The 142,441-nt window shown below is 51.6% G+C and overlaps 2 protein-coding genes and 1 pseudogene across 9 annotated transcripts; all 3 read right to left on the bottom strand.

Moving 5' to 3' along the window:
• Positions 1-39,012: 39,012 nt before the first annotated feature.
• Positions 39,013-40,582, bottom strand: TTLL2 (tubulin tyrosine ligase like 2). The gene is given in 2 exon segments (XM_057740251.1): positions 39,013-40,270; positions 40,272-40,582. Coding segments are annotated over 2 exon segments (1,569 nt in total).
• Positions 40,583-56,695: 16,113 nt separating this feature from the next.
• On the bottom strand, positions 56,696-98,735 carry UNC93A (unc-93 homolog A). 8 transcript variants are annotated; one of them, XM_057740260.1, is made up of 11 exons: positions 98,658-98,735; positions 88,533-88,768; positions 87,835-87,936; positions 87,298-87,425; positions 82,466-82,647; positions 81,352-81,581; positions 79,625-79,750; positions 75,620-75,834; positions 72,577-72,712; positions 71,372-71,503; positions 62,664-63,386 (listed from the first exon to the last, which is right to left on the bottom strand). In XM_057740260.1, exons 4-11 carry the CDS (start codon positions 87,406-87,408, stop codon positions 63,133-63,135), a joined length of 1,386 nt encoding a protein of 461 aa, XP_057596243.1. In that variant the 5' UTR covers positions 87,409-87,425; positions 87,835-87,936; positions 88,533-88,768; positions 98,658-98,735; the 3' UTR covers positions 62,664-63,132. The 8 variants fall into 8 exon arrangements, with proteins under 8 accessions (XP_057596250.1, XP_057596243.1, XP_057596242.1 ...); XM_057740264.1 differs by lacking the exon at positions 87,835-87,936 and adding an exon at positions 71,003-71,102 and having other exon boundaries at positions 63,241-63,386; XM_057740267.1 differs by lacking the exons at positions 62,664-63,386; positions 87,835-87,936 and adding an exon at positions 56,696-56,997.
• A 9,720-nt stretch (positions 98,736-108,455) lies between these two features.
• LOC130855589 (heat shock protein HSP 90-alpha-like) lies at positions 108,456-117,875 on the bottom strand (annotated as a pseudogene).
• Positions 117,876-142,441: the final 24,566 nt, after the last annotated feature.

Below are 142,441 nucleotides of genomic sequence, written 5' to 3'. Positions count from 1 at the left end.
TGTGGAAACATGTCTACTCTTACAAAAGTAAAATTTCAGCAAAAGTTGCATAATTGTACTTAAACTCCAACACAGTGTGCAAATGTACTTCCTCGTGAAAAAAAAAGGCTCTTTTATTTTTTTTTCTTCATTTTTTTTTCAGTATGGGCTTAAATGAACTGAGTTTCACACTCAAAATGCTGAAAATCCCCTACAGAGACCTTCCTGAGTGGATGGACAAGAGGAAGATGCAGACAGAAGCTAAGGGGACGGCACTGCGTCAGTGACTAGGATCGGTTTCCAAAGGTGTTCCTTTTAGTTTCATTGCTCCTGGAGAAATCAACTTATATCAGAATATGGTATTCTTTATATTTTTTGTGAAACTGATACTCTGTAACGATGGTAGTTATTCACGTGTTTGTTTATTCAAGGAATCTGAGGGGCACGGCCACACCCAGTCCTGCTCTGGCCCTGGGGTGGGGCTGCGTCTGGCCGGCTCAACAGACCCATCCAGGTGACACACCTGGGTCGCCAGGTGGTGGTGAGTGAATGGTGATGACAGCGGTGCTATTTTAGAAGGCTGGTCCCCAAGGGCCCTCTTGAGAAGCGACAGTCAGAGCGGGTCCTTGAAGGGAAGTGAGGCCAGGCGGCAGGGGCTGTGTGAGGGGCAGGGAGACACCCAGGACGCCCCTAGAGCTTGAAGAAGTTTTTGTGACTTTCTTCTGGAAGAATACGTAAAAGGGTCCAAGAGCATTTTCTAAGTTAGATACTACCACGTACTCTCAGGTTATAAAAATGAAAACAATCTCACCTTGACGCCGAATTGGAGAGTTGAAAGTTCAGTGGAAGGGAATACGTAGTAAAGAAACACGGCGGAGCAGGCAGAATATAACAAATTTGCTTTTGAGTACTTGTGCTTCTGTTTAACAATTCCCCTTCCGTCCCATCACGGGAATCACAGGTGCCTCCGGTGGCGCCGGGGCCCGTGAGCAGAGACGGTCCACAGGGGCCAGGCTCCTGGCGGGTGGAGGCGGCGCAGGGTGCAGCCGGCAGAGGGCCACCCGCTGCCCCCGCCAGGACGCCTGCCAGGGGCAGGATTCCGCAGGGACCCGCACGCTGCTGTCGAAGTGTCCGTGCTGTCAACGAGGCCGAGGGCGCGGGCAGGGGTGCCTGTCGAGGACGGGCGGGGAGCAGCGGGATCTTAGTCCTTGTATCCGCAGCAGCGGGGATGGACCCGGGGATGCTCATACTGAGTGAGGTAAGTCAGGCAGAGAAAGACGAACATCACACGATGTCACTTATGTGTGGAATCTAGAACACGACACAAACGAGCTTATCTACGAAACAGAAACAGACCCGCAGACGCAGAGAACAGACTTGTGCTTGCCAGGGGAGCGGGTGGGTGGGGGAGGGATGGATTGGGAGCTGGGGTCAGCAGATGCAAACTATTACAGACAGGAGATGCAGACAGCGAGGTCCTCCCGTGCCGCACAGGGAACTACGCTCAGTATCCTGTGACAAACCACGCTGGAAAAGAGTATGAAAGAGAATATACATGTGTAAGACTGAATCACTTTGTTGTACACAACACTGCAGATCAGTTGATTTACTTCACTACCTCAATAAAATACATTTTAAAAAGTCCTCATTGAATGATGAATTACTAGCTTTGTGTAGTATGTGCCCCTGTGTAGACACGGGTGTGCGCGTCATGGATTTCTACACTGAGCTGAAAGGAGGACAGCCGACATTCGGGAGGAAGATGACTGTCACCGTCCACGGGAACGTCTCAGATTTGCTTTAAGGACAACTTTGATGATGGCTGTGATTCTCCTCAACGGCCTTGTTAGGACACCGGGGCCCCCAGCTCGCTCTCCTTCCCAAACACGGACAACGGGTGGCGATGCCGCGGTCCTGGGGCTCCGTCCCGCTCCTCACCCTCCCGAGAGAGGTCTGGGGGTTTAGCGCGGCCTCCTCGTTCCCACCACCCGCTGCTCCTCGGCGGCCCCCTCGTTCTGCTCCCACAGCCCCCGCCCCCGACATTCACACCGTCGCTCCAATAACGCAGACCTCGAGGGGCTGAAAGAAATGGTTTCTCATTTTCGTAAACACGAGTTTCAGCTTTTACAGAGCAATCTTAAATTTTATCTCATTGCCGATCTGATATAATCTCAATGCATAACAGGTGGGAAACACAGAAGAGCAGTAAGGAGGGAATCAGGGGCTTCGTCACCACCAGTTCTGTGCGTGCACACACATCCCTAAATGAACGGTGTCGCACGGTGACCACCTGCTGTGGCCCGTCTTCCCACCCGAGGAGAAGACACAGACTCTGCAGGCGGGGTCCCTTGCGGGGGGCCTGGCTGCCCCTCCACCCGCCCCCCCCGCGCAGCCCCGGTTAGCTCTGTCTGTGTTTTCTCCTCTTCCCTCTGCTCCTCTTTTCCCCAGACATTACAATGGGCCCACATCATTTCTATGGCTCTGAGAGCTGTTGGAATGTGATTTAGCGGACTTTAAATTCTTGTTTTCGTGAGATCCGTCACACCGTTTTAATCCCTCGTGTTCTCTCTCTCTCCCCTCTCTCTGTCTCTCTGCCTCTGTGCGTCTCTCTCACCAAGAGGGGGTGATGCCGGCGTGAATGTAATTAGCCACGTTGCGTCGCAGGGCCGCCCACCCCCCCGAGCCTACGCTGCCACCCTTAGTCTTGGACGGCTCCTCCCAAAGATAAAGTTTCCCTCTCACGTGTAAACTCACAATTTAAAGACAATTTAAAAATTTAAAATTTACAGTTATTTCCTGATTGTTAAAGTGATCTATTCTGTTATAGAATATATAGGAAGCTCTAAAGTAAAAAAAAAAAAAATTGTTTATAATTCCAATACTTAGAGATAGCTACTTGCTAAAAATATGGTAAATTTCCTTCCAGTACTTTCTGTAAACAAGCAAGATTAGGTGCTGCTCTATACAGTGTACAGCATGGGTTTTTTTCTCCATTTAATCTGTAATCTCAAACGGCTTCTCACGTCAGTGTGCTCTGAAATGTTCAGAACATCAGTACCACAGACACATCGCAGGACTCCTGTCGCTCTTTCTTTACGTCACTAGCTATCACTGTATCAAAGATTCTCAGACGCGGAACGTGTGTCCAAGGTATAGGAGGGCTTTGCATGTGTTTGACTTTAATTTTTGTTGTTTTTAGTAAACAGGTGTAAAGTTGACCGAGAAGATCTTTCTGTGTTCCTTTGGTGTTCTTTCTAGATCTACTGGGCTAGGAATTAGGGGAAGAAAAATCCTTTGGGGGGGACTTGGTGAGGAGGCACTGAGAGTGGATTCTCTAATGTCGGGACCCTGCGTCCCCGGCCCCCGGCCCCACCCCCGACCCAGACTCACACCCCAGGGACGGTGTTGTGTCCCGGCAGCGGTGCAGCCCTGCTGCTCTGCCAGTGACCTGCGATGTGCCCCTCCAGCCTGGTTTCGCTGGGCTCGCCCCAGGTCTCTTCAGCTCTGGGAACGTGTATGCGGGCCACCAAGGTGTGAGTTTCAGGTTCAGGCCCACCTTTTCCTGTTTCTCAGGCTGGTGGTTATGAAGAGCTGGCTGCTCCCCCAGCTGTGACACTGGACGGGCACCCCCTCGTGGGTGAGTGGGTGGCAGCTTCCCACAGGGCTTGGAGGGGAGGAATCACAGTTTATGGACCGAGTGTTCTTCATTGTTCGACACTGAACACACTGAAACCGTGTTCATATTTAAGTTCTTGCCGTTTGGGGGACTGAGGGCAAACGAGACCCTCTGACCTGGTGCTCATAAAGCAGACAGGGGAGATGCAGGAGTGGTGGGATCCGCCCAACGTGCCGAGGTCCCGCCGCAGAGAGAGAAGAGGAGCTGGTGTTCACAGAGCACCCCTTTCAGGACCAACCGGGTCCTCAACCCTGGACGTTCAGTAGGGTCAGGGAGCCGGGAGAGCATTTAAAGTTGTATCCCAAGGCAAAGCATCTTGCCCCCGGCTCACTGGACATTCTGCCGTCTATGTGCGGAACATCACCCTCTGGTCCCTGAAACTGTGATTATCCAGGGGATTACCTTGTCAGTCATGGTTACTAATGCATTTTCACACTCTTTTCTCAACGGGCTTCATGAGTCACAAATGGTCTTTCCACCACACCTCAGAATCACCGCTCTTTACAGCTAAGTGAGAGCTTAGAAATGTCTTTTCCCCCCTGCACTTTCCTAGAACACCCGAGCCGCACCGACACAGCTGAGAACACGCTTCCCAGACGGTTGCCGCCCCAGAACCAGAGTCCCTGGTGCTCGTGTCCCGCTGTTTCGCGGGCCGGCCCTCTCTCCCCTCCCGTCCCGGGTCTGCAGTCCTGGGGGGAGCACCCCTCCTCCACCTCCAGTGGTTTCATCTACTTTATTCCCTCAGCTGTGACCTCACGCAGCCGACGCTCCTCTCTGTCCGCAGTGACCCTCTCGTCCCCCAGCCGGACCCCCGTTCTCAAGGCCTCTCGCGCTCGGGCATCTGGTCGCCTGCACCGCAGGCCAGGGCAGCGGAGGTGAGGCCGCCCTTTAATGAAAGTGCTGTGAGTCGGGGAAGAGCCCCACGAAGGCTTTCAGCCCGAGGTCTGGCCACGCCCAGGGCCACCGCCTGTAACCCCCATCTCTGAGACACGGAAGCTGCCCTCGAACCCTCTCCGGAGCGTTACCCTGGAACGCGAGGTGCGTTTTGGCCCTGAGAGGGCAGTGTGGGGTCCACGTCCAGGCAGTGACGTTTACCCCCTGCCGACAGGGTGCTAAGTCCTCTCGTGGCTCGGGGAGCCCGTCTCCTCCGTGCTCGTGGGGACGGTCGGGAAAGCTGGGACCACAGCACAGAGCTGAGCCAGGCGGGCGCTCTCCCACGTGGAGGCCAAGGGCAGGGGTCTGGTTCTACTGCAGAGAAAGCAGCCTCTGCCCTGAGCAGAGCCGCCTGCAGCTTCAGCGGCCGCTCCCAGCCCCTCGCACGGCCCGCCCCCCCGTCAGCGTCAGAGCCCTGCGTGCCGGCACGATTGTGTCCCTCATTTATTCTCAGTGATTAGCTGCAAAGTTTGCTTGGAAACAGTAAGAAACGAGGAGGTTCCTGTGTGCTCAGGGCTGGGCTACGGGGAAGGACACGGACGTGCCGGCCGTCTCACTCCATCCCGTGGTGTCACGGCTCACCCCTCAGAACGCTAGGTGATTCTGCAAAGTCCCTCACATCCAGGCTCAGTTCTCCCATGGAGAGGGTCAAGGGCAAGTTATGCATTTATCTGTATTTCATTTAGAGTCTGTGACTTTTTTTTCAACCATAAACCCTCGTGTTTTTTTATTAATACCAATCGTTTGGTAGAAGAAACTAAAGAGATACGTGTGAAATCTCAGGAATTTGAAGGAGAATATGATGTGATCCCTGAAGAAGGCTTTCTACTCTCTCAGGTGAAAAACCAGGAGATAAGACAAGAAGAATGCAAGATACACGAGTTTGTCCCTGGAAAATGGGCACATATACCTTCACTACCAGGAAACTGTGTTCTTTTCCATGAATATATCCCCGAGTCCAGCAAGCCTCCCATCCGCTCCCCCACTTCTGCCCGAACCCCCCAGCCCTAACCGTGCAACACCCACTTGGACTCGCCCAAGACAGTGGCTTGTGTGTCTGGGTACAAGATAAACTTATATTCACACCTTTTGCTTACTCGCTTATTGAAGAACATGCACATCTAGGATTCATGCTGTTAACATTTGTAGAGAATGAAATATACTCATTATTTGGAGCATCAGCAATTCTTATTTCAAAACTGCATATCCTTATTAAGCTTTGATTGGTAAATACAGAAAAGCTATCAACTATTCTGCCTTTGAACCAAGGGAGATATTTCAGGACTGGCATAGCCTAGAAGGCATCATTAAGTTGCGTTTAGAGGAGAAAAGGCCTTCCACGCGCTGGCAATTTGAGTAACTTGGGACCACCTACAGGATTCCTCCGTTCCAGACATCGGTGCTCACTGTCTGCTGCCTGCAAGCAAGTCATCCAACTGGCCAACGTCACAGCAGGTTCCGGCTGACCGAGACCCAATCAGACAGCTTGGAGGGGATCACCGGGGCGTTTGTGCACCTGAAGGCTGCAGAGGACGTCAGGGCATCACAGACCGTCCAGCGTAGTGGGCTTGCTGCCTCCCCGGCATGTACGGGGCTGTGGTGGCGTCCAGAGCGGTGGAGGGAGGCTTATCAGGCTCCCAGGAGCTCCCCTGCAGGTCCAGCTCCACGCGGCTGGAGCTGCCCTGCAGGGCTCCACACGCTGGTGGCAGGGATACAGCACAGACAAGGAGACTAGCAACAGCTCCAGCCAGAGCCTGGCACTCAGCTGCGCCGGGCAAACAAAGGCTCATCCAAGGAGAACGTGAACTTGGAACCGTGGAAACAGAGCCGGGGCAGGGCACCGGACATCTTGGGAGCAGACCCTCCGACCCTGACGCAGCTGGAGGCCGCCCTGCAGCACGGCGCCTGCCTGGGGCCAGGCTCACTTCCTGCACTGGGCAGATGGCAAGCCCGTGCGATGGGCCCCTCCGGCCGACCCCTCAGTGTTTGAGGACTGCACAGACGGGGCTGTCAACGGGAAGTGGGGCGGCGTCAACCCCAGACTTGATGCTCCCTTCATTGTCACAAAACCACGTGGCCGATTTAGGAGGAGAGGCGTCTTGTGAAATGATGACAGGTTGAATCATTTCTCCTGTTTAAACTTGCATCTCTCATTTCCTCCTCATAGATATCTCTTCTGGCAAATAATGTGTTTTGACATGAGTGGACAGCTTTACATCCTCAAGAACACAGGCTGTGAGAAATGAGTCCTTCCTGTGCACCGCACACTGAAAGCTTGCTACTGAACACAGTTGGTGGCATGGGGGCGGGGGGTGGTCAGTTGGGATGGGGAATTCCTCCACCTTCAGTTCCCTATGTGGGTAATTTATTCTGCTGACTTGGAACTTCCTATATCCAAATCCCACATTTGTAAATATTTAATTATCAATTAACTTGATGAAATCATGCCGCTTGCTGGTGTTGGAAGTGTGGAGAGGGCGGGCCCCTTTAAGACGGGGAGTCCGTTTAGAATCCATCACTGTTTTCTCATTTTCTGAGGTGGGGAGGAGGGGTCAGGAGCGGCCCTGGGGGGCCCGGCCGGGAGGAAAAGGACCCTGCCCGGCGACCACCACGGACTAGGTGAGGTGGCAGCTCTGGTTGGGGCGGCTGAGGGAGGGGGTCTTCCCGAGACGGAGTTTGGAGCTGAGGACACCGGGATGTTCATGCTGTGAGAGAAACAGGAGAGAAGGACCTTTTTCAGGGTTGCGAGAATGAGACACTCAAGCCAACTCCCGAATGAAGCGCTCGCAGAAGCCAGCAGAGGATGCGATGACGGGGTACGGGGTGTTCGTCAGTCTCTGCTGCTCATGCATCAGGGGACAAAGCAGCTTTGAACACGGATCTGCCTGTCGCCCCAGTTACATCATTCACGCTTATGTTTAAACAGGTCGAAGCTTATGAACACATTTCTGTTGACACACAGGTGCCGTCCCGTCACGGTCGGAGCTGTCCTTGTAAACGCGCCCCTCCCCCAAGTCCTCGGCCCCGGGACGGTCACCGACCTCCTGCTGAGTCAGACGTAGTCCTCGTCTTGATAAAGGCCCCTCCAGCAGCAAGGACGGGCCGTCAGCTGAGGAGCAGTCTCAGAGGACGCCCACATGTTGCAGGAACTCTGCTTTTCAGGTCTGGGTCTGTTTTCCGCCGCTGGGAGCTCCGGCGGTGGCGGACGTGCTGTCCCCTGCCCTGTGCTTTCCTCCGTGTCGTCACACACGCACGGGCTGGGAGCTGACAGAAGTCTCCTGGGCTGAACGCTCACAGCCCGAAGGCAGGGAAATCACCCTCTGTCGGGGCTGTCTGGGGACGGCGTCTGGAGGGCGGGGGCGGCAGGGTGGCGTCCCCCGCTGGCCCACGCTTCGTCCGCTGGTGTATTAGAGAGGCAGTCCCTTCCACACAGCAGATGGTGGGTCGGCTGTGGGTCTGAGAGCTGGGCGTCCCTCAGCTCGTGCCGCGCACAGAGCCGGGGGGGCATGAGTGTCCCACGGGCACCCTCCTGATCACATCCAAGGTCTCGCCGACAGCCAGAGTCCATTACTGGCCACCTGATTTTCTATGAATGAAAGCGCTTTCTTTCCACTGCCAATGGGAGGCCACGTGTGGCCCAGTCAGTGTTGTGTGGTTTGCAGACACGGAGACGGTCTTTTCCGTGGGTCCGTTTTGTAAGCACTGAGCAGGGTGAGACGGGCTGTCATGAAGGGGTGTGCAGCCTGCAGTGGGGGGGCGGCCTGCACCCCGTCTCCGCCTGACGGGCCTTCCTCTCCCTCCTCAGAATGCTGAGGGCTCACCCGGGGGCCGAGGAGCCCGCAGAGACAGAGACGGGCCACCCAGAGGATGGCAGGGTGGGGCGTGACCCTGAGACCACGGCCGGGCGCTCCAGGGAGGACGGCAGGGCCACGGAATTGCTGGTGAGCCGGGGCGGGGGGGGGGGGGGGGCGCAGGACCGGCGGGGGGGGGGGGAGGGGTGCCGGCCCGGGGGGCTGGGCTCATGCTGTAGACCGATTGCCACCGGCCGTTACCCGGCTGTGTCCTGGGGAACTGGTGCTGGGACTTCCCCTGGCTTCACATCTTGCAGGACCATGTTAGTAAAGCTTTGCTTCCTTTCAAAGGGGTTCTTCCTCCCCTGCAACGTTATGCCCTGACAGATGAGAGGCAGCCGGGGGAGGTAGGCTTAGTGGTTCAGCTGAACTTCCCTCACCCAAGAGGACTGCAAAACCGTGGGTAAAAAACTTCGGAAAGATTCCGTGACTTACGTGGTCTCATCAAATCCCAGAACCCTGTTGGCTTCCACACCTGACCCCTCGGGAGCGTGTCCACTTCTCTCTACTCTGTTTCCGTGAAACCCCCGGGCGTCCCCCCGCCCCATGGGCGATCCGTCCAGCAGCTGTGACCACACAATGCAGGGCTGTACCTTCTACCACAATTGTTTATCCTTGAAACACAAGGTCTAAAGAAGGAGCCCGTGGAAAGCTCATATGTCGGGTTTAAAATGCTGTGGCTTCTGCTAATTTCTGAACAGCTGACAAAATTTCCATTTCAGGCCCACACAGGGTTTTGCTGGTGTTTCTGGGAATTCTGAGGTCGTAGCCACAGGAACACTGAGAACAGCCGTGCTTCCCGAGTGCCAGGCCCTGCCCTGCTTCATGGTCTTGGACCCTCACAGCCAGCCTGTGCGGGGTGATGGGATCCACGTTGCCTGTGAAGGGATGGGTGCCCGAGCTTGGCTAAAGGCCCTGGAGCTGGCGCCGGGTGGGAGCGGGGCCAGCTCGCGTGGTGAGCTCGGAGTCCAGAATCCACAGAAAGTCAAGAGGTGGAGGGGGACGCGCCCTGTGAGTGATCAGGGCAGAGGAAACACTGCTCTATTCCCGAGGTCCTCACCTACAGGCTCCAGGTCTGAGCATCGCGGGACGGCCTGCAGCCCTTTCCGGCTCGTGGCCCCAGGACGGCTTATAGAGGACGGGGGCAGTGGGGAGGGACATTGTGACCACAGGGAGGAGGGCTCCCGGCAACCACAGCTGGAGGAGGGCGGATGGTGCTGGCAGCTAAGCAGGTACACAGCCTCCATCACTGCCTGGTGCTGGGCCTGGAGGGAGCCTCCGCCCCCCAGCCTGGCCACCCTCTGTCCTCATGCCCCCCGCCCCGGTGCACTTCCAGACCCTCTGTGACCTCTGGACCTGGGATTTCTCTACCCTCAGGTTTCTGGCTTCCTCCCACCCGTCCCCCAATGTCGGCTTCTGTCTGTGTTCCCAAGTTTGCTAGAACCAAGAGAATTCAGACGTTTGACAAATGTTCAGCCCGTGCCTGTCGTGTGTTTTAGGTTCTCAGGGTACACCCATGGAGGCATGACAGTCTTTGTTCTTGGGGACTCTGTGATGTCATGTTGATGGAAGATGGAAAGGAAGCGAAGGAACATAGCAAAGTCGTTAATAAGCTACATCAGAAAGTGATCGATGCTTTGAAAAAAATGGAGACGATACGCCAGCTCTGGAGTTGACCTCTCTGTGTTCAAATTCAGGGCCCCCACCCTGCCAGCCCTGTGCCCTCAGTTTGGACGGGCCCAGAGCCTGCGTCTGTGGTTCTAGGTTGGAGGAGCACTTACCCCGAGGGCTTGCTGTGGAATCAGGCAAGGGGATGTCTGTAGAGCAGGCGCCCAGGGCTGATCACACAGCACAGGCTGGGTAACTAGCATTTTGATAATGGAAGAGTGACGTGGACGTTGTCGTGAATTCCCACGCTGGCCTTGCATCTGTCCCGCATAGATCGCCCTTGACGTCCTCTGGCGTTGCCACTTCCCGGGAAGCTGAGACTCCCCGAGAGCGGGGCAGTGCGCCAGCGTCTCGTCCGCGTGACCTGGGTGTGGGGCTTCCGGCGGGGGACACTCAGCTCCGTGTCTCTGATGGGAGCTCTGCCCAGGTCGTGGTGTGACTTCATGTCACCAGCTGTCATCCGATTGTTCTGGGAACGCGGCACTGGGCTGCCGCCGGCTTCCTCGCCTCTCCCTTTGTGCCTCTGCCCGAAGTGTCCGCCGTGCCGGTTCCGTGGGGAAGGCGACCCAGGATTCGATGGGCAGGGAATCGTGCCCCGTCCTCTGGTTCCTGCCAGCCTCAGCCGTCTGCCCAGAAGCTCTGCGGCACCAGCCTCCGCACACTGGGTGCTATTAGCGTAGCCCCCGGGGGCAGGGAGAGTACGAATTCAATTTACAGTGAAAACGCAATGACTTTTCCACTGTTTCTAGAATTGAGAGAATAATAATCACTAATTCCTTGTGACCGAGTTATTTTTCTTTTGACTGTTAGTTTGCAATGCGATGCTAATTTCTTCTCAGTGATAATCTCTATAAAAGGAAAATACTTTCCTCGAGTTCTAGAGTTTCCTGTTTTCTTTATTCTAAGGTTCTCTACTAAACTGTTTCCAACGTAGGCAAATTAATATCTCCTTTTCTGAAAAAACTTTGCTTCTCATATACAAAGGCCATTTCCTTTGTTATGCCCAACAGCTAATATTTCTTATTCTAAAGTCTGCTTTGTATAGTAACATGGAAATCTGGGTGACAGGAAGCTGGGCACAGCTGAATGAAGAAGTGTGAAATAACAACTAACATCTCCTCCACGTTTCCTGCTCTCTGCACTGCCTTCTCTGTGTTCAACATAGGTTTCAGCGCTCAAAATAGTGGTCTGAGGTCATTTTGTATCATCATTTTAGAGAAGAGGAAGCTGAGGACCAGAGAGGTTAATTGTCTTACCTGAGGTCACACAGCAAGGAAGTGGGGACGCCGAAGTGACAGTCTAGGTCTGAATCACTTCAAAACTCATGCTCTTAACTTAAATCTCATGCTGTACTGACCCCAAAGGATAAAATGAGGAACTTAAAAGTGAAAGCATTTTCAGCCTCTTTTTGCCCTGGGTAATATCTTAGCAAGAAGGATAATTCACCAGCCATCCTTAGCTGGTTATGTTACGTGGCGTGATTCCTGATGGACAAGACTTAGTAGAAAGGCATGCAGGTCTCCTGGCTGCAGTGAGCCCGTCATCCGCGGGCTGAGTGATTTGCGGGTGGACCCCTGACAGTGGTCTGTGTTCTCTCCTGGGCACAGCGGCTGCAGCAGGAGATCTCAGGGCTCCGGGAGGCATTCAAGAGGCAAGAGGCCCACTGGGCGGCTGCTCACCGCGAGCTCCGGAACCAGATGGACACACTGATGAGACAGAACCTGGAGCTGCGGGCTGGGCTGAGGGCCTCCGAGCTGCGGTGCCTGGAGGCCAAGAAGATGTTGGCGGGCTCGGTGCTGGTGAGAAGACGCTCAGACACTTGGGTACCAAGGCCTCTGTTCACTTTAACATAGCATCATTGATACAGCTGTGTGCTAGTCACTGGGCGGTGGTGGGCCCTCCCGTCCAGGAGGCAGGAGGGCTTGCTCTCTCTCATCAACTCCACTTCTCGTAAACAACCAGTAATAGTAGCAGGTAGATCAGGGTGCTCACTGGGGTCCAGCACGTCTGTCTGCAAAGACATCTACTACCGCTGAGGAACACTGCAGCAGTCCTTCCTGGGTTTCTGCAGGCGGGCTCGTGCTTTCTGTCCCTGCTGACTGCCTGCGATGACCTCTGAGTAGGTCTGTTCCTAACCCCGCCGATGGTCACGTGGCTGGGGAACCCAGAGCCTGGACTTGGACCCAGCTCTCTGACCCCAGAACCAGCCCACAGGACCTCAGGGCTGCTCTGTCCCTACACTGGGACGGCTTAATGGAGATGAAATCAAGACCACCCTGCTTCCTCCCCAAGTTAGAAGTCAGTATTCTCACATGGAAGTGGTAGGTTCCTTTAAATTCCAGCCCTATTGTATGTAAGGTCAGGCTTCCACGTGTGGGTAGTGGGGCTGAGCGTGTGCTGGATTGATGACAGGGGTGGCCAGGGCGTTGGTGCTGTGTCTGCATTCTGTTTCCCGCATGTGCATCTAAACAATTTGACCATTAACGTTACATGTACAGATGTTGGTGTAAAACCATGTAAATGCCCTCAAAATGTAAATGGGGTTTTCTTCTAGTGGATTAAGGAAAGAACTAACATTTCTTATCTGTACTTATCGTGTGAACTTTTAAGCCTCTAGTTCAAGGAATTAGGATATTTCTGATATGACAAGATGAACCTCTCTCCCTTATTTTGAGCTCTTGTACTTGGTGGATTTCCAAACATCCACTGGGTCTGTGCCCAGTGCCCGTCACAGAGTCATGGGGTTATTTATAAGGACAGAGCCTGCTCTCAAAAGCACACCCTGACTTGAAGGAAACAGGACATATGTGTGAATTGTTAGATATGCACTGGTGTACAGACACAGCTGTGTGCAGACACAGCTTCAGGGACAGAAGATCAAAAAGTCAGCGACTCTCAGGAGCACGTGACAGAGTGCGGTGACGGGACCAGACCTCCCCAGCCCCCAACGCCCTGCCCTCCTCCGGGCTGAGAGACCAGGGACTTAGACTACCACCTCCCACCTGAAGGGCAGGCTGTTTCCAGAGTCTGCTTTACAGCCAGCAAGCTAAAGATTTGCAATGCAAATCCTTGATAAACTGTGAGCAGGCACTAGAAACAGGGTCACATTTTCTTCCTTCTTGAATCCTTTCTCAGTCGAAGACACATAATGCAAGGAAATACATTTGGGTGTTGTTTACTTTGTTGCCTTGGGGAGCCTGGGATATTTTGAGACAGAACCGCAATGCAGAACAACACAAAGCCCACGGGGGTGCCGTGTCTGGGACGCAGTGTGTCCCGGAGAACCCTCGACACGCTGAGCGAGAAAGCAGCCCAGGTCCCCCACCTCGCGTCCCTGTTTCTCCCTAGGACACTGTAATTATTGCTGAATGGGTTAAAATTCGCATTTATCTCCCAGTTACTGCACCGTGGAAGGTGTGAACACTCCCCCTGAGTTTGGTTTGTGATAAACTGCCCTAGGTGTCAGAATCAACTTTTGGAAAAATGTCCCCTCTGCCAGCTGATGAAGGAATAACGCCAAGACACGCTGGCCGAAGCCACAGTGCTGCGCGCCTAGGCCTGTCACCTGGAAAGGTAACTTCCGCCCAGGTGACCGAGGGTCTGTAGTCTGTGAAAGGAAGCAGAGGCCCGGCACCTAAGCTCACGTGTCCCAGCAGCGTCTCACGGGGACCCTGCCTCCTGGTAAAGGCGGGGGCTGCCCGCCCATCCTGCAGGCTCCCTGGAGCCCGGGCAGCAGAGAGCCTGCGGGGGACCGGCCACAGGCGGGAGGGCGCACCCCTGGGCTTGTGCTTTATCTCTACGAGCGCAGCCTGAGGCCGGGGCTTGAGTCTCCGCAGCCTGGGTGTCCTTCGGCTCGCCCGCCGCGAGGCCCCGACGCCCTCGCGTCTCCCCCTGACTGCTGCTCCCACCCTGGGCTCTCTCCACGCGCAGCTCACGCTGTTGGGCTGGGGGCCTCCGTGTGGGATGGGATGTGCGCTCTGCCGCGTCTTCCTTGCTCAAGTCCGCCCCTTCTCCGCATGTTTTGCCAGTAGCAGGTTTGCTCCCCGGCCCCGGCGTGGAGGCGTCCTCACGGCGGAAAGCCAGCTTTGGATAACGGGGTTGACTGGGGCGGAAAAGCCCCCAGACTCCTGAGGACGACTCAGGGTCCTGGCCCTGCCCCCATGCCTCTGCTGAGCGGAAAATATTTTATTCCTTGAAGGAGGGTCTGGAATCGCCTAACCAAAGCGTTTACTGAAAGTAGAAAACGTGTCTTTCTCGGACCGTTGGGGTGGACAGTGTCTGCAGCCCCAGTTTGAACCATGTGGGGTCTCTGCTTGGTTTGGGATGAAGCCTTCTCTGACGTTCCCGTCTTGAACTGAATTAATCAGCCTCATGCAACGTAATTCCTTAATAAACGTACGTGTGGCTAGATGAGGAACTGGCGTGTCCGCACCACAAAGCCAGCAATTTTTGAATAACACAAGGGGTGGAAGACATTTCTATCGCACATTTTTAAATTCAGTTTCGGGCATCTTATTTTGCTGTGAAGGCAAATCTCTCCTACGGGGTCAATCATAACTTTCCCCAGTTCCATGGGAACGTGGGCTGTGAGGTGGGAAATGGGATACACCAGGAGTTCGGCTTTGCGTGTGTGTAGACAGGGCTGTAATAGTCTCGCCTCTGTGACGGCAGCGCGGGTATTTGTTGGTGTTTTTGGATAACAATTGTTATCAATGCAAAAGTACCCCCACATTTATTTTCAGCCATTAAGTGTAGAGGCAGAAAGAACTGACTCAGGGAAAACAGTGCCATGTGAAGACAGGGCTAAGACGCTTTCCAGAAGTCTTCAAGACAAAAATGCAGAGCCTACTGGGAGGAAAATTTCTGCTGAAGAAAAACCAACCTCATCTGAGGATGAAAAGGTAACATTTGAAAATAGCACTAATTTACACTGGTTATATTTAAAATCTAGATTTAGATACATTCCACTTAAGTCTAGAAAAAATACTCAATTTATTATTCTAAATAGTTTAAATTTATTTAGAATAATTATATTTTCATAGATAAAAAATGAATTTCTTCAGATTTGACTTTAATGCTAAAAAAGTAAATGAGTGGAGTTGGTCATCATTTGGTCTGTTGTGTTCTGTATATTCCTGCGTTTAGAAAATGGCCCCTTGTATAATTGAATCTTTACTGTACAGCAGAAATTGACACAACATTATAAATCAACTATACCTCCATAAAACAAATTTTTAAAAATGGCCCCTAAAAATAGAAGTACATATGATCCTGCAACCCTACTCTTAGGGTTACATCTGGATAAAACCATGATTCGAAAAGACACATGCACCCCAATGGTCACTGCAGCACTATTTACAGTAGCCAGGACATGGAAGCAACCTAAATGTCCATCAACAGAGGAGTGGATAAAGAAGATGTGGCACATATACACAACGGAATATTACTCAGCCATAAAAAGAATGCAATAACGCCATTTGCAGAAACATGGATGTAACTAGAGACTATCACACTTAGTGAAATCAGATGGAGAAATAAATATCGTATGGTATCACTTATATGTGGAATCTAACATATGATATAAATGAACTTACACTCAAAATAGAAATAGACCCACAGACATAGAGAACAAACTTCTGGTTACCAAAGGGGAAATGGGGTAGGGATGGATGAATTAGGACTAACAGGTACACACTACTATATATAAAATAGATATATAAAATATATATATAAAATATAAAATATAAAATAGATAACCGACAAGGACCTACCGTATAGCACGGGGAACTCTGTTCTATAACCTAAATGGGAAAAGAACTTGAAAAGAGTAGACAGCATGTGTATGTATAAACGAGTGACTTTGCTGTACACCTGAAAATAACACAACGCTGTAAATCAACTACTCTTTTCTTTTTTCTAAACAGTATTTTATTGTATTTGTTTGGTATTTGGCTGTGCCGGGACTTAGTTGCGGCACGTGTGTGGAATCTAGTTCCCTGACCAGGGATCGAACCTGGGCCTTCTGCATTGGGAGCTCGGAGTCTTAACCACTGTGCACCCAGGGAAGTCCCAACTATTCTTTGATAATAAAAAAATTTAAAAAAAAATATAAGAGGAAAAAAAAAAAAAAGAGGCCTGTCCTGCAGAGCTGGGTGCAGGGCTGTTGGTCAAGTCCTGGGACGCAATGAAAACACTGACAGAGGAAGTGGTTTCCTGTGACACGCAGTCTGTGACCCTGAGGCCGGGCGGCCATGTGAGCCTGCAGCCGCGTGACCGTCGTTGCCCCTTGGCTCGACAGCAATCTTCCCCGAGTCCGCAGAGACGCAGCGGCAGAGAGTCCCCAGGGCCAGCTGCTCGTGCTGTCACGTCCGAGGACAACCCCGGCCCTGACGAACCCGGTGAGCACCCTCCAGGGGGCTTTTCCTCCCTGTTTGCTGTTTGCTTTGAGATGTGGCCTGTTATTATCCTGACGTGTTTGCCGGGATCCTACTGTGGCGGGTGTGTGTGGTTCACGGAAGGTCCTCATTTCTGACCCTGTTTTCTGACTCCCCACCGGGTCCTCTTCTGTGGGTCTGGCTGGCACCCCTCCCCCTCCCCGCACACCCGGAGCTGGTCCCGGGGACTGGCTGTCCCGCCACCCTGATGGGACCACCCCCACCTCATTTCTGAGCTCGGGGCTGTCAGCACAGCTGTGTGGGGCCCCGGCCTCCAGGGTCCCACCAGCGGGCCCGTCGGGGAAGAAGCCCTTCCTCAAGTCTCCGTCAGCCCCTCCGGGGCACCTCTGGACCTGCCCCCCTTAAACGCCAGGGCCTCTGTCGTGCAGGTGCCCCGCAGGCTGGGGCCTCTGTGCCGAGCACCTCCCGTAAGCCCTTGGGCACCGCAAACTCAACGGGACAAAACAGGATCGCCCGTCTTTCTGAGACCTGCGCTCCTCCCCGGCGGGTCCCCAGCACAGTCCTCCCGCGGAGGCCCCTGCATCACCAGAGCCGTTCCAGATCCTCCCTCGTCCACCCGCCCGGGACTCCTGCCCCTCCGAGCCCCCGCTGGCCTTTCTCCAGGTCCGCCTGGTGGTCTTCCTTCTCCAGGCTGGCTCTTTGCCTCCTCAGTGGTCATCGGCAGGCGGCCTCCTCACCCCTCAGAGAACCCTGCTCGCCAGGCCCGACCTTGCCTCTGCCACCTGGCTCTCCCGCTGCCCCACCCAGGCCTCCCCAGCCTCGGTTTACCCGCTGGGGCCTTGTGTTTCCTGCTGCTGACGTGCAGCGTGGAACAGCCCCCCTCGGCCCCAGCCTCCAAGTCCTGTCCCCACTGATGAGCGATACCTGCTTGGTGATGCTTCCCCGGCGCCCGGGAACGAGGTGGCGCTCCACCCGCAAGCCGCCTCTGCCCCGCACGCCCGTCATCACGGGGTCGCGTTTTCTCTTCTCACGCCCATCTCCCCGCAGGGTCGCACGCGGCTTCAAGGCAGAGAACAGGCCTTTAGGTCTCCATCTTCCAAACCATCTCAATGTCTGAAAAAAGAGCGATGTCCAGTAGATATTTATTGAATACAGTTTTTAAATAGCGCGTTTCCTATGTGATCAGATGTCCCGTGTTGTCAACTGACCCTATGTTTGTATAACTGACCCTCTACTTGCATAGTGATCTCATGAAGGAAAGACAACGTGTTCACAGTCAGTTGAAATTGGACTGAATTAGGATCATGATATTCAAGACGCGTGTGCCCCGTCCCTTAACCTCGCGTCCTTGCTCTGCACTCACAGGCTCATCGTCCTCCGAGAGCGGAGCAGGCGGGCTCCCCGCCCAGGTTCAGACGCGTGAGGCCACGTGTTCCTTCTCGAACAGCACGGAGGAGCCACAGGTGGGTGGGGTGCGGGGCCCAGGACCCAGCAGTGGGAGGGCCGCCCCCTCCGTCTTCTCGGGGAGAACAGAAGACTGTGATTCCAAACGCCCTCTTAGCTCCTGAGGGGGCGCAGCTTTTCCAATAAGTAGAAACATTTTTTTCTAGCTTTCGGTTGGTTGCATGTAGCACGTAATCAAAGTAAGACGGATCATTTTACATCACTTGAGTTCCCAAATTAAAGTTTTATATTACTTTCATTTATAATTTTTAATCAAATTAGTAAAATCATAGGCAAATATAGCAAAATTACCTCTGAGAGCTAGCTAGCAATCCGCTTACCGCATGCTGTATTTGATAATGAATGCCAATAATATGAAATAGTTTCCTCCATGGGAGGAAATTTGGGCTTAAACGTATTTATGGCGTCAAAGTAGGCCCCTGTGAGGAAATAAGGAAACTCTGGTCCCACTTACCTTCTGTTCTCCCGAGAGCAGCCCACACTCGGTTTTGCCCTTGCCACCGTCATAAGTGAGGTGCTAAGCGGTGGCATTTTTCTCTGGGTTTTACTTTGTTTTGGACTCTTACGGGTTTACCTCCACACTTCAGCAAGAGACCCCAGCAGCTCTGGGTGGAGGGCGATTTCTCCTTCAGAAGTTTTTTCAGTACCTGCTGTGCCGGCCCTCCGTCATCCCGGCCCAGATCAAACACACAGGCGACCCACGCTTTCGTGAAAACACAGCACATGGCCTAGGTGTAAACGTAAGTTGTCTTTTGTTGCCTGGAGTCCCTCCCAGGCTCCACATTTCAACCCTTGAGAAGAGCCTGAGTTCCTGAAGGTCACGTGCACGTGGTGAGGGGGTCTCGGGGAGGGGGCGGGGACGGAACAGCCCAGCGGCAGCCCCCGGCGTCCCGGGAGCGCGCTCGGGAGCGCGCACAGAGCTTGGCGCAGCGGCCGCCCAGCTCCTTTTTCTGCTGCAGGCGTTTTGAGCCCGTTTCACTGGCCTGGGGGACGCTCGGAGTCGTCCTCATTTTTGTCTGTTAACTCTGGCCTAAATAAAGGTTGACCTACACTCTTATAAACAGATAAAACGTTTGCATAAATGAACAGGGAATGCTACTTGCTGGAAGAGCTTGAATTCATTTAAATGTGTGTTTTTTCTTTAATGTAGTTGTGATATAGGCTTTTCAAGGGGGAAACGAAACCTATACAGTGTAAAATGCCTTATTTACCATCTCACCAGGGAGCTCTAGGAGAAATAAGCGACAGCCCTCCAGTGTGTATGGAATACGTGCATGGGAGAAGCAACCACTCAGTCCTAGGGCACCCCAAAGGCTGTGGGCATAGACATAGGTAACTATTTTGTCTTCCAAGCATGGTCCGCCTGTTTGGCCTCCCAAATGCCCCCCGACCTTGCTGTTCTCGTCCCCCACCTGACTACCCCCTTAGGTGTCATCTGTATCTGCCTCTTGTGTATTACACTGGATATGCTGAAATCCTTTGTTTGCTTGTTTGTTTATTTCCTTCTTCTAAGAACATAAACTAGAAAAATTACGACCGATTTTAGAATTTTCTTATGTGGAGCACTGAAAACATTACTTGTGCTTTTTCATTTCCGAGGAGTGATTGGTTCTTCAAACCTCGCTGGAGTTTTTATTTTTATTTTATAAGATTGAACGGAAGACAGCCTAACTTCCCTTGTCTAGCTGGTTTGGGACCAGGGTGATGGAGCGGTCTTGGTTCAGACCTCACAGGGGAAGGCTGCTGTGCTGGCCGCCAGGGGTGTCCACTGCCGTTGCATCTGACGGGCTGCTGCAGGTATTTTCAGAAGCCAAGCGTTAGCTTTCATTTCCTGTATATTTTCTCAGTTGAATTAACACCTATATTTCTGAGCTATAGTAGGAGTAACAGGGTCATGTAATTAATAATAACAGAATTTACCATTTGGAATTTTCACAGATATTAACTCCTGAAATCTTATTATTTCTGTCAGTTTTTTCCCTTCTGTTCATTTTTACCACGAACAGTATTTTCAAGTGGAAGACATAGATATTCTTTTCTAAATTCCTAGTTGTGGAACTGAGGTTATATGCTATTTGCTGATTGTTAATTGAAATGAATGAATATTCCAGACAGAGGAGTGTCTGCAACAGCAGGATGGGATGGAAAAGAAACAAAAATGTGTGAAGGGAAAATTTTACAGAGTAATTACAGCAATTATATGGCCCAGGGTTTCCAAATTTACCAAACTCAGTGACCACGAATTATCTAGGCTGATACTTAATCATTTGATGATCTAGGCAAATTTGCATAACACGACCTCAAGAAAAACAGATATTTGTAGGGCACATCACAGTGTTCCTTCTTCATAACCAAATTCAGGGTGGGGATTTGGAGCTCATCACTGCTGTGAGATTGATTCATGGAAACCTTACGCTCGGTGTGGACGACGCGGTGCCGGCCACAGGCTTGTGACACTTCTGAACAGAAGGAAAAATCACGAAGCCACCGTAATCGGGCTTTAAGTAACTCTCCATTTCGAAACTCTTGTGTTTCCATCAAGGTGGGGCAGGCACTCGGCGACAGCTGTAAAGGCAACACCTTCTCAAAAGGCACCAAGAAGGACACCCGTGCTGAGAAGAAGACCGCTGTCCTGCGGTGTTTTAACAGAGGCGTGAAGGAGATCTTACCAGACCAGAGACTGGTGTGTACAACCTACACATTCGCCTTTAAAAAAAACCACCCGCAACCCAGTTATTAGGAACATTTCTGCACCTCTGCACCCTTTTCCCTCTGGGGCTCAAGAATGAGGACAGGAACTGGGCAGAAGCCAGGCTTTCACCAGGTGGGTTGTTCTGCCTACGAGGTGCACTCGGGTGAGATTCTCAGTCAGCGGGAACCTCGGGTTTCATGTGAAAGCGAGAATGACCTCCAGCGCCCCTCCTGGCCCTGAATCCTCCCTCGGTCTTGTAGTGATTGGTCCGCCTCGCTAAGCCTCTCGAAGCCTCTGTGAAACGAGCTTTAACTGGACGAGTGGTTATGGAAATCGAGGCACACAGGGCATAACCAGCACCTCTACGCAGCAGTACACACGTGGCAGACGTGCATTAATTAGAGACAGCGCTGATATGACCACAAACCCAGGCAGAGAGTCAGGAACTCAGACCTAGTATGGGTTGGAGGTCAGATGGAAGGAGGTGGTTTCTCCTTTCTTCAGCTGAATGAACGGCTTCTGCAGTCCAGTGGGAGAAGGAGCCAGTGTCCCTGTAGCTGCCTGCTGGGTGCTGGGTGCTGGGTGCTGAGGGAAGCAGGAAGCCTGGACCTTGGAGCCTCAGGGATCTGGGGCTAAGTCGCTCTCTGTGACCACGTGTATGAACGTGGGCAGATTAATGAATCTCCTCAGCCTTCAGATTTTGCATCTAAAATTTTATCTTATAGCTCCGCAGTCATAAATACCTAACCTAATAAAATACGTATACCTAATCAAATAGGGATAGAGACACCTATTTTATAGATCAGACGTTCTCAACTGGGCCCTGGGAACATTTGCAATGCCTGGGGACACTCTCGGTTGTCACAGCTGGAGTGGTGGGGGTGTCATTGGCATCTAGCAGGTGGAGGCTGGGGACGTGGTCAATGTCCTACAGTATACACGGTCTCCCCCCACCCCGCACCGTGCGCCTCACACACAGCGGAGCGCTATCCTGCCCAAGCTGTCGGCTGTGCTGAGGCTGGGAAAACGCCCTACGGGCTGTTGTAAGGACTAAACTGACCCCAGGCAGGTACTGCTTGGTGCGTACTGAGCACTCGGTGACTGACGGCTGGGGACTCTGTGGTTGTAGCTGGTGGAGACAGATGACGTGTGTGTGGAGGGGCTGCAGTCACAGGGCACAGAGGCTCACGGGATGCTGGGGGACACGAAACGCTTGTGGCCCTGACGGGACAAGCTGCGCGTCCGGGTTGTGTTAAGGCATCCTGTCTGGGGGAAAGCAGAGTAGCAGAATTTGGAGGTTCTACAGGAACATCTCCAGAAAGGCAATTATCCAGATAATTCAGGGTTTAACTTGGTTCTAACTAAGAAAAACTTGGGGAATTTGCAAATAATCCTTGTAAATGAAGCCTGGAGACGAGAGTAGGTTTGTAGTAGACTTAAAACCGTTTTTTAGGACTAAAAACATCACCACACTGTATTCTATATTTTCCTTAAAAAGCCTTCTTTAGAATAATCACCTAGCTTTGGGTTAAAGATGTAGCGGCCCAGGGCCCTGGGAGCTCGGAGGCGCTGAAGACCTCATCTCTGTATTTTCTTTGTGTTTATTGGTTTTAATTAGAGGGATCCGCTTGTGGTTCTGTAATTTTACTCCAGCGAAAGGCTCTGACCTTTCCTGGGGGAAGATGTTAGAATCCTGGGTGGTTTCTCTGCCATGGGCTCTCTCATCGCCCTGAGCTCACCCGCACGTCCCCTGAGTCGGGAAGAGCCCATCTGCACGGTGGACTTCTATTATGTCACAGCTAAGTGATACTGATCTTCTAACCTACATCGACCCTTTAAACGTTGAACCCTGGGTTTCCCTCGCCTTGAGGTAACACATAGCTGCTTCTTAGCCAGACTCAGGAGGGTGTAGAGGTGCAGAGGCTAAGAACTGATGCAGACAATGGTGATGATGGGACGCTGCTGAGGACAGGACCCCCAGGCAGTCCTGGGAAGGACCTGCTCCCCGTCCCGCTGGGCTGTGTGGACACAGGGAAGTCACCGGGGGTGGGGGTGGGGGGCGGTGGGCAGAGAGGGTTTCCCTCCAGGGCCCTGCGGAGCGGGCACTGCTCTCCTCCTGGGTCCCTCTGGCCTCCGGGGAAACCTGGCCCCTGAAAGGACCCCTTGGTTGACCTTGACAATGACTATAATGCCGGACGAATACAGCTTATTCTCTGCTTTCACCTCACTTTGGGACAGGTGATCCGCCCAAGGAGAGTCACTTCAAAACAAGAGAGCGCTTCAGTCCCTGACATCTCAGTAGCACAGTTTTCCAAATAACTTGACTTTGTTTAAACAATTCTCTCCGTGTGTCATTCTCTCAGCCTCTTTTCCTGATGGGCAGGGACACTCAAGATGACCGGCACCAAGTGACCGGGCCAGACCCTCAAAGCTCGGAGTAGAGTGCAGTTTCTTCCTCCCAGGTTCTCACTCTGAAAGCAAACACATCCATTAAACAGATTTTGTTTCTGTATCCTTACTTTCTTTAATCCCCCTCCCTGCTTCGTGGTTCAGGCTCTCCAAGCTTAGCCCAGGGGCCCTCTCCTCCCCTCCCTCCCACGCAAGCATCCTTCTCCGCAACTGTGCTTTCCCACCTGTTCCTTCTCCACTTGATCGGAAACCAAAGGAGTCATGAAGGTTAAAGCTTCACAATCGGCGTAGGTCCAAGAGGAGAGCCCCTCGCACGCCCGGACCGCAGCGGGGCTCGTGTGTTTTGTGGAGCGGAGCTGCGTGGTTCTCGGTGGTGGCGCTCACAGCCCACGCTCACTGTGCCCATCACAAAACAGGGGGTCTGCATCGGCTACCGGCGCCCCCCAAGGCTGCTGAGCCCGGGCAGGTTTCAGGTTTTGGAGCCTGTCCAGGTAAAGGACCGAGGGCTGCATCTCAGGCCAGGGATCTCCCAGACTAACCAGGAGTCCCAGTGCCTTCATCTAGGGGGCTTTGATGCCCAGCTCCTCTTCCGAAGCCCCACCTCCCTTCCCAGGGACAGGTCAGGCCTCGCCCCTGCAGGAAGCCCTCCACTAGCTTCGTGGATGAAACCCAGGTTCAGGGTGATTCCGGACCGCGTCCCAACACAGCTGTTTCTGCTGCTCGCAGGCTCACCCCGCCGGGGCTCCGACGGCCCGCACAGCCTGTGCCAGCGCTTTGGAAGTCGTGCACATTCCCAACAAGCAGACAGGTGAGTGACGTCACCGCGCACCCGCGCGGAGAGGTGCCGGCTGTGCGCAGGCGGTGTGCAGGGCGCTGTCTGGGGAAACATCAGGTCTCCCAGATGCTGGGGAAATTTTAGGCAAATTGTCCATGGCAGACATTGTTCAGATAACTCGGGGCTTCAATGACGTCACAAAAACCCAAGTGTGCATCTTTCCCGATTCTTCTCAGACGGCCGTGAGGGTCTGCCAGTGCAGCCTGGCCCCTGTTGAAATGCCACCAGACCTTGGTCCGCAGGTCTGCCGTCAGCCTTTCTGCCGGGGCCGGTCAGATACCAGGAGCAAAGTCCTCAGCCACAGGGCCTGACGCTTAGCGCGCCGGCATCATTCTCTTAAAAGCCGTCAAATTCTTTCCCCAAGTTCTATGTGGACGCTGGAATGCAAAGCTCCAGTTAAAACCTGAAGTTTCTGGCCTCGTGAATTTGCTTCACCTACCATGGCTTAATTTTGACATTCGTTTTGGTGAATGCCTGTGTTTTTCACATTAAAGATCTGAATACCCTCTGAGGACCCGGCTCCACGTGGTGCAGAGCCACGGCCGAGCCTCCCGTGCGGCACGCCCTCCCCGTCAGCATCACCAGCGCCGCGCAGCGGAACTCCGGATGGAGTGGAGGGTGTGTTACCCCAAGCAGGCCGCGTCCCCTGCGTCTTGTTCCTGTGGTTGTTGACGCTTTGTGTGGAATGGGCATCTCCATCTTCCCAAGTTGCCGCCCTCACTGTTGAAACCAACAAAGCCCTGACCCCGCGCTGAGCTTGCAGGCTTCCGAAAGGTCGTCCCTGGCATGGCTTACTGCCACAAGCAGGCCACCTCCTCACCATGGGGCCGAGCTCTCCAGGGGCGCCGTGGAAAGAGGGTCAGGCTTGTGTCACCTTCTCGGCGCTGGCCTTGGCCAGGTCTGGACTCCGGCAAGCCTTCCAGGCTGTGGGCAGTGCCCCCATGGTTCCAACGAAGGCTGGGATTTAGATCAGGAAACGGGCCCTCTTCACAGACATCTCCCTGAGCCGTGGCTGCTGGACGCCGTGGCGGACCCGCACACGGGTGGCTCTCCCGCCGCTGCGATGAGCACCAGGGATGCTTGCCGTGCAGAAGGACTTAAGTTTTGTCTTTTGGGCTTTTTTGAACATGTTGTGATCAGCAAATGGAGTCTTTTAGGTTGACTACCCAGCAGTTTTAGTTTCTATACAAGACTCTTTACAAACTAGACTGAAAGAGGGTTCTAGAATTAGATGTTGTGGCCTGAATTTCATTCCTCGGTTCCCTCTGCTACTTTAAGAAATGTAACCACAATTGCAACACGAAATAAAAAAAACTTCAGGCCAGAATTTACAGACGAAGCTGACCCTGCTCTTATCACTTGGGACATGGGTAGGGTGTCGGGTTCCTCCCACAGGGGACCCTGTTGAGTAGGAGACGCTTACGGAGAAAGGCTGAGCCCGCCTGCGACTCCTCACGGGGGGGCCCTGGGGCCGACCTTTTGGATGGAGTCCCATCATCCGTAGCGTGTGCGGCAGAGAACCTACCCTGCACGACTGCTCGGGGAGAACGGGGCCGAGACACCCGGGAGCCCCGCCTGCCCCCTGGCTTGGCTGTGACAGTTGGGGGCGGTGCTCCGACCCCGGAAACTGCATTCCCCAGGCTGGCCTCAGAACACACGCCGACACCAACGACAGCGACAGAAGCATCCGCGGCCCACATAGGTCTGGGAAACGCTGGACGCGTGGGGATGAACCGTCTTCCCCTCCGCACTTCCTGAGCCTTGTCTTGGAGGAGCTGGTCTGCGCGGGGCTCCCTGGGGGGACGAGACGCCCTGGTGGTGGTCGTTCACGAGACCCATCACCGCACACGCGTCTCGTGCCTGCGCATCGACGTGGTCCTCGGCCCACCTTCCCGGAAGAGACACAGGTCCTCCGTCACCAGGAGGTCTCGCTGCTGATTTTAACTTGGGTCTTAAAACCTCACCGGTGGGGATACCCGGACACTAACTGAGTCCACGCGTGTGATGGGGTTTCTGCACGCATCTCACACCCGTGTGAGGACCAGCTCTGGGTGTGCATGTGCCGTGAACCCCTAGGGCCGCACACTGAAGGATGGGGGACTGTGCTCGCTGCCGGCGGTGGCTGAGGACCTAAGCTCTTCTGGTCACTCTCCTGTCCTTGTCCAAGTTTGTCCTGAGCCAGAGGCCCTCACGCTGTCCCCGCCCTCCCCCAGCTTCCCCGGAGCCCCAGCCTCCTCAGCGGCCGAAGGTGTGCATCTTAAAGACAAGTTTTTATTAATTACCACGCAAGGAGAGCCGCCAGCATCTAAGTGCTACCTGAAAATTCCCTGCGGCCTGTGTTCCTGCACTTTGGAGTGGCCTCTGTCTCCACGGCTGTGCTCCCACGTTCCCTGTCTGCGTTCTGCGTGATCTGCCCTGCCCCTCTGGGGTGTATATTTTGCGTGTTGTTTCCTGGCTGGCTTGTAGTAACAGCAATGGTTAAATCTGGCTTCTCTGCACAGTAAAAGTGTCACTTCCTGATCTGGGGCCAGTTTGAAGACAGACCCTACGCTGGCCTGGACACGTCCTATGTACCATCCTTAAACATCCTCCCTGCCCCTGCACACGGTTTCACTATTGTCCTGGGAGAGGGAGGAATTACAAAGTGCCCTCTGTGGTCACAGGACCGTAGGTCCAGTTTGTGAATAGCCACCAATGTCCGCGTTGAAGCACCAGCTGCCCTGTTTAAGGCACAAGTGACGATTTCTCGTTTAATTCGAGAGGCTCGTTGTTTTGCCTTCACACCTTCAAACCAGAGAAGAGTTTCCTATTTGTCAGGTGCTTCAAACGTTGTTGTTCTGAACAAGTACTTGGAGGTGGATCAGAACTGCCATCGGCTTTTCAAAACAGAGAAGCTGAAATTATACCAAACCAAGGCTTCCTTCCTCCCCGCTAAGAGGGGGAGTCCGCCTCTGAGTTGTAACCCACAGAACAAAAGCCACCCTCAACACCGGCCGTCGTGTTAACCAAACACCACGCACACGATCCCAATTCCTTCCCTCGTCTGCCTGTCTCACATTTAGGCGGCCACTCTTTCTCTCTCTGGGAAATGTGATTAATCAACCCGGAAGGGTGTGTCAAGGGCAGCTGGTTAAGAATGTTGCACGGGGGTCAGAGGAACCCCTGGGGCCGAGTGACCCTCGTGCGTCACGGAGGCTGGAAAGATAGAGGGTCACGATGCGAGCAAGCGCTTTGGAAATGGCATAATGTTTATGTCGTGTGCCTGGGATCCCGGAAATGAATCTCAGTGTGAGACTTTCCCCCTCTGTTTTAATTTTGCTGATTTAATTTTTTTCATCTGGGTAACAGGTGCGTTCAGGAAACATGGTCTGTATGATTCCTATTTCTTTTAACTTTCATTTTTTTAAATGTCCTGATTCTGCATGAGCTTTGAGAGGAATGTCGGGCATTGCATTCTGTATCTCTTAGAGCAAACTCTCCAACTGTTATTCAGTTGCTTTATTTTTTGTTTGCTCTATATTAAAATATATATATTTATTGTAATGTAAATCGCCTATGTGCCCTTCACCCATATTCACCAGCTTTTAACCTGTTGCCCTGCCTGCTTTATCACTTCCTCTCTCTGAACATGTGTATGTGTGTGCGTGTACACATGTAAATACATACATGTGCTGTTTATATCGAGGGTAAGCTGTATCAATGCCCCTTTAACCACAAAGACTTCTGTTCGTATCACCAGTCATACTGGATTAATGGCCACCGTACTCTAGTATGACCTCATCTTAACTAATTACGTCTGCCACTACCCTACTTTCAAATAAGGCCACATTCTGAGGTGCTGGGGGTTAGGACTTCAACACAGGAGCTCTGGGGGACACAGTCAACCCATAACCCGCCCCTAGGGTTTCTCTTTACTTATTCTGCTTGGAATAAGCTGCGCTTCTCACATCTATGAATCCACGGTTTTTCATCTGTGTCTGGAAAATTCACAGCCACTATCTTTGATCATATTGCCACTCCTCTGCCTTCTCATTTTCCCCTTCTGGGACGCCAGTCCGATGACTTTCTGCATCTACTTCTCTCTCCCCTCCAACAGTCCACCTGCAGAGCCCACAGCCCCGCCCTGCCCCGCCCTGCCCCGTCCCCACCCTCCCCTGCCTCTCCAAGCTCACCTACTTGTATTTGTTTCTCATTTTGTTTATTTCTGGAAGTGGTCCCTGGACCATTCATGCTTTCTTTGAACCCACACCTTCCACTGTGCCTTATATCTGAGGTCTAGTTTAGGGAGTGAGAGAGTCCCTTGAAGGTTCTAGCGAACGAAAACCATCTCTAACAATATAGTAGTAAGAACAGCTGCGACTTACCTGGTGTTCATTATGTGCCGGGTAGTCTCTAAGTGCTTTCCATCTGCACATCTAACCTTCAAAGGACCCAGCCAAACAGATGCCGTCCCTGTCCCCACCTAAGAGACGAGGGAACCAACAACAGCTAGCACAGGGGACGTCCGAGCTCACGTGGGGACAGTCTGGCCCAGAGCCCGAGGTGAGAATGGTGCTGTCACCCAGGATCCCAACGTCACACGCAATCCAGGGCTCTCTTCTAGAGCGTGTTCTTGGCGCGTCCAAATCCCCGCTTCACCTGCAGGCGTGGTTCCTTTCTCCTTCCCAATATTTTTTCTTGACCAGTTTTACAGAGGTCTTTATTATTTATTTCAAATGACTAATTTTGGGCTTTGATGACGCTTTCTACTATAGCTTTGTTTTTTCTCTTTCATAAATTAAAGGCTTCATACTTATTATTTCCTATGTTTGATTTTCCTTTTTAAATTTGTAAGATAAAGATAAGCGCTCATTAACTTTCAGCCCTTCTTTCTTCATATAAACATTTAAGGCTGTAAATTCATCTCAGCACCTCTTTGGTTAAACCACTCAAATTTTTTAACACATGTTTATCGCAATTCAGTTCTAAGTATTTGTTTTCACCGTAATGCCTTTTTTCTCACGACTTATTTCTGAAAGTGCTTTGAAATTTCCAAACGTGATGTTTTTTAGGTTTCTTATTGCTGTTCATTTTAATTCAGTTGCATTGTGTGACAGACCAGAATCTATGTTCTCTTTGAATTCTGTGAAGTCTTGCTTGGTGGCCCAGAATCTAGGCATTCCCCCCACGCCGATGTTCCAATGTGCTTGAGAACACTGTGTAACTGCACAAATGTATACGTGACTTTAGATTAAGGTTTTTAAACATTGCATTTTCAAATATTCTATATTCTTACTAAATTTTAAAATCAGCCTGACATTAAATAATGAGAGAGCTATGGTAAAAATCTCCCATTTTGATTATGGGTTTATCAAAATTTCTCTGTAATTTTTTTTCTTTCTGGTGAATTTTTCTCTTTTTCCAGACATTATGCAGTGACGCTTTTATTTTTGTCCCCTGAATGCTTTCTGCTTTAAGTCTATTAAATGTGATCGTTACAAAGCTTTCTTTCAGTTAGTATTTGCCTAAAGTTTAGCCCTTTTAGAGTGGATGACCATAAAATGTGTTTTAGCAGCTAAATAATGCAACAAATATCCTAGTTATGAAGATCTGTTGATTTAATGTGTATCCTGCAGAAAAATTCTACCCCGATGGCTCAAAGAAAATCGTGTTTCCAGATGGGACGGTGAAACGTCTTCACGATGGACACGAAGAGACCGTGTTTCCTGATGGGACCGTTGTGAGGGTGGAGAGGTCGGTATGAGGACAGACGGTGTAAATCTGAAGTCTCTGGGGTTTTTGGGTTGTGCAGTCAGTCATTTCTTGGGATGAATTTAATTTTTGTAAAAGCCTCAGTATTTGTATACATGTAACAATAGAAAATGTCATTGACCCTGGAGGCTTTGTCTTATGAACTCGACCTGATTGATTTCGTAGAGAACATGGACCTGAACACTGATTTTTAAGTGTTTCTTTCACGGACATTGGTCACGATTGAACTGCAGCTGTAGAAAAGATTCCCGTGTTTGGTGCGTGGCCACCTGAGACCATGCTGCGCGGAGCCTGAGTCTATAGCAGGACACCCGTGAACGACTATCTAAGATACACCGAGGAAGGGCTCTCCAGATGCGGGGCGTGCAGAAACCCTGGGGCATCCTCCTCCCCCAGACGCCCGAGTCTGGGAAGCGGTTTTAGCCTCTCCCGCTCCTCTCCCCACCCTCCCACCCCCGCCGGCAGCCCGGGGGCCCCTGAGGGTAGCGGGCTGCGTGCCCTGCCTCTTCCCGCTCCTGTCGCCGCGGCCCCCTCACAGCGGCCGAAGGACTCCACGTCACGTTCCTGTCACTGCCCGAGTGAGGTCCTGCAACCTCTCCTTCCTCCTCTGAGAAGGAGCGTGGAGCGCGGCACCTGAGACTCCGCAGGATCAGCCCCGATCGACCGGCCCTCTCTCCCGGCCCTCTCCCCGGGGCCCTGGCTCAGCCCTGCTGAGTTCCTGTCTGCGCCCTGACCCCACACGCGCCTTCGCCGCTGCGGTCTCTGCACGATCTACACCCTCATCTGCCAGGCTCGGGCATGGGGAGTCAGGCCTGGGGGCTCACAACCCTCAGCCCCACGAGCGTGGGCGCGGGAAGCGCTGGCCACTCACAAGGGTGTTTTCTCCTCCAGGAACGGCGACAAGACCATCGTGCTCAGCAACGGGCAGAGGGAGGTCCACACGGCCCGGTTCAAGAGGAGGGAGCACCCCGACGGCACCGTCAAGACCGTGTATTGCAACGGCCGCCAGGAAACCAAGTATGCCTCTGGGAGAGTGAAGGTCAAGGACGAGGCTGGAAACATCATCCTGGACAGGAAGTAGCTCCTCCCACAAAACATAATATTACGTGTGACCTTCCAACTACATTGTTTTGCTGAAAAAGAAACAAACAGCTAATGTTCACTGCCCCAAATGATAGAGAACCACACAAAACTTTAGGACTACCCGAGTCATCCAGAAAATATACAGAAGGAGACACCCGAGTCCCTGGGTTTCCTGCTTGGGAAGGTGGTTATGTCAACACGAACCAGAGAACAGAAGGCTCACAAGGAATGACCCCAGGGCCCCCGGCAGGACCGCTTCCTCTCTGCCCATCACAAGAACCAGCTCTGCCTCGTGGTGGGCAGCCTCCCCCGGGCGCCGGGCTCCCCTTCCTCTGCCTGCTGCTTGCCCCGGCCCTCTCGTCCTCAACGACACGAGCTCGGCCCGACCATCCCCTCCGTCACCCTCAAGGCACCAGTGCCCATGACCTTGCCGGGCCAGGTGGGGAGACAGTTCACGTCACTAAAGGAGAACCCCCGGGGAGCCTGACCCAGGGTTTGAGTGACCTGGCTCCCACAGCCTGTCACTGCGCAGCAGTAAGCCACCTTCTGAAACTCTGCATTTTTAAAATCTCAAAGTCAAAGCGATGACCAGCTACTTACTTCTTGGGTTGTTTTGCGGGCAGCCTAGAGCATAGGAAGCAAATTGTCATGTAGCTGATTTTTATACTAAAATAGAGAGTCCCAAAACAGAAGGAAGGAGTAATTTCCTGAAAAGTCTTACAAGATGTTTATATGTACTCCTGTTGTTTGTGATGGTAATAAAATATAATCTGTGGGCACCAGGAATCACTTCCTTCCTGAAACGTGTCGTGCACGCACCGCATAGCCTCCGTAGAGAGATGATGCTTTTTGAAGTAACTCAAGAATAACGTGTTGTCCTGACTTTGAAGCAAAAATCAAAGCCTTCAATTGCAATCCCCCTGGATGGAGGCCTTTTCTGTCCAGGGGACAGCTAGCAGGAGGTGAGGTCATTTGTCAGATGTAACAGAGAAGCCCATTGCTGAAAAGCCGCTTCTGATGTGGCTGAAAAAATAAACTTGCTTATTGCTTTGCCTGTTTTAAATTGGCTTATCCTGAAAATTTTCATTAAAGCAAACAAAACAGAACACCGCTCTACTGAGCAAAAGGGCTTCTAATTATTTGTGGAGACCAGGGGAAGAACGTATGTACCGTTCTGTGGGCAAACCGTGTTCACACACCAGACAATCCGCCTGACCGGCAGTTGCATGAACTCTCATCCGTGGCACACGCCCCGAGAGCCACGCGTGTGAGATTGCTGACCAGAATAAGAGGTCCACTGGGAAGGCCTGTGTGTGGTGGGCCTCCCAGCCCATCGGGAATCAGAACAAGCTCATAGAGATATTTCTTTCTGCTTCCCCAAAAGCTAGAATGAGCTTTACATCTAGTTCTTACTTCTCCTCTGAGCTCTTACTTGCATGTGGAATCTGATGACTCTGAGCAGGGGGGCGTGTCCACGCATCTGCAGCACGTAGAGCTGGGGGGAGGAGCATCAACGGCCTCCCAGGACAGGACCACGGGCGTTCAGGGAAGGCGGCCGAGCCGCCGCGTGCGCCAGAGGGAGGGGCTGACGGAGGAGCCAGGCGGGAGCACCCAGGCCCCTGTCCAGCGCGGTCCTGGGAAGGCCACTCAACGACTCTCCACCTCATCCTGCCTGAGCATGTGACCTGCACCGCCCGGGATGTTGCGAGGCTGGAGAGGGAGGGGCTGCTGGACAGAGCCCCTGGCCCCCGCCCCCTCCCCCTCCACGCAGAGTCCTCCGCGGTGCCACGTCTCCCTAAAGGAAAAGGTGCGTGTTCAGAGTGTGGCCCTGGGCTTCATAAGGCCCTGCCCAGCCTGCCCTTCCCTGGTCCCCCTGCCGCCTCGCCACAGCCCACTCTGCGCCCCGCCGCCTCCCCCCGCCCAGGACAGACCCTTCCCTCAGGACCTGCCCCATCTTCATCCAGGTCACCACTGCTGTCCCTCAGAGGCCAGTGCGGCCACCAGTTCTCTGGAAGGACGCCTCGGCCCACCCACGCTGGCATGGGGCCGGCTCCCCCCATGTCCTCCGTGATCCCATGACCTGCTGACCTGTGTCCCCTGCCCCCGGGCCCAGAGCAAATTGGGGTGGACATCAGGCCTTCCTCATCGTCTCCTCTTTGACCCCCCAGCTCTGTCAGGGGTGCCCGGAGGTGTTGGAAGTTCGTTCTGGCGCAGACAAGTGGGCCGAGGGCATGGCCAGGGTCAGCACAGACTCTGGTCGTGGCTGGTTCTTTACCCTCGGAGCAGCTTTGAACGAGGAGGGCTGAAGTCACAGGAGCTGATACTTTAATGCCCAATGTATTAAACTCAACTTTTTATTATTTTTTAATTTTTTTAAGCACTTTTATTGAGATACAGTTAACAGACAATAAACTGCATATATTTAGAGTGTACAATTTGGTATCCCAATCTCCCAATTCTTTCCCCACCAACCCTCCCCGCTCTCCCCACTTGGTGTCCATATGTTTGTTCTCTACATCTGTGTCTCTATTTCTGCCTTGCAAACCGGTTGATTTGTACCATTTTTCTGTAGTCCACATATATGTGTTAATATACGATATTTGTCTTTCTCTTTCTGACTCACTTCACTCTGTATGACAGTCTCTAGGTCCATCCACGTCTCTACAAATGTCCCAGTTTCCTTGCTTTTTACAGCTGAGTAATATTCCATTGTATGTATGTACCACATCTTTTTTATCCATTCATCTGTGGATGGACATTTAGGTTGCTTCCATGTCCTGGCTATTGTAAATAGTGCTGCAATGAACACTGGAGTGCATGTGTCTTTTTGAATGATGGTGTTCTCTGGGTATAGGCCCAGCAGTGAGATTGCTGGGTCATATGGGAACTCTATTTTCAGTTTTTCAAGGAACCTCCATACTGTTCTCCACAGTGGCTGTATCAATGTACATTCCCACCAACAGTGCAAGAGCGTTCCCTTTTCTCCACACCCTCTCCAGCATTTACTGTTTGTAGATTTTCTGATGATGCCCATTCTGACCGGTGTGAGGTGATACCTTGTTGTAGTTTTGATTTGCATTTCTCCAATAATTAGTGATGTTGAGCAGCTTTTCGTGTGCCTCTTGGCCATCCGTATGTCTTCTTTGGAGAAATGCCTATTTAGGTCTTCTGCCCATATTTTTGATTGGGTTGTTAAACTCAACTTTGAGCTGCTTGTTCTTGAGCATTTAATGACTGATTCTAATTAGGTTACATTTTCGTAAATACTGAAACATACAACCTTAGGTTTTGTATGATGACTGTTTTGAACAAACCACCTGACACAAAAGACAAAGCCACGTGATTAATTACCCTCCTTAAACGTACTTACTCTTTGAATCTATTCTATCACCTTATTTATGTTTTCATTAGTCTATAATTAATGTTTGTACCTTCCTAGAGCTGTCACTATGTTTATGCTGATGTTTTTTGGTAGTCGTTTGTATTTTTTGCCCTTTCATTCGAGACTAGCCGTGGGCAAGGGAACAGTGTTATTCACTTGGTTATCCCTCCCCCAACCTCGTGCTTTAAAACAAGTCACTGATCATCGTACCAAACTTTTTACAGTTGAACTTGACTTGTTCCAGTGACATGTTTGCAATTTTACGTTAATGCCATTCTCAAAAGGTTTGTTTTTATATTTTATTTTATTTTATTTTATTCTTCAGATCTTTACTAGAGTATAATTGCTTTGCACTGTCGTGTTAGTTTCTGCTGTACAACAAAGTGAATCAGCCGTATGTATACATATATCCCCATATCCCCTCCCTCTTGAGCCCCCCTCCCACCCTCCCTATCCCACCCCTCTAGGTCATCACAGAACAAGCTGATCCCCCTGTGTGATGCAGCAGCCTCCCACTAGCTATCTATTTCACACTTGGTGGTGTGTATATGTTGGTGCTACTCCCTCACTCCGTCCCAGCTTCCCCTTCCCCTCCTGCGTCAAGTCCGTTCTCTACGTCTGCATCTTTATTCTTGCCCTGCCACTGGGTTGTTTGCCACATGGTATCAGGGCCACATCAATGATTTTATTGCCTTGGTGGAATCTTTTCTCCATTAAAATTTTTTTTTTAAATTAAGCTTCATTACTGTATTTGTGTAAAGTTGAATATATTAATATTATATATTAAAACATTTTCTTCTAAGGGTTCTTTTTCTCCCCTTCTGATTAAAAAAAATTAAAAAGTTTTCGTGGGCTATAAACGTGTTGTGGGCCTCCTGCGCTTTAGGGGGAAGCCAGCCCTGCCCGGACCCTCTCACGGCTGTGGCTCCCTGGTGTGGCCTCCCGTGATGTGCGTCCAGTCCCCATGACGCAGGAGCAGAGCTGCTGGCCTTCTCCACCTGTGCCCGGGTGTAGCCGGTGCCTGCCCGGCTGCTCTGCTCCCGAGAGGCAGGAAGGCTGCGGTAGGTGGGCCCTCCGTCCTCAGGGTTTTTCTTAGCCTCTCATCAGTGCCCACTTCTTCCGGGTGCACTCAGCTCTCGGGGCTCCCTGGGTTTCTTCCCTGCTTCTACAGAGGGACACAGTGTGTGTCTCTACTTTATAGACAGACATCTTATCAACAGAAGGAAGAAAACCACATTCCATACTTATTAAAAGGAATACAGTTAAATGTGTCATTATATTTTGCGTGTTATAACCATTTTCTGTATTTTACATTACCTTTTTATTGAATAAAATTTTCAATTCATAGATACACACTTCAATTAAGCACAGCTTTATTATTTTCCATGATGCGCTGATTCTCCAGTTGTCAACACTTCACCAGGGGGACCCCTTTAATTGACTCTCCTGCCTTTTAACCACTCCTGAGAGTTGTGGAAGTATCCTTGCTCTCTGGGAACCAATCATGTAAAAGTATGTGGCAGACTGCGCCGGTTTCTTGCGGCTGCCATAACAAATTACCAGAAACTGGGGGCTTAAAACAATAGAAATTTACTCCTTCACAGCTCTGGAGGCTGGAAGCCCAGAAGCAGGATGCTGGTCGACCAGGCCCCCTGGAGGCTCCAGGGAGAGTCCTTCCCGCCTCCTCCAGCCTCTGCGGGTGCTGGGCATCCTTGGTGACCGGGCTTGTGGCGGCATCCCTCCAGTCTCTGCCTCCGTCTTCTCACCCTGTCTTCCCTCTGTGGGTCTGTGTCTATTTCCCTCTTCTTATAAGGCCAACAGTGTAGGAACAGAATAAGTTGACGCAGAGTGAGGGGGACGCTAAGCCCTCCAGAGGAGGGCGGGGTCGTGCAGGGCACACAGGGGCCCCTCCCCTGCTACCCGAGGCCATCTCCCCTCAGTAACATGAGACAATAGGTCTCCATTGTCCTGTGAGCCAGCCTGAGTCTCTGTCACTTACACCATGCAATTCATTGTCCTGCTGCAGCTACCTGATTCATTCTAGGGAAGATGTGACTTCAAATGTTTTCCTGCTCCAGAGGGGACATCTCAGCAGGGACAGTAGCATCTCAGCTTAGCTTACACCTTACACATCCCTCCCTGGCTGGTCCTCCCTGCAGGGAGCCAAGAGGCCCGGTGAGCCTCCCTCGCTGCCCCCACGGTCAGCTGTGCCACCAACCAGTCTGCAGGTGGACGGTGACTGGGAAGAGCACACACACGTCTGCGCAGGGGGTGAGGAAGAGGGCGTCCTGAGGGTAAGGCGTGAGGACACCGTTGACAGAGGGCCCCACGTGGCTGCAAGGGCAGCCCACAGCTACACGCGCACGCTCTGTGCCTGGGGGTGGGGGGCCCTGATGTCTGGGCCTCCGTGGCCTCCTCGCCTGCTGTCCAGAGGTGCCTGCAGCGTGTCTGTCCTCTCTGCTCTGGGGGAATTTGGGAGTGGGTACCACACAGGGCCCAGAGTGACCTCGGTGTCACAGGAACACCCCGCCTTCCTTCTGGAAGATTCTGGTTGTGATTTCCTGTTTCCTCTCGTGTTGGTTCCCTGTAAGCCCGAGTCGACGCGAAATGGAATCCAGCTGAGGAATGAAATAAGAACCTTCACTTTCAACTGTAAGACACTTCCAGTCCCTCAAAGATTTCTCAGAATCGAAGATCCCAACCCACGTCCCAGATTCCTTTCATCAGCGTTTTTTGGAGCTGCTCAGTGCCTGGCCCTTTGTTTGGAGAGCAGGCTTGGGCCTCTTTGGTCTGCGTCCACTTCCCTTGCTGGGCTACCGGCCCCTTTAGCGTGTAGGTTGAGGTAGGAGGCCAAAAAGGAGCCCCCGACATTCCCACCCGGGTTTCTTGGGGTCCCTGGCCAGGCTGCCTCCTTTCCATCGTTCAGGGACTTCCCCTGCTTGCCTTCCACATCCTGCTCAAGGTTTCCAGTTGTACTTAGCGGGGGAGTAGGAAAATGTACGCCCACGCTTTCTTCCCGGAAGTGGAGGCCCAAGTATTTCTAGAAAATACTTCCCATACCTTCTCATAAAGTCTCCTGACTTCGTGTTTTGTCTGTCCTGCCTCAGCAAGACTGCGTCTGTGCTCTTCCCTCCGCACCCCTGGCATCAGTGCTCCTGAAGCACCGTCTGTGCACAAAGGTTGTCCTGTCTCTTTTGAAATTCTTAGTCCATTATTATCTCCGTTTAATTGGCCTGCGTTTTACTGTAAGACACACACGGCCCAGATTCCGAGTGTTTTTCCTGTTGGATGGCCCAAGGCTATGTTTGCCCCCCAAACTTCGAATCTGAAATAAGATCATCTTTCCTTAAGAACACAGGCCCTACTCACCTGTGTAAGCTTCACTTTCACATCTAAGGAGCCGTCAAGACCTGGCTCGTGATGAAGCCGTGAGCATTTGGAAACACGGAGGGGGCGTGAGCGCTGAGCTCTGGTTTCTGGTGATGCACGTTGCGTGATTTGGTCTCGTTAGATCTCCCGGGCATTTGTGGAAAAGGCGCGTTTCTTTATTTGCTGGGAACGTTCGAGTAGGAGCCTGGCTGACACCCTGATGCACTTACGTGCTTGACTCCTTCAAATCTTCCCTGGAACAAGGTGGGAGCAAGAACGGTACAGATGCCTGGAAACAGGCAACGAACAAGAGACACGTCACAGCCTCATGCCTAAACCTGCGGGAACTTCCTTTTTCTCTCTCTTTTTTTCTGAACCATCCTGGTCAAGTAATAAAACTTCATCAGCCGCTTCAGAAGCCCCTCCATGTGCACCGAGTCTCAGGAAGTCGTCACCTCGACGGGGACGGTCGCAGTTCCTAGAGTTTGGCTCTACACTTGCGTCACCCACCGTGCACCCCAATTCACAGGAACTTAATCTCGCTTATCTGGTTTGTTTTTTTTTTTTGCTTTAACTTTTTTTTGTTGTGGTAAAATAAGCATAATGTAAAATTACCATTAGTGACACTTAGCACACTTACCTAGTTCCAAAACATTCACAAGTGTTGTGCAATCATCACCACTATGTAGTTTCCAGAACTTACACGTCAGCCAGAAAGGAAACCCCGTGCCCCTTAGCTGTCATTCCCTGTCGCCGAACCCCTGGAAACCACCAACCTACTTTCTGTTTCTGTGGATTTACCAGCTCTAGGCACTTCGTATAAATGGAATCATATACCACGTGACCTCTGTGTCTGCCTTCTGAGCATGGTGCCTGCAGTAAATAGTGGAGCTTCTGTGTCTTTCCCACCCCGCAGGAAGGGTAACACACCTGATCGGGAAGGTTCCGACGTTGCATGCTGGGAGGGTAATCTAACAGTGACAAGAGCATCGGAGAGGGGACACTTTCCAAATAAGGCTGACGGACGTCCCCGGTGGGAAGCTATTTGATGCCGTTATCCGATTTAGGGACCAGGACCCGTAGAGAGCAGAGTCATCTGGGTGTTTTGGGGGGAGGTTTTCAATAATTCCCTTCACTCTAGGTGAACGTTTGATCATTAAGTCAACAAAAATAATTGTGAACAAAATATGGTCTATTAAAAAAGAAAAAGTTAACCCCTGGCCTTTCTTGTACTGTTTTTGCCTAAGAATTCTTTAAAAATGTTATAATCTTTGTTCACGTTAAAAATGCACAGTATGATTGTAACGAAGCTTTTCCAAGTGCACGTAAGGGGCGTGTGGGTTCTCCCGGGAGATCTGAGCAAAGAGACCAGTGATGTGATGTGACGTGATCACACCCCAGCCGCTCTGCCTTGGGCTGTTATATTTATGTACAAATCCATGGCGCCAGTCCCAGGACATCATTGAGTCGGGGCAGGGCCACCGCCTTCCCCGGCACCGGAATCCTTGGCTTTCAAACACTCGTGTTACTTTCTTTTTGTTTTCTTTTCTGCCGCTTTGGAATGTTGCTTATTCATTATTTTCCGGAGCTCTTGGATTATTCTTTTGACATTTAGTCCATTCCTGGAAGCCCCAAAAGTCGCTTCATTGAAAGGAAAAATGAGAACGAAGTTGCCTGCCCGGGGGTCGGGTGCCCGGCGGCTGTCGGGCGGGCCGTGCAGAGAGATGCCAGGCGTGTGGCTGCAGGACTGGATGAAGGCCTTGTGGGGCGGGTGTCTGGCCTTGGACTTCAGTCTGCTTTTGGGAGGCTCCCTTGTTGATAGAAGTACGTCCTTCTCCCAGTTCAGCGTTTCTCCAGGCTGGGAGGTCTGCTTATTTCCAGGGCACGTTCTTGCCTCTTTCTTCGCCGCAGACGTGTCCTTGTTGGACGTTCTCCTGCTCCTGAGTTGTAGGAGAGACGCGTAAGGAAGGCTGCCGCGCCGACCTTTCTCTTTCTGAGCCAGGGATACCCTGGAGCCTCCGTCGGCAGCCTCGCTGCTCTCCTTCCTCTCATTTCCGAGACCGTGTGAGTGAACCAGTTCGATGGTGTCACGGATAAGGTTCCTCTTCATGGACACGTCCGTCGGACAGTCTAGGGACAGGGCCGGGCTGTGGCTGACCTCTAACCGCCAGGCTTTCAAGTTGTCATCAATCAGAATATCAAATCCAAAGAGCTCAAAGCAGTCGGCTGCGAAGGGGACTGAGGGAGCGATGGCCAGCACCGTGCGGATGACCACGTGGCTGATTTTCTGCCACAGAAGCAGGTCGTCCACGCCCCAACTCCGCAGGTATGAGAAGAAGCAGCTCAGGGTCCACGTGCGGCCGCCGCCGACCACCTCTTTGATCTTCTCGTACGAGGCCCTGGACTTATTGATGCTGCTGTTGGTCAAACGGGAGTAACTGTTGTGCAGATCCCTGAGGTCAAACTTTTCCGTGGCAAAGTGCACTAAGCCTTCCTGAGAAATGTAAATGGTCAAGGGCGTGAAGCCGGTGACACAGACGTCGACGCGGAGGTCACATTTGCACCTCCCGACCAGTAAAGGGTTGCAGGTGTATTTCTGTACGACACAGGCGTCGGCAAAGATGAAGTCTCTCAGGTCACTGAAAATGACGATTCCTCGCCCTAGGGATAGTTCTGCAGGCTTGCAAATCCAGTAGCTGTGCCTGGCGCCCAGCGCCTGCTTCTCCTCGACGTGTTTGGCCACGAACTTGCCGTCGTTGCTGGGCGTGACGAACGTGGGGGGATGAACTCATAGAGGGGGGACCGTACAGCTGCTTCAGGTGCCTCAGGAGTTGGGCCAAGTGGTCTTTCCTGGTGAGCCTGGTGGTGCCCGGGTGGTGGTTCAGGCACTGCCAGGGCCTGACGTTGACGTGCTCTGCCCTCCAGAGGGAGGACGTCCTCCAGTACAGGTTCCAGTCCTCCACGTTCTGCTCTCGTTGGTCGATCTTACTCCGGCCCCGCTCCAGGGGGACACTCTGCACCACTTCCGGGGTGGTCTCGTCAACCCGGAACACCCGTGGCTGCAGGGTGGCCCCCGAGGGCTCAGCTTCGCCCATCAGGTAAGTTTTTCTTTTCTAGAAATTGATGATCAGAAAAGCGTTAGAGGAGGGGGTGGGGGAGGGAAGGACAGGGAGTTTGGGGTCAGCAGATGCAAACTGTTATGATACAGAGTGGACACCAACAAAGTCCTACTGCTAGAGCACAGGGAAGTATATTCAGTGTCCGGGATAAGCCGTAATGGAAAAGAATGGAAAAAGAATGTGTGTATGTGTATCACTGGGTCACTCTGCTATACAGCAGAAATTAACACAACATTGTAAATCAACTATACTTCAGTTAAACATATATCTATATAAAGAGGATGGGCTGAGAGATGACACTCTAGTGGAGCTTTCACATAAGCGTCCACGTCGTAAGGTTGCCTGTGTGGTCTGTGCCTTCCCTCCCGTTATCCAGTCTCGCTGGACACCCACCTCTCTGCACAGATATGCCCTTCTCTGCTGCCTCTACAAAGACAGACCCACCTCTCCCAGCGCCCTTCTCTTCTGAACTCACCTGCGCATTTCCTTCTGTTAGGACAAGTTAAACGTGTTTGCAATTACACCACCAGCACTCCCGACGGCCGCTCTGTTGTAGCCCCATAGCTGCAGTGGATTCTGTTGGCCTACAAAGTGAGCATTATTTAGAATAAAAAAGTGTCAGACTCTCCACAGTTAAATGAATTTGAGCATGTGTAAAAAGCTGGAAACGATGGTGTTATGTGGTTAGCAAGTGTTGGCCTGAGAAGTTTCAGGAGCGTGAGCCAGACCCCTGAGCTGGTCTCCGAGGGCTACCTCATCGTCCCTGGGCCCGGAGGTGTTTCAGAGGCCTGGTTCCCTCCAACCAGGTCAAGAAAGAGTTGAGAAGGAAAATTTGAGGCTTTAAAAAGTCATTCTGCAATAGCAGTGATTACCTGAGGTTGCACCTCACATTTTACAAGATAAACAGAAAATGAAGAGTCAACATTTTTCTGAACTTTCAAAGAAAGAAAACAAGATCATCTTTGGGAAAACCCCCAAGCGACGATGAAGCATGAGGTTTCGTTATGAGCTAGAAAAAGTAAAAATAGTCGCAACCTCTCGGGGGAAAAGTCGATATTCCAAAGTCTGAAACCAATGCACTCATCAAAAATTCTAAGTTCAGGCAATTTTGACTTGTTTCTTTGACGCTATTTGTATTCTTCACACATAATTTATCACATAAAGCCACATAAATGGTTTGTTTGATGGAAATTCTGTGGCATTTGGGAGATTCTGATTGATGTAAATGGAGTAAATTGTGACATATACTGTACTTTCGGGGGGGCCAGTTTGGACAAGAAAGGAAGGAAGGAAAAGCAGGAAGAAGGTGATGAAATAAAATTCATATTTAAGGCAGGAAGAGAAAATTAAACATAAAATTCTCTGGTTTTGGGCCACGTGCATCTGTATTACACGTTAACCAGAGCACCTCAAAGATGGGAGCACCTGCTCAACGGTGAAGACCAATCTTCTGTCTTTCTTCTGACACCAGCAATGTAACTTCTCAAAACAATAGTGTTCTTTCCCAGCTCTGTGGGGGGTCATGGTGACTTGCTCTTCACTCTGCATGTATTTACCTGGACCTGCATCCCTGGTGAACTTTATGTAAAATATCGGTGTGTCCTTTTGATGTACGATCCCTTGTCTCAAAAATGTACATGACGGTGCCTTCGACTTCTAACAGGTGCAACAGTTCGCAGAGCTTCCTGGGTTATAATCCTCAGTTTGGCTCAAATAAAATCCCCCCCTTATTTTTTCTTTTTAACTTGATAGTTGATTGAATTTTTGTCAACAAAAGGAAGGAAGGAAGGGAGGAAGGAAGGAAGCATGGAAGGAAAGAAGGAAAGAAGGAAGGAAAGATGCAAGGGAGGGAGGGGGAACCCAGCTTGCTCACCCACCTTTGTCTCCAGGTTTGAAACAGGGAGGGGTCGTCAAAGAGGAAGGGAGATGATTTGTTGCCAAGTGACCTTGCTTCTGCACTGAAGCCGCCTGCAGGGTGCTGGTTGCCTCTGCTATCGAGGGTGCTAACAGGCTAGGACAGGGCTTCCAAAGGAGGGTCCGAGAGAGCTGTGAACAGAGCAGAATCAGCAAAGCAAACACATGCCGTCCGCGTCGGTCATTACTGCTTGGACCAGGAACAAACAGAACTTATAAATCTGTCTGGCTGGTACGAAATTCCATCTTTGCAATCCACTGTGATGTTTTCAAACTGTGTTCATTGATAGTAACATGCACATCAAGCCGTGCGCGTGTGTGCGTGGCGGGGATGGGGCGGGGAGGCTGGGTCAAATAATTGTGGAAGCTGGAGTCAACAAAACTTCAAAATGTTTCTTTTCTTTCTGTCTCCAAGAAACGTGCCATGTTTCCCAGGCTTATTTGATCATGACACCCTCTTCAAATGTCACAACGTCAGTCACCACTTCACAAAACCAGGGCAAGAAATACTGAGTCAGGCAAACCAGATGGACTGGTGTCCATCTCCACCTTCTTCCACCTTGGGAGCAAACCTCTCAGAGGTTCAAAAAGAGAAGGTGTGGTGTTCTGACGGAGCCCGTTTCATCTGGGATCGGGGCTCAGAGACCAGGAGCCAGCCTTCCCCGGGCTCTGCAGGCGGCGGTGAGAGAAGCCTGGGGAGAATGCACATGGGAAACGCTGCTCCCAGGCAGGTCCCTCAGCCTGAGTCTCCTCCTCCCGTGGAGCCCAGAAGACCAGCCCCACACCCTTGAGGTGGGGGCGCCGTCTAAAGAGGCCGAGTCCCAGCCGGCTCGCCCTGCCGTGCACCCACTGGCCTGGGACCCCATTTCAACTACGTGTCCACTTACCTATTAAAATTTTATTGAGAAACCAAATGCATACCTAAGAGTTTTTTCTGTTGAATAAAAGTTCCTCTGGAGCTACCTGAAATGTCTTTATCCTGCCTCGTTCCGACTCACAGGTTCTGACGGCAGCAAATAGTTCCATTAAGAAAAATGTGTGTGGAGTGTATTTGTAGTGACTAAAAACAGGTTGGACCATCATCAACAAATCTACAAATAAGAAATGCTGCAGAGGGTGTGGAGAAAAGGGAACCCTCCTGCACTGTTGGTGGGTTTACGTTGGGTTATACCGTAACTGTGCTGGAGAACAGTATGGAGGTTCCTTGAAAACCTAAATATGGAGCTACCACACAATCCAGCCATCCCACTCCTGGGCACATATCTGGAGAAAACCATAATTCAAAAAGATACATGTACCCCAGTGTTCATTGCAGCAGTATTTACAATAGCCAGGACATGGAAGCCACCTAAATGTCCATCAACAGATGAATGGATGAAGAAGATGTGGTACATGTATACAATGGAATACTACTCAGCCATTAAAAAGAATGAAATAATGCCATTTGCAGCAACATTGAAGGGCCTGGAGATTATCATACTATGTGAAATCAGACAGAGAAAGACAAATATCATATGATATTTATATGTGTACCTAAAAAAATGGTACAAATGAACTTATTTACAAAACAGAAACAGACTCGGACTTAGAGAACTTATGGTTACCATGGGGGAAAGGCCGGGGGCGGGGGTAGTTAGGGAGTTTGGGATTGACATATACACATTACTATATACAAAATAGATAACTAACGAGGACCTACAGTATAGCACAGGGAACCTTTCTCAGTATTCTATAACAAGCTAATTGGGAAAAGAATTTGAAAAACAATAGATACATGTTTATGTATAACTGATTCACTTTGTTGTACACCCGAAACTAACACAACATTGTAAAGCAACTATACTCCAATTAAAAAAAAAGAACAGGTTGGAGATAAACTCTGAGGCCCTGTGTGGGAGGAGGGACGTGGGCCATGGCCTTGGAGAGGGAGGGGCGGGGGCAGGCCCAGCCAAGGACACTTCCCTCGAAGAAGGGGACACCATGGTGACACGGTACCTGACTTCCATGCCCTTTACCTGGACAGGAGAAAATGCTATTTTTAAAGCTGACTGAGGATTTCCCTGTTACACTGGGTGTGGTAGTAACGTTTGCCTGTGGGCAAAGACTGCCGGTATGAAAAAACAAAACGAAACAGGGAAAGCAAGACCTTCCAGCTGCTTTTAGCTCTGAAGCGGCAGGACCTGGGGCCTGGCCTGAGTCGGTGAGTTACACGTCTCCTCTCCCCGGGGATTTCCTCGTGGGTGAAGGTGAAGACACCCTTGGAGATTTTCACGGTAACTCGTCTTCTTCCTCGGTGTGAGCCGAGGGGGAGGAACCCTCTCTCTAGGAGGCCGAGGCAGCCCCAGCTCCAGGGGTGGCGGCGGCCCAGGGACCACACAAGACGCACCCACCAAATGCCTGTGTGTTTCAGCCTTTGCGTCATAGCTTCACACATGTTTCCTTCATTTCAACCACTGATAAGACTCTTAAGGACAGACAGCCTATAAAGGATTCCTGTCCCTTTGCTCATTGCTGCCTAAAATTTCCTTCTCTTTTGATTACATCCTATTACCCAGTCAGAAACCAGCAGACGATGGCTAACCCAATCTTTTTCGCTTTGAACCCAAAATTCAGTGGAAAATTCTACTCCCAATTAAAATAAACATCACAAAACTTGACATTTTACCAGATACACGCTAGATCTTTACAGCTTTACCCAAGAGGCCAAGTGTGTAAATCAATAACCACATATACATATTTGGGCGTCTGGATTTTTAGCCTGTGTCACATGAGAGGTACTGGTGGGAAACTGATGACATGGCCGATACTATAATGAAAGCAATTAAAGGTACAAATGACATATAAAATCACAGCGGTCTGGGATATTTTATTGTACAGGCAGAGAGAGTCCTGCCTATTTCCTGAAGGCATCAATTGTATTAATCGATGCTTATAATAAATACTTGAAAATGTTAAATCAGACTCGTAGTCAGATAAAAAGGCAAAGGAATGTGCAATGTGATATGAATGTAATATGTGAAATACAAATATATATAACAGAAAAAATATGAAATTGTTAATTATTTTAAAATATTTGCCACTTATCCAGGGCAGAAGCTGGGACACTTGTCCACTGAACTGCTGGAACTTTAAAAATTTTAAGCTTGAACTTGAATGCAATGGCTGGGTTAGAAGAGCTACCCCCAGGTCTACAAATGTTCTGCAAAGAAGCCATTAAACATTCTCTCTGAACTTGGAAAACTATCTGGAGCTACACTTCAGCCCACTGGGCAGCCACACTGATGCGTCACGATTGCCCTGGAATGTGCTAAATGGTGATTTTATTAATAATATATAGGGACTTCCTAGGTGGCGCAGTGGTTAAGAATCCGCCTGCCAATGCAGGGGACACAGGTTCAAGCCCTGCCCCAGGAAGATACCACATGCTGCAGAGCAACTAAGCCTGCGCGCCACAGCTATTGAGTCCATGAGCCACAGCTACTGAGCCCGTGTGCCACAAGTGCTGAAGCCTGGGCCCCTAGAGCTGGTGCTCTGAAACAAGAGAAGCCACCACAATAAGGACCCCACACACCACAATGAAGAGTAGCCCCTGCTCGCCACAACTAGAGAAAGCCTGTGTGCAGCAACGAAGACCCAACACAGCCAATAAAAAATAAATAAATCCAATAAATAAATAAATAAATTTATATAAAAAATAATATATAAACTGCCCAAATTCACTGCAAAAATTGACTGTGGATATACAGTCGTAGTGATGGCATCCTGACCTCCCACTGGCATTTCCAAACTCAGGTGGGAGGCTGAGGGCTTCAGGAGAGGCCAGGGGAGGGGCTCAGGGAAGTGGGCGTGTCCTTGACAGGTGGGCGGCGCAGACCTGCAGACACTGAGAAGAGCTCCTTGAGAGCCCCTTGCGCATTCACAGAGATTCAGGTCAGCCTCCACGTAAAAACTGCCAGAAGGAAACCAGGACAAGCTGGGCTGCTCCCTGAGCCACTGCCCCCAGGCAGAGGGGTCCCCTGGCCAGGTGCTCTGTCTCTGTCACCAGGGGAACAGTCCTGCCAGGAGCCCCCTCAGCTCTGGGGGCGGGGGGAACGCGGCACCAGGCACGGCTGCCGTGAGCTCTGAAGATCCTGCAGCAGGTGGCGGAGGCCAGCATCCTCTCCGTGTGCGCCCGCCACCGCCACCATGAACGAACCCACTGGACCGTTCCTGAGGTAAAAGCCCTCATCTGGAGGGAGAGTCCAGCATGCGGTCCTGCAGAACCAGCCTCGGAGGATGCGGAGTAAACTAGAGCACGCCAGGGATAGATAACCTGGTCACGGGCTACCCAAGACAGGCGTGTCAGACGTGCCGAGGTCTGTGTCCTCCGTGGGCAGTAACACGGCTGACTCAGTCAGAGCGTGAGCTGTGGCCCAGGAGCCACTTCCAGATGCAGGAGCCACTTCCAGATGCAGGATGAGGTCCTTATCATAATCACGGGGTTTCGTGATCTCTTGGGGTCTGGTTCAGCCCTGGCCACGCACAGCCTTGGCCACGCATAACCCTGGCCTATGAAGGAAGCTTCTCCTTCCCACACCTTGGTGATGTCCTGGGGCACACGGGGCACCGGGGGAGGCAGTCATCCGGACAGCATGTCTGCCACCGTGCAATCATGGTTCCCGGGAACCCCCTGCAGGCCCATTGCTTCTCCGGAAAGACTGATCCCTGCACAAGAGTTCCTAGGAGAGGCTGGCTCCCAGGGTCCGTCAGACTGCCAGTTCTCACACTTTTCTTCCTTCCAAAATAGACTCTTGAACAAGAACTAGGAGTTAGGATTTTTAAATTCGCGGTTTATTTTTTAGCACATTCACTGCTTAAAGGACAAACCACCCCAGGCAACATTCCATTTGAAGTGGGATCCTGGTATTACACCATCTAATTAAGCGCCACGCCCTTCAGCTGTCAATGAGCTGAGAGAGGAAAGATGTGTGGGGCAGGGAGAGGCGCGCTGCAGACAAACACAGGTTCCGCCAAAGAAGAGAACCGGTGTCTGTAAGGAACATCCGTCCATGGAGATGACCCATGTTCCTGTTTACAGCTTACATGTGCACAAGATAAAGGCAATAAAACTGTACATTTCTGGAAAAAGGCCTTGATTTTTAGAATTTCAAAAACTAAAGCCAAAAATATTTTCACTGCCTTTATTTGGAATTACTGGAGATTTACTTTGCAAAGCCTTTATTTTCATGAGTCTCTGGTGAAAATGTGATTTCTTTAACTTTTTTACTATTCATAGCCTCACACTGCAAACATATATTTGAAAAAAACGCTGTCTTTTGTGAGTGTAAAATTCATACCCGCAACTGAAATTTACACGGCTTAGCACAGCGATTTTCAGATTGAGAAGGTAGTTGTTTAAACATGCAAAACACTCCACTTTGATCAGATGGGAACCAACAGCAGGTGGCGGCTCTAGTGTAATTTTTCTAGGTGGTGAAGCCAGTCTGTGGGGAAGAATCAGCCTCAACCACTTGTCTTGGAAACGTCGCTGACCTGTTCATCCCTTTTTCCTGATGCACAGCTTAGAGCTTACAGTTGTGGTTTATAGTTTATAAGAAACACAGAATGCTTCTGACATTAAAAAATTCTTCTCTATATCATTTGCCCTATTTTTTAAGTTGGCCAACTTGAGTTCCTTTTTACACCTGAAACTAATATAATTTTGTAAATCAACTATACTTCACTAATAATTAAAAAAAAAAGAGTTCCTACGTACCACATACACGCTCTTTTGGGGAGAAGTTGGTATTGCTTTCAACCCAGAACAATTTTTCATTAATTCTCAATCAGAGCTCACGAACATTTTTGGTGTTAATTATAGTGAAGGTTCTGTTTTATCACTAAAACCTTCAGTTTCCTGAGGACAAAGGCCATTTCCAATCACGGCTTGCCCCACCGTCCCGAGCACGTGTTCACCGTCAGTAAGCACTGGCACAAGGTGACTGACTTGGGCTTCCCTGGTGGCGCAGGGGTTAAGAACCCGCCTGCCAGTGCAGGGGACACGGGTTCCATCCCTGGTCTGGGAGGATCCCACGTGCCACAGAGCAACTAAGCCTGTGCGTCACAGCTACTGAGCACGTGTGCCTGTAGCCCGTGAGCCACAACCAGAGAAGCCACCGCACTGAGAAGCCTGCGCACCGCAACGAAGACCTGGCACAGCCAAAAATAAATACAATAAACAAATAAATAAATTTATTTTAAGAAAAGGAGCGGAGGACTGACTTGAAATGAAAGTTCTACCACAGTCCCAGGGCTGAAGAGACTGCATGTGCCCCTGTACAAACCAGTTCATAAAGGCAGTGCTTTCTGCCTGCTAGAGAGCCTGCGGCCACATCCGACTGCCCACGTCTGAGGGCCACTGCTCGGCATGGCATCCGAGGCATCCCCGTGAGTCCTCAGCCCTGCCTGGCCCCACCTCCCAGCCCCCGGGGGGTAAGGGTCCTGAGCCCCTGTCTGCACACAGGCACCCACAGCGGCCCAGGCCTGAAAGCACGGCTGCCTTCTGGGCCGAGCCCCCCTTCTCTGCTCCTCAAGACTCCCTCCTTGCCACCGGCTCTCAAAGCCCACGTCCCTGCCCTTCCTCCCTCCCCGCCAGCAGGTTTCTGCCCCTCCTCTGGGCCCACGCCCTTCAGACGTACTTTGTGGAGAACACCGCAGCCACAGTGTCCCCAGAGACCCTCTCCATCAGGCTTACGACCCTGGCGTCACTCAGCTCCTGGAGACGCCTGGCTGTTCAATGCTCAGGTTGAATTCCTTCCAATGTCCCCACCGACTACGGGTACCTCGAAGTTAAGCTCTCGCCCTTTGGTTATGTCTGTCACAGACATCGTTTATCCTGTTCACCCCTGAGTGGGGACAGCCCGGCACGCAGCAGGCCTGCCTGTTTTCCGGATTGACAGAGATCAGAGCCACAACCTCCCAGGCGGGGACTGGAGAGGCGGACCGGACAGGATGCCCACTCACCGTTCTTAGCGGCCCTGGGCCCTGCGCTTCGGGGAGGGCGGGTCCTGGGGTGCCGGCTCGTGCGGGGGCCACCCTCCAGCTGTGGGTGTGACTTCCACAGGCTGCCCCCTGGGCGGGCTTGGTGTGAACTCAGGACACCAAGCGGGAATGCTGTCTCGTCTGGTCAGGCGCTTGTCCGAGGATGGGTTTGGGGTCTTCCTTTGGTAGCTGCAGAGCCCAGCTGAAGGGGACAGGACCAGACCAGCGTGCGGGCCCCCTAGTGACGCAGTCTGCTCTCCTCGCAGAGGGACTCCTCCCCTCAGGGGCAGGGCCACGGGCTCAGGACCTGCTCAGGGTGTGGACGTCCCGGAGGGCTTTCTTCTTTCCAGGAGACTCATGCAGGCCAAGAGCTTGGTGGCCCTGACAATGTCATACCTGAGGACTCAAAGGAGAGGCAGGGGGCTCCTCTGGTGGGCCTCCCGGGGTCTCCTGGGACTTTACTCTAGTGGGACCTCAAAATACATCATTTCTACATAAAAACAGTTGTGTTTCCGAAATGAATCTTTATTACCCGTTGAAGCCACACTTACAGCAGAGACCCAGTTGCACCCACCCTCCAGGGGGGCTGAATGCGGCCCCCAGAGTCTCGCCCCCTCTTCCAGGGCCTGTGGACCACACCCGTGGACGTCAGGCCTTAACACAAGAGAATCGTGTTTTCCAAAATGAGAAAACACATTTCTCCAAACTGTGTCTTTTCCATGTTCAGCCTCCTTTTGATAATTCCTCATCAGACTCAGTTTTCTCTGTGGTTTGAGTTCTCCAAGGGACCCCAGGCCTCCTCAGACATGGAAAGGCGGCTCTGTGCCTCCTGGTCACTGACCACACACATTTTGGACTTCGTGGTCAGAAAACCGGCTCAGCGGTGCATCTGTGCGCCAGGTAGCACTGAGCCACAGCCGCCTTCTGCCGTTGGCGCCACGCTGAGGCCCCGCCCGCTGGGCTTTCTCCCATCAGTTACGTGGACCTCACAAGTGCCTACTATTTACGGCATCCGTCTAATCTCCGCTGCAAGTGCACAGCCTGCTCTTTGTGACCGGACGCACTTATCTTGCGTGCCTTCCTCTGATAGGCTCAGGAGGGAGCTGGATTCATGATGACGTTTAAGTCTAGAATTTTGATGGAGTCCAAGGATGCTCTGAACCATAATAGAATTTTCACTATTGTGACTGCACCTCAGTCCCATCCCCAAGACCCATGCCCGAGGTGGTCCATAGGAAAAGAACCCCATCTACCAAGCCCGAGAGAGGGAGACAGGGAAACAGCATGCTTAAGGGAATGCGGAAGTCTTTCCGGGCCCCCAAAGGCCTTCCCAACCAGCGACCTCACCCTTGACATTTTGCGAATTCACATTCACTGAAAACCAAAGCTTGCACAGCGCCTGGTTCGTTGGAAGGGTGGTAAATATTCATTGAGAACGGGCCGTCATCACTTCAGCACCGCTTGAAGGACTTACACGAACAAGATACCTTTATAGTAAAATCTGGAGAGAGACACCTGTAAGTGCATGGAATGAATCTTTGGTTTTGGGAGCTGTTGCCCTTGGAGGAAGTGATGGGAATGTGTCCTCAGGGGTCCATGCTGCTGGTGGTCTGTTTCTTGGTCTGGGTTCTGGTTATGTGGGTGTGTTTAGTTTGTGAAAATTTATCAGACTGTACACGTATAACTTTTCTGTCTTTATGTTACAATTCAATAAATTGCAAAAGCTTAAGAGCATCTAGCTCAGTTGAGGAGCATATGGAATTATCAGTATCTCGCCTTTTAGTAGAGAAACACCCTCAACCAGGAGTTATGAAACCAGGTTCTAGTACCATTTCTTCAGTTAACCAGCTGTGTGACCCAGGCTAAGTCACTAATCTTACTGACTAGTCTTGCTTTTCTTATCAACATCTCATGAAGAATTTAAACTAGAATCAGCTTAATGCTTTGTCCTTCCCAAACCCCAAATATTTCAATCATGTAATTGAAATGGAGCAGGACCCTGCGGTCCTGGCCCCCTCAGGTCCTCCACCTGCCTTTTGTCTGTGGAAAAACTTGAGCCAAAGAATAAGTTTAATCAGAGAAGTGAGAAAATGCAGAAGCAAAGACAAGCAGTCCAACAAGACTAAATAATAATAGTTTACTCATTAAGCAAAGTCAAGGACCTTTCGTTCCTCCTCAAGGGCTACAGATAAGATTCTGAGCCCTGTCCTGGGAGCTGGCTTGTAGACACGGAAACCCCCACCAGGTGGAAGACGTTAACTACATGGTGACCAGGCTGTAGCCGTGACACCAGCTGCCACAATTCCGAGAACTGGCCTCAAGGAAATGGGAACACACTGACCCTGGACCTGGAGACTAACTGTACCTGAAACCATCAAGATGACGCTGGTCAGACCACCGATGACCGATCTCAAGGTGACCGTCAGAGCTGCCTGTGCTGTTTCTGCACGTAGACCCCTCCCCCCGTCTATGAAAGCTCTTGCCCCCCGATTGTCGGGGAAGTGGGGGGAGTCGGCCTTTGGACAGGTGTCCGCCCTCCCCCCTGGTTGCCGGCATCCAAAATAAAGCAAGCTCTCTTGTCCACCAACCTGGCCCCTTCACTGGCCTTTGAGCGCGGAGCAGCCGGACCCCACGGTTGGTTACATAGTGACCCTGGACCCCAAGGCCGTGCTGCAGCCATAGCCTCTTCTCTGGAAAAACCCTCTGGGGAAGGTTGGAAATCCCCAGCGTTGACACTTCTCTATTTTCTTTGAGCCACAAGTTCACATCTTCATCCCAAACTCCACTGAGCCACTCTGGTCACGAACACCAGCGACCTCATCGTTGCCAAACCAACGACCACCCTGCGTCCTCATCCAACCATTGCACGGGCAGCAGTGGACACGGCGCTGCCCAGTCTCTCGGTCCACTGTCCCCACCTGGGCTCTGCAGCGTCCCTCTCAGCCGCCCTCATTTATCTCACTGGTCACTTTTCCCCAGATCCCCGTGCCGACATTAAAAGCTGGGAAAAGGCAAGGATTCGGACCCCAGATCTTTGCTTTCCTCCAGCCCCACTCACTCAGAGTTGGCCTCTCTTTCTGTGCCACAACTTTAAATCTCATCTACGTGGTGATAACTTCCGACTGTATCTCTCCAAGTGATACCCCCTCAACAAAACCACTTCATAGCTAATAATGTATCAAAACTGACATACCCAACACCAGATGTGGTTTTTTTTTACCCCGTGCTCCTCCACCAGCCTTCCCCAAACTAAGGGGCCACTTCACTCTCAGTTCATTGTTAAGCCAGACTTCTGGAGTGTTCCTTGCTCCCTGTCTCTACATCAGCATGTCCTGTACACTCTGCCTTAAAGCAGATCCCAAATCTGACCACTCCTCCCGCCTCCACAGCCACCAGCCCATCCTGGTGCCAGCCGTGCTATTTCTCGCCCCATCGAATCAGTGGTTTCCTAACTGACTCTGCCCCACCCTGGTACTGACCGTGTCTTCTCCCCCCGCAGCCAGTGAGCCTTTAAAATTGTTATATTACATCACTCCTCTGATCAGAGCTCTCCAGCGGGTTCTGTACTGGGTGGAATAGTGTCCCCTCCAAATTCATATCCTTCCCAGAACCTCAGAATGTGACCTTCTTTGGAAACAGGGTGGCTGCAGATGTAATTAGCTGAGATGAGAGCATACTGGAATAGGGTGGTCCCTAATCCAATATGTGGTGTCCTTGTAAGAAGAGACACGTGAGGTGAAGACACGACACACAGAAGATGTCACGTGATGTCAGAGGCGGAGATGACGGATGCAGCTACCAGCCAAGCAGCATTCAGGGCGACCAACACCAAAGCTGAAAGACGCAGGGAGGACCCCCTTCGAGCCCTGCCCACACCTCATCTCAGACTTCTGGCCTCCAGGACCGTGAGAACATGCATCCCAGCCGTCTCAGCCTCCCCCGTTTGTGACACGTGTCACAGCAGCCACGGGAAACCAATCCAGGCTCCCACGTCGCTCAGAATACCCTGCTAGGTTGTACTGTGGTCTGTAGGCCTTAGTGATCTGGTCCCTGCTCCTTTCTGGCCTCATCCCTGACCACCCCCAGCCCTCCCCCCACCCCACCCCCCCCCACACACACACGCTGCAGACACCCTGCCCCGGCTGCCTCCGCCTGCTGGCGGCTCCCCTTGATCTGACTGGGCTCTGTTCTCCTGGGCACCTTGTGATCACAGAGCTGGACACGCCCCTCTGACAGGGCGCGGCTCCCCTCCCCCACCACAGGAGCAGCGGTCCTGACCCCCCAGCTCACGTACTGCTCCGAGCTGCCACCTGCACCCAGCGGCGTATCACGCGCAACTCCTTCAGAGTAGAAATGTCTCGAGGGCAACCCTTTGCTGTTCTGTTTGCTGTTGTGTCAACCAGACCTAGAACAATGGCCCCTAGTAAAAGTGCTTCACAAACTCTTGTGGAATGAATGGATAAACACATTCTGATTTGCTTACTAGATGATTTCTTTGTGTGACAAAATTGTTCAAAGCAAAACAAGTCTGCTTGGAATTTGTGGGGTCAAGAAAGGAAGCTAAATCTGTAGGATTAAGACTCAGGACAGGCTGCTGGGACAGCAGAGATCAAGACTGCCTCCTTAGGAGATGTGGTTATATATATACAGTGGAATATTCCTCAGCCATAAAAAAGAATGAAATAATGCTATTTGCAGGAACATGGATGGCCCTAGAGATTATCATACTAAATGAAGTAAATCAGACAAAGATAAATGCCACATGATATTACTTGTATGTGGAATCTAAAAAAATGATACAAATAAATTTATTTACAAAGCAGAAATGGACTCACAGACATAGAAAACAAACTTATGGTTACCAAAGGGGAAAGAGGGGGAAGTTAGGGGATTAACATATATACGTTACTATATATCAAATAGATAAGCAACAAGGATTTACTGAACAGCACAGAACTATCTTCAATATCTTGTAATAAATGATAATGGAAAAGAATCTAAAAAGTATATATATATACCTGAAGCACTTTGCTGTACACCTGAAACTAACACAACATTGTAAATCAACTATAGTTCAATTAAAAAAAAAAAAGACTGCCTTATAGGAAAATGTGCAGCGGGGCTGGAGCTGGAGAGCGCAGGTGGTACAGTGAAGGAAGAGAGCAGCAGGGGGTGGTTGGTGGCAAAGACCTTCAAAGGGTGGCACTGGGGTTCCTCGGGTTCCTGGGATGTTCAAGGAGTCCCAAGGCTCCACATTAAATGTAAACTGTCCCAAACCTGGTTTTCTTTAAGGATGTTTCCCTCACCTCAGAATTTCACCTGTGGAATGCGTGTTTCCCTGCATGCGTCCACTAGTGAACCTTTGTGCATCTCAAGGTCCCAGTTTAAAATCTCCTCAGGTCCCTGATCACCTTCCAGGCCAGTAGGTGGAAGGAAACAGAAACCCCACAGGGCTGGAGATCGCGAGGAAAGAACTAGTCCCTAATTAAGGGCTGCTCCACGCCATGTATGAGGGCAGAGGTGGATGGAGCCTCCTAGGCGAACGACTTGCTTTTGGATTCCTAGATAAGAGGCTTTCCCTCCCGAAGCAGCCTGGTAGGGAAGCTTGTGGTTTTTTGTTTTGTTTTTGTAAGGAAATGGAGAAGAGGGGCAGGAGCGCTGCACTGAGAGTCCGACTGACGTTCTGACAGAAGTAACAAGCGGGTCACTGAGCCAGAGGAAGGTGGGCCAGGAGCATCCCCTGTAGCGGGAGCATCCCTTGGGGAACTCAGGTGAGTGACCAGCGGAGGACCACCTCCCGCTCCCTGCCCCTCCCGACCCATCCGCCAGGGGGCGCCGTGCAGCCATCGCGCCGGCCCCCGCGGCTCCGTGATGCTGCGTCTCCTGCCCGCACGGCCCCCAGGTCCCCAGACCCCCAGGACCCCAGTCCCCAGGCCCCAGGTCCCCAGGCTCCAGGTCCCCAGGCCCCAGTCCCCAGTCATCAGGTCCCCAGTCCCCAGGTCCCAGGCCCCCATGCCCCCAGGTCCCCAGTCCCCCAGGTCCCCAGGCCCCAGTCCCCAGTCCCCAGGTCCCCAGTCCCCAGGTCCCAGGTCCTCAGGCCCCCAGGCCCCCAGGTCCCCAGGTCTCCAGGACCCCAGGCCCTGGTCCCCAGTCCCCAGGTCCCCAGCCCCCCAGTCCCCAGCCCCCCAGTCCCCAGGCCCCAGGTCCCCAGGCCCCAGGCCCCCAGGCCCCAGGTCCCCAGGTCCCCGGTCCCCGGTCCCAGGTCCCCAGTCCCCAGGCCCCCAGGCACGTCTCTCCTACCTACTGCCCCCCCAGGGTGCTGAGACCCGCGGGAGGAAAGGACAAAGAGGGCACCTGCCCGGCACCCTCCAGACCCAGGCCTGCAGCTGTGGGATCTGCCCCCACTCCCCCCAGCTCTGGAGAGGGACAGAAAGGGGACAGACTGTTATCACAGGAGGAACTTCAAGGTCCAGCATGGGAGGAAGGGCAGACCCCTCTGGGGGAGGCACAGGAGGGCACCTGACCTGACCAACCAGGCTGCTGCCCGGGGGAGGCAGGGCAGTGGTAGAAGATTTCCCCTGAGCAAAGACATCAGAGGTGAATTCTGAGCGCTGAATCAGCCTCGCGAGGAGGAGATTATGATATTATATAAGGCGCAGAGATCACTATATTTGTATGTAATCACTATGTAAACATATACTATATTGGGGGAAATTTACATTATACTTTGGGGAGCACAGGGATGGGGGCAAGGACGGAGGGGCTGGAGCTCTGGGGGGTCCCGCGGGCCGGGCTAAGGCGCTGGACTTCACCCTGAAAGAAATGACCTTCGCTGGCGGGTGCTGAGCAGGGGAAGCAGCGTGCGGTTCTGACCCTTTGAAAGATGGACGTGGGGTCGTGAAGCACGAGAGACGGCGGACAGAGGGGCTGGAAGGGCTCCCGAAAGCAGAACCACAGGGGCTGGCGGCTGCCGGGGGTGGTGGTTGTGCGTGGATTAGGGAAGGGCCGCTGGCGCGAGGCGGGGGCGGGGGCCCCCGTGAGAGGTGGTGCTGGCGGCGGAGGAGAGCGGGGGCTGGTGCGCGAGAGCCCAGCGCCCGGGCCCAGAGCCCCGGGGACCGGGGGTGCTGTCTGCACACGGCTGAGTGGGAGAGCAGAGCCCTGCAGCGGAGGCCAGGCCGCCTGGAGCAGGGGGTTGGAGGCCAAGGGGGCGGAGGGGGCGGGGTGGGATGCAGGAGGGGTCCCTGTTCAGGGCGAGGGCTTGGCTGACCGGGAATGTGAGGACACCGACGGTCAGGTGTTCATGCCCTGGAGCTCGGGCCGGGCAGGGCAGACGGCCACTGACCTGCAACTGGGCTTCACTCGGCTGTTGGGCTGATGATGGTGGAACTGCTGCTATTTTTACGCTGTTGCATGACATCCAAAGGACAATGGAATCCCACGATGTCACTTGTCATGAACTGCAATAGTGACAGCAATAATTCTTTTTAAAAATACACTTTACGTGCCGTTAACCAGTAAAGGCACCCAGCGGCTGCAGGAGCAGAGAAAGAACATGGTTTTAAAACTGGGGCTAGGCTCACGCCGGCTACACATTCAAATCCTTGGGGAGCTTTTAAAAACGCTGGCCACTCCAGGCTGGCCCCCTGGGTCAGAGGTCAGGGAAGATAAACCCAGATGCCCCCTAACTGTGAGGACGAAAGGAGGCGCACGTGCAGAAGGCCCGTAACTGGTCAGGAGCTAAGCCAGGTGGTGGTGACAGCCCTGTGGCGGGGCCACCACATCCCCTGGGCGGGGGGCTCCCCTGCAGCTCGTGAGACCGCCCTCCAAAACAGGCTGGTTTACCCAGATGCTCAGCCGCGCATTCGGAGGCTGGTAGACGAAGCACCACCTGGGGGTGTGTCCCGCCTGGTCCGCCTGCAAAGCCTCACCTCCCCACGGCACGTGAGGATGGAGACCTGCCCTTGAGCTGAGAGGAAGCCCTGGAGACGTCCTTTGCAATTAGATTAATATGTCACATATTTAATTCTCATACTCGAAAGAGAAAACCAGGAAGCCTGGGCCCCGTGAGCTGGAAGGGAGGTAATTTAAGGAGCAGTTGGAAGCACGTGGGGAGGGGGGAGATGGGAGATGAACACAGATCACCGGGAGGAGGGGAGGCCTGCAAGAGGTGGTGTGGCTGGGGGAGGGGGGCTTTGGGGAGCGTGTCTGGAGGGGGCTGGAGGCGGGGCTCGGGGATGCGGAGAGAAGGGGTGACCTGGGCCTGGAAAGGGTCTCAGGGGGAAAAAGCATCTCTGTTTTTTATTTGGATGTGAAACTGGAAAAGATTGCCAGACATCTTAGTCTTCTTTTTTCTTTTTTAAGAGCTGTTATTGAGATGTAATTGACCTACAATAAACTGCATGTATTTACAGTGTACAGTTTGATATTTTTTTCTTGTTAGTAATGTGTATAGGGCAATCCCACTCTCCCAATTCATCCCACACCAACGCCCCTCCCAGCCCCCCGCTTCCCCCCCTTGGTGTCCATAGGTCTGTCCTCCGCAGCTGGGTCTTAGTCTTTTTTAACCCTCTCATTGTGCGTGATTTACGCTGTCCTCATCTCTGTGATCGCAGTTTGTGTGCGGTACTCTCTGACCACATAAACCCTGTTGGAGGTCCAGTCTGGGTGAGGGTGACGGTCTGGGTCACCGAAGGCCCAACGCCCGGCCTTGAGCAGAAGTTTCTAGACTCCTGAGGGTGTGGCGGGAAGTTAGCAACCTTTCTCCCTGAAAGCCCGCATCCCCGCCTTGCAGCACCCTGGCCCCACCCGTCCACAGGATCACCGTCCGACAGCAGTCTCTGAGCTGCTCTCAGCGGTCACCACGACCAACCTGCCAGGAAACGCCTGGCCGTGTGTCAGAGGCAGCGTCCACGGGCTGGGCCGTGCTCCTCACCTATGACCCACAGGAGCACGCCTTTGCATCATAGGACCTAGAAAATGATTCTCTCTTAAGACACTGGCACGCCTCCTTGTATCGGATAATGAGTATTAGGTCATCCGTGTGCTTTTTTATTGCCTGGGCTGCCAGTAAACTCAGGACTCATTTCAGACAATGATTGTGACTCCTGCAGCCGTAAACCTAGGTTACCGCCACGCTCGCTTTCTCTTTATTATTATACGCTTTTAACTTCGCTACTTTCACATTTAACGTTTTTTTTCAGATATACCTTTAGTTTTTAGGAAATTTTAATAATATATTGTGACAGTCATGCATTATATTTTTTAAAATCTTGCCCTCATTAATTACTCTGAGCAAGTAGTAAAATTACACCTTTGTTCCTGAGCCCTGGGAGGTGGACCAAGAGGCTTTCGATTGTTGGATCCGAGCCAACCAAGGTGCGTAGTAATGCCACTGGAGTTTACAGATGGACGAAACCATTGCATCTCAACTTTAGTCTGGGGCGTTCCTTCTCCTCACTCCACTGTGCACAGCACTTCACAGTGTTTTATAACACTGTCTTTTTAAAAAAATTCTAAGCATTTTTTTTACATATATATTCTCTCCCTCTCTCTCTCTCTCTATATATACTCTTTTCCAGATTCTTTTCCCTTATACATTATCGTAAAATATCAGGTATATTTCCCTGTGCTATACAGAAGGCCCTGGTTGTTTATTTTATACACAGTGGTGTGTATCTGTTAATCCCAGACTCCTAATTTATCTTCCCCAAGCTTTTCCCCTTTAAATAACACAGCGTCTTAATGATTCCTGAAGAAGCAGGAGTAGTCCCATTTGCAGACGGAACACTAAGAGAAAATTAAATCACTTACTTTCTGCTACAATCCAGCCTTCCCAGAGCAACACTGAGTGACCCAGGGACCCGCTGCTCAGCCTCCCCGGCTGCTCAGCCTGCCCCCGGCCGAGGTGGAGACAAGAGCCCTGAGGATCCTGTCTCTCCACCCCACACCAGGGCACCTGAGCACACGCCCAGGTTCAAAGGGCACAGGCCAAGTTCAAAGGATGAAGAGGAAGGAGAAGGCCTGAATGCTGTGGGCAAGCTTCCAGGCGAGCCAGAGTGCCAGCCCCGCAGACGGTTGGCAGATGGGAAAGTGCCATCCAGCTGGAAGCCTTCCACGGCCCAGGTGGCTGCTCTCCAGATGGCAGTACAGCCCGAGCCTGCGTCCAGCTGGACCTGAAGTCCTCCCGTCCCCCAGGGGCTTGGGCTCCTGGCGCATTTTTCTTCAGGCATCAACAACAGCAAGGTGCTCAGCCATCTGTTCAGAGCCTGTGATGCCTTGGCCTTGAGTGAGCTCTTAGGGTGGTGAAGTCTGCCTCAGGACCACGCGGAGATGCAGTGCTCTCCATGTGGCTCCTCTGCCTGGAGTTGGGAGAAGGGGCAGCCTTGGGCCTGACGTTCGAGGCCAGGCCTCCTCTCTGCTCACGTTCCCCTCATATCTGAGTGTCTGCTGGACCTCTGCAGGCAGAACACCCCAGCACCGGCACCCAGGCCCAGGAGGACTGAGCACCCCCAGCACTGGCACCGAGGCTCAGGAGGACTGAGGACTCCCAGTGACAGTACGGAGTGTCTGGCTGTTGCCTTCTAAGCCCAGCCAGCCCATCCTTGGGGCTCACGCAGGCGCTCAACAGCCCGCGGCCCCCGTGTCAGGTCACAGCAGTTCTCATGGCCACTGAGGGCACCTCCCCAGCCCCCCAAGATAAATAAAGTAAACCCAGGACTGTCTGCAGTGTCCCCAACTCTGGACTCTGATGCTGGGATACTGGACTTGTCCCCGCAGGGCTGTCCCCAGGGCTGTGCCCACCCTCCTCTCAGCTCCTGGGTCCTTCCGGCTGGACCCTCCGCTCCTGGTGCCATCGTCTCTCAGGAGACGGGCCCTGTGGGGTCAGGAGAGTCCAGTCTGTGGTCAAGGGCCAAGGTGTGAGCAGCTCCTGAGCTGGGCAGGGCACCTCTGGTGCAGATGCTTGAGCTGAGTGAGTAACCGAGGCTCAGCCCTGAATCAGGCTGTCGCCACCTGACCCGTGTCCAGGGCCCCACAAGGTTTGTTTACAGAGTCCCGGCCCTCCAGGTCGGAGGGTGGTACACGCCATCCACCCCTCACTGGGGGCCTTCTGCACAGATGCTTATTGAGCTTTCACTCGCTGTGAGATGACCCGAGCTCCACGTTGTGGGAATCAAGAGGGCTCGGGCATCCTGCAAACGGACGCAGCACGGGGCGGCCGGCAAGACTGGCAGAAAAGGGGAAACAGGGCTATGAGATTTCAAGAACGTAAAGGCTCAGCTGTCTTAAGATTATTGAAAACTTCCCTGGTGTTCCAGCGGTTAATAATTTGTCTTGCAATGCAGGGGACGCTGGTTCGGTCCCTGGTCGGGGAACTAAGATCCCACATGCCACAGGACGGCTAAGCCCGCGCCACAACTAGAGAGAAGCCCGTGCACCTCAAGGAAAGATCCCGTGTGCCTCAGCGAAGACCTGATGCAGCCAAAACATAAATACATAAATAAATATTAAAAAAAAAAGAAGTTATGGCATTTCATGAGGGTGTGGGAGGATGAAAGTGGTCCGGGTAGAGGCATAGGAGCAGGGCCCAAGGGAAAGAAGCAGGTGATTAAGAGAAATATTGGAGAGTTGAGTTTGGCTGACATGGATGGAAGGCTGGAGGCAGCCGGGACAAAATCACAACGTCCTGGAGCGTCGTGGACCGTTCAGATTGTGACCTTGAGAGGGGAGAACCCTCGGAAGGGGCTGGGCTGCTGGGTGGGGGGGTCAGTCCTGGGTGCAGGCGGCGCTGGCAGGAAGGACGGGAAGCGGGGGGCAGTGAGAGGCAGGAAGGATGGGCGGGCAGTCTTGTGCGTGGACCAGAGACCACCGGCCGGAGAACCAAGGGCAAGCACAGCACCTGCACCGTCTGTCAGGCGGGTGGAACGAGAAGGTGCCACACGGACAGGACGGCCGGGCCTGGTCGGCGGGAGCGGGAGCACAGCCAGCGCCGGAGCCGGGGTCCCGGCCAAACCCCAGCGGGGGCAGGTGGCGTCTGAGAGGCCTGACGTGGCCACTCCCAGCAGCTGACATGCTTATTTATTTGATCAACGCCCGTCTCCTCTCCTGGCTGAAAACCGAGGCAGGAAGGGTGGCATCTGTATTGGCTCAGCTGTGCGTCCGAGCATCTGGGCCTCGGCTAGTACCCAACGGGCGAGTGAACGAATGAGCACGCATGGGCCAGGGTTTGACCGGAGGTTCGTGGACAGGCCAAGGATGGGCTCATCCTTCTTCGAATTACTGATACATTTTCTCCATGCAACAAACCTCCATCAGGTGCCTGCTAGCATTGCGTGCCGGACACTGGGAGGCTTCACGTCGAGCAGGGGGAGATGCTCGTATGAAAGGCCAAGGTCAGAAAGTGTGTGTCCCACAGGCCATGAGCACAGCCCGGACAAGCTCGACGGACCAGATGTGAGGTCAGGAGGGCGTTCAAGTTCAAGGAGGCATGTGAACAAAGCTCTAGCAGCAACAGTGACCTTGAGAGGGGCCGGGTGGCCCCCTGGAGGGCCTTGGGCTGGGCTGAAGGACGCACCTTGGAAACACGGGGCCACAGGGGGAGGGCTTTAAATAGGGGTCTGACTGACAGGTCTGCTCTAGGGCTGAAGGAAGGGGGGGTACCTCCACGGGACACGGGGAAGGAAGCCTGGAGAAGAGCACAGACGGAGGAGGGAAGGGAAGAAGGAGACGTCTGGGGTGAAAGAAGAAAAGAGGAAACACTGTCGAGAGGTTCCAGGGTGCGGGGGATGCCTTGGAAAGAAAGTGGGGCTCCAGGAATGGCTGTGACCACGTTACCAGATGTTCCCGAGCCGTCACAGATGAGGAGGAAGGATGGACAGACGGACGGACAGATGGACGCAGGTGCTGCTGGGGAGGTGGGCGGAAGGCATGGGACAGGTGCGCCCACCTCCAGCTTCGTCGTCCTATCAGCTTCCGATGTCGTATCCTTTTGGAAATTACTTCTGTCTGTTGTCTCCAATGGTCTACAACAGGCTAACGCGATGATGTGTGTGTGTGTGTGTGTGTGTGTGTGTGTGGTCCAGGTGAGGGTTTAGAGTAAACGTACTTGGACAAGAGTTAACTCTGTAATAGAATTGCATTTATTTAGAAACTCATACTCTATAAGTTTTAAGAGACATAGACCTAAGTCTGGCTTTGTCGCTAACTAACTCGGGGAGGAAGTCACTGAATTGCCTGGACCCCAGCTTACCTGTTTGTAAGATGATGGTGTCGGGCTGAGATTTTTAAGCAGCCTTCCAATTCTTGTCAACAACAAAAACAAGCTGTTGACCCCATGATTCTAGGCAACTTCCAAGTGGCTGGTTGTACCCTGAGTTTATTTCTTTTGTATCAGAAATTAACTGATTCCTTCATGTATACTCTGCATCTCTACTGATGAGACGGTGGACTGAAAACTTTGATAAAATAGAAAAAACTTCGCATAAGAAATGAAATATCACCGAAGTAGTCGTAGAGCATCAATGATAAACTCTGAAGCGTCTTCAGAGAAAACCCTCCTGCTGAGCTGCTCCGGGGTCACCCATGGGGTTTGTTGCTCACATTTTCCTCTGTGTTACTCCTTCCGTGGCTGGCTCTGTCGGCGCTGCGGCGAGCGGCTTGGACTCCAGGTACTCGACAGTCCCATACGCCGCCATGGCCAGACTCAGGACGCCCAGGAGGATGTAGAGTTTGACGCTGACGCACAGAAACCTGCTGTATCCAAACGCGATGACGAAGCCCAGGGCTTCCCACAGGCGGTAACTGGCGAAGGCGGCCTCCTTGTCCTTCTCAAACAGGACCCCGAAAAGAGCTGCAGGAGAGAGATGGCTGAAGATGTGGCTGTACAACCGCAAAGGACCCTTCTGATTATTGCCGAAAACAGGCAGCTTCCCACGGCCCAATGCTCCCAAGAAAACCAGGACTTTCGTTTCTTAAAAACGTGGAATTATTTCATGCTGGGGATGATAGCGAGTCTGGTGACGTCCTCTAGCCGTGAAGAACCGTCATATACACAAGAAGCAGAACAGACGAAAGTTAGCGCTGGAGGGGATGCGGCCCAAGCCCATACCTCACAGGTACAAAGAGCAAGGCCGAGAGGCAGGATCTGAGTGGGTGAGGGTGAGATGCCCCAAAGTGAAGACAGATGAAGGCTGTGTTATACGGGGGAGGGACATTCATTCGTGCACTTAGAGGATGTGCAGGAGTGAGTCAACCGCCGGGTTTTTGGTGTCTGCAGCAGAGTAAGGGGGTTACCGCTGTGTGGGCCTTTCCTTCCCATCCCAGAGGCCTTAGGAGGAAGAGCTTCACACAGGCGAGGCCTCCAGGTGAGACTGCCCCACATCGAGGTCTTGATGAAGGGACTCAAGCCCCATCGGGGGGTTGCCTGAAGGTTTGGGAGAGAAATGACCTGAGTTTGAACCGTGTCCCCCAAATTCACATGGGCAAGTCCTGACCCCCAGGACCTCAGAGTGCGGCTGTATTTGGAGATGGGCCTTTAGAGAGGTGACTGAGACAGTGAGGTCATTAGGGTGGGTCCTAACCCCATGTGACTGGTGCCCATATAAGAAGAGGAGATCGGGACACAGACACGCACAGAGGGACGTCCCGCGTGAGGGCACGGGGAGAAGACGGCCGTGTACACGCCCGGGAGACAGGCCTCAGGGGAACAGCCCTGCCACACCTGGATTCAGAGTCCAGCCTCCATTTCTGTTACTTTGTCACAGCAGCCTTAGCAAACTGGTACAGTCTGATAATGCTTCTGGTGGAGGTAAATGATTCCCTGCCCCTGTTTGCAGTGTGGCGAGGTTTGGCTGAAGGGGAAGCAGCCCCATCCCCGTGGTGTGAGCGAGGCGGCAGTGTGTCTGGAAGGCGTACACTTAGGAGGGGAAAGTTTTCAACACGGGGACAGGCCTGGGCATCCCGGCCAAGGTCCTGCTCCATTCTCCGGAGCTGCCCGGTCACCACGTCTCCCACCTTGGCTGACGGACGCGCCTCCCCACTGCCCCCCATCCTCTGCCAGACGTGGGCTCCCCCAGGCAGGAACCCGTCTTATCTGGAATGATAATTCCGCAGCTGCCCAAGCGTCAGCGAGACTCCTCATCAAAAGACTGAGTGGGTGGACGCATGGCTGGACGGTGGCTCAGGAAGTGGCAGAACGCCGAGCCCTGTGGGTCGCGACGCCCTGCAGGGTCAGCGCGCCTCTCAAAGCATAAATAGTAACACAAGTGGACGGTGGGCAGAGCCGCTCCTTCCTCTCCTCCCCCTCCTGTTACAACCCGAAAGCCCACGCTGGGGAGGCAGTCTGGGTACAGGGCACGTGAGCACACACAGCAGGGCACGGGCCCGGGCACCCCCGCGCATGTGAGTCAGGTGAGAAGGGAACCAAAATGCCGAGCGTGGGCTCCAGCCGGCGGGGTTGAGCTGACAGCCCCCTGCCCCGAGCCCAATGGGGCCAGACAGAATCTGCACCCCGAGTCTTTTATTCCCAGGCGCAGCCGCCGTCCGCAGAGCTGTGGACCTGTCCTTAGAAGTGTCCTGCCTACAGGGCGGCCAGTTGCGGGCGGGGAGACCTGATGGTGGGACTTGCTTCCTGATACCACGCTCCAATAAAATGCACCCAGGCTCCTTGGAGAAGTGGCTAATCTAGGGTTGGCACAGGAGTTACCAGATGAGCCTAGAATATTCTGGAGTGCCTAAAAGTGAGGAAGTACGAAAAAAAGAAAAAATAGACGCAGGAGGCGTGTCAAAAGGACACAGGTACTGATGGGAAAGGCCCCAGTCGCCAAAGTTGGAACAATTAGAGTAACGGAGTAAATAACGTAGCATTGGACTGTAACCCAAAGGATAACGTAAATGCATGGGCCCGCACTGATGCAGATAAATCGTGCAGCAAATAGATAAATAAACTGGGGAGAAGGGACAAATATTCCTCATGGAAGAGCTGTGCCTAACGATGTACACACTCCTCTTCCAAAGGACGTGGAGGTTAATCACCGCCCCCCGAATTGTAGCTTGGCGACTGGCTTCCAAAGAACTGACAGCACAAGGGAAGAGTAGCCCTCTGCCTGGGAAGAGCCTGACAGACCCTAAGTTGACCGATAATCCAGGTCCACACCAGTGACCTGTTATGTGCTATCCTGTACCCCCGATCAATGTGATGAGAAAGGCACTTCACTCTGGGGTCTTCCTCCCCAAAACCCATAGCTCCAGCCTAATGATGAGAAAACATCAGATGAACCTAAATTAAGGGATAGTCTACAAACCACCTGACCCGTATTCTCCAAGAGTGTCAAGGTCATCAAAAACAAAGAAGAATGAGAAACCGGCACAGACCAGACACAGGAGATGTGATGACTACGTGTAATGTGGTACCTACACGGGATCCAGGAGTACACAGAGGACGGTGTGGGGAAAGCTGGAAACATTTTGCATAAAGTCCGTAGCCTTATGTACCAATATTAATTTCTTGGTTTTGACAAACGTACCAAATTAAGGGTAACAGAGGGAACGGTGTACGCGAACTCTACTGTCTTTGTAAATTTTCTGTTGATCTAAGATTCTTACAAAAGAAAAAGAAAAAGAAGAAAAAAAAAGGCTGCTTACAGCCTGACCCAAGAAAGGCACTGGATGTAAGCCACCAGAGGCTGACCCTCGTCCTCAGATGAAGGATGTGGACAAGTCTTGTTTGCTTGGAAAAGACAGGATGCATGAAGAGGGCATGTAGGAGAAGACAGATTTTCTGAGTTTATCAACCTGAAAACAGCCCCTTTGGGGATGGATGAGGCAGAAGAGTATTTTTAGGCCGGCCATTCTGCCTCTGAACTGCGGGCATTGGCTTGCGAGGGTTGTCATGGCAACAGTACCCACTTCCATGAACTGTCAGGGCAGATAAACAGAAAGCAGCCCACATCAATGGCTCTATGGCCGGAGGGATCCCTGGAGCCCAGTGGGCGCACAGGCAGTGAGAAGCCCCAGGAGGGAGGAGCTTGGATAGTTCCGGCCCCTGATTTGCCTCTAAATTGGAGAACTGTACCAATCAGTTTTTAAGTTGAGAGATGGTGACTGAAAAGGAGGGTTAAATTGCACTGAATTGCATTCAGTCTCACTAACTAGGAAAGCATGTGACTCACGTATTTTCTTAAAAGAGAGACACATTCAGGAAGAATAGGATTAGAAATCCCACTTGCTATTGAAAAAGCAAAAATGAGAGTGAGCTGATCTTGGGAGCTGGCAAAAGCTACACAAAATTTCCAGTGTTTGAAAATACAGAGATGGTGTGATGGCCCACACCGCAGGGTGGTGAGCCCGAGAGAGCCCGCAGCGGACGCGGTCATCGGAACCTCCCTCCTCGCCAAGATGGTTGCCAGTGTAGACGCCAAAAGGCATTCTCAAGTCGTGTATGAAGACAACAATTTTCCCCAGTAACTGATTTTTCCCTGAAACGAGTTACTTTTTATCTGAATAAAAAGACAGAAATAATTCATTTTAAATTAGCATTCCTTATTCAAGGAGGTCTTTATCCAGGTCCTTCACTGGACCTCACGTCACTCTGCACAGCTTTGAAGGCTCTGCCTGACAGTCCCTCATGTCCACGGAAAGAAAGGGGGCGTGAAAGCAATGACTCCCGTATCTCAGGGAGAAAGCAAACCAAACGCGTTTATTGCAGTCACTTGAAGCTCCTGAGGGATTCCTGTGTGGAGTGCTGTGTGGCCGCTCACCCCGTCCCTCACCTGACTTCCGATGCGTAAATACTTTAAAAATTCAACAATGTGCACCGCAGCACTATTTACAGTAGCCAGGACATGGAAGCAGCCTAAATGTCCATCGACAGAGAAATGGATAAAGACGCTGTGGCACATATACACGATGGAATATCACTCAGCCATAAAAAGGAACAAAACTGGGTCATGCGTAGAGATGTGGATGGACCTGGAGACCGCCATACAGAGTGAAGTACGTCAGAAAGAGAAAAGCAAATATCGTATAATAACACATATATGTAGAATCTAGAAAAATGGTGTAGATGATCTTATGTGCAAAGCAGAAATAGAGACAGAGAGGTAGAGAACGAATGTGTGGATGCCGGGGGGCCGGGGGCGGGGGTGGGAGGAATTGGGAGACTGGGATTGACACATATATATTATAGATACTATGTATACAATAGACAACTGATGGGAACATACCGCACGCACAGGGAACTCTACCTTCTGCACTGCGGTGACCTACATGGGAGGGAAGTTCACAAGGGAGGGGGTATCTGTGCGTGCGGCTGATTCATTTTGTGGTGCAGTGGCGGCTCACACAACATCATACAGCAACCACACGCCAATAAAATCAATAAAAAAAAAGTCAAGGGAACTCAGCGATGTCAGCTAGTTAGAAAACAAGACGAGCCAAGCATCTGGGGTGTTCAGTAAAACAGCGGGGTCCTTCCCACGTCCCGGGGGTGTTGGAAGCATCCCTCTCCTGAGGCTCCCCGGGGAAAATGCCTAAGATTCCCACAGGGGATGTCGTGAGCTGTCGCTCGCTTAGCCGTCTGCTCTGCCAAGAGGAGCTAGCGTGGTTGCTGTTTCTCTCTCCTCCTCCGATGCAGTGTTTCTGCTGGTGAGGCCCGGCCTGCCACTCGCCAGTCCCTGCTTCCGTCCACGGGCCTTTGTCCAAACACACCAGGTTACGGTGTGAGCCAGACACACCCTTGTCACGTGGTGCAGAACCTCAGGAGGGCCTGCTGCTTACAGAGGCAGGAGAAAGACTGTGAAACCCAAACCCCTTGGTGCCAACAGCACCGGGTTTGTTCAGGGATGTTTTTTCCGCTGTTTCATAAACCGGCGACACCTGAGATCGTAAGGAGGGCCCGTCCCGGAGTACTGGGTCCCCGGTGGGTGAGGCCAGGCTCCTGTTCCCTTTGGGCATAGGGAGAGCGGCCAGGCCTCTGTTCCTGGAAACGCTGGCTGTGGCTTGTTTGTGGGTCAGCCTGACCCAGTTTCTAGTCCCAGGTGCTTCCCTGATAAAGGCTGAACCGTGGGTGGTGTTTCCAAGGGAAGAGCTCTCCTCTGAGCCACACCCAGCTCCGGGCCCCCAGGCTCACCCATCTGCAGGAGGCTGGCTGCATGGACAGCTCACCTCCTGGGGCCTCCGACACCCCCGCCCCCGGGCCAGGGCCGTAGGTGGTTTGTGGGAAACTCAGGGCTAAGTGTTCCCGCCCTCAGCCCCCATCCCGTCATTTTACACAGAACATAAGCCGCCCTCCCCGTCCTCCATGGGCTGCCCCCCCCCCAACCCCTACTCCCCTCTCTCCTGTGTTCTCCCTCCCAGACCCGCTCAGCTACAGCACATCCCCTGGCAGGACAGACACACAGCCGACCCGACAACCAAGGGTGCCTCCAGACACTTGGGACCCTGGTGTCCACAGCAGGCCTCCCGGGGCCTCGGCCGGACCTCTCCTCCCGGGCTGCGGCCCCTCCCTTCCCACCCACCGTGGGTGACCTGGACTCCCGCCAACCGCAGTCCTCCCCGCCCAGGGAAGCGCTCCACGCAGCAGCTCCCGCCACGCAGTCTGGACCCTGGGCCTCCGCCCCAGGCCCGGCTCCAGCCGTCCAGCTCCACATGTGCTTGGGGCTGCCAGGCCCTCTGCCCCGATGCCCCACCCGCCTCTCCTGTGCCCCTCACGTCCACAGCCCGGTCTCCGCTCTGCCGGGCCACAGGGCCACAGGGCCCCCGACGGCGCCGGACAGCCCTGCCCCCGCGCCCCGCTCTTGGCGGCCTGAGGGCAGCTCTCCAGCCCCCTGTGCTGACCGGGACGCCCCCCCCAGCAGCTCTGCCCCCCTCTTTGTAACATCAGCCAAGGCTGGAGCTGGACGTCTGGGCCCGGGTCCTGCTCTGCCCCAGGCCCGGGCCTCTGCAGGGGGCCGCGCTTCTGCTGGGAGCGGTGCCATGGGGGTGACGCCACCTGGCCGGGCTACGCGGGTGAACAAAACCTCACGGGATTCACTCGCCGGCTCACGGTGAAGGCCGCCTGTTAGGGCCATCACCGGCTGTGGCTCCTTCAGGAAGCCACGTTTCTCAGGCATGAACTGAGCTCCTTCGCCCGTGGTGACAAAGGTGCCCGTAACCTCCGTTCCGACTGCCTTCCCCTGCTTTCCAAAAAAGGGCACCCCCTCCTCCCGGGGCCTGGGAGACCCCCTCAGCCCTCCTGTCCCCACGTGCCCTCCTTCTCCCTCCCCACCTTTTCTGGCTTCTCCTCCCCCTCCTCCCTTCCTCCCCCCACAGCCCTTCCCCGCTGGTCCAGTGGTTAGGACTCGGAGCTTTCACTGTGGGGGCCCAGGTTCAACCCCTGGTAAGGGAACTAAGATCCCACAAGCCACATGGCGCAGCATAAAATAAAACAAAATAAAATAAAATAAAATAAAATAAAATAAAATAAAATAAAATAAAATAAAATAGAATAATAGTATGTGATACATGCCAAAAACAACCCCGTGTCAGTGCTGGCGGTGCCCTCCCTCTGTCCTGTTCAAGCCCAAGCCAAGTCCCTCAGCGCATGTGTCCAGCCCTGCCGTCTGTGGGCTTGTCTGCTGCCTCCAGCCTGAGGATCCTGATGCCCAGCTAGGCCTGGGGACCGCTGAGTCCCGGCCTGCGCTGGCTTCTGTCCATCCCTGCATCGGGAAGCTCTGCCCCTCGGCCCCTCCTCATCACCCCTGGACGGGTACCTCCTGCGGGTCCACGCCTTTCCCTGGGTCGCGGCAGCAGGTCACCCGGTCACCCCGCTGTGAACCCTTGCCGTTGCTTCCGTGACACAGAGTGACACAGACCCTTCAGCGGGCCTGTCGGCCCCACACCGGGGCAGGCAGCCACCCACCTCCCCCATCGGCACCGCCCCCCAGCTTGTCCTCTCAGTGTCCACCGATACAGAGGCTGAAACTCCAAGGTGACAGCCTCTGGGAGTGATGAGGTCGGGCGATGGAGTCCTCAGGGAGGGGGTCAGTGCCCTTGGGAAAGGGACTCCAGATCACCCCCTCACCTCCCGTCTCCACTGAGGACATGGCGAGAAGACGGCATCTATGAACAAGGAGATGGGTCCTGCAGGCACTGAATCTGCGGTGCCTTCGCCGGACACCAAGCCCGGAACTCTGGGCGGCAAATGTCTGCTGTTTACAAGCCCCGGGTCTGCGGGGTCCCGGTACAGCATTAAACTGATGGAGACAGCTCCCTCCCAGCCTCCCGGCCTCCCTGCCTCCTCCAGGCTCCTTGCTGCCTGGAGGACGGGCAGCCAGGACTACTCGGGCGTGGCCCCCAGGATGAAGCCTCTGCGGACCCCTCCCAGCCCTCACTCAGTTCTCCCAGAACGTGGACACCCACACCAGAGCCCCAGGGCCACTGCAGGGATGTTGTCATGGTAACCCGGAAGCCTCCTGCCTCTCTCGCCACCTCAGGTGAGCGCGGCCAGAGGGCCCCTCCTTCTCAGATGCCAGGACCCAGCACACGGGGAGGACATCCTTCTGCTCAGAGAAGCTCTTGCAGCAGGAAGCTGGGAAGGAACCGTCATTTTAGGAAAGAAAGTTGCTCCCTCGGTGCGTTTTCCCTTGGGCTCGTGAACCTGAGTAACCACTCACAGACAGCACTTAGAGCCCCGTGTGGAACCGGAGCCCTCCCGGCCGCCTGGTCCCCGCCCCACTGCCCCGCTCCATCGTGCACATCACCACGTCCCTCTGAGGGGCCCTCCACCACCACGTGTGCCCCCACGGCTGGCCAAGGTGGGCCCACCCGGGCAGGAGCGGCTCTGTGCCGGGCACTCACCATTGTTCTGTGTCTGCCAGACGGCATCGGCCACGCCCCAGAGACCGGGAAACACGAAGAACACCGGCAGCTGGCTGGGGTGCGGCTTCCACAGCAAGAGGGCGGTGATGCAGCCCAGGTGGGTCACGGCGCCTGTGGGTGGGGACACGGGTTCCGCTGAGACACACAGCGCCGCGGGACGCGTCTTCTGGCCCCTTGCTTCCTGGCTGGAATAATGTTTCCTAAACGTAATCCAAACTGACGTCTTCAGGTGGGTTCTGACCTGCGCGTGCAGGCTGCAGGCGAATTGCGGGCACGCCTGGCAGGCGTGGGACTCCGCCCGCCTCCGGCCTCCACACCACCCGGGTGGGAGGCCTCAAGGTGGCAGCCCCCTGCATCTTAGAGGAACACGACATCTTGCTGGGCAGAGGAGGCCCCCGATTATGGGGGTTCAGAGTAGCGGAGAGAAGGGTTTCTTCATTAGGGGTGAGTGGTGGGACCCCTGCTTCTCACTGAGTGGGGGGCACGGGGAGGGGACGGGGAGGAGTGCCCCCAGCCTGGGAGCTGGGGCTTCCAAACAGGCCAAGGAGGGAGAGGCTGGGGACAGAACCTCCTCGTTTCTCCTGAATTTATCCTGACGGGTCCCAAGTCTTGGCCCCACGGTTCTGCGGACACTGCAGGCTCCCCCGAATGTGGGAACGGAGCAGCCCGTGAGCCTCCAGGGACTGCGGCGGGGCAGACAGGGCAGGTGCATCCAGGTTCCCCGAGGCTGTGTGACCTCGGGCAAGTTACTGTGCTTCTCTGTTCCTCCATGTAAAGCAAATGACTTGGCCCTCAGCGGGCACTGACTGACAGGTGTTGCTTCCCCTCCTTTTGCTGTGTCACCGCAGACCCTCTGGACCTTGACGGGGGCACCAGGTGGCTGTTCTGTTAACACCCTGCTTCTCATCCCTCCCATCGCTTCTGACTCCTCTTGTTCTCTCAAGAGAGACAGAAGGTGACACGTGTGTAGCAGGCCAGCTTCATCCACCTCGGGAGCACAGGTCTCCTCCTGGAAGCCTCCCTGCCTCCTGCCTGACCCCACGGCCCCCGCGTTTGGGCCCCCGTTTCTGTGCCTGCACCAAACCCCGTCCCTGCCCCGAGCCTGGCCCTCAGCACACACGCTCCAAACGCCCGCAGTGGAGCCAGACCTGCCCCAGGACCGCGCCCACTGTGCACCCACCTACCCAGCGCAAAGAGGGCCGTCCTGCCCGTGTGCCGGGCCAACTTCCCGAACAGCAGGGAGCACAGCGCGTTGACAGCCGCGAAGCAGATCATCACGTAGCCCACGAACTGGACCCCCAGGGCGCACGTGGTATAGGACTGCGGGGGGAGAACAGGCCAGTCACCCGCGCTGCCCCAGCCCCGCTCCAGGGCCGAGCTCTGGCGTTGCGGTTTGGGGGTTCGCTTTGGTCCGGGAAGACCATCTGTGCTAAAACACTTTCCGCCCCATGGCCGCTGGCCTGCTGAGCTGGCCCGAAAGCTTGTCCAGGCCCCAGTTCCCAGGGTGCAGAACAGAGCTGGTGCTTGTAAGGAAAGTCCTCCTTTGAGTAAGAACAAACGGGATGCTCTGGACACACGCCTGGCAAACTTCTCCCCGAGTGTCTGCACTGGGTGCTGGGTACACTGGCCATTCACGGAGGGGCGACCTTGAACTCTTCTCGCTGTGGCGGGTCAGTTCCCATCCTCTCTCCCACACAGCTGGGTGAGGACAGAGCTGAGGAACGCACAGGTGCAGCTCAGGGGGTTGTCAGGGCCTTGAAACTCCTCCGAATGACACCCTAGCAGTGGATTCATGCCATCCTGCACCCGTCCAAACCCCGAGAGCACACAGCACCCAGGGTGAGCCCTCAGGTAGGCTGTGGACGCGGGGTGATGACAGTGTGTCCACGTGGGTTCATCAGTTATAACAGACGGACCCCCTGGAAGGGGTGCAGACAGTGGGGGAGGTTGTGTCTGTGCGGGGGCAGGGGGTGCAGGAAATCTCTGTACTTTCCACTGTTTTGCTGTGAACCTAAAACTGCTCTGAGAAAATAAAGTCTTGATAGAAAAGCAGATGGAAGGAACAGGAAGGGAATCTCCATAGAGAGAGAAGAACAGGAAGTGCCCCTGCCTGAGGCAGGTGCGGGGGACGGAGCAGGCCAGCCGGGACCAGGGCCCAGCACGCTGTCAGCTCTCGCGCCCACGCCGTGTCCCCGGGCAGAACCAGGACAGACACAGACAGGAGACTGGCTAGGAGGCCCCATGTGTCTGGATGGCGGGGGCCATGGCTGAGTCACAGGAGGGTGGTCCATGACAAGTCTGATGGGAGTGGCCGTGTTCTAACACCCAGGGACTATTTGTCATTCTGTCTTTATTCTTTGAAATTCCAAGTCTCCAGCTGGCCTGCCCTAAGAGCAGGGATGCCAAGTCTCAGGCGCCCAGATACTCAGGGTCACACCTACCCCAAGAGATGTTTGTGGTTTCTCTGAAATTCAGATTTCTACCCTGCTTTTTATCTTGCCAGTTTGGCAGCCCTACCTGGGAGGGAGCTGGGTGGGGATGGAGCAGGAAGTTCCCTGAATGGGGGCAGGTGGTCCTCAGGGGCGGGGCCAAAAGGTCCAACCTTGGCCCCAGCTCTCTCCAACCCCCACCACGCCCAGCTCCTTTCCAACACTTTCTGGGGAAAAGGACCTTAACTCTAAGGTCCCCGTCTGTGGTCTGTGGCACCCTCTCCAAGCCATCCCAGAAGGTTCTTCAGGACAGGATCCCACCTGGGCAGGGGAACTAGGGAGACAGAGGCTCAGGGAAGGTGACCTTCCACCCTCGATGGAAGGTGACCAGCCAGACGCAGGTCACGCTTGGTGTCCGGCATTTGGGCACTTCTCCAGCCACCCCCAAAGTGGGTGCCCCCTTCAGGCACAAAGTGGGCAGGCAGTGCAGGGGTCAGGAGGGCATCTCGGGAAAGAGTACCTGAGTAGCCAGGGAGACCATGCTGAGACCCACCTCCGTTTCTAGATTGTAATGCATCATTTAAAAACCAAGTAATGGGCAGAAGACCTAAACAGACATTTCTCCAATGAAGACACACAGATGGCCAAGAGGCACACGAAAAGCTGCTCAGCATCACTAATTATTAGAGAAATGCAAATGAAAACTACAGTGAGGTGTCACCTCACACCACTCAGAATGAATGTCATCAAAAAGCCTACAAACAATAAATGCTGGAGAGGATGTGGAGAAAAGGGAACCCTCCTGCTCTGTTGGTGGGAATGTAAATTGGTGCAGCCACTATGGAGACCAACATGGAGATTCCTTAAGAAACTAAAAGTAGAACTACCATATGACCCAGCAATCTCACTACTGGGCATTATACCCTGAGAAAACCATAACTCAAAAACATACATGTACCACGATGTTCATTGCAGCACTATTTACAATAGCCAGGACATGGAAACAACCTAATGTCCATCAACAGATGAATGCATAAAGAAGATGTGGCACATAAATACAATGGAATATTACTCATCCATAAAAAGGAATGAGATAATGCCATTTGCAGCAACATGGATGGACCTGGAGATTGTCATACTAAGTGACGTAAGTCAGAGAAAGATAAATATCATATGATAGTGCAGCATCTAAAACAATGATACAAATGAACTTATTTACAAAATAGAAACAGGCTCACAGACTTAGAGAATTAACTTATGGTCACCTGTGTGTGGGGGGGGGCATGGATAGTTAGGGAGTTTGGGATTGACGTGTACACGCTGCTGTATTTAAAACGGATAATCAACAAAGGCCTACTGTACAGCACAGGGAGCTCTGCTTAATATTATGTAACAACCTAAGTGAGAAAAGAATTTGGAAAAGAATGGATATATGTGCGTGTATCACTGAATCACTGTGCTGTACACCTGAAACCAACACAACAACTAGACTCCAAGTGAAAATAAAAATTTTAAAAACAGTAGGTAATAAGGAATTTCAGAGTTATTCGTGGATTTCACGGTTTTCCCTATTTTTTACTCTAAAATAAGGTGAGAGGCTGTCAAACATGTGTTGCGGGGATGACTCCAGAGCCGCTTTGGTCCTTTCCCTGAAGTCACATCTCGAGTGAGGGGTGTTCCCGGGACGGTCCCAGCCCAGGTGAGCGGATGTCCTCACCACACGGGCAGCGCTCCTGAGGCCGGGAAGGCCCAGCGCAGCCCCGGACCCCATGCCGCCCCCGCCCGCCTCCCCTCCTACCCGCGTGTAGTCGCCGGCCAGGAAGGCTTGCTGGAACCCGCAGTACAGCGGCAGCAGGACCAGGAGGCGCAGGCGCTTGTCTCGGAACAGCCTGAACGTCGACAGCAAAGTGGACCAGAGCGGTGGCGTTTGTTTCTCTCCCTCACGTCTCTGCTGGGCATCTTTTACGGGTTCCAGAAAGGCAGCCGTGAGCAGGACCGTCAGGAAGCCGCTCCCTGAAAGGCCGGGGAGGGGACAGGCTGCTGGGACGGGCGCCGGGGCACACGCGCACAGACCCACCTCCTCACCTGCTCCTCGTCGTGAGGTGGGGGTCAGACCCGAGGTGATGGAGGCAGGCCGAGCCGGACCAGAGCCCCTGACCGCGACGTGCACTGGGAGGCCACAGACGTTGCCTCCATCCTCCCACGCGGGTTCTGTGACGGTCAGGCTGTCTCACGGAACCCAGGCAGCAGGTGGCAGGAAACACAGACACCCGGGAGAGACCCCGAGGTCCTCAGGGCCCTGAATCATCGACCGTTTCTCTCATCTGAACCCCCAGAGTAGTTCCTACCAACAGCCAGTCTCGCCTCTCAGACTGGGAATCCCTCCCGGAAGGTCCCCATCGGCTTCTCTTCATGTTCTCCCAAATCTATTTGCCCAAACGTGCTGCGGTAGGGGCTGCGTGTGCTAGGGTATCCCCAGCCGCAGTGGGAGGGTGCGTTTGGAGAAAGGAAAGATCTTTTCGTACTGGGATGGGACAATCCCCCGAGAACAGAGCTAGAAGGAAAAGCCAGGTGCAGAGCTGGGAGTCTGCTGTGCTCCCCTTTGATGTGGATGAGGAGGGGCATAAAGACATATTTCTTTAGATGTGCGTTAGGCGTGTCTAAGAATTAAAGACGCTGTGGGTTGTCTACAGTGGCAGGAAAGCTGGGTGGTGACGGGGGACTTTTCCCTTTCAAAATACTTGTATTTTGAACCATGTGAACGGGCAATCTATAAAAAAATTACTCGACAACTATGCATCTCACCCTTGAGAGGACATCCTATGCTTCCATGGTTCCAGAATGTCATGACACGATCTCTCTCTCTGCCATGAGCCCACCTGCCTGTCTCTCGATGGAGAACGAATGTTTGTTTAATCTTTCTGTTCTTTACCTAGATGCCTTGTCACCCCCTCGCTGAGGTTCAGTGCCCTTTGCGAGGTCGTATGTCTGTGCTGTTCTTCCTTCTACGATAATAATGATACCCGTGGTTTGGTATCCACAGACGACCTCGGGACCGCCGGTGGACTTTCCTCCCACTGGCGGGGTCAGGACACTTCAGAGCAGTTGTGATCACTAGTTCCTGGCTTAGACCCGTCATCCTTTAAAGAGGATTCGCATTACTTCGTGTCTTTACTAGTCCCCCAAGCTCGTCTACGATCCTTCCGTCTCTTGCAGCCACAGGCCCCCGAGGCAGCAGGCTCGCCCCTCACTACGGCGTGGCTGCCGGAGCGGTCCTGAAATCGTGAGGTTTACAAAGTCAGTCCTCCTCCAAATTGCGTGAGAAATGGTAAAACCGGTCCCCACATGCATGCCAGAGGACCCCGTAGTTCACAGACACGTTTCCACGCAGAGAAGGACTACTTCACGTCTAAGCTTCATCTCTAATTCAGCTGCTTTTCCTCTCCCCTAAACACGGCCCCTCCCCCATTTCCTGGTACCTCAACCTGGTGACCAGGTTTATCAGGCAGGGCTGTGGCCCACGGACATTTCACAGTGGCACTGGCGTCCTCCGGGGTCGCGATTGCACACAAAACCGTCAAAGCAGGCCAGCGCACGCGGGCGCCCCTCCAAACCGGCCCCTCAGCGGACGGTGCAAACCCGCCGCCTGCCCCAGCCCCTCCCCGGCCTCAGCCGGAGCAGCCCGGACACGGCCTCCCGCGGACAGAGGCCGAGACGCAGCCTGCGGAGCGGGGGCGGGTTGGGACCGGAAGCCACGCGTTCACCAGGACACAGGAGCGTGTCCAGAGGGCCGCAGGGACGTGGACTGGGAAGCGGCTGGTGGCACAGCGGACGCGCCGTGAGGACAGAGCTCAGGAATCCTGGAAAATCGCTCAGGGAGACGGCGCTCTCTTTGCTTTAGTCTGTTTTTCTCCTTTCTTATTTTGCTTTTATTTTTTATTATTTTCTGCTGTCTTTGTGGGAACACGGCCTTGCTTGAAGGAAGGCGGGCGTGAAGCCCCGAGAGCCAGGATCTGGGTAATACGAGAGTGTGACGTAGGCGTGGTCCCTGCTTCACATGAGTGTCTGGACTTGGGCGGCTGGCTTCTCTGTGACCCAGGCAGGACCTCTGAAGGCCCCTAACTCCCAGGGGACGCACTGCCCTGCCGTCACAGCAGGCTGCACGTTTCCCAGGTGGAACGGATTCTTTTTTCGATGCATCCTCTCCCACATCCCGTGTCTGATAAGGCCTGCTGGTGGTCGCTCTCACTCTCAGGAGCCCGCCCCCCCCCCCCCCCCCCCCCCGGCTCTGCACACTGTCCTCACTCCCCTCCTCCTCTGGGTCGCCGTGCCGCCCCCTGCACTGGTTTCTCCGCCCGCCGTTTCCCGCATGTCCACACTAAACTAGCACGGGAAGCTGTCCCCGGAGCAGATCTGCATGTGTCCAGACTCGAGGCCTGTCCTGATGGGCTGCAGCTGGCCGCCCCATCTCCGGCTCCTCTGCCCCCTCCAGGGCCCTGTCCTCCAGCCACACCGGCTCTCTCTGGGGCGTCTCTGCCTTCAGTGCCCGCTCACCTCCCCTTCGCTGCCTGGTAAACTCCTACTCATCCTTCAAGACCCGGCTTGGGTACCCCCTCCCCATCAAAGCTGCCCTAGAACACAATTTCTCAAGAAAATGTAACTACATGTCAAGTGGGAACTTTGTTCAAAACACGTGTCCTATCAAGTTTCAGTTCGCTGCACGCACCTCTGGGCTCTCAGGTCATCGAGGGTCGGGGTCTGCTCTGGCCAGCGTCTGGGCCACAGAAGGTCCAGCACATCGTGTGGTACCTGCCAGTGCTCGCTCTGCCTTGTCAGCATAAAGGGCTCCCTTGGCGCCTCTGCCTTGGAAGCGACTTTGCAAGAGAGCAGTGTGTTGGTGGCAGCCTGTCTCACGGGGGAGACAACCGGACCATACACCCGGCCTCCCGCCCTTTGATTCCCGGCGGAGTCCTGCACTCCGTCCCACCAAATCCGACACCTATCACACCCCTGCTCTTCAAGAAGGACACAGTCTTAGATCTTTACGGATTCCAGAGTTCAAGAATGACAGAGAACACCCTTAAATTTCCTTCAAACGGTAACAACAACAACCAAAAACTAGTCTAAAGGTACCCCCGTTAAAATAGTGATCCGTTTGTAAGAGCGAAGTCATTTAGAAAACTATTAACATAGACGTTTTCCATTCAAATGAGCGTCTAAGGGTAAGAACCGTCCTGGGAATTCGCCCCCTTGGGCAGCCATCCTTCACACACTTCCAGGGTCCTGTGCCTCCCGCTGCCCAGGGGTGGGTGCAGGGGACACCCATGCCCAGCCCCAGCCTCTCAGCAGAAGCCGTTCCAATATATGCCTCAGAAGAAGTGATAACGCCGGGAGCTGGGACGTACTTGGAACACAAGTAGCCAGTCCACTGAGGCTGTGGTCCACCCGACGGGGCAGCCACGACCCTGCATGGCCATTGAGCACCTGGAACGTGGCTCCTGTAACCTTGGACAGTGACTTTACTTTCGTTGATTAGAATTTAAGTAAGTGCACGTCATGGCTACTGGCCTGGGCGGTGCAGGTGTGAAGTGATTCTATCAGCACAAGAGACCTCGGACAGCAAAGGCTGCTGCGATCGATTTCCTGTGGAAAAGGCCCAAGTACAACCCAGCTGAACGCATTTTGCGGGGCTTTTGCAGGTGAAGAGAGGTTATTCACACTTTGGGGAGATGCTCTTTTCAACCCAGGAAGGCGCTGGGCTTGCTCTCCGCGGAAGCCCGGACGCCCGGTGCCGAGCACGTACCCGTGTAGATGCCCAGCAGGGTGTAGATCAGCTCCTGGGAGGGCTGGTTCGTGCTGTTCCTGGACGCCGTGGCCATCAGGCAGTCGCTGGCCCCGCAGGACCGGAGCTGCCCCTCCGGGATGGCCCCTGTGAGGGCGGGAGCACAGAGGGGCTTTGAGAACACGGGAAACTTGACAGGAGACGGGACACGGGGAAGGAAGCGCCCAGCGGAAGGAGGGTGGGCGCCCAGGGGCAGGACTTCGCCCAAGGTCAGGGTCACGGGACATGGGCTGGTTTGACCAGTGTCTCAAAACGCATCTGCCCTTGGGCACGTGTCTGTGTGCTTGGTTTTAAGACGCTCCAGACCAACGTGCGGTCAGTGTTGGTCACTCTTTATATCACGTTCCTGACATAACTGGACGTCGTCCACTTTTCAGAGTTAATTAAGAACTAGAATACATCAGACTGGGCGTCAGGCCTACCAGGTTCTCTCTCAGATTCATCTGGAGATCGCACGAGCTCGGGCAGGATGTGGCATACCTTCTCTGAATGTTACTTTCTCATCCATTAAAAGAATAAAATCTGAATGGTCAGTGGCCCCCAGTGGCCCCACAACAGCATCTCTGGAGAGAAGGGATGGGGTGTCATGGAGGAGAGACCACTCGGTGTTTCATTGTTTCCTTCCCGCAGATCTCATCACACAAAACACCTCCAAATCCCCTTGGTGGTGAGATGTACAGCCCGTCAGATGAGAAGGCTGCGTGGAGGCTGGAGGTGCAGAGAGGCTGAGAAGCCTTGCAGGGCTCTCCCAGTGCCTTCCAGCCCTCAAATTGCACATCCTGTGATCAGGTAGGGACTGAGGCTCACTCGTCTGTGTGTCTTTAAAAGTGAACCCCCTCACTCCTTCATGTCAGAGACGGCGGCTCCGTGCAGCGTCTGCTGGCCGACAGCTGATGGCGACAGCAGCCCTGACGGACGGCTGGTATCTGCCAACCCTGAGGGTTCCGTCCTGTGCATGCGCTTAGCAAGTGATGGCATCACAGGAGCCGGAAGGGGAGAAAGATTTTTATTACAGTTTCCCAAAGGCGGGACTTGCTGTGGGTTAACAGGACCAGGGCAGAGAGAGAGAGAGAGACGTAGCCCTGATAACAGCAGGAGAGTTAGAACGTTTCCCCCGTGAATAAAGTTCCCCGTGAGAACTGAAGATGTGTCTTTCCTCTGTTCTCAGTTTATATCCTCAGACATGAAAGGGTGCAGGCACAAGCAGATACACACTTTGTGACTCTGTCTGAGTGAGGTCGGGCAGACAGGTGAGTTAAGACAGGAGTCATCAAATGTTCAAATCCGTTAAGGGATAAGTGGTCCTTTGTGTACCATTGAAAACGCTGCTGAATGGATTAATTCAGTGGTAAAACAAATCCATGGGGCCCGTTCTTAGGCTAGAAGGATAATAAGGGCTCCGTGAACCCCAGTTCCACAGGCAGCGGCCCTCAGTTTCCCCAGGGCACCCAGGTTCCCCTGTGCCCAGGGGAGGCCAGGGTCAGACCTATGGGGCACCTGTGGACTAGAGTGACCCTCAGAGATGCCCACACTGCCTGGGGATGGGCCGGGGGCCACGTGACCCTGCGGCACCGGCAGCCTGAGAACCACATCTTGGGGTCTCGTGGGACCACCTGCTCAAGTCCTGAATGGGGACGTGAGTAGGGGGACCAGGCCCCCCCCCGTGGTCACCACCTCCTTCCTGTTACCTTGAGTGGGCCTCTGGCTGAACACCAGGGACGAGATCAGGTTGCCCCACACGCCAGACGACTGGAAGATGAGGAAGAAGATGCCGAAATACTGGTTGACCACGTCTTTGCCGACTTTTCCTGCTTTCTCGGCCTGCGCGTTCCCCATGATGGTGAGGTAGGTGCCCTGCGCGGACCACAGCGGGGCAGCTCCAAGTCCCAGCAGGACGGAGGTGGGGATCAGCGTGTACCTGAGAAACGAAACGCGGGCGTGGGGCGCCTGGGCCCCTCCGCTCCTGCCCCGGCCCGGGGAGGAGGAAGCTGCCTGCCTGGCCCAGAGAAGCATCGCTGTGCTGTGTGGCTCGCCAGCTTGACGAGTCACCCTCAGACTCAGACGGAGGAGAGAATCAGCATCTTTTCTGGTTCAGGATCATTTGCAGGAGTGCAACGCGGTGCCTGTGCAGTTTCTTTGTGTTTGGATGTATCTACAAATAAGGCTGGTCGGGTTCTAGGTATTTCTAATGGCAGTACATTAAAAATGACTTATCTATCAATCAATCTATTTATCTATTTACCTATCCATCTAGGGATCTATCACTCTCCTCCTTGAGGATCCTGCATGGGAACTCTATGGTAACAAGAAAAATACCGTGAAGCCATCATATCGATACATCCCGGATGACAACAGGTGTCCCTCAAAGAGATGCTTGACAAGCGCGTCCCTGGGAACAAGGGCACGTCGCCCTCGACCTCGGAGCTTGGTCCCCGAGGGTCCCGCTCCATCAGGGTGCAGGTAGAGCTCAGCCGGGCCTGGGCACCGGCTCCAGCCCTGCGGCGTCCACTGCCCGGGATGGGGTGAGGGTGTGGGGTTCGGTCCACGGGCCACATTCTGCTGAGTCCCCCTGAAACTCACCCTCCACACCTCAGGCAGGTTCTCCCCTCGTTGCTGGGGAGTGCCCTGGCCCTGGAGGGAAGCCCGGGGCCTTAGGAGAGGTCAGGATGGGGAACCGGGGGAGCACGGGCCCTGCACAGGGGACAGAGACTCTTGGTGGGGACATACGGGAGGGTGGCCACGCCACGGTCCCGTCCCAGGAGCTGAGAGGGGAACGTGGGGACGCACGGACGGCGGGCGTACCAGCTGGCGTAGAAGTTGCCCAGGGAGAAGGCCACGTAGCAGCACATGGCGACGACGAGGGTCCACTTGCAGCCGAGCGTCTTGATGAGGACGGGCGGCAGGAGCATGGAAGACAGCAGCATCCCGCCGTACAGCGTGCTGAGCGCCGCCACCCCGAGGCCCTCCGCGCCGTGCAGGCTGCTCTGCGGGGACAAGACCGGCCCGGTCAGGGGCCCGGCCGCCGGGGCTAGGCGCGCCGGCCACCTCCGGGTCCCCGAGACCCCCGGCAACCGGCTTCCTGGGCGGGCGGCCTCTCCTCCCGCTGCGGGGCGGGAGAGCAGGAGGCCGCGGTGGATCCTGAGCAGGCTGAGCCGGCAACTCTGGGGGCTGGGAGGGAAGCACAGGCCCCTGCGCGCGTGGCCCGGCCCCGGGCAGAGGGACCCTCGGGCCTCCCGCCGCCTCTGCCTCCACCCACGAGGGGGAGGAGGTGCCGGGCGGCCGGGAGCCCTGGGCTCTCCAGGCTCCTCGGGAGACGAGGTTCCGGCTGAGCCTCAGGCAGAGCGAGCAGCTCCAGCCTAACGCCCTGTAAACACAAGTGCACGTTTTCCTTATTTTTGCCATGTTTCGCTTGAGTGCCCCGCATAGCTTGGTGTGACGTGACCAAAAGGTCAAAGGTAACCAGAACCAGCTTGGCAGAGGCAATGGCAGGGGGGACTTCGGCCTTTGCTGTGAAAGGAAAACCAGCACGATTGCTTCTTCCATTTGTTTCACTTCTAAAAGGAAAGGCGGGAGAGGAGGAGGAGGAGGCAGAGAAGGGAGAGAGAGGAGGGGGAGGAGGGGGAGGAGGGGGAGGAGAGGATGGGGAGGGGAGGAGGGGGAGGGGAGGAGGGAGAGGAGGAGGGGAGGAGGGGGAGAAGGGGGAGGAGAGGAGGAGGGGGAGAAGGGGGAGGAGAAGAGGAGGGGAGGAGGGGGAGGAGAGGAGGAGGAGGGGAGGCAGGGAGGAGGAGGAGGGGAGGAGGGAGAGAGAAGAGGGGGAGGAGGGGGAGAAGGGGGAGGGGAGGAGGAGGAGGGGAGGAGGGAGAGAGAGGAGAGGGAGGAGGGGGAGAAGGGGGAGGAGAGGAGGGGGAGGGGAGGAGGGAGAGGGGAGGCGGGGGAGAAGACAGATGCTTCCCTTTGCAGCCAGACCTTCCCTCACACGGGTCCTCCCCTCTCTGTTGCCTTGGCCTCCACACCCAGCTCAGCCTGACCCTGTTGTCACACGTGGAGGGGCCCCTGCTGTGCTCCAGGCAACTGAGCAGACAGGAGAGGAGACCGATGGCTGGGACAGGCTCTCTTCCCTGCAGAAGCCAGAGCCCAAACGCAGAAAACCACCCCTGAGTGTCAACAACGTGCAGACACTGAAATAAGAGCGTTTACGTTCCTGAGACAGGTGTTAGAACCCCCGAGGGAAAGACGCACAGCCGTGTAGGATCAGACACACGGCCGACTAGTCCAGATGACCCCAAGCCAGGACTTTAATGCCTGGACGGTTAACGTTCCTTCCTAGCTGGTCCCACAACAAGACCATGGGAGATCCTAGCCATCAGCCGGGGGCCCCTGAGAAGCCCTCGCCGCCCACCCCTCGCCTGTCGCCTGGAGAGTCCAAACCCCACCGGCTGTGTTCTCACCCCAGGAACGTCTCTCCTTTTCCACCCCAAGAGGTGCTCTGACCCTCCTCATCCTCTTTCTCAACGGTGCCCCTTCTTCAAGTGCGTGCCAAGCATCTCCAAGTGTCTTGAGCACGGGTGGCCCGGCGGGAGTGGGGGCGGTTCTGCTTTTTCTGAATCTCCCTCAGTGCTTTGCCCCAGACACGCATTTAGTTAACTTTGCTGATTCACTGAAACCGAAAACAAGAGCAGCTGGTCCCATGAAAATTCTAACATCTGGTTGGAAGACAGCCGTTGAACAGTCTGCTCTGGAGTGGCGGTTATCTGGAAATTTCTGCTCGTGACTCCGGTTGCCAGAGTGTGGAGGGAGAGAATGGGTCGAGACGGGCCCTTGGTTCTTTCTCTTCGTGCTCGTGTATGCAGTGGGCGTGGGAGCGTGCGTGCCTCCTTGTGTGCTGGTGGGAAGCTGACAGCGGTGCCCTGCACGGGAGTTTCATGTCCACCACAGCCCCACCTCCCATCCGCAAGGGGACGTTTGTTACGTATACCAGAGGTCCATTGCCCATCACTGGACAGGAAGGCAGATTTCAGTCTCCAAAGTGAGGACCAAATTTCAAAAGTAAATGCCTTTTTTTTTTTTGACATGAACGACCGTGTTCCAATACCTGTTTTGCGTGTGTTAGGAGAGCCAACCTGCAAAGTCCACGCCCAGGGAGAAACTCACGAGAGTGACCTGTATTAAACAACGAGGACGGTCACTCAACTCGATCAGCAAACTGATCAACGGATCCATCCACCATCAGCACTGACCAGCAGAGAATATGCGCAGCTCCAGGGATATGAAAGGGAAAAACAGCAGCCCCCGACCTGCAGGGGGAACCCTCAGGGGCCGAGCTCCGGGAGGGCACCAAGGCCAGCCCAGCGGCATCAGAAGCCTTTCTGGAAGGAGTGAGGCCACGTGAGACCTGCAGGATGCGGAGGTGGCCAGAGAAAGGTCGGGAGGTGTGGGTGACGGGGGAGGTTTAGGGGATGCGTTTCCAGAGGCCCCATCCTGAGAGGAGAGACCCCAAGGAACATTCAGCTGCTTAGCCAGAGCTGTTGTGCTCTTCCGGTGGAGTGAGGCTGGACAGCTGGCCGGACTAGACCCGCAGGAGCCCCAGACCCTGTACTGGGGAACGGGATCGGATCTGTGAGACCGTGGAGAGCCCCGGAAGGGAGTTGAGCAGGAAGCTGACACACGCGACTTCACTCAAGTGTGCTGAATGTGGCCTGAGGCGGCGATGGATGGGGTGGGGCTGCAGGCCTGGCCTTGTGGAGCTGGCAGGCACAGCAGGGCAGGCGCCACAGGACCAGGGTGCACACAGGGCGCCTCACCAGCCTGGGGACCCGGGGCACGCGGAAGGGGGAGAGGAAGCGTGACCCACACGCTGAGATCCGAGTGATAAATTGGAGGTTGGCTGCTGCCCTGGGAGGCGGCACAGATGCGCGTCTGGGTCCTGGGCAGGGCACATCCACATCCAGACCAGGGCTGGCGCTCCGGGCATGTGTGTGACCGGCCCTGCCACCTTGCTGGGGCCTGGGAATGAAGCCAAGCCGGTGAAAGCAGAAGGAAGTGATGGAGACGGGCAGATCCCTCCAGCGTGGCTGGGATTCAGCCCCAAAGCCATGTGCATCCCCATCCTCACCTGCTGTTTCTGAAGCCAGTCCTGACTGACAGCACAAAAGCACACCTACGAGTCCTGCGTCAGGGGGCGAGGAACTAGGGCCAGATTGGGGCGGGGGCGGGGCAGGCGGGGCTGGAGGGCTGGGTCCCTAACATCTGCTGTCTCCTGAGCAAGGACAGCCCAGCACGGTGACAGCAGTGCCCAGCCCAGGAGGCCTGGGGAAGACGTGGAGGCCAGCATGACCCCCTCAGTGGCACGGCTCCCCCACTCAGGTGCCACACCACGCGTGCAAAGCAGGGCTCCCACGTTGCGTGTGGCCTCAGCGTCCCCCAGTCGCAGCCTGAGAGAAGGGACTCCTGGCAGCTCCTAAGGCCCCCCTCCCTCCCCTGGCTTCCAAGTCCAGAGGCCGATTTGCTGTCGTTCAGCTCAGCCGGATCACAACTGCTTCCTGAGGATGCTGGCCACATCCATCACACGCGAGCCCAGGGGAGCCGCCCCTCCTGCTGGCAGCAGGACTGCCCCCTGTGGGACAAGCTTCCGTAGGGCCAGTGCCACTGAGGGGCCCAGGCTCTCGCTAAGGTCTCCTTCCAGGAAGCACACACTACACTCAACACGCGCTCGAGGCAGCGTAAGGAAACAGGTGCTTCACATCACGACGTTCTGAGCAATGTCTGCAAAGCTGTGGACTATGCTGGCAAGAAAGAGGACTGTGCTTCCCCTTCAACTTGATTTTGGGACCCAGCATGGGCTATGGTTTCATTCTCTGTGAGCACAATCAGAAAAAAAGGCCAAATAGGGGTTCACTGAGTAAAACATGCGCTTGGAGTTCAGGGTGGAATTTGGGCTTCCTCACCAACCTGCAAGTCTGAAGAGCTTGTGCTGCAGCAATGAGGACAGGACACCTGAACCTCTCCTCTCCTGTCTTCAACCTCCGATGCTGAGCCCCCTGCCTGTGCTTTTCTGGCTCAGTACTGTGCACACAGCAGGTGCCTACTTCTTGTCCCTGACTGACAAACCTTGCAGGACCACACTAACTTGTCATCAGAAACCCTACAGAGGCCTCACTGTGTGGCAGCCCCAGGCCACAGAGCAAGAAGCTGCGGAAGAAAGCTCGGGAGCATGGCGACCGGGTACTTCCTGACCAGCCCTGGGGCTTCCTTGGGGTTTCGTTCACAGTTAAAGATCAGAGTTAAAATGGAACTACCTGGGGAATATCTAGTAGGAACCTATGTGGTCTCAGGACCTCTGATGAACTCACATTACTGCCCCTGACCACAAATTCAGTGAGTCATCTTGTGTCTCCTTTTAGCCTCACAAAGGCAAAGCAGACCTTATCAAATCACTAACCCAAGACCAGCTCTCCTCGTCCAAGGGTCAAACACCCGCAGTTGTGCAATCTCACTGAATTGGGAGTGCGGGCTGCCCAGAAAAACCAGTTTGTTTTAGAGGATTTTTCACGTTCCTCGTGGTCTGGGACACGGGAATTCTTGGAGTCCCAGAGACTTTCAGAAGGTAGGATCACATGATGATTATATGTGCCTACCTGCAGATTCTGCAGACCTCCGTAGGCAGTAAAGAGAAGTAGAAATCCAAAGGAAAGCACCAGGACGTTCTTCAGGCTTCTCTCCATCGTGCTGATAAAAGCCTCAAGCATCAGTAGATTTCAGTTTCCTAAAAGAAACCAATCTGGGCTCAGGAAAAGCAGTCGGTTCCTAGAAGTCACACTCTGTCTTGGAGCCTGAGTTAGACGTGTATTAGTCACTAAGGCCACTGAGCGTTAATGAACTTGACAGTCACTGACACCATGAGACACCCGGGCGCTGTTATGCATTCACCTTCTCTGGAACCCATGGTAATCACTTTCTCACTGGGCAAAAATTAGGACTCTTATCAGCTTGTATGGACTGGAATTTTTTTCTATTAATAATTTCTAGTAGATATGGTCCATAAAGGAAAGTGATGATTTTCGTGTTACATATATTATATGATATAATTGCATACATTATATAATTATACATATTATATAGTATTACATGTGTATATCTTTCTATATATATACACACATACATAGAAATGGTACCTTGCTCATTAAGAGAAATTGTCAACGGTGTAGAACGTGGAATGTTCTCCCGTCTTAAAGAACAAAGTATAAATGTCAGCTTCAAGATCTATAGTTCAACTCCTGAAAAAGAGTTAACATGATTATAAGCTCCAAGGGTCAAAGTATTAGCATGTCAAAGACTACATGATTTTACGACACTGCAATAACTTAAAAAAATGTATGTATCACTTTATATTTTCAAAGCACTTCACCTGCTGTCCTACAATAGTGCTCTGATAATCACCGTTCGAACTTAGACCCGTTACTGGACAGGCAACAACCTCAGAAGACTTTGGAGGTTTTGGATTTCAGGTTTAGAGAAGTGCTGTCCAAAAGAACTTTCTGCACCATCCAATACGATTATAGCCACTAGTCACATGTGACTTTGAGCATGTGAAACGTGGCTGGTGCAACTGAGGAACTGAATGCATAATTACATTTAATTTTTTTTTTTTTTTTTTTTGCACACGGACTTAGTTGCTCCGCGGCATGTGGGATCTTCCTGGAGCTGGGATCGAACCCGTGACCTCTGCATTGGCAGGCAGATTCTTAACCACTGCACCACCTAGGAAGCCCCTACATTTAATTTTAGTTGGTTAAAATCTAAATTTAAATAGCTACATGTGGCCAGGTGTTATTATATGGGACAAGACCAGGCTAGAGTTTAAACAACTTACCGCACATCTCACAGCCAATAAGAAAGCGAAAGCATCTGTCTTTCCAAGTGTTAGTTCAGTTGTCGTATTCAATTGTTAGTACAACTCAGAGTTTGAAGACTGTTTCCAAAGTTCTGTGAAGTCAGTTGTTTTTATCTAGTTTGGATCAATGAGGAAAACCTTACAGTGTAGGGAAATGTCACATGGGGCTGATGACACACCTGGGCATGGTGACACAGCTCGGGGAGGCAGCCGTCCTGTTGGAATAGCATGATAAAGTTCCAGCCCTCGCAGCTTAACTTATTCCTATGAAAATCATACTTTTTGGAAAATGACAGTTTTGGGAATTGACTAAGCATGGCTTATCACACTTAACAGAGAAGTGAACAGTGTGGTTGAGATCTGGAGGTTCTGACCCTAATCCTATAACTTCTCAGCCAGACCATTTCAGTGGATGACTGACCCTCCGAACCTCAGTTTCCTCTTGAAAAAAGGAGGGTTGCAAATGCTCACGAAGCTAACCGCCAGCAAAGCCCTCAGCACAGTGCAGACACGCAGAAATCCCCAGTGGATGTGCGCTGGCTAAGACGACGTGGTAACTTTCAGTGAGAATATCCGTGGGGCCATATTGGAAGAAATGCCATGCCTAGCTTAACAGGGACTTTCACACCACTCTTGTCCTCAACTACCTGCCTTCCTTTTTGTTTTTCAGCGACACTCTAGCTTACTTCAATCCTGACCTGTCTTTACCCACAAACGACTTATATTTTGATATCAGGAGACTTTCCTGAGGTTTTCTTCCGCTATCCACTGTTCAAAGTTACCAGAACCATCTTCTGCATTTTCTAACTGGCTCCAGTGTGCGACTCCCAGCAGCTGCTGGTCCGGTCCTTCCCACGGTCAGCCAGCGTCTCCGAGGAGCTCTGAGCTTGTGCTAAGGAATGGTGGGGGTCTGCTTCTGGTCTCTCCCACCCCTGTCCCTCTAACTGTCCTTATTCCAATCAGGAATCAGTCCCTGAAACAATTGCTTTAATCCTGTCGGCGTTTTCAGTCTCCCTCTCGGTTTCTCCCCTTCATCTTAAGAGGGATTTTTTAAATGAGCAAGTGGTTTCAGTCGACCGCGGTCTCTAGCAAGACAAAATGTTTCTTTTTTTCCCCTCCAGTTTTGCTGAGAAATAATTGACATACATCGCTGTATAAGCTTGAAGCGCACGGCTTGATTTCCATATACAGTATTGTGAAGTGGCGACCGCAAGTTCAGCTAACACCCCTCTTCTCTTATAGACACAATAAAAAGAGAAAAAGGAGAGAAAGTTCCTTGTGATAGGAACTCTTAGGATTTACTCTCTTCGTAACATTCCTATATGCTAAACAGCAGTGCTAACTATAGTCACCAGGTAGTACAATAAGTCGCTAGTACTTATTTACCTTGTAAATGGATGTTTGTACCTTTAGACCACCTTCCTCCAGTTCCCCCTCCTTCCACCCTCTGCCTCTGGTAACTGTAAGTCTGATATCTTTTTCTATTAGTTACTTTTTTAATTTTTTTATAAGATTCCCAGTAAAAGTGAGCTCACACAGTATTTCTCTCTCTGTGTCTGACTTGACTTCACTTAGTACAATTCCCTCAAGGTCCATCCAAGTTGTCACAAAGCATAGGATTTTCTCGTTTTTTATGGTGGTATATACAACATAATATTATTATATATATCACATGTTATGTATATATATCACATATTATATACATTTATCACACATTTTATACACACACACACACACAGCCCCACAACTTTATTCATTCATCTGTTGATAAACATATTATTTCCATGTCTGGGCTATTATAAATAATGCTGCTGTGAACCTGGGGGTGCAGATATCTTTTTAGTTAGTGCTTTCATTTTCTTTGTATGAATACCCAGCAGTGGAATTGCTAGACCAAATGGCAGTTCTATTTTTAATTTTTCGAGAAGCCCCCATACTGTTTTCCATAGTGGCTGCACCAATTTACATAGGAACTGACAGTGCTTGAAGTTCCCTTTTCTCCATATTCTCACCAGCATTTTTCATCTCTTGTCTTTCTGATGGTCGCAGTTCTAACAGGTGTGAGATGATACCTCACTGTGGTTTTAATTTGCATTTCCTTAATAACTAGTAATGTTGAACATCTTTCCAAGTACCTGTTGGTCTTTCACATATCTTCTCTGAAGAAATGTTCAGGTCCTTTGCCCAGTTTTTAAATTGGGTTATTTTATTTTATTTTTTGCTATTGAATTATATGAATTCTTTATATATTTTGCATATTAACCCCTAATCAGATATATCATTCGCAAATATGCTTTTCCATTCTGTAGGTTGTCTTTTCACTTTGTTGATGATTTCTTTTGCTGTGCAGAAGCTTTTTAGTTTAACGTAGTTCCACTTGTTTTTTATTTTGTTGCTTGTGCTTTAGGTGACATAGCCAAAAAATCATTGCCAAGACCCACATCTGAGACAATGTTCCTATGTTTTCTTCTAGGAGTTCTGTAGTTTCAGAACTTATATTAAAGTTTTCAATCCATTTTGAATTAATTTTTGTGAGTGCTGTAAAGTATGAGTCCTGTTTCATTCTTTTACACGTGAATATCCAACGATCCCAGCACCATCTACTGAATATTCTTGGTTCCCTTGTCAAACATGAGTTGACTGTCTATGATTAGGTTTATTCCTGGGCTCTCAATTCTGTGTCATTGGCCTAATTGTCTGTTACTATGTCAGCACCACACTGTTTTGAAGTCAGAAAGTGTGATGTCTCTTGCTTTGTTCTTCTTTCTCAGCATTTCTTTGGCTATTTAGGGTCTTTTGTGGTCTACATACATTTTAGGAGTGTTTTTTCTACTTCTGCAAAAAAAAAAAAAAGTCATTGGGATCTTGATAGGCATTGCATTGAATCTCTAGCCAGCTTTTGATAGTATTGACGTTTTAACAGTGTTAATTCTCCCAGTCCATGAATGCAGAACACCCTTCCATTTACTGATGTCTTTAATTTCTTTCATCAATGTCTTATAGTTTTCAGAGTAGAGATGCTTTGCCTTCTTAGTTAAGTTTTTTCCCAAGTATTTTATTGTTTTTGCTGCTATTGTGAGATCAATTTCTTTTTCAGAAAATTTGTTGTTATTGTATAGAAATGCTACTGATTTTTATGTTACATGTTTGTATCCTGCAACTTTAATGAATTCATTAACTAGATTTTTTTGGTTGAGTTTTTAGAATTTTCTATATATAACATCATGTCATCTGCAAATAGGGACAATTTTACTTTTCCCTTTACAATTCTGATGCCCTTTATTTCTTTTTCTTGCCTGATTGATCTAGCTAGGACTTCCAGTACTATGTTCAATAGGAGTGGTGAGAGTAGGCTTGTCTTGTTCCTGATATTAGAGGAAAAGCTCTCAGTCTTTCACCTTTGAGTATGATGTTAGCTGTGAGCTTGTCATACATGGCCCTTATTATGTTGAGATAAGTTCCTCCTACGCCTAATGTGTTAAGAGTTTTTTATCATGAATGGATGTCAAATGCTTTTCCTGCACCTGTTAGGATGATCATATGATTCTTCTCTTGCATTCTTTTAATGTGATGTATCACATTGGTTTGGGTATGTTGCACCATCCTTTCATCCCAGGGATAAATCCCGGTTGATCATGGTGAATGGTCCTTTTAAGTGTTGCTGAATTTAAGTATCGTTACCACTATTTCATTTGTTTTTTCTGTTTTGGTTACCATTTTCTTGAAATGTCTCCTCCCATCCCTTCACTCTCAGTCTGTGTGTGTCTTTAAGGCTAAAATGAATCTCTTTAAACAGCATATTTTTTGATCTTGTGTTTTTAATCCATCCAGCCATTCTATGTCTTTTAATTGGAGAATTTAATCCATTTATGTTTAAAATAATTATTGATAGGTAAGAGCTTACTCTTGCCATTTTGTTAATTGTTTTCTGGTTGTCTTGTAGATCCCTTGTTCCTTGTTTCTCAGCCTGCTGTCCTTTTTTCTGTTTTGATGTCTCTTGGTATCACTATGCTTTGAGTTCTTTATTGTGTTCTTTTGTAAAATTTCTACAGGATTTTCCCTTCTGTTTACCATGAAGCTTACATGAACTATCTTAAACTTATAATACCTTATTTAAACTGATAACAACCAAACTTCAAGAGAATTCATAAACTTTACACTTTTATTTCTCCTCTTCCTCACATTGTAGGTTATTGCTGTTACAAGTCACATGTTTTTCTATATTGTGTAACTAATAACAAATTATTGTGGTTGTGGTTATTTTTAATACTTTTTAAACCTTTAAACTAGAAAATGAATTACGAATTAAGTGAGTTGTTTGTAAGCGAACAACTATTAGGTACCACTATTACCATATTGCAAAATCTAACTAGTTATATATTTACAATTACCCATGAGACTTACACTCCCTTTTTACGTTTTTGTGATGTTAACTACTGTTTTTTTACTTACACTCAAAGATATCCCTTTCGCATTTCTTGTAAGGCAGGCCTGGTGGTCATGAATTCCTTCAGCTTTTGTTTGTCCAGGAAAGTCTATAACTTCCTTGTTTCTGAATGACAGCTTGTCCAGGTATGGAATTCTTGACTGAGAGTTATTTTCTGTCAATATTCTGAATACATTGTCCCATTCCCTCCTCTCCTGAGAAATATCTGTTGAGAAATTTGCCAATGATCTTACAAGGGTTTCCTTGTGTGTAACTTCTCTCTTTCCTCTTGCTACTTTTAAAATTCTGGTTTTGTCTTTGACTTTCGACAACTTAATTATAACATGTCTCAGTGTAGCCCTAATCGGGTTCAACATATTTGGAGTCCGTTGGGTCTCAAGGATTTGCATGTCCATTTCTCTCTCCAGGTTTGGGAAGTTCTCAGCATTATTGGTTTCAATATACTTTCTCTCTCTTTCTCTTTCTCTTCTCCTTCTTGAAGTCCCACAATGCAAATATTGTTTTGTTTTCATTGTGTCTCATAATTCTTGTAGGTTTTCTTCATTCTTTTTCATTCTTCTTTCTTTTTGCTCCAACCAGTTACTTTCCAATGTCCTGTCTCCCAGACCACTGATTCTTTGTCCGCATGGTCAAGTCACTTCTGAAACTCTCTATTGAACTCTTCAGTTTAGTTATTGTGTTTTCCAATGCTAGGATTTTTGGGTTTTGTTTTTATTTTGTGATGGTTGCTATTTCTTCTTCAAACTTCTCATTTTATTCTTGTATTTTTAAAATTTTTGTTTAGTTGTCTGTGTTTTCTTGTAGTCCACTAAACTTCCTTGAGAAGATTATTCTGAATTCTTTGTCTGACAGCCCATAGATCTCCATTTCTTTAGGGTCAGTTATTGGAGCTTTGTTAGTTTTCTTTGGTGGCATCATATGTACCTGATTTTTCCTGATCCTTGATTCCTTATGTTGGTACCTGTGCAACTGAGTAATGGGGCTCCTCTTGCAGACTTTACAGGTTTGCTTTAGCAGAGACAGCTCTTCACCAGTCAGCTCAGCCTGAGTTTCTGGGTGTGTCTTCTTGTAGCATTCTTGGGCAGGAAGGGTCTGCTATTATGGTCTATTTTTGGACATGGTGACTGTTGGAGCTCTGAGGATGAGGATTGGGGGCGATGGTGTCACTGGTTGAGAAGAGTGGGCTAGGACTTGGGTTTCCTACCCAAGTGAGATTGTAGAGTGGGATCCACAGTTGCCTGGATTTCCTGGTCAGAACTGGACACTGTATCCATTAGTAGATAGGGCCGTGAATTACCTTCCCTCCCTGGCAGGGCAGCAGGACAAGACCCAGGGTCTGTACAGCATGTTGTTTGGGGCCTAAGTCAGGTCTGAGTGTGCACTGAATTCTCTGGTCTGGGAGGCCACTGGCTCTGCTCTTCAGACAGGGGAAGCCACAGGCTGTGCTCTGTGTCCAAGTCCCACTGTCCCTGGGACTGTTGAATGGGCTTTGTGGCTCCTGTGTGCTCTGGGTGGGTTCCCTGTTCAGACAGGCTGAAGCTGTATTCAGCGATGCACAGAGCTAGGAGTGAGATTTCCTGCCCAGGCACAGTGGGGGAAGCAGCTCTAAGGCCAGGAAAGCTGTGTTTCCTTAACTAAAGCCGACCTGCATCCCAAGCTCTCTGATCAGTCACTGGCTTTGCTGTGCAAACCATCAGCTCCGCCCACCTCTCAGCTCAAGTGTAGCTGGGCCACACAGCTTCTAGGAGCCCTTGCCAGCCCTGCTGGTCAGATGGGGCTGGAAGGCACTTTCCATGTGGGTGGGGCTGTGTCACTGCAGGAGGGGGAGGGGCTCCTCCAGGCTACCCTCCGTTTCCCCAGAGGCTCTCCAGTCAGATGTAAGGAGCCACCATCAGCCTTGGCGGTGAGTTAGTCCCTTGCCTGTGCACAGCAAGGGAACACGCCACACGGGAGGCCAGCTCTGCTCTGGGGGCGACCTGCTCTGCCTGCCCGTCCCCTGGCTTGAGCGCAGCTGGGCCACACAGCTTCCAGGAGCCCTTACCAGCCCTGCTGGTCAGATGGGGCTGGAAATCAGCTTGCACAGCGGGTGAGGCTGTGACTCAGCTCTTTGCCTGCACCTGGGCACACAGAGCTCTTAGGTCAGCAAAACTCCTGTTTGAGAATCTAAAGCCCGCAGATCTGTACCCAGAAAAGCGACCCACAATGACGGGGGGGATGTTGCCTCCCGACCCAGGTTTTCTCTTCCCACTAGGACCTCTCTATGCGGGGCTGTGCCAGCCTGGGGGAGGGCAATGTGGTCAGCCTGTGGCCACTTTCTTACCGGGGCAGCGCGGTCTCTCTGGGTCCCTGGGGTCGGGGCACTGCAGCCTCAGCCCAGAGCCCAGGGTCCTTTCAGTGCAGTCTTATTCTCGGATGTTGTTAGTTGCCCTTCTTGTGAGGAAGCGACATGGGGAACAACCTATGTCACCATCTTGGTGATGTCACTCTCCCAAAATACTTCTTAGAAGAAACGTCTACCGGGACTGCTCCCAAATTGTTGCTGTGGTGAGGACAGTAATGCGACACTCTCCTTATAATCAAAGGGACCCAGACTTACAAGTGTGTCCCCGCCGACTCACACCCCGGCAGACACGCTGTTGGGACGGGAAGATCACAGGGATTTCCAGGACCCCGGAAGCTGTCCGGACCTTTCAGCCAATTTCAGCACCACTGGCGATCTGTCCCCAGAACCCTGGGCTAGGTCAAACCTCAATTGGCCAAACAGATGAGGCATGAATGGCTCGAAAGCTACCAACAGGCATTTCATGCCTCAATATTAGCATCAACACTATATCACTTTGAGGAAAAAAAAGATGACTTTGCAGACCAGCTTGAATTCCTGATGTCAAAGTGACAGAATGTTCTAGGGAACCGGGGTCGGCTGAGAGGGGGTGTGATTCCACCAGCCACTAGGTGTCATTGTGCTGCTACCCAAGTTCACCAAAAGCCGTGTGGGTTTGAGCGCTAGAGAATCATATCTTAAATCAGCAAACTTCCCACTAAGATGCTAAAGATTGCTCCTAATTTAAGGGAAGTCCAATCAGTGGTTTTACTAACGTAAGAAAATTAGTATCAACTTTCTCGATGTTTAAATCCGACATCTTTGTTAATGAAAGCAGCACCAGATAAATTCATATTTGCCCTATTCATTAATTACACTTTAATCTACATAAAGATGAAAAACGTATATGTAGAGCATGGAACAAACTATTGCTTCAGTTAGGAATTCTTACACTTTGGAAATAAATGTACTCAGTGCTTTGTTTTTAAGGGGGAAAAGAAGGAAAAGTGATTTATGTTAGCGTAACTGTGGCTTGAGAAAGCATTTTCTCGCGGCAAGTCTTCCAAAGTGGCCGCAGCCTCGGAGTGGCAGGCTTGCCTGCTGGCCGCTGAGTTGAGACGGGCGGCAGGGACAGTGACCCTGGATCCGGGCAGGGGTTCTTCTAGGTCCAGTCCTCCCTCTGCCGACACCCTTTAGTTCATTCCCATCACTTATCGGAGACAGCACAGACCCTCTTCAGGGAAACTCAGTGGAAGTGGGGCCGGAAAAAGACACGAGAGAGTCCAAATATCGTACTTTCACCCTCACAACACTCAGCCCCCAGCCCTCGCGAGACCCTGGGTCTTCTCTGCCCTCGACGTCCTTCGCGCCCATTTCTACCTGGGACATTGACTCTGCAGCCAGAACCTTCCAGGGGAAGCTGCAGAGCCCCCTGCCCTGTGGCATCTGGTGAGGCCACACGCCCTCCCGTTGAACCGAGGCAGGAGGGGAGGGGACAGGGCACAACGGTTAAAGAACGACACAGCCATTGAGGACACAACATAAACTGGTTAGAACCCATTAGGCCCAAGACGGCGGAAGATTCAACGTCCAGGGGACCTCGAGCCCCACTGGACACTCACTGTAACACACCAGTTAAATGACACTCCCACAGGCACCGTCATAGTTTCCAGGCGGACCACAAAAGGCCAAGAAGTGGGCAGTGGCCCAGTTCCTGGAAATCCCGCCCCTTCCCCAAAACAGTTGGACTGCTCCTCCCACTCATTAGCCTGTGAAATTACTCAGCTCATAGAACCCAACCAGGAGCTCTCTTACCTCTTCGGAACACCACATTCTGTCAATGGGAGGTGTGTCTCTCTCCGTTAACCTGCATCCACCTTACTGTGGCTCGATCTTGAATTTTTTCCTGCTTGAAGCCAAGACCCTCACTTGGCGGCCCATCCCAGGGACTCACCCAAGACCTGGGATGTGACCATCTTCTCGTGCCCCATTTTCCTGCAACATCCTCACGAAGGCAGGGGAAGGAGGTGGTCTTCTCTCCCTCCCCGTTTTTCCTTTGATTATAAATATGTAGCCACTTAGTTGTCGGGGAGGAGGCCCCTTGCTTGCCTGCTTGTCTATTAATTAATATAGATTATTAATAAATCTACTTCTTGCCTCTCACTTTGCCTCTTGTTGATTTCCTTCTGTGCTGAGATATAAAAAACCTGTTTCATTTAGTCCTGAGACAAGTTGTGCGGCTTCAGTTTGAGGATTGTGAGTTCGTGTCCCAATGGAGGTGCAACTGGGTTCCAGCCCCCTCCTGAATCAGAGACTGGGTTTGAGTCATCTGAAGGCGTGTGGTTTCAGAACCCGAGTGCAGGCAGCCGGCAGGCCACGGCCACCACTTCTGACACAACGCTCCCGTGCCCCGTCAGCCTCGTGACGTCAAATGACTCAGAGGGGGCGATCGTCACCCCCCACTGTGGTGTTGAGAGGGACGACGGGGGCTCCAGGGGTAGGACACACTCGTGCGAGCACAGGAGCACACACACACGTGCACACACGCATACACACCTTTCCTTTCCCCAAAGGCATCGCCCTTCTCCCTTTCCAGGGTGCCCGCCCGCTGCCTTAGATAGAGAACCGCTTCCACAGTCATTCCACTCGGCCCGCCGCGTGCCCACCCTGCACCAGCTACCCCTCCAGGTGCAGGGGCCCCACACCGAGGGGGTGGTGAGGACCCTGTCCCAGTGGAGGAACAGGGGATAGACAACTGAGCAAAGAGAGAAATCAAACACATTCAGGGGAGGTACGGAGGTGTGTCATCCTCCAAATAAAGCAGGAAACCCGATAGGAAGTCTGGGGAGGTGGTCCCGCTCCGTTCCCACCCTCCACGTCTCCATAAAGGTGGCATCATAACCTCAAGCCACTGATAGAGCCACTCAGCTCCCCAGATGCAAACCTAGACAGATTTCTCTCAATGGAAACTGGAAGCTCCAGCTCTGCAGCTCACGGACCGGCTCCGTGAGCCGGCAGATCAGAGGAGGCAGCTCCGACGAGGTCCAGCAGAGCGCTGCGTAGCTAAGGATGCTGAGCCCGTAATCTGGACGGCCGAAGGCCAAAAGTGCTATCAGCCCGCGATGCCCAGATGGGGCAAAAGTGATGATCACGCTGGAATGTTCTAGGCAGTCTCCAATCGACTGTATTTTCTGTGCAGGCAAAGCCACAGTGATGGGACATTATGCTGGTACATCTCCACAGAAAATTCTGTGCCTTCACTCCCACAACACACAAGCACCCGTAAACTTCAAATTCTGTCCCCAAACCAAACAACGCCGCCCTCTGTCGATTTTACCTAGCTCTCCGGCCTCCTCAGCTCTGTCACCACCCGGGCACACGGCTTCTTAATCTCCGAGAGCTTTGGAAGGCGGAGACGTTTCCCTGGTTTGCTTTTGGTAGCAAGGGAAGTGCCTCTTTTCAATAGCACATTGGGGAATCATGTCGTAACACCTATTTTCGCTCCAGCAAGTGGCAGGACCTGTTTGCAAGTTGCAGGTGTCCTGGCAGCTGCTGACCTGGGAGCTAGTGAACTCTTCAGAAAAGGCTTCTTGGCAAGATGTAGAGAGAGAGACTGGAACAGGACTTGGTGTGATCAAATGAGAACATTTTGTGAGGACCTCGATTGAGAATGATTGCGTGGGTTCTGAATAAAAATGGTAGGAAGTCATTTTAATACAAAAGATCACCCATACGTGTGTGTGTGCATGTAAGAACATGTATGCGGACACACATGTATACAGGCACACGTACACCTGAATGCACAAGTCTTAAGTAGACGCCCATCAAACCCTTCTCTGGACAATAGAACTCGTGGGAGGAAGGGGACATGTACTCTATGGGATGCCCCTTTATACTATTTCCATATTTTTAGAAAGAGCATCTAATTTTTAAAGGAATGAAGATTTTAAAAGAAAGTATACTTTGATGAAGAAATTTCGTTATAAAGAACTCTAAAAAACGAGCCAGAACTCCAGCTTATTTTTAGGCCTCTTATTTTCATCCTCTTATTTCAACCTGTTTCCCCTCCGCTTCTCTTAACCCCCTCACCCCCAGGCCAGCGGTTTACAAAGCACGTGCACAGGCGTCAGATGCTGCAGCCGAGCCCGGCTTACAGCCTCCTGCGCGTCCAGGTGGAGCCTCCCCACGCGCCCACACAGGCGTCCTTCGGGGCCCACGCAGGCCGGCCCCCGCTGTCTTCCTGCTGCATCCTGACCATTTATCCTCCCGCTGGGTCCTCACTGGACTGGCAACTCCTTGAAGCCTGGCCTGTCTACGGGCAGCTGGAAAGAAGCAAGAAGTGCGGCCGGGCCCCTGGAGGGGCAGGCAGGCAGCTGTGCCTGTGGCCAGCCTGCGTGCAGCGAACTTCCCCGGGGCTGCGCTCCGCACGGGATGCGGGGGGACAGGTGCGGAGGAGAAGCAGGGCCCCCTCAGCCTGGACTCAGCGCCTGGGGGCTGCCCTCGGGGGCGGGCAGCGCGAGTGGACGTCCATCTCTGTCCCAGAGCGTGAGCTGCCTCCCCCGGGAGGCCACCGCGTACTTGCTCATCCGGATGGGTGGAGAGTCCCTTCCTGCCCTCTGTGACGGGGACTCCGGGGCAGGGCACGCGGGGCAGGCCAGGCGAGGGCAGGCGGATGATGTGTTTTGAGAAAGGACCGTGACTCACAAGGGAGCCCTGGCCTCTGTGGTCTGGGTTTGGTCACCGTCCCCGTGAGCCGAGGGTCCAGCAACTCCAAGGCGGGACCCCCAGCTCGGGGTGGGGGCGGGGACCCGAGAGCCTCCGAGACGGAGATCTCTCCCGAACGCTCTTCAGTGGCCGGGAACCGGCAACAGCTCAGACGTCAATGGCCTCCTGAACCCGGCGGGGGGCTGCCCCTGACCTGGGACCTGGGCTCCTCCGGGGAACACGGGCTGTGTGGGCGTCACAAGCAAGATGCTGTATTTCCAGGGACCCTCGCATCCTGCCTTTCTAAACCCGCGTGTTCAGCCACTGCCGCGACGTGTCCCCGCGTCTTCCCGGTGTCGCAGGAAGCCCTGCTCCTGGACGAGGTGAGTGGGACCAGGCCTGGGGGGGCCGGTCAGCCTCACGCTCTCATTCGCGTCTCCACCGTCCCTCTCCCCCGCTCCCCGGCCCGCATGTTTCAAAGCTGTTTTAAACAACTTTCCTTCACAGTGTTCACACCGCAGTTCTCTTACTTCCTGGGAGCGGAGGACCCCGTCTCCTGTGAGCTATTTATGCACTCTGCTGGGTGCCACCACCGTGCCCAGGGGCCCGGGGAGCCGCGGTCCAGGGTCCACAGCAGGAAACCACACAGAGGGGGCTTCCCTGGGCTGCAGTAGAAGGGATACTCAGGTTCCCAGAGGTCAGTGTATGTCCCCCAGGTCTCACGCCCGTCCCGGGCTTAGGGGAGCCTGAGGTGTGCTCCTGCGGCCACCCCGGCTGGGGACCGGGACTGAAGGGGCACCCTCTGTCCATCTGTCCATGCATCCATCCGCAGCCCTGTCCTGGGGTCTGATGGGCATTTCTCCCCATGCGTTGTGCTCAGCATTCAGTAAATATTTTTTGGATTTAGTAGAACACACAGACTCTACCACATAAGACAATGCCTCACTTGTGGGTATAACACTCCCAGAACATATAATAATGATAAATTTCTAAAGAATGCTATTTGCTTAGCATATACTTTTCCATACTTTCATTTTCAACATTTTCATGTGATAACTTAGGTGTGTCTCAAGATATAGCTGAATTTTTTTTTAAAAATGTAATCTGAAAAATTCACCTATTCACTTGAAATTTAGTTCAATAATATTGTGACTATTGAATTATTTAAAGTTATTTTTGTCAATATTATTTGTGCTTTTCCTTTGTCCTAACTTTTTACTCTCCTTGACTTTTAACTATACATATGTAACTAACCTTAAGTTAATTAATGTCTTAACCTTTGCATCTGAATAGTAAGAATTTAAGAACATCCTTCCCAATTTACATGTTGCTGTTTTATAGTATATTAGCTGTTTAAATTTAATTTCCCAAATTAAAATTCATTATTTTCTATGGACAATACTAGTTTACATTTAACCATATGCTCAATGACATCTCTACTCACCATTCCTTCTTATGTGTTAGACCTTCCTACCGGATACTTTTCCCTTTTTTGAAGTTTATTCTATAGAATTTCCTTTAGTGAGTTCTCGGGTGGTAAAACCTCCCAGCTTTCTGTTCGTTTGTTTTCATCTTAGACTGTAGTTATGACACTGTTATTTTTGAAAGATGGTTAATGCTGGGTGTATAATTCCAGGTCAGCACCTTGAACTTTGAAGATCTGGATTCCTGTTGTTTGGAAGTTCACGTCAGTCTAGTGCTGTTCATTCGTAGGTGGTCTGAGTTTTCTCTCTGACTGCTTTTAAGACCTCCTTTTGGTCCCCTCTCTTCTGTCCTGAGTTAAGCCGGGATTTCTAAGCAGGGTAACATAGCTCTGGGTACGGAACACCTCTAGCCAGCTCCAGAAGCAAATGTAAACCCTGTCATCTCTCATCTAGTCTCCTAAAGGCCATTATCTTTCCAAAACACCATTTGCTTTTCCACAGGTGTCTTCCCTCTCTTCCCCTATAAAGTTAGGTGCGGAGACCCCCGTTTCCAGCCACTGCCGTGAGTCACTCATCTCCAGGGGCTTGCATGTGTAAGTGCCATGCACACCTTAGACTCCTGTCATTTGTCTCTTGTTAATCTGCCGCTCGTGAGTCTAATTTACAGGCCCTGCAGAGAACCTAGGAAGGCATTTTTCTCCCTGACACTGTTCTCTTGTCCCCACTTTGCTCTCTGCGAGGCCCACACACTCTCAACCAGCCAGCTTCCCCGCCTTTCTCCTTGTCATTGTTGAGCACACGCCGTGCTTTCCTACCTGCCGTGCCTTCCCTCCTACCCACCTCTCTCTGCCTGGCAAACGTTCATTTAGAATTTACGTCCTGCCAGAAAGTTACCTCCTCTCAAAGGCTTCCAGCCAGAGCAGGTACTCTGTGTTCTGTTCTCCCAGCTTACTTGTTATAATGGTGTCTGTGATGCTAGTCATTGAACTGTAATGGAATTTTTCATTGAAGGTGGTCCTCTCCCCTCAGGGGACACTTAGCACATGCCAGCCTCTTTATAAAAGCTTTACAAACATGAATTCATTTAATGCTCACAATCTGTTGATCGCTTTCGTTTGTGGGGTACTTCATGTTTTGCCAAACACTTTATACCATTCATTTTGTAAGAACGATACTGTGAAGACACAGGTAGTGCTGTACCCTTGACTTTAAGGAACTGACTCTGCCCCTTACATCAAAGCCATGTCTTCCCCGGCACGTCACATAGTCTGTACGGTTTCTGAGTTTCTTTTATTGGCCTTCAGAAAACTTTGGATTTTCAACTTTCAAATGAGACTGGCTTCTAATAATTACACAAATGCAAACTGGTGCAAAATTAGAATTTATTTTTCTCTTTGTTAAAAGAACGAAGCTTTCTTAGACTATTGTTCAGCTCTTGATAAGAGATTGTGGAAAGTTTTTCTTTACCTTTTGGGTAACCTTCCTGGAAAGCAAAGATTTTGTGTCCTACCAAAATGTCCTATGCTTCATGTCTTTATCAAGTCTTTGATTACTTGGGAGAACTGAGTCTTCTCAATATTAAAAGAACTAAGTTTTATTCACAATTATGTAAACTTCTGTATTTACCTTTAAAATCTCCCACCGTCACTTTGTTTCAACAGATAATTAAGCATTATTTCATAATGATCTGTGATCTTATTTGATCCAATGTTCAAATCTGTTGACGTTTTTGACAATTTCCCCAAATCACATTCTAAATGGAATCTTTTTAACCTCAAACTAACTTTGAAATTTCTTAGAGAGACCCTGGTAAAAAGATATGCTAAGTTAAATAAAATTAAAAGACAATTTCCAGAATGGGAGAAAATATTTTCAAACAAGGTGACCAACAAGAGATTAGTCTACAAAATATACAAGCAGCTCATATGGCTCGATATCAAACAAACAAACAAACAAACAACCATCAAAACGGGAGAAGATCTAAATAGGCATTTCTCCAAAGAAGACATGCAGATAGCCAAAAAGCACAAGAAAAGATGCTCACCATCGCTGATCATTAGAGAAATGCAAACCAAAACAACAATGAGGTACCACCTCTCACGGGTCAGAATGGCCATCATCAAAATGTCTACAAACAATTAAATGCTGGTGATGGTGTGGAGAAAAGGGAACCCTCCTACATTCTTGATGGGAATATAAATTGGTGCAGCCACTGTAGAGGACAGTTGGAGATTCCTCAGAAAACTGAAAATAGAACTACCATACGATCCAGCAATCCCGCTTCTGGGCATATATCCAGAGAACACCATAATTCAAAAAGATACATGTACCCCAATGTTCACTGCAGCACTATTTACAATAGCCAGGACATGGAAGCAACCTAATGTCCATTGACAGATGGATGGATAAAGATGTGGTATATACACACACTGTGGAAAAGCCATGCAAAAAATGAAATAACACCATATCCAGGAACATGGATGTACCCAGAGATGATGGTGCTGAGTGAAAGAAGCCAGACAGAGAAAGACAAATGCCATATGATATCACTTATATGTGGAATCTGAAAAATATTGAATAGATACAAATGAACTTATTTGCAAGCCAGAAATTGACTCACAGTCATAAAAACAAACTTATGGTTACCAAGGGGGAGGGGAGGAGGGATAAATTAGGAGCTGGGTTAACATATACACACTACTATATATAAAATAGGTAACCAACAAGGACCTACTGTCCAGCACAGGGAACTCTATGCAATGTCTTGTAACAGCCTGTAATGGAAGAGAATGTAAAAAAAAGAAAGTGTATATATATATATGTATAACTGTACAATTGCTGTATATCTGAAACTAACACAACATAAAAATCAACTATATTTCAATAAAAATTTTTAAAGATACGTGAAGTTAATGAGGTTTATTTGGTATGTGAAATTATGTGAGAAAGCATTGTCAAATAGGAACAGATGACAAGCCTTCTTAGTTTATACATGTGTAAATATTTCTCACTGATGTGGGCATCCAGAAACTGTTTGAACTTCACAGAGTTTGTCAATACCCTCTCTGTCCAGCTATTACCTGAAACTGTTGTACGGTGGAGAAATAACTCAATTTTCATATCAAATGAACTCTCATCGAATCTCTAACCATGGCCATTTTTGAGATGTCTTTTTGTCATTTACAGAAAGTTATTGCTTTACTCTGGTGTTTTTCCAAAAGTATCTCTCAGAGAGATTTATGGAAAGGCCTCTGACAAGTACAGGTTTCTGATAACTTTCAGATTTTATCACTGAGCTGGAACAAGAACTGCCCTTGAATCTCCTTGGAAGGGACCATGCCAGGTCGTCCTCACCACCCAGAGGGCAGACAGATGTCAGGGACTTAAACCTCGGTCCACTTCTCTTCAGACTCTTGGAATGGCGTACCAGCTGGAGATCTAAAATTAAAACTGACCAGGGAGGATTTTCCCCAGAAGCAGAGGACATCTTGAGGTGGACAGCTCTCCCAGGATCATGGGTCAAGGTCCTCATCTCCAAAATGAAACCTCTATTCCTCTTGCAGTTTTGCTACTCGCCTCACCTCTCTGTTAGTGCTTGGGAAGACCACGTTCCTTAACTCTGACAACCTTCCCTGAATCTACTGCTAAAGTCATAGCTGTACAACAGAAACCCCCTGGCTTCCTTGCTAAGGTGACTTTAGACCATCGAATTGCTTTAGATATTTATTGGCTGTGAGGGGGCAGAGTAAAGGGACAAAGTAGGTAATTAAGTAGTTAATCCCACTAGGGGATTGTGAGTAGGAAAAAAAAAAAAAAAGTATGGGAGACCCCTGTAAGTTAATAATCACTCAAGAAAGCAGGTTTTCGGGCTTCCTAGGTGGCCGCAGTGGTTAAGAATCCGCCTGCCAATGCAGAGGTCACGGGTTCGATCCCTGCTCTAGGAAGATCCCACATGCCGCGGAGCAACTAAGCCCGTGTGCCACAAAAAAAAAAAAAAAAAAGAAAGCAGGTTTTCTTAACCACAAAACCAAGCAGGCTTACTTAGCAACAAAAACATGCACCTTTTGCTCAAAAACACCACTTTTTTGCTCATTTCCATTGCATCACGACAGTCCCAGCTTGACCAGGTAGGGACAAGAAAACTCTCCCTTCCGACATGGAGGAGGAGCTGATGATGGAAGCTTGACATCTATGCACGAATAAGGAAGAAGGTGGTCTTTTCCCCCTCCCCACTTTTTCTTTGATTATAAAGCTGCAGCCCACTAAGTTCTCGGGGTGCCACACCCTCTTGCCCACCTACCTGCAAGCCTCACAAGCGTCCTATTCTCATAAACCACTTTTTAGCTATCACTTTGCCTCTTGCTGAATTCTTTCTGTGCTGAGCATAAAGAACGGGAGCTCCTGGGAGCCCCCGAAATGCCACCTGGCGGTTTCAGGTGAACAAAGAGGAGTGTGCACCGTAGCACATCCCTCCAGCTGCACCCAGATCCACACCTCTGGCGTGGCAGCAAATACAGGAAATCAGCAAACACGCCACTTGGCTAAAAGAGGTTGATGCCCTCTTTGATTTATTGGATACCAGCTCCTTTGGTCCATGGGGGCCCTGGCTAAGGAGTGTGCTCCAGTCTCTCGGAAATATCGCCCTAACAGACGTCGCTGTAGTCTCCCGGCGGCACTGTGTTCTCTAAAAGTTCTTAGATATAGATATTGAGTTCCCAGCCACCAACTGTGCATCCATCTGATGGCCTCCCTGTACTTGGGGAAACAGAAACCAGGTGAACAACCAAAACAGTTCTTGCACGGACCTGACATCAAAACCTACGAGTTTCATGATGAGACAAAGAACACCTTACCCCTGACGGTGACTGAGAGTGGCACTGATTCCAAAATGCTTCCCCCAAATCCTGGGGGAGCTGCTAAACTAATTAAATAAGAAGGCCATTAGACTGGGGTGGTTTGAGTACTTTTGCAGCCTACCCAAGCAAATCAAAACCAGAGCCTGAAATCGAAACTGCCAGGTGGTGTTTCAGGAGCTCCCAAGGAGCTCCGGTTCTTCATGTCTCAGCACAGAGAGAATTCAGGGAGAGGCAAAGTGATAGGATAGCTAAGAAGTGGCTTATGAGAACAGGATGCCTGTGAGGCTGACAAGCAGCTGGGCAGGGGGTGCCGCGCCCCAAGAACTTAGTGGGCTACGGTTTTATAATCAAGGGAGAAGCGGGGAGGGGGAGAGGAGCGCCTTCTTCCTCATTCTTCAGTAGACACCCAGCTTCCATCAACAACTGCTCCTGCGCATTGGGCCGGGGAGCTCTCCTGTCCCTACGTGGTGCAGCCGGACTGTCACGGCACAACGCAAATGAGCAAAAAGGCGGTAAGAAAATACCTCGAGGTTTAGAAACCTAAAGCTAAGAGAAGCCAAACATAGGCAGCCAACTAGGTTTTGAGCAAAGAAGTCCTTCCTCTGCTCCTGCTTTTCCCTGCCCGCATGTTTCCTTCCCCAGCTCCCGTCAAGGGAGTGCTCCTCACCACTTCCGCTCTGTGGCCCCGCGCCCTCAGAACCCAGAACTAGCTGTAAAGAAGACTGGTCAGGCCGATGCTTTTCTTCCTTATAACAAATGCATAGAAGACAAGGAAAAACAGTGACCGCCTCTGGGAGGAAAAGAATCCACAACCCAAGGGTAATTTACCACATTTCCCCAAAGTCACTGAGCCAAGGAGGTAGCACAAGGATTTTCTCCTGCTAATATAATTTTGGGAAAGAGTTAAAGGACTCTTACCACTCTGTGTCCAACAGACCCTGCAGGCAGAGATGCAGGCGGCCAGCTGACAATAAAAGTGCTCACCTGCGCCTGCTTCACTCAGGTGTCCCAGGCTCTCTGAGCTGCAGCAGCCTCGGGGAGAAGAGCCCATGCCAACTGCGGGGGGTGGGGGGGAGAGATTGTCCTCTACACTTGTAGGTTCTTTTGGCGAATCTAAAAATTAAATGGATGTGAGATAGATCCACAGGAGAAAATCACACAAATGTTAACTAAACATGCATACATGGGAGAGACCCAAGAAAAACGAGTAACTCACCAAAATGGCCAAAGCCCTCACCTTAAATACCATTTTCAGCTAAACACAAAAGGGGATGTTGGGGGTTTGGGACCTCACAGGGGAGGAAGTCAGTTCACACAGCGATGGAAAAGCAAAAGCTGGGCAAATTAATGTTCGCTGGGCCAGCAGAGAGAGTGGGACACAGAGAAGAATTTTAACAAAAACATCCTGACCAGCCCACCTGGGAATGACTGCAGGGAGAAGGAAATGAACACATTCCCTCTAGAGGCTCATGGGAACCAGGAAGGGTTTGACGTTACTGCCTCCCCTTGTGGTGTAAAAGAAGCCTGAATTCTAACGTAGGCAACATGGTTCTTTGGGGCACGAGTCCACCATCTTCATAGCTAAACTCCTCAGACCACAAAGTTTACGTAGGTTACAAACACCTGACAACAAACGCTTCTTCCATCTGTTAAAATAGGCAAACATGAAACTAGAAAAGAAAAACTAGCTCTGCTTTAGTGCCTCAAGTATCACAGTATCACGCTTAGTAGAAAGAAATTTTATCCTCCCCTTAAGTAGTTGTTATGTCATACAGATTTTTAAAATTTTATTTATTTACTTATTTATTTATTTATATAAATGTATTTATTTATTTATTGGCTGTATTGGGTCTTGTTGCTGCACGCAGGCTTTCTCTAGTTGTGGCGAGTGGGGGCTACTCTTCATTGTGGTGTGCGGGCTCCTCATTGCCGGGGCTTCTCTTGTTGCAGAGCACGGGCTCTAGGTGCCCGGGCTTCAGGAGTTGTGGCTCATGGGCTTCGTTGCTCCGCAGCATGTGGGATCTTCCCGTACTAGGGATCAAACCCGTGTCCCCTTCACTGGCAGGCGGATTCTTAACTACTGTGCCACCTAGGAAGTCCCCAGATTTTTAAATGTTAACAAAAATAAGAAATACTTCAAAAAACATATTATCAGAGGGAATGGAGCCAGAGTGTGGAACGGGTAGCCACGTAATCCTCAGGTGGAATGTAGTCGGCCTCTTCCGCGCAGGACGTGTCATCCTCTCCTTCGAGGGGCATCTCCTCCGTGCCAGCAGCACTGCTATCGTCCGCAGGGGGTCACCCCCATCGATGCCAAGACCAAGTCTGATCACCCTGTAGATCCTGCTGGCGTGTGTCTGGGGCTCCTCCAGACTGAAGCCAGGAGACAGGAGAGCCGTCTCGTCTCGCACAGCAGGGTGACCGGACCCTTCACAGACCTGTCATTCTCGTCGGCCTCTGCCTTTCGCCTCGAGGTCTCGAGGACGGGATGGTCAGGGTTTGTCTCCAGGTGCTTCTTCGCTGCCAGGCAACCCATTGTTGACTTGTCTCTCAGGGCCTGAGCCGTCATGAATCTCTCCACGTTTGCTGTCCAGTCGTATGTGCTTGTGACAATGCAGCACGGGGATGTCACCAACTGGTTTGACACGACCACCTTTTCAACTTCCTTCTCCAAGATGTCCTTCAAAACAAATACTTACCAAGCACCTGCCGAGGCCAGACGCTGGTCAAGGGGCACCCACAAATTTCACGTCCTGTGATCTTGGCTTGAACACAGCGAGGCAGGCAGTATTATTCCTCACTCTGTGTAGACGAGAAATCCAGGGCTTGGGGGTGGGGGGAACAGGCTTGTGTTTCTCTGAATAGTACTAGCTGACCCAACACATAAACCCCCAATTCTGTAGCTTAATCTCAGAAAGTTAATTTTGCTTAGAAAACGTTCACTGCTGTGTTCCTGGTGGGTAAATGAACTTCTCTGTGGTTACGCCGGGGTCCCTCCGTGTCCCCACCCTTCTGCCCCTGCAGGCCATGAAGTCCTCCCCAACCAGCCAGGGAAAGAGGAGGGAGAGAAGACACCCTCCCACCCACCCTCCCCACCAGAAGCTTCCAGAGCCAGCCTGCCAGGGACACAGGGCTCATCTGCCCCCTCCCCACAGGCCAGAATCAGTCACATGGCCCCGCCCACCAGGTGGGGAGTTTGGAACCCAGCCAGGCTGTCAGGGCCACCGCTCAGCCAGAGTCCAAGCCATGCTTTCTCTCGGACTTCAGTTTTCCAAATCCCAGGGCCTCCCCGACAAAGTGGGGGAAATTTGAGAATGGAAAAGAAGATGCCATAGAAGGGGCATCAGGAGAAAGGGCTGTGGCTTCTCCGTCCTTAATTCTTAGTTAGGGACCAGGAGCCTCACCGGGCAAACCTGCCTCCTGCCTCCCGGGCAGCCATCTCTCCCCATCCTGGCCCCGCTTGCAGGAGCAGGTGTCCCATCTCACACTAATCAGGCCGTTTGGTGCAGCACCATCTAAAATCCACCAGAGCAGAACAGGAGGGGGCAGTAAATGAAAAGACAGTTTTACTACCTTAGCAGAAAAACTTGAAACAGAAAAGAATATAAATATAAAGGCTGCTTTCTGAAAGGGAGCAGTAAATAACTACAGCACATCTTTAAAGCTGCAGCTTCCAAAACAGCACAGCAGTGGCCGGGAAGGCCTTTCTTTGATCTTGGAATTCCCAGAAATGACCAGAATTCCCTTTGTTGACTTAAAAATATTGCACAATGTGGGAGCTGCAAGTTGAGTTTATCTGGGGCAAAACGAGGACCGCAGCCCGGGAGACAGCATCCCAGATAGCTCTGAGGAACTGCTCCAAAGAGGCGGGGGGTGGGGGGAGATGAGTATACATGGAATCTCGTTCAAGGAGGAGTACACGCAATCAGACACTTTTTTTTGTAGGGGGTTTCTGCTCGTCACGAGGAGCAGACGTCACCATGTGGGGATTTAGTGCCTTTCTAGATGGGAGGAGATGCAAGCGTTGGGCTCATAAAATCAGCTCCTGAAACATCTACCGATCTGAAGACCTGCTCCGCCCATCCTCCAGAGCACAGAGGGCCTGGTTCCTGGTCTCCACCCTGAACTCCCTTCAGGGGATGTGGAAGGTCAGCAGCTGCGGCAGCACGTGTGATTTCATCCCTGTAGTAGAGGTCGGTGGCAAGTGCCTGGGGCAAGTGCCAACTTATAGTTGACAGGGCCCCCTCATGGTCATACATTCGACCCTGCTTTGGGAGGCATTTCATGACCATTTCGTCCCACGGCGCTAGGAAGGCTCCCTCCTAGGTCTGATGAAGACCTCGCCGATAGGCCACCCGATGAGCCGGTACCGGGCTAGGTCTCTGTAACAGAAGTCAAAGCTCTCTGGACCCCCTGTATTCCTAAGCTGTTATGGTCCAGGAAAAATTCCCTCTTGTTGCATCTTCCCATATCCAGAGTTACACTGTTACAATCACGGATCACACACAGAACTATATATTTGATCAACTGCTTCAAGGAGCCTAGCCATCGTTATTTTTGTTGGTGGTTCAGTCACATGTTTGGTAATACAAGAAACAGTAATCTTGTGAAACAGGCAAAATACAATATAGCTAATAATGTTAACAGAGTTATAAGTAAATATTTAAGCCAAGAGCGTCCCACGCCAAACCGGTTTTTGAAGAGGTCGAGACTTGGGAATGGGTCGCTTAAGGCAGAAATCTGATGTTTCATATGCTTCATTAAATGTGTTACATTAGAGGACTCATCAGGTATGAAAACACAGCATTCAGGTTGAATTACGGCACAGGTGCCTCCCTGAGATGTTGTAAGGATGTCGGGGGCCATGCGGTTTGACAGCACCGCTTTTCTCTTCATAGAGAGTTCAGAATTCAATAGGCTAATAGCCTGGTTTCTATCATTTAAGGCCTGTTGAGTGAATTTTAAGGCTTCGATATGGCCAATTAGAAGGTGCAAAAATAGCTGCCGGTGGCCATACCAGCAGAATACAGATCTCTTGACCCATCAGCTCGTGCCAGTGGTCTCTAAATTAGTTACACACATGACCGTGAGGCCATGGGAACCCTAGGGTACACCTTACTACCCATCCCAGTGGAAGCCAAGGCCATAAATTAGTACCACAAATCCAGTGAGTTGCATTAGGTGCAACCCAGTGTCTCTCCGGTCATCTGACCAGTCAGTTCCACACCAATCACTGTCTCTAAGGGTAATGACGTGTAGGCATTGTTCACAAGGCACCCAGCCCGATTTCCTGCTGTTACTGGGCTGATCACCCTTAGTATGATTTAATCGTTCCCAACAGAGAGGAGTTTTTAAACTTAAATGGTCATAGCCTGGTGTTAACCACATAAATCCATCCCATAATTGTGGGAAGTTTCCCTTTAATAGACGAGAGGTAACAGTTTTTGTCTGAGACTTAGCTGTCATTCTGATTGAGCCTGAGTGACCTTAAAAGAAAATTTGAATTTATGGCCAGGGTCAGAGCAGATATTATCAGTTAACCAGGTGAGGGGATCCCCCGAACAGGACTATAATTTTTTTCCTCTTTCTCTAGAGTAAATTTCCTAAGGGCCAACCAGTTAGAGCTCATTTGGAGGGGAGAAAACATTATAAATGCTCATACGAGTCAGGTCCAGCACCTTGGGCTAGCTTTCTACTTCCGACGTTGGCTTCTTCTTGTCCTGGTGTGAGTGTAGTTTCTCCTCTGATAAGTGTCCTTCCGTCTAGGTTGGAGATTGTCCTTTAAATTATGCCCTTTTTAGTATGCATAACCTGGTTGCAGGTTGCGGGGCACCTGGTTTTCATCCAAAGACAGATTACTGAGATAAGCTTCAGAAACAAACTTAGAGTGTCCTTTTAAAAACTCAGTTGGACTTTACATTTCTGTAGCGTAACACCAAGGAACTATCCAGAGAGTGACTCTTAGGAAATACAGACCTCCATCAGCAACACTGACGCCTAATATTCATTGAAACATAATCTTTTTCTCCCTAAACTTACCCTCATTTTTACCAAATATAACCAAATTAAGACTAATGTTTGCAAAATAAGTCTGGTCTCAAAAGAAACTTGGCCTGATAACTTATGTAACTATAATTGATCACATAGGTTTTTGCTTTGCTGAAACTTTTATACTGTCTCAGACTGGACTTTTCAAAGACCTCTCAGGGCTAGGAAAGCCACGCCAAGGGCTTGGACTTATCACAGATTTTTGCCTAACAGATGTAGGTGAATTCCTCCCTTTTCAAGGTTCCCAAAATACTTTGAGTTTTCTATACCTGGTAGTGAGGTAGCCTTCCTAATGTAGCTGATAAAGCTTCTGGAAACCTAAGAGTTTCCAATGTGTGGAGGGAACAGATAGGGAGAAGAGATCATTGTTTCAATCCTGCTTTACAAAGGTATAATTTACTAAATAACTGTAAATCATAATTCGTTTGAGGGGAAGGTTTTCCTCACACCTGGAAAATGCAGTTTTAAACCAGTAATTTTTCAGATAGAAACCATAAAATTTATGACCATATTCACCAGTGTACTCAGGCCTAGGTAACTAATCCTTTTTGTTAACAGCTTATGAAGCCATCAGGTTTCTCATTAGGATTCTTCAATTTCTTACCCCGTTCAGCATTATGGTCTGAAAGTCAGAAACTTGTATTTATCCAAAAGTCCTTTTCATAAATCTTCTTGGAGGGGAAACATTTTTGCAAAGGCATTGGAATAAAACCATAACTGTCTATGATGACATTAAGGCTTAAGAAGGGGCTTTTAAAATCTGATTGCAGTGTCAATCGACAGATTTGGTTACTGCTGTGATGTCCAATACTTAACTAGAATTATGACTGATAACATTTTACCAGGATATATCAGAATTTTAGGAACTCCATATAATTCCTAGAATATCTATGTTAATGACAATGACCATGCACTAAAATCTAAGGTTTATTATTCATTTGACAATACTTCCCATGTAACTTAATGTACCAAATGAGCCTAGTTTATATCTCTCTTTGGAATGTTTCAGGGGCCCTTTGAAGCATCCCAAAGTTAGCCAGAGGTCAAAAGGACTTCATCAGAATTTGTTTTAGGAAGTTTTCTCAAAAATATCAGAAAGGATTTGGAACAGTCGGTCAGATAGGCTCACAGATCACTGTGAAACAATAGTTATTCACTTAGCCAAAGTAACAATAAAAGATTTCAAAGGCAAATATAGAACAGATCACTAAAAGGTAAGGAAACAAAATCTGTTATCAAAAGGCAGTTCAACACTTTAAGAAAACCTGTCCTCTTGATAGAGAGAAAAGCCAAATTCAAGTTTTGCACCAGCTTACTTTTAAAATTAATTTACTCAACTAAACATCTCTAAACTTAGTCAGCCCTAATCATGAGCAAAACTCTTTTCTCAGGGTCCACTTTCCACAAACCTTCTTATCACTTTCTGTATCATTACTTTATTTCCCATTCAGAAACAGTCACCTGTAAGTCAGACCTACTTTCTTTTCCCTTAATAACATGTAATCCCATTCCTCAGGCTTTCTTGAAAACACACATCCTACTTTTCTTGAGCAACCAGGAACTGTCCTTTATGTTAGCATTCTGTAGATTGGTGAACATACATACCAGTGATATTTTCTAAAAACATTTGCTTTCTTTACAGAACGTGGCACCAAGCATATTCATCACTAGTCCTAAATACCCTTTGTTTCTCTGTAAAAGGAAGCCAGTGTTCAGTAAATAATGTTTCAGTATCTTATTTTCTTTGGGAATGATCTAGCTAATCAATAAGCTTTCATCATTTAATTTAGTGCAACTCGAAATTCTAAAGTTACCAGAATCCGGAGAACTATTTTAGGTAGACATTTCTAAAGCATAATTCTTCTTAATAGAGTTTATCTAAAATCTCTTATCTCATTTACATTTTTTTTTCCTTAGAAGTTTCTTCACATCAAGTTACTTTCCTTGCTGACAAATTTGTAACAGATATAAGAAGATTTTATTTAGCTTATATTACACCTAGGCACTATAAAAGTTATACAAAAATTATACTTAATGTTGACGACTCTAAAACATGTCTATATGAATCAAACCAACAAGCTTAAACCATCTTCTATACCAGATATCAGTTTAGTACTGAATTTTCCAGATGTCATGAACCTGAAATTCATTCTGGCCAGATTTTCTATTTCTGAGTATTTATATAAGTGCTTAATTAATTTTTTTAAAGCCAATTAAGTAGAGCTCTTTTATGAATTCGTTTTTTGCCAATACCATACACCTACAATGAACATATAGATACATACGAACATAGACAAACACAGAGGCCTCATAATTCTAATTCCAAAATTTCAGCGCTGAGTCAGGTACAACATAAAAGCCATCAGTCACAAGGGGTTGGATTCAAATTGGCTTCTGGCAGATGGAACAAATCCAGGTCACCTATCTAGAGGTCACCTATCTAGATGGCTAAACCCTTTTACTACTGTTTACAGAAAAGACACTTAAGATTTCTATTTATCCTTGACAAGTCAAGTTCTAAATTATTTTACGCTCCTTTTTTTTTAATTGTATTAAAAGATGGCAGAGATAAAGTTTCTCTAGATGACCAGATAGGACATTTGCATCTCAAAGGTACAAGCAAGTTCCTCCTAAGATGACTTTGTTTTCCCTTTGTTTAACACTTACAAGCCTCTTAAGATAAAAGGGAAGGTTTTGGGGGAGAGGTAAAAGAATTGGTGGGCTTTGGATTACTTTTGGAGCCACAATTAGATCAACAAACATTAATACCAGTTATTAATTTGATATTAAATATTTCCCAGTTCACTTGAGCCTGAAACTTATTTAGCTTAATTTCTCTTGTACTTAAAATTGTTTGATTTGTAAGTGCCTATTTTTCCTTAAGCCAATCAAGAGACCTCATCTGCAAATTAACCTCAACAACAGTCAATATCCAAAGACAAAGACACACACTGAGACATACATATATCCAGACAGACAACAGAGAGATCGCAAAGCTTCATTTTCCAAATTTAGTCATGAATTAGATATCACAATACAAAAACTCACTAGTTTATAAACAGTTGGAATAAGAAAAATTTAAAGGGCTTCTTCTGGTTTTTTTCCTTTGCAATCTCAGGAATTAGAGATGGTTTAGATAAGATACTCATTCCTGAGATCTCTGGTCTCAAGGTGGAGGCATAGAAAATCAGGTTCTCTTTAGTAGGACTTATTCTCTTAGGGTCAGAATTCTGCAGAATTTTTTTCCCCCCAAACTAGCTTTTCTACTGGTTGGGAATTAAAATGGGGGTCGATTAAACCTTTGACTGCCATTGTGTACTTAATTGCCACAATTGAAGGTTCATAATTTTCAGATACCCCCTTTTCCCTGTTTTTTTAAAATGGTTTTGAGAAGCTGATGTGATATAGTTTCAAGTAATTGTTGGTCTCCTGCAAAGAAGTTACTCTATGACTACCTCTTATAGAAGCTTCCAGATAACAATCAAAGAAAGCATTCCATTCAGTATGTTTGATCTTATGGCCAGCTTTTTTTTTCCTTCTAACTGGGCGCGCAAAAGTATTTTTTGGAATATCAAAAGAACCCCAATTTGGTCATTTTAGGTGGAGATCTCCCTTCGTATAACTTTCCCGATTAAGTAGGTACTTGCAAGTATAAGCTTTTGTACATACATAAACCTGGCCGGGGTGTTAGGAAGAGGCTGGCCTTCTGACACCCCATGCTTCTGTGAGAGGCTCTGTTTCCCATTTTAAAGTCGAATTTGTCTGGGATAAAAAATACTGCTGAAGCTGTGTGGCGGGCCAGGGTGCTGCTTGTGAGCTTAACTCCTCTAGGCATCACCCCAGAGTCGCTTCAGCTCTCTTACGTGCCTTGATTTCTCCCTTCGGTGGCCTAAGACCACCGCGGGGGCTCGGACCGCTGAATGGCCAATTCTCATTTTGCGACCCCTGGCGAGCAAGCGTTTTAATGAATGAGTGGGTTTCCCTATGGGACCACTGCACGGTGTGAGGACTGTGCCTCCCCCACTCCCGTAAATCTCTCAGTCGCCTGAGAGAGCCGTCCTGGCCGGGAGGAGTCTTGTCCCTTGTCTTCGGAGCACAGCTCTCATGTAACACCTTCGCTTTTTTCCTGACAAATTCCATTAAGGCAGCCGAACTGAGGAAAGGCGTCAGGTCAGCCTCTTATCTAACCCCTCAGCCAAGACCACTCAGTCTCTTACAACTGAGCGAACCCTGGTATTTTTCAGCCAGGCCCCCCCACCAGGATCTTTCACCTAGGTGGGTTGTCCCTGGTATCTTTCGATTGAGCTCCCCCAGGATCTTTCACCTGGGTGGGTATTTCCCTGGTATCTTTCAACTGAGCCCCACCCAGTATTTATCTGCTGGGTGGGTATTTCCCTGGTATCTTTCAACCCCCCCCCCTCCACCGCCGCCCCCAATATTTTTCCACTGGGAGGAGGCGGGTACTTGCTACATAGCCAAATAAAACTCAGGATCATCAACCAATACGGGAGATCTGAGAACCAGGAGAGACTCACCCACATTTGTCTGGACTCCCCGAAGAGGCGGACGGGCTCAAGGGGCCTCTGCGGGTACCAAGGCTTCGGTTCCTCGTAGAGTTCAGGCGAAGGAGAGACGTCCGCTCTGGGTCCCTTATTCGTGGTCGCCAAACTGTCGACTTAAAAAAGTTGCAAAACGTGGGAGTTGCAAGTTGAGTTTATTTGGGGCAAAATGAGGACTGTAGCCCTGGAGACAGCATCCTAGATAGCTCTGAGGAACTGCTCCAAAGAGGCAGGGGGAGAGATTAGTATATATGTAATCTTGGTAAAGGAGGAGTATGTGCAATCAGACACATTTTTTTGTAGGGGGTTTCTGCTCGTCACAAGGAGCAGACATCACCATTAGGGATTTAGTGCCTTTCTAGACGTGAGGAGATGCAAGGGTTGCACTCATAAAATCAGCTCCTGAGACATCTAACCATCTGAAGACCTGCTCCGCCCATCCTCCAGAGCACAGAGTGCCTCGTTCCTGGTCTCCACCCTGAACTCCCTTCAGGGGATGTGGAAGGTCAGTAGCTACAGCAGCACAAAGTGATTGAATTCTTGTGCAGGCAGGTGGCAAGTTGACACCTTCATACCACACACACCAGGGCTCAGAAGCTTTCCACTCTCCAAGAGGACACCAGAAGGCAGCAGTTGTAGGTTTGAAAATTTCTGTTTCTCTTCCTTCCTTCAATTTACCCCCCAAAGAAAGGAAAGAATGGAAGCAATGGCTTGAATGACTAAAGCGAAGCGTGTCTCTGCTCCGCGTCACTGTTGCAGTGAATTTGGAGGAAACAGGGTTTCTGCTGGGGCCCCAGTGATCGTCTTTGTTCCCTGATTTTGTGGGCTGCAGGAGGAGGAGGCCACGCTTCCCACCCTCCTTGCTGTGTCCCTGGGAATCCGAGGAGAAGGAGGGAGGGGGCGTGAGCAGCTCTGGGACCCACTGGTCAAACGTCAGCCTCTCCACGAGGCTTGAATCCAGCATGAGGCTCTTCGAAGTCGTGTCAGTATTGAGACATCAGCGGTGGGAGGTGGAGGAAAATCCCTGCGGCCCACAGGTGACGTGCTGGCCTCGGAGTTTGCTCCGAGAGGACCCAGAGAAAAGAGGCTCTGAAGGCGGGGCCCCTACGGGCGGGCTGCAGTCCAGGGACAGGCAGGAAGCCTCTGGCCTGAGGTTAGGGACACAGAATTCCCTCCCCCACCAAGGGCCGGAGCCTGGGGTGATTCCCTCAGGGCCTGACGGTCACTGCTTTCAATCCCGTGCTTGGCTCAAATATCACCATTATTTCAGACCTAATAAGCCTCGACTTGGCTTATTAATGCGGCAGCTTTGTTGTGAAAAGCAGAACCCAGCAGCCATCTGTGAGCTCTGATTTCAGAGGCACTGGAAAACTCCCCAGTTATCCTAAATCTTTCTCTGTCATAGTTTCTAAAACCTCCCCACTAGAAACAGATTATCTTAAGGCCTTTAAGTATGTCAATCTTTAATAGAGCTTGATAAAAAAAAATGCCCACAGCCCTGGGAGGGGTTAATCCCACGAACCATTACTCACAAACACAGCCTGCATTTCATCAGGCCCCACCCCCACCCCCTGCAGCAAATATTTTGTGACTTTCCTTTATGACCTTCAACTGGAGTCCACAGATGCACAACCTCTTTAAAAAGCAACATAAGGCCCTCACCTTATACGAAGGCGAAGTAAAAAGGAAGTAATTGTGCTGGTAAATTTTGTGTCACCTTGATTGGCACAAGGCGCCCGGGTGAGGCAGGGCTCTGGGTGTGTGTGAGGGTGTTTCTGGATGACATCAGTGTTTGAATCGGTGGATTCAGTGAAGCCTTTCAAACTGCCCAGTGTGGGGGGCGGCGGGCAGCATCCAGCCTGCTGAGGCCCCAGGAGGACCAAAGGTGCGGGAAGGAGGATCCTCCCGTTTTTCCTGCATCACTGACGGGCTGGGCTCTTGTTCTCCTGCCCCCCGGCTGGGATTTACACCATCAGCTCCCTAGTCTTCAAGCTTTCAGACCCAAACTGAATCCCACCACCGGCTCTCCTGGTCTCAGCTTGAGGAGGACACATGGTGGGGCTTCTCCTTTCACAAATACACGTAATACATAGACATATGTGCCTTATTGTTCTGTTTCTCTTCAGGACCCGACTAATACAGCAATTTGATAACATCAGGGGTATTTTGATACGTGAGCACTTGGGTGCAGTCTCCGGGAAGACACGGTGGTGTCCAATGCTGGCTGATCACTCACTAATATTAGGATGCCCACGGATGCAGTCGAGATGCAGACTGACACCCAGAAAACGATGGTGAGTTGATTAACACAAGGTATTGAACATTTCAAACAAAGCAAGTGCTGTCTGCCTGCAAGTCAGGTGCTGCGTGTCCCAGATAAATTCAGTGCTTGTCGAGACTGGGCGTGAAGATGCTGTGAACGGTAAAGCAGGCTTAGAGGGTGCTCCTGTAGTAGGCTTTCCGCCTTCATTTCTAGATGTCTCGTGCCCTGCTCCCAGCCCCTGCGGGCCAGTTGTCATGGTGATAACTGAGCCAACATGATGACATGTTGAGAATGTCCCCTAGGGGGCAATGTCACACCGGCAGAGAAACACTGAGCTATGCACCAGGTGGTGAACCCATGTCCCCAAGAGAAAAGAGAGAGGGCGGAGGAGAGGTCACCGTGGGAAGCTGCAGAGGGGAGCGTGTGCTTCAGAGGAAGGTGGGCGGACGCCTCAGGGGACGCGGGGTTCAGAGGAAGGTGGGCAGACACCTCAGGGGATGCGGGGTTCAGGGGTCCCATGCATCACGTTATGGAAGCTACGCCCTAGTTAAGCTCGTGAACATCAAAGGACGTGCTCGCAGGACATGACCCACTTCACACTGGAACCCGTGAGAGGCACCTGCACGCACGCCCTCCTCCCTCCACCCACGCAGCATCCAAACTGGGCCAGTCGGGCGCCTGGAAAGCGCCTGATGAGGGAATGAAGGGACACATTTTCATGTTAAACAGCATTTGAAGGTTCGGGGAGAAATAGCAGGAGATGTCTGTCCAACCCTCTATCAGGAGATGTAAGGGGACCTGGAATCATGTCGGGTCAGGCTTGTGTTCAGACTGCTGGGGAGTCCAATCCCTTTCCTTCAGGCTTCAGGATGAGGTTCTTTCTAAAACATCTGCAAGACCAAAGGCATTAATTAGCTTCATCTCTTCCAAAGACCTAAATAGAATGTGACAGCAGGCTATAGATGCCATCCACTTTCAAATTCTAATTTAGAAAAATGAAAACTGAGACCATAAAAAACAAAAGTAGGGAACTAGCAGTTTTAATAAAAAATCGACCAAGCACCAGGTGCTTTCTATGCAGTGCCCCCATTTAACCATCAAATTTTCCTTTCTGTAAGGACCAGGGGAGTTAAGGAACTTCTCCAGAGGTGCACAGCCAGGGAACTGCCCTCTGGTGGAAAAGCATATGCTAGACCATTGACTTCTGGGTGCTTTTTATATTAGTTCCTATTTCCTGGGGCTAAAAGAGATAGTTAATAAGAAACAAAAGAGATATTTAATAAGAAACAAGCATATTTTCAGGTAGAGAGTCTTATCTACTCTGCTATTGATATTTTGCAACAGAGTAGCAGTGATGTCTGCTCTCCATTAACTACCTTAAAACAAGTAAACTGTTGGGTTATCTTTATGTAGTTTTGCAGCAAGCATAGAGGGAGCTTGGCAGAGGGCAGGTCTTGCTAAGGGTGGCCCCCTTCCTCAACCAGGGTGGGGCACCGGGGCACCGAGCAGTGAGCACACTCCCTGAGGCTGCCCCACCCCCAGGGCTGACATGCGCAGAGAGGTCAGTGAGTGGGCTTCCCCAGGCTCCATGTCCTGTGCACAGACCTCCCCAGTCCCTGCAACCTGTATGCTGGTCTCTGAAGGGGGGTTTCAAACTGTGTTCTGGAAAGCCAGATTAGACCTGAAAAAAAGGCTAATTCAGAAACAGGTTCTTATAACTAAGCTGGGAGTGGACTGGGGTCGTTGCTAAGAGAACAAGCCAAAAAGTATTTTGATGATAAATGTTGTCATTGTTTACAACTTGGCAGCATCGGAAGAAGTAACTTCAAATTCTTGAGCTATGTTCTTACTGAAAAAGTAAAGCTGGATGGAAAACTGTGAGTCCTCTTTTTGGCAACAATGCCTGTAGAGAAAGAGCTACTTGGACCACAGCGCCTTCTGGTGAAAGTGTATCTCTATTGCAGGTGAAATGTCCAGGTCATAAATAGTCCCTTGAGGGACAAGCTTGTGAGTTTCTTGCTACACTAGAGAAAAATGATGATGCAGCTATTTTACTCAGACATAAAAATGAAATATTACTCAGGCATAAAAAATGATATTTTGCCACTTGCAACAACACGAGTGAATCTAGAGAGAATTATGCTAATTGAAATAAATCAGACAGAGAAAGATAAATACCATATGATCTCATTTATATGTGGAACCTAAGAAACAAGCAAACAAAACAAAAACAGACTCACAGTTGCAGAGACCAAATGGGTGGTTGCCAGAAGGGAGGGCGGCGGGTGACATAGGTGAACGGGATTAAGGAACAAACCTCCAGGTATTATTAAATAAGCATATAATACACAGCATAATTAATGTTGTCAATACAATTGTAATAACTTTGCACGGGGACAGAAGGTTACTAGACTTTTGTGGGGATCATTTCATAAAAGTGTGTGAATGTCAAATCATTATGAGTGGTACCAGAAACTAACCCAATGTTGTATGACAGCTATAACAACTCAATAATAAAAAATAGCACTGGAATATTAAAAGATGCACATTTCTATCATTATTGCTGTAGAGATTTTTGGATAAAAGTAAGTATTCAATAGTTATTTAAAACTCACCAATCACCATTCCCTCTTTGGATGACTCTTTGGAGTGAATTACAATTTTAAATTTGAGAAATTGTAAGAGAATTATTAATAGAAAAAAATCTCAACCTGATGGGTTTCATTATCTTCTGGTTAAAGGGTCTACCCCTGAAACTTTGGGCAAGATTTGAAGGAAGACGCAGTGAGGAAGATGGAAATGTGGAAGGCACTAAAAGTGTCCAGTGCTTGTGTATATCGTGCCAACTCTGCCTGGATACCCTCGTTCTGGCTCTCGCTGTCCAATCTGGAATTTCTGAGATAATAAAAGTGAAGAAGATTCACGGATGTATAAGTAAGATGTACCTACTCAAGGGAAAGAAATCTTATTTTCTGGCCAATATTCAGGTAACTAAAGCATCAGGAACCTGCCTGTATTAGCTGACACGTACTTTGTTCCACACCCTCATGCTTGCCTGTGAGGTCAAGGATGGTGGGACAAGGATTACTTCTACCCCTTCTGTATTAGTCACCTGCTGCTGCGTAACAAATTACCCAAACTTTGCAGCGTAAATAAATCGATGCTTACTGTCTCAGTGTTGGTGGGTGAGGGGTTTGGAAGCAGCTTGGTGTGTGGCTCACTTAGAGTCTCCGCTGAGGTTGCAGTCAAGGTGTTGGCTGGGGCCACAGTCATCTGGCTGAAGGGTCCTCTTCCAAGATGGTGCCTTGCATGGCTTCCATTCCTCACGCACAGGCCTCTCCGCAAGGATGCTTGGTGTCTTCACGACACGGCTCTGGCTCGTCCCCCATGAGTGCTCCCAGAGAGAGTGAGGAGGAAGCCACATGCCTTTATGATCCGTCAGGGGACTGAAGCCCAGTCACCTCCACCGTATTGCACCTTGGAAAGCAAACCACCAAGTCCAGCTCCCAACAAGAGGAGTGAACATGATTTAAAACCAGCACCTCCCTTGAAAACCCTGCTACAGAATTTGGTTTTTTTCATTTTCAGTGTAATTACCTCTTAGGAAAAATGAACGAGACCTGGCCCTACCATGTGAATTTGTACATTTGGCTTCTTTCCATTTCATGGATAAACCAGCTTGGGGGATTAGGAACTAGACCTTGAAATTACCTGTCTCGCGGCTAAGATCGCCCAGGCTTTGGAATGCTGAGAATTGTTTTCAGGAAATGAATATCCCTAGAGTCCGTATTGATTAATTTGGGGTCTTTGTTTCATAGCGTTCTCAATCCTTAAGGAAAGGTTGGTTTGGTTACTTTGGAATAGAGGCTGATTCATTTTCCAAATGTTTACAATACCTAGTTGTATCTGAATATCAAAGCTTATGCAGTCCACACCTATAAATTGTGGTTTATTTCGCGAAATGGGCCTGAGTAGTAATATAGCTTGATTTCCAACTCCCAACCTCAAAGCAACTCTCACAAGCACCAAAATGATATGATTGATTCCAGAAAGAGAAAAAATTGGACCTGAGGTTTACCCACTGGAGCCTCTGCCACTGTGTGTGGGGTCCTTCTTGGAGTTAAAATTGATCTGAGTTTACAATCATGCCCTATAAATTAATCAATCATTTGATAAAACATCTACTTGTATAAGCATACTGAGTGGTTCTGGCAAAGCCTGTGCTCTCATAAAACGCCCTGTCTACTGCCTTTACATCCACCACAACCCTGTTTGTATAAATAATTGCACATCTTCCAGCAAAAGATAAAATTGTAACTCAGAGCCTTTGCTGACCCACCGAAGAGAACATGTGCCCCCTTAAATGGTCAGACCAGGGCCTGGCCACATCTGAAAGATAAATGTGAAAGCCAGTTGACTTGAAATTTGAAGAATTAAAGCTTGCTGGTTTCTTTAAACAACATAAAAATATAAGAAGCTAAATGTTTCGAGTAATTAACACATCTTCTGAAATCAAGTGCAAGGGCAGTTTGCACAGAGACCAGAAGAAACTGTGCCATCAAGGAACTGAGAAAACCGCCATCGTGTGTGTGTGGGGCCGCGAACCCCGCAGAAGACGTGATGCTGAGGCAGTGTCTCGGGTACCACACCTGCTCCCTGCCTGTACCCGGAGCTCACTGCTTCCAAAGGAGCCTGGTCCCGACGTGCTTTAGGGTCTGGTTTCAGTTTATAAAGCTGTATTTTTGGCTTCCTGTCTGAAGCTGGAAATTCAGCTGGAGAATAGATGGGTCAGATCTTATCAGCTAGAATGTATTTACATTTAAAGGCATTTTAAAGGTTGTTTACCATTAGCAATACAACAGAAGATGTCCCCGACACGTGTGAGGAATTCAGCGAGAGGCACAGGATGGAAAGGCAGGAGAGGAGGGGTGGGGAGGGAGACCTGCAGGAGAGCTGTGTAGTCACGCAGGCAGGGAGTGTGCGCACCGAGCCCACAGAGTCCTCTGATCAGGGACGCGCAACCCTGTCTCTCAGTCAAGAGCGTGGAGGACGCAGACAAAGGTGGAGTTCAGGGAGGGAAGCAGAGCAGTAGCAGAAGGCGGAGACACCTTCTCTCCTTGGGCCTGGACACCAGGGTATCAACACGGCCCTTGGGAGATAAACATTTTAATAACTTCCCGGAGGCTGCTGTGTTTCAAGGTTAATGTCCCTTGACAGATTCCTCAGTCCTTTCCCAAAGGATTACAGCAAGAGGAAGAGCAACGTGTCTTAGCTCCTCAAGCACCTTGTATTGTCTCCCGATTTGTATCTCTTAATGAAGGATTGTGTTGAAGTGTTTGGGTCTCTGTTTTTACTCCCGTTTCTACCACCCTTCCCTGGGGATGAGGTGGGTCTGTGGTACCTGCAAACCTGTATTTCTACCCTGCAGTTCACGGCCCTGTGACCTCCACCTCCAAGATCCCTAGCAGTTAAGTGATTCACAAGGTACATCAGGCGGGATTCCGAGTGACCACAGACGGGAATAAGTAAGGGCTGTTGGCATGAGCTTTGTCAGCTCGACTCCGCCTTCCAGAATTCGTAACCCTGCATGAGTGAGCCTGTTCAGTGTGGATGAAAGATGCCCAGGTTAAGAAGCTGAAATAGTGCAATAACCAAAGAGGACTGACCTAGGAGCCAAGAGCCCCGGCTGCTTCATGAATGATGATGTGAGCTCCAACAAACCGCTCACCTCCGCAAGACCCTGCTTTCTCCTCTCTGAAATAGGAACATCACCGGCTCTCCCAGGCGTGGCAGGTGTGGCAGGTGTGGCAGGTCGGATAATTAGTCCCCACTCTTCCGTCGCCTACGAAAGAGCTTTATACCTACCCGTTACCACGTGATTTTTCAGGGCCTCCCAGAAGGGTCTGACCATGTGTCCTAGCCCGCTGGTATTGGGTGTGGCCATGGGCTGCCTGCCAGGGACATGGGCAGAGGTGTGAGGGTGGCAGGTTTGGGAGGAGGCTTCAGGGGTCCCCACTAACTCCCTTGTGCTCCAACGTGAGAGGAACACAGCCCGGTCCACTGCTGGCCTTCAGCTGCAGCTGCAGAACTGCATGTGGGATAGGGAGAAATTCAACACACGGCTTGGAGCCAAGCCACCCAGACAGCCAGCCAAGCCCCGTGTAGACCAGTTGAGTTGCTGGTGACCTAGACACTCATGAGAGTGAAAACAGTGTTTGTTCTTGGAAACCGCTGAGTTTCGGGATGGTTTGTTACCCAGCATTACTGTGATAATTGTTGACTGATACACTCACAGATTTGTTGTGAGGTTCCCCTAAAGCAAGGGATGTGAAAATGCTTTGTAATCTGCTTAAAAAAAAGATACTCATCTGAAAGGAACCCTCTGTAAAGGCAGAAACTTTCATGACTATACCTAGAAGAATTCCTGGTACAAAACAATAACTCCATAAGTACAGCATTGGCTGAATTGAAGAACAGATGGATTGATGGATGAGTGGGTGGTTTGATAGGAAACAAGTGTGTATTAATGTTGGAACTTCTACCTTAGGCACTGTTGTCTTGGATTTAAGTAATTCATCTCTGTTAATATAAATACCCCTGAGAAAGATAAAAAAATTTTATGACACTTTTAATTTGATGATGTTCAATGCCAGATACTTGGAGTGATCATAGAGACTGTAGAAAACCAGAGGTGAAGAGCCAGGGTCTAAGAAATGGATTTCCCACTTGGACCCATGGGTAATTTTTATACTTTGGCAGAGCTTTGGGAGTTTTACTAAAACTAGCTTTCTGCCCCCGAAACATGTCTTTTATAAGGCATAGGCACACAAATACACACCCAAACATGTGCACTAATGTGGTCCTGTGTACATTTACATAGGCTGCATTTGTGCATGTCTATCTATCATCTGTCTATCATCTATCTATCATCATCTATCTATCTATCATCTATCTATCTATCTATCTATCTATCTATCTATCTATCATCTATATCTATCTGTCTATCTATCTATCTATCTATCTATCTATCTATCTATCTATCTATCTATCTATCATCTATCACCTATCTATCATCTATCTATCTATCTATCTATCTATCTATCTATCTATCTATCTATCATCTATCTATCATCTATCATCTATCATCTATCATCTATCTTCTATCTATCTTCCACTTCTCTATGCAGAGAGACAGATTTGTTGGAAGCACCAGGGAACTCGTGTGCTCTGGGAGGCACAGAACTTTGAGGGGATTGTTGCAATTGCTGTGAATCTAAGCATGAAATGTGTGTGCTTCAGGGAGGCAGAGCCCAGAAATGGGGGAGAGCCTTTGCTTCTATCGCTGCTGGTGGGGTCTTGGCAAAGCATAAAGTAAGGGATTGATAAGTTCCAGTTCTCTGGAATGGATTCTGCAGCTTGTAAAGGGGCAAGAAAGTGTGTTTCCCTGAGCCACTCGGTGTCTGTGCTGGGTTAGCACACACTTCCTTGAAAGAGTTGCCTGGAGATGTTTCACTTCCCAGGCTGCTGTCTCGATGGCTGTCACGTCTACATCATTCCCTCATCCCACGGCCCTGGTGTGCGGGGTAGTGTTACCATGGTTTATTCAAGCATATTTGCTAAGAAACCTGCAATTCTCAGAGGAAGGACTGAATGTTTAATTCATTAAGAGAGATTTGCATCTTGGCGTAAGACCCTGAGTAACCCACATGTAGACACCGTACGTTGCTTCTGGCTTCTGGATTTTGTTTTTCCTGCTATTTTTTATAAAATTTCTCTGAACTTGGATATTCCTGGGGCCCAATGCTGCCATCTGGATGCCTTTTGCAAGCTCCCATGAACCTTCGCCCTGAGACAAACGGCGTCTGCGTGGACCCCGTCACACTCCAACGGTGGACAGGTGGGGGCCCACCTCCCCGGGGCTGTTTACGAGGAGCCAGGGGCTGTGTGTTCCCTCGATGGGCCAACGACCACTCAGGGACCTCCCCAGCATGGGTTCCTGCCCGGCCTGCATCCCACCCCCACCCCTGCAAACCCACTTTTGTTATATTTCAGTGTGGAGCCCTGGGCCGTTCATTCTTACTGTGCCCTCGCCAAGAATCCCTGTCACTGCTGCTGGGGGCAAATGGGACAGCATGACACCAGCGCAGGCCCTGGGTGTGCGAGGAAGATTGGGCTGCGGCATGCCCTCTTGTACCAGAACTTGCCCCAGACCGCGCGCTCCAGAGCTTTCCCTGGCCCGGCCTGGGCACACGCCCTCACCTGGCAGCTGAGTCCCCCATGCCGTCAACTCCGTCCACCCACCACCCTTTCTGAATTCTGGAGCAGCTATCGTCTGCATCAGGGATGGGCTTCCAAACCCAGACACTGTGTTTTGGGGCACGAGAGCCTGTGGTTTGGGTTCAAAAGCTCTGCTGAAGCCTGGTCACGGAAGAGACGTTTGCTTTTCAATCAGGGCCCTTGTTCTGCGGGTCTTCAATCCCCAGGGCATCACCTTTCTTTGCAGGTGAGGAGATGGTGGCTGCAAGGTTAAGTGATCACCTGGAGGCACAGGTGGCATCAGCAGAGACCTGGGATGGACTGAGCGCTCCTCCCAGGCTCTGCTTCTGTGTCCTTGCTTCTCAGTAGAGACCTTCATTCTCCGAATATCGCTCGAAAGATCCTCACCCCAGAGCTCCGTTCAGCCCTATTAGTCTCCCAGGTTTGGTGGAAGGATTAGAGAAAAGAGATGGCATTTTCTTGCAGGAAAGACGATCAAAGTCTCACCCAATCCCAATCTCTTCCAAACAGTCGTGGCTGCGTGCAAGCTGCATTCAGGGTGTTGCCACAAACACGGAGAGGCCGGCCCATCACCCCATCTTGGTCTGAGGAGTGTTCCTGGGGATGTCACTGGGGGATGTCGTCAGCCTCATGGGGCAACTGTGGCCATGACCTTGTGCCCAGTGACACTCAGCACAGCATGTGTCAGCCCGTCGCCCTGAGAGATGCCCAGCGGGAAGTGAGGCTGGCCCGCGCTGTCCCGACCCAAGGCCTCATGGGTGACGTGTGGGAAGAGGGCCGTGGCGGCCCGGCACCCGCTCGTGGTCCAGGACCAGTCCCAAGGGCCAGAAGCGTCTTTCCTGTCCTGCGTGAGGCTCTCGGCACAGAGAGCCTGGGTGGGGGCCACGCCCCTCTTCCTTTACCTCCCAGGCAGTTTGCTGGGACGACTGCTGGAGCGGGGACCCGGAGCCTTCGCCAGCCTGGACCCCGCCCCGCACGGCCCAGGGCTTGGGCAGCGGGGTGGGAGGGAGATACTCCGGGGAGGTGGACAGGGCCAGGCTCGTGTGGGGCAGGGGCCGCTCCGAACGGCCCTCCCCGCCGGCTTCCCACGAGCCTGGCCTCCGCAGCCCCGGGAGGACACCCCGACGCAGGCAGCCCCTTCTCGCCTCGCTTTTCCCCTTTAACATGTCAAGCTGGGCATCATGGGGCCGGATCCCCAGCCCCCCACCCCACCCCACCCCTTGGCTCCTTATTGCAAAGCAAAGTGAATTCTGATTCGCGCTTGTGTCACAATTAGAGCAGTGACCTCGCTGCCTCCCAGGGACCTTGGGGAGCAGGGCCGCCAAGGGGAAGGGGTCCTGATGCTGAGGGGCCGGCCCGCGGGCTGCACACGCAGCTGGAGTTGATGACCATTTACGGAATCGGATTGAAACAGGGAAGCGGATAAGTCTGCGCCTGGTCATCCTGTCCGCTCTAATGGGGTTGGGCCAGGCCTCTGTCTCTGGGGCCCCGACAGCGGCCGCAGCTCCGGGCTTTCTCCTGCGGCTGCAGCCGGAAGACAGGCCTTGGGCTGGGGTCCAGCGCAGGGCCCTGCTAGGCAGGGGCTTTCCACAGGACACTCCCCGCTGGGCCTCAGCTCCCGCCGCTGTGCACGGGGGCGGTCACGGCGTCTGCTGCGTGTTTGGGGGATGAAATGAGTTCAAACACGTGAGGGTGGTAGACCCGAGCCTAGATCGTAGGACAGGTTCCAACATCTGAGCCGTCAACCTCTCCGGCCCCGCACGGCCCTCTGATGTGGCCCTGACCCTCTTCCTGTTTCTCTCTGGTCCCTCTGGGCCCAGTAGATGCCCCACAAAGACGGCTCTCCTTGCCGCCCCAGCCCGGCCACCGGCCCATCAGACCTGAGCCCGGCCAGGCCTCGGTCTTGGCCCTACAAGTGGCCCTGCATGACAGGAGCAGCGTAGGGGCAACCGGACGGCAGTCATATCAACAGCGAGACGGTCATCCACCCTGGCGTGAGGTCCTCACTCAGGATGTTATTTATCTCACAAGAGCGTGTGGGGCCAGAGACAGAGAGAAACACAGCTGCTTAGCGATGAAAACTAGGACCAGGAGAGGCCACACCGCAGTGTGGGATTGGAAGCCGGGTCGCCAGCCCCAGAGCCCCTGGCACCGGGACTACAGCCCCCAGGAGGAGAGGGGTCCAGAGGGCTCCTGGGGGCAGGACTCCTCTCCCTGGCCCGATGCTCCTCGTGCTTCTAAAACCTTCTCCATCCCTCCAGGTCCCTGGGGGCCCTTGGGTCCCAGGAGTAAGGTGCGGGCCCCCCCCGTGCACAGGTGCTTGCTGGACTGGCAGGGGAGGGTTGAGGGCACACTCAGTGCCAAAAAGCAAGTACCTCCCCACTTTTCTTCTGGCTGGCTCATCCAAGCCTTCTTTTCTACTCAGATTTTCACCTCTCAGGAAGAAACCAAAAATCTGTATTCTGCACACCCCTCTCTGAACCCCGCTCCCGCGTCTGCAGGGAGACGTCCCGTCGGACAGAGCTGTGCAGGGAGGAGATTGGGTGCCGGTGGACAGTGCCCAGAAAACGGCAGAGGGCGGTGCAGTCCTCACACTGGACGCCTGTGACAAGCCAGCGGGCTGCTTTTCCCGCCACGGACCAGGTGAAATCCCTTCCACTGGGTGGTCTTTAGTGCTGATCCCACAGAAACACAGAGCACCCTGCGCACCCGCCGGGCGTCCCCCGCGGCCCTGGCGGACACACAGCCGCCCCTTGGACAGGTGGGGAGGAGGGCAGGGCTGTCAGAGGGCAGCCAGGAGGGACCCGCATGCGGCGACTCCTGCATCGTGGAGGGGTGTCTTATTTTGGACACTGAACGTGTTCAGGCTCAAACCACCTGCAGGCTGATGGCGGTTAGCGAGCTTGTGTCTTTACGGCACCTGTACTGGCCCCTCTTCTTCTTCTGCCTTCTTCCCGTGAGATGAGCCCCGTGTACAGACAGGAACCTGGAGACCAGGAGTGACCACCTGGCCCCATCCGGCCCGGCCTGGCCGGGAGTCACTCAGAAGCACATCTGGGACCTCTGACCGTGGAGCGTCCCCGGCTCCACTGGGGATCTGATCGCTGTCCAGCCCGCAGATCGGACATCTACACTGGCCGCCAGCACGTCCAGAGGACCCCCTGCAGCCACTGCCTTCCAGACGCCCAGGGACTTGCTCTGGGGCCGCAGACCGGCCTCTGCCCTGGGCAGCATCTCAGCCCCACGCCGGCGCGTTCATGGAGGAGGCGCTCGGGCCCAGGTGGTCTGCAGGCGGCTGCCTGGTGAGTATAACCTGAGATAACCTGGAAAGCGCTCTTCACTTAAAATCCTGCCCTAATAATCCTGCTTCCCGGCCCCTCTCTGTTCAAATGCGACCGTTAACTCTCTGGGTGACAGTCTGAGCCTTAGGCAGGTGCCCCCGTCACGTGGGTTTATCAGATCGCTGCGTGTGACACAGAGGAGAACCGGGGGCAGTCGGACCTGGGCCTGGTGGCGAGGGGCCCCGGGAGCCCCAGCGGTGTGTGTTTAAAGGGGAAACTGGGGAGAAAATAAAACTGGCCTACTTTACAATTTTCCTACAGAGTGCGGAAGTCTGAATGGAGTGTCTCACGCCCTCGGTCAGAAAGTTGTAGGATTTAGCTCTGTGCCTGTACGAGAGAATCAGCTGGATTTCACTAAAATCATGGACGTGTGGTATGTGTACGTGTGTGTGTGTGCGTGTGGCGTGTGTGGTGTATGTGAAGAACATGTAACATGGGATCTGCATACTTGAGTTAACACAGCTGAAGAGCACAGCACTGTGTTAACGGCACGACGCGCAGGTCTCCAGGACTTACTCTGCGTGGCTGCAGCATCGCCCCCGCCCCCAGCCCCTGCAGCCCCCAGTCCGTCTGCCTCTGCGAGTCCCCTCCAAAGGAGGAGGACGCAGAGGTGCACGTAGCATCCTAGGCGCTGGGGACTCTGGCGTCCGGGGGGCCGGGAAGAGCGCTGGGAAGGGAAGGCTGAGGGTCCGTGGCAACACATGGCCCCCGGGCAGCTCGTGAAGGCTTCAGTGGGAGGAGGTTAACACGTGGTGTCTCCCAGGTGCACCTTCTGCACGGGCTGGTGCTGAGTCAGCCCAGGCCTGCGAGGGTCACGCCCTCTCCACGCACAGTTCCTCTCAGGACATCACGTCGCATCAAAAATACGCCATTGACCACACACCCTGAGGGATGCTCTGTCAATGGAGGACCTGCACGAATTGCTTCCATCTATGTCTTGGTTCCAAATCTTAAATCAATGAGGGCAAAGGTTAAAAGGATGAGCTACCATGTTGACTATTTTTCCTTGTAACCGTCTGTAAGCAATTGATACCTTAGCTGTGCCCTGAATTCCATTAAACACCCAGGCTCACACATTTTAAAATAGTGAGAACATCACGGAGGCCACTGTTACCGGGATGGGCAAAGTGTTCTTTATGGAAGGAACCACAAACAAGGCCATGAAGGCCCACAAAACGCTAGTAACGCCGGGCTCGTGACGAGAACTCAGAAATGTCGGCGTCAGTGATATCCATTCTATCTGTGGCTAGGATCGTGGTTTTTCCAACTCAAGAGCCGGTAATTGTCCTGTTTTGCTCTCTGAGTTTTGTGGTATTATCTCCTTCCTGAAGCATCATGGACCCAGACAAGGGGCGGGCGCTTTGGGAACAGAATTGGGGGCACCCGTCAGTTAGCGTCCTCAGGTATTTTCCTGCTAGATCCGTGTTTGACCTGTGGTGGATGCGAGAGACTGATGGTCCCAGAGCAGCTTGGATTTAAGCTCACGTGTGGAGTAGAGATAAATCCGGCAGAGTCTGGTCTCCTCGAGCGAAGCAGCACCCAGCAGGCCCACTGACCAGACTTCTGCCTGGGGCGTAGCCTGGCTCTTTGTTCCCAGGGTGACCAGAAATGCCCAGCTGTCACCTCTGGGGTGGTTGTCTTTTGTGTAAAGTTCCTGGCATGCCTGTGTCTGAAATTAGGAACCTCTGTCACAGGCTGGTGTTGGCGGCAACCTGACCAGCTTTAAAAGGCTCAGTGCAAACAGCAGGGAAACTCTGGGAGGTGGAGCCCTGGGCGCCGGTGGGCTGCAGAGCCCTGGGGGCTGGTGGGCTGCAGTGCTGCCGGCCCGGCAGAGACCCCGGGTGGGGAGGAGTCGCAGGAGCTCCGGGGCCTTCACTCTCCTCCTGTGGTTCCAAACAACCCCCTCTTTAGAATCTGATTTCCCTAGAACCTTGATCCTGGGTGTGAGGTGTCCTGGGTGAGGGAAACAAATATTGCCTTCATGGCAGAGTTAAAAATCGCCATCTGATTTACCTCTCCATCCTATGTTTGCAGGAAATAGCCATTTCCGTAGGGCCTGGCACCTGCAGGTCAAATGCAAAACCACTACCCTGGTAAAGGCGGCCCCACTCCAGCCCCTTGATGCCACACAAGGAAACCAGCCCCCTGAGTGGCCCTGCCAGGGGCCGGAAACGTCCCAGAAACCTCACAGCAATGAGAACCTCTAAATGTAGGGCCTGGAAACTGAGGGCTTTTTACAAAATAGCAAAAACAGCGTAAAGATCAACCTTGGCTTTGCTGCCTTTTCAATGATAAAGGACTTTCTTCTTCAATCTCCCTTCTGGCCCTAGTTTTAAAAAATCCAGGAAGGTAAACGAGGACTCTTGGGAAAGGTCTGCGGGGAAGCGGGGAGACACCAGTGGACGGAAAGGAGGAAGGTAGCAGCTCACAGCCGACGGACGCTAACCGCTACGCGCACATCTGGAAGGTGTGTGGTGACAAGCTGGTGAGCCGCTGGGGAGACACGCTTCAGATCTGGATGGGAGGAGGCATTTAGCCTCCCAGGCAGCGAGTGGCACCGCGTGTCTACCTGCCAGGGGAGCAGACAGCCGGGGCCGGGAGAACGGGCTGCCAGCCCGTCAGCACCCTCCGGATCAGTACAAATCCCTTCATCACACTGTGACAACTTTCTGATGTGTGATCGGAAACAACCCGCGGTCTGAGCTCAGAACCTGTTTTCGGAAACGTGTGGCATTTGGATTCTCTGCTCACAAAGATGACATCACAAACTGAAATTTCTGGTCCTGTTCATTGCAGCCTTAAACCCATGAGGCCGAAAGTGCCACAGGGACTGTCCTCTGGAGCGCACAGCTGGCAGCTGGCGGGGCCCAGAGAGCTGCCGTCTCTTTCAGCAATTCACTTACTGGGGAGAAAAATAATTCCAGACCACTGCCTCTTGGACATCGACAGAAGCTTTTACCTTAAAGATGCTGCGACTTATCACAGATGTTACACTTGCCCTCATCGGCATGCCTGCCACGCCGCTCTGTGTACGTCCCGTATTAAAAAACAAACTAGCAAACAAAACAGCAGCAAGAGCGGTTTGTTAGTTTCAGGATTTGGGCAAAACTGTTGTTCAATATGACCATTATTAAAAACGAAGTTGCGTAAGCTTTCACTTGTATAAATTATATTTTTAAAAGGTAATAAATACTCAAAGCTCATCACTTCCTCGCAGTTTTTCTGCACTCTCCAATTTCTCTGCTTTTGCGGTGACTCACCGCCCTGTGTCCGAGTGGTGGAGAAGCTTTGTCTTGATGAGCTACCATGAAGACATTCTGTGCCCCCGTGGAAGGGTTGACACCCCAGGAGTCGGCAAGCGCTACAGACCGGGCCTTGATTTATTATTCTGTGGATTGTCTAGACTACAGAAAGGAGAAAATGTACCGACGCAGATTTCCTTGCGCCCTGTCTGTTGCTGAAGCTGAAAGAGGTTTCAGCTCAACGTGTACAGCACATATTGTATGTTATTATTATATTTTGTATGTGGGTGAAAACAGTCTGAGCAGATCCCAAATCAGACTAATCACAATAAATTTATCGGGTGAAGAGTTAACAGCCTGGCATGTAACTTGACTTGTGAAATCATAGTCCAGCAAAAAGCAGTAGAATCATCCTGTGAGTATCGATTGACTGCAGGGAGTTTTCGGTGAGAGAGCTGTGAGGCGTATCACGACGTGTGCTACCACCTGCTATATCACTAGAACGCACGATAAACTTAGACGTGCTTACAGGCACACTTTCTGGGAGGGAAGCTGCCGTTAACCCTGCATCAGTCCACCACTACGTACGTAACTACATAGACGGAACGTGCGCCGATAACTCTGACTCCTCAGATCCCAGGCACCAACGTCCGTGAAGACGTAGCACAGAAGACGTACAGAGGATGGGACGCTGCTGACCTTGGGCCCACTGTCCCGAGGTCTTTCAAGTCTGTGACCCAGGGTGCACCCAGAGATTCCGATTCGTCCGTCTGGGGGCCTCAGAGTCCCAGTGCTTAGGGGTCACCAGGAATTCTGATGCACGTCCACTTTGGGAAACACGGGTCCCAGCAGAGACATTACAAGATGCTCTCCCTCCGACGCTGGTGTGGAGGGAGGTCTGTGCCGTGCCTCCTTGGCGGAGGGCGTGTCGTATCTCCGTCCTCGAGGGGAACGGCGCCTCATCCCACCATCCTCAGGTGTCCAGGTGGAACAAAGCACCCCCGCCACAGGCTCCCGTAGAGCGAGCGTGTTGGCCACGCGCCTCCGAGAAGCAGAGCCGGGAGGACATTACATGCATGAAAGGGATGGGTTCACGTGACTGTGGGGGCGGAGAAGCCCCAGCCTCTGCCGTCTGCAGGCTGAGACCCAGGGCGAGCGGAGGTGCCGCCCAGTCGGGGACCAGAGGCCTGAGGACGTGAAGGAGACGGCCTGTGAGTCAGCGAGGCAGGAAACGGGGGTGGGGATGCTCCTTCCTGAAGCTTCTGTCCCGCTGGGGCCTCGGCAGACTGGACACTGCCTGCCCACACTGGGCAGGGCGACCTGCTTCACCGAGTCCACAGATTCAGACACTGATCTCGCCCGGAAACGCCTTCACACAGCCTCCTTGTCCTGCCTAATCGGGGCGCCTCGCGGCCAGTCACGTTGACATGAGATTAGCCACGGGGGAGAGTCAGCATCGCAGCGTCGGGTGGAGCCATTGAGCCTTTCCCAGTGGACGATCACATTAACGGGTGTGCAGACTCCGCCTTGGCCCACGGTCAAGTCTCCACTTAAATTACGTAAAGCAAGGGACTGAACTCAAATTTGATTCACGTTCCCGTCTCACAGGGATTAATTTTTCTGTGTCATTTCTCTGCTTCCCAGTCCAGGGCGGGAGCAGAAAGCAAGGCCCTGTGTTGAGGCTGGTCTCAGAGTGTGGGCTGCACCTCCCCACCGGGGGTCGAGCCCAGAGCTGGTCCCCAAAGAGCTCCAGGTCAGCACAAGCCCCCACAGGAAAATGTCTGAGTCCTGAGGCTTCCGTTTCCCAAGCCAAAAGCTCTTTAACAGAACTGTGTTCCAAAACTCACATTCTTTCTAAAGCACATCAAACTAAAAGTCAAAAGTAACTTGCAATATTAAAAAACTAATAACCTCAGAGAGGCAATGAGCGTGAATAGAAATCAAACGCGATGAAAAGCAGAGTGGCCTGTCCCCGTGCGTCGGCCCTCCCCTCCTCCCCTCCCCCTTCTCCTCCCCTCCTCCCTCCTTCCCTCTCCCCCTCCCCTGGGTTCCTAGTGACTTGTGCTCTTGGGGACTCTGTGGTGGACGCTGGCTCCTGGGGGAGAAGGTGGGGGGTGCTGGGTGAGACAGAGGCAGCCAGTGGTGCGGGGAAGAAGCTGGACTTCGTGGGGGGGGATATTCTGACCCAAGCCCCCCCTCCTCTTCCTCCTTTTTGAGGGGAGCTTGTCCTTCTGAGACCTCAGAGCGTTGTGCCAAACCGTGGGGACACTTGAAAGCGTAGCCCTTGAAATTCCATTCGGGAGACGCATCCTGGTCCTCTTGTGCAGAGAAGCAGCTGGCGTGGGCACCATCTGCTGCATCCCCTCCCCCGTCCTGGCACCAACCAGCCCAGGAGGCCGAGGGGGGCCGGGATGCCCCAAGGGAGCACGTACCTGCCGAGAGGGAGGCAGGTCCTGCTTCCCATTCCGGGCCTGCGCCTGGACCCCAGGGCACGCAGAGGTGGGAGAGGGCGTCGTGAAGGGATGACCCCCGACACGGCGCTGAAGTCGTCCACGCCGCTGGGGGCGTCTCCACGTTCCCTTTGCTTTTCTCTTTCTGAGACACCAACGGCTCAGAAACGCTGTCGGGACTTTTCCTCAAGGTCTCCTCTGCGGGAGCATGATCAGGAAAGCTAGAGAAGCAGTCTCAGGCCTGGAGCCCTCTAAACCTGGGCCTCCATAAAATTCCGGGAATGAAGGAATTTGGAGGACCTTGGAGCAGCTCCCCATCCATGGGTAACGGCGGTGCGGCACTTCTGGGGTGAGTGAACTTGGACAGGAGCAGCCGGAGGCTGGTTGCTCTCAGGTTCACACGGACGTCCCTGGATGCGGCCTAAACTTCCCGTTCCACCGGGTTTGAAAACCATATTCCCTCAATACGTCCTAGCCTCGCAGACCCTAGGCTGTGGAATCCAGATCGATTTGATTTCGTCGTCTGCTGCCTGCACCCGTGCAGTGATCCCGTGGAGTGTCCCCAGGCTTCGCTGATCCTGTCGCCAGCGCGCTCGGCCCACGTGACAGCGGCTGCATCCCCCACACCTGAACCCCACGGTGACGCGCCTGGTGCAGGCTCCTGCCTGAGCTCCTCCTGGTGAATTCCCACGCAGAGTGGCCTCACAGTGTGTCCCAGAGACGCTCCCCAATGGCAGGAACGCCGGCTCCGGGACGGGGACGCTCACTGCATCTGAGGAATACACGCAGCCCACAGGGCCTGGGGGCGATGAGCATGCCAACCTCAGGCACAGCAGGGCCTGGGAGGGTCCCCGCAGACCCTCACAGCAAGAATAAGGAGCCGGGATGGCCCGGAGGGTGAGGCCCGTGCGCCGCCCAGGAGCCCAGGATTCCCGTCAGCAGTGTGTTCTCCCCAGGGCGGTTATCTGCCCGCATTCACGTTCCCGATGGCTCCTTTCAGATTCCCAGACCCCCCTCGGCCCCGGTGGTCTCCTCAGACGTGCACGGCCAGCAGCTCCAGGGCCAGTGAGCGCAGAGGCTGGACCATCACACTGCCCGTCTGCAGGTGGATGCGATCTGTGTGCCAGGTGACAGAGTCTTCTCCTTTCCCCTTTACTGGTCTCTAAGACTGAACTCACTATTAACTTTTCCTGCGTTCTTCTAGGGACAAAGGGAAGAAAGTGGCATTTTTTAGAGCTGGCATCTCTGCCTAGGGTGGCGTCCTGTGTGAGTGGACTGAGTAAACCCCGGGAGGGGGCACCCTGTAGCCTCTCTGCAGAGGAGGAGTGCTTCCAGGGGGTTGGGAGGACTCACTCATGCCTTTGGGGCTGCAGCCACGCCGTCTTCTCAGCGTAACCTGGCTCTGCCGGCCACCCACTGGGACCCCGACGTGGCCACCGGGACCTGATGGATGCAGCAAAGCAGTCAGCAGGCTCATAACGTGACTTGTCATCAAGGCCAGGTTCCTTGTCGGTTTCCTCCACTTGCCCAATGTGAGGTTCTGCTCGTGTCAATGTAATTTGTGCCATGATTGACCCAGGAAACTGTGCAGTAAGGATTGAAGCATTTCTGAGGGACAGGCAGATGGGAAATAGAGCAGGAATTCTATTCCTTTGTGGACTTAAGACCTCGGGGAGCCTGGACAGGGAAGGTCCCTTCCAGATGCATACTCTGTTATTACAAGCAGATTCAATTCTAGAAAGGGGGCCAGGAGGAGAAAAGAGAGGCGAACCCAGTGATAAGGTGATCACAGGACCACTTTGGAAAGTGATGGGCGTGGACGCTCCTCTTATCTTTCTCAAAAGAAAACAACAAAATATTTTAAAGTTTCACAGTCTTTCATCATAACAAGTAAAACTACATGTCAGATGTCCACTTTAGAGGTGTTCATGACAAGAAAAAAATTGGAAATTGCCTAAATATCGAGAAGAGGCGGGTGGTTGTATACTGTAGAGTTCTTAGTCCACGTTCAGCTGTGGTAAACTACCTTATGCTGGTGGTGCTTCAGGGTGGAAACGGCTTTGGTGTAACAAGCGCTGAGATGTTGTGTGTGCGGCCAGTTAAGCTGTGAGGCCGTGGCCGGGCAGCGTGGATGGGCTTTGGGAGCCTGCACGTGGTTGGTAGGCAGTAGGTTGTTAGCAGCGTGTGGCCAGTGGGGAGGGCAGAGGTGGGTGTTCCTTGAAGGGACAACGTCTCCATCTGTCAGTCATCTTAGGAAGTGGCCGAGTCTTATTCTTACTGTTGAGAAGGGGCAAAGGCCAGAAATGGGTATTCTTGATCGAAGAGAGGAATTATTTCACGTGGGCAGGACAGGGTGGTCATGATTTTCACAAATAACGTTAGTTTCCAGCCCAGCTGAAAGAATGTGAGGCTCCTGGCACGTCTGAGCACAGTCCCTGGGGCCAGACCCAGGGGCCACTTTCGTTACTCACGGGATGGCTCAGATGGGACCATGCGGGGACCAACGCGTGTCCCTGTGTGCGCCGGACAGCAGGGCACGAGTGGTCACAGGGCACACGCTGCAGGGGCCCAGGTGTCAGAGCTGCTCGTGTCTGCTGAGATATGTGATCAGACTTCCCAGTCTTTTACTGATTCTCTGTTTCCCTGCAAGAGGGGTGAGGTTTCTCACCATAACTGCCTATGACCAGACTAAACACACACCTGTTCTGAAGGGCATCCGTCGGCCGACCTGGAATGAGGCGATGGCTCCAGGTAACTCCTCGGACGCCCCACCTCACACCCAGCACCTCTGCCAACGTTCATGACGTACTTGCCAGAGCTGAGTGTCTGTGTTCCCCAGATCAGCACGCGGGAGTCCTAACCTCAGCCCCGCCGTGAGGGTGTTAGGAGGTGGGCCTTTGGGAGGTGATGAGGGTGGAGCCCTCGTGATGGGATTAGCGCCCTAATGAGACCCCAGAGAGCCCCCCACCCCTCCAACCACTGAGGACACAGTGAGAAGACCCCGTCCATGAACCAGGAAGTGGGCCCACCAGACAGTGAAAATGCCAGGGCCTTCACCTTGGACCCCAGCCTCCAGAACGGTGAGAAATAAACGTCTGTTGTTTGTAAACCGCCCAGGCTGTGTATTTTTATTATAGCAGCCCAAACAGACTGAAAGAGTTCCTTATTTCGAAAATGAAAAGCTCTTTCCAAAACCCTTACTTAGTTTTTTTTTAACGTGTTTTTTAATTGTGGTAAAAGTCACATAATGTAAAACATACTATTTTACCATACTTGCCTGTGCAGTTCAGTGGCACTGAGTACACTCGCACTGTTGTGCAGCTCTCACCGTCACCCATCTCCCAAAGTTTTCACCTTCCCAAACTGAAACTCCATTCCCATGAAACATGAACTCCCATTCCTCCTCCCCAAGCCCCCACCCTCTGGCCTGGCATCTGCCAAGGTACTTTCCGACTCTATGAATTTGACTTTTCTAGGTACCTCCTATAAAAGATGTCTACCCCTTACTTTTGCCTATATTACCTCAAAACAAACTATCAATATGCATAAGTAATTAGCATATTAGCTACTGTTTTCTTTTACAAAAGAATTATTGTTACATTATTTTCTTATTAATTACATCATTTCAATAGTAGGTCTCACTTTGTTGATCTCAGAATAAAGTATATTTGTTCTGAGTGTCTTAAAATTAACTAATTGTAAGTGTCGAGGCATGCTTAGGTATTATTCTATTATTGAAACTTACACTTAAAATAATTAGCCAGATTACTTCCTGTCATATAGACTCACCTAATTCTTTAGCTTTTGTTTTACCTTTATAAAGAAGGAACAAGATACTTGCAATATTCTAACATACAAAAACTGCCATCATTTTCTTCAGGCTTTATTTCCTGACTTGTGATTTTAAAATAGGAAACATTTCCTTATGATGATTCCTGTTTATATATAATCTCTAGCTTGGATTCAGCACTGAATTGTTATTAATTTTGAACCTTCACTGAAATGTCACGTTTGAAACGAATAAGGAAGTTTACAGCTAGAGTGAGCATTTACTGTACTAATACTCATCTATCAGCAAGCTAGCAGCTTGGTCAAACGAACAAATACGTGAGGAAAGACACAAACATTTACTGCAAAATAGATGAAGCTGTAAACATCTGTTTTGAGGCATTTGTTCTTGTCCTCCGTGAAGGTCATCTGCACTGAGGCTCTGGAAGGGTCCTGTGCTCTGTTCTCCTGCCTGTCTTTATTTCTGGCTGTTTTCAAGGAGGCTCCTTGGGTGGCTGGAGAGAAGCTGAATTGAGCAGGCAGACCTTCCCTCCCACGCTCCACCGGCTCCTCTGCTCTCCGTTTCTTTTCTTAAATAAGAGCCAGAGTTATCCAATTTTAAACCACATCACATTCTTTCTCTTTTTAAAACCTTTTCACAGCTTCCTGCTCTGTGCATTTGGGGATGATATGTGTCCTCGGCTCCATGAGGGAGCTCTTGGGACAGGGACCAGCCTCCTCTCTCCGGAGTGAGGCAGCTGGGGTACCCACGGGAGCGGCCCATGGCCATTTGAGGCAGGCCTGGGGGCACCGCCGGTGCTAGGACCCCACCTTCATGTGCACGAGCAACCCCGCCGAGCACAGGAACGTCCAGATGGTCTCACCCAGGAGGACCTGCGAGTGCAGCCTCGATGCGGGGCCTGGAGAGGGAGGAGGCGGGGCTTCAGCAGGTGAGATGCTCATCCTCTCCCGTGATCAGAAGAGAGCAAATGGACAGCCCAGGAGAACCAGGGCAGATGGGCAGAAATGCAGGTGTCTGATGGAATCACACCCGGGGGTCGAGATGCTGTCCTGCGGACCATCAGCCCCTCCTGGTACAGACCCCAGGGGAAGGGGCGGCCCCCCAGTTGGGCGCTGCGCTCTCCAGCAGGAGGGCTCTATGGAGCTGGTGAGGACAGCCCGGGCGGCAACAGCGGGCGCTGGTGAGGACGCCGGATCCCAAAGGCGGGGGGCGGGAGGCGGGGGCTGTCCAGTGCAGGAGAGCAGGGATGGCGGCAGGGGACCGCCTCCCCTCCCCTCGGTCCCCTGGGCCAGCAGGGGGAGCCCCTCCTCCTCCCCGGGTGACAGGCCCCCCTGCAAGGCACAGAGTCCCCTCCCAACGTGCTGGCTCCGCTGCTGGCCCAAGGCTGCAGGCACTCTGCCCAGAAGACGGTTTCTGGGGCACCGAGGCCACGGGGCCATGCCAGAGGGGGACCCTGGGTGCTCCCTGCCTCTCCCCATCCTCCTTCCAGACGTCCGAGCTGCGTTCTCCAGGCAGAGTCCCAAACAAGCTGTGTCGGTGAAGACCGGCTGGATGCCGGCCCGTGGACAGCACTCTCAGAGAGCCGTCCGAGGCCCCTCCAGGGGGTCAGGCCCCAGCCGTCCCTGCTCACAGCAGCCGTCCGTTTCCAGGCTGGGGATCCTCCTCACAGCCCAACGACGGAGCTCTTTGTCGAGGGGCCTGGGGCCCGGGGGAGCCAGGGCAGGTGCCCTGCTTTCCAGAACCTGGAAGGAGCTGACGAGGAAGAGTCCCTGGTGCTTGGTGTCCTCACCCAGGCCCCTGCAGCAGCCCCTCCCTGGGGAGCCAGCCTGCCCCCTGCACCTGCCCAGGAGCTGGCCTGAACCCCCTGTCCCCCGAGAGGACCTCTTTCCAGGGCCCTGGGTCCCTCCAGCCCAAGCAGATGTGACACGCAGCGAGGATCTGGGTTTCAATGGGGAATATCCTTCCTTCCCCAATATTTACTTAGGGATGGACATTTTCTCACAGCAAGTACGTTAGACTCAACAGGACGTGCAGCAAGAGGACGTCATCGGCTTTTTCCATTCATGTCTTTATTTTCCCAGTGTGCTTTTTACCACCATGTTATCTTTACAATGAAAAAAAAAAAAAAAAAACCAGGTGAAAGGAAGCTTTCCTTGTGCTAATTAAG

This window comes from Hippopotamus amphibius, chromosome 6 (assembly GCF_030028045.1).
Source record: "Hippopotamus amphibius kiboko isolate mHipAmp2 chromosome 6, mHipAmp2.hap2, whole genome shotgun sequence".
Classification (NCBI taxonomy): domain Eukaryota; kingdom Metazoa; phylum Chordata; class Mammalia; order Artiodactyla; family Hippopotamidae; genus Hippopotamus; species Hippopotamus amphibius.
This window is presented reverse-complemented; position numbering and strand designations above follow the sequence as displayed.

Excerpts from the sequence above, each read along its gene's own strand:
- UNC93A (XM_057740260.1), bottom strand. The coding sequence starts at position 87,408 with ATGCTTGAGGCTTTTATCAGCACGATGGAGAGAAGCCTGAAGAACGTC. Across the intron at positions 75,835-79,624 it reads CCTGCTGGGCATCTACACGG|GGAGCGGCTTCCTGACGGTC; the intron begins GTACGTGCTCGG and ends CCGGCCTTTCAG. Across the intron at positions 71,504-72,576 it reads GACGGCCCTCTTTGCGCTGG|GCGCCGTGACCCACCTGGGC; the intron begins GTAGGTGGGTGC and ends CCCCACCCACAG.